The sequence below is a fragment of the Carya illinoinensis genome, chromosome 4 (genome assembly GCF_018687715.1).
Source record: "Carya illinoinensis cultivar Pawnee chromosome 4, C.illinoinensisPawnee_v1, whole genome shotgun sequence".
NCBI lineage: Eukaryota > Viridiplantae > Streptophyta > Magnoliopsida > Fagales > Juglandaceae > Carya > Carya illinoinensis.
The window spans coordinates 44,032,990-44,177,168 of record NC_056755.1 but is presented as its reverse complement, the minus strand read 5'-3'; the positions used below and the strand labels follow the sequence as shown (position 1 = coordinate 44,177,168).

The 144,179-nt window shown below is 34.4% G+C and overlaps 12 protein-coding genes across 22 annotated transcripts in view; 7 read left to right on the top strand and 5 right to left on the bottom strand.

Annotated features, from left to right (window-relative positions):
- The window catches only part of LOC122307864 (exopolygalacturonase-like), a 1,925-nt gene extending 1,067 nt beyond the window's left edge, over positions 1–858 (top strand). Inside the window, exons 3-4 of the mRNA XM_043120976.1 lie at positions 1–324; positions 478–858. The exon at positions 1–324 is cut by the window's left edge and continues 192 nt beyond it. Coding sequence (XP_042976910.1) covers positions 1–324; positions 478–711 — 558 coding nt within the window. The 3' untranslated portion in view covers positions 712–858. The remainder of the gene's footprint in view (positions 325–477) is intronic.
- Positions 859–26,745: 25,887 nt separating this feature from the next.
- Positions 26,746–28,461, top strand: LOC122306123 (exopolygalacturonase-like). The gene is made up of 4 exons (XM_043118531.1): positions 26,746–26,991; positions 27,094–27,402; positions 27,534–28,049; positions 28,174–28,461. Exons 1-4 carry the CDS (start codon positions 26,863–26,865, stop codon positions 28,405–28,407), a joined length of 1,188 nt encoding a protein of 395 aa, XP_042974465.1. The 5' UTR covers positions 26,746–26,862; the 3' UTR covers positions 28,408–28,461.
- A 924-nt stretch (positions 28,462–29,385) lies between these two features.
- LOC122306125 lies at positions 29,386–34,356 on the bottom strand. Of its 8 annotated transcripts, none has more exons than XR_006241450.1 (6): positions 33,883–34,207; positions 33,127–33,208; positions 32,621–32,779; positions 32,191–32,365; positions 31,561–31,707; positions 29,386–31,213 (listed from the first exon to the last, which is right to left on the bottom strand). XR_006241450.1 is itself a non-coding variant. In XM_043118535.1 (4 exons), exons 1-4 carry the CDS (start codon positions 34,072–34,074, stop codon positions 32,307–32,309), a joined length of 492 nt encoding a protein of 163 aa, XP_042974469.1. In that variant the 5' UTR covers positions 34,075–34,207; the 3' UTR covers positions 31,802–32,306. The 8 variants fall into 8 exon arrangements, 3 of the variants coding, with proteins under 3 accessions (XP_042974469.1, XP_042974468.1, XP_042974467.1); XR_006241453.1 differs by having other exon boundaries at positions 29,386–30,852; XR_006241449.1 differs by having other exon boundaries at positions 29,386–31,707.
- LOC122306552 (F-box protein At3g07870-like) lies at positions 30,464–31,476 on the top strand. Its single transcript, XM_043118976.1, has 2 exons — positions 30,464–30,773; positions 31,274–31,476. Exons 1-2 carry the CDS (start codon positions 30,464–30,466, stop codon positions 31,474–31,476), a joined length of 513 nt encoding a protein of 170 aa, XP_042974910.1.
- Positions 34,357–34,910: 554 nt separating the features above from the next.
- On the bottom strand, positions 34,911–36,370 carry LOC122306124 (major latex allergen Hev b 5-like). The gene is made up of 2 exons (XM_043118532.1): positions 36,214–36,370; positions 34,911–35,670 (listed from the first exon to the last, which is right to left on the bottom strand). Exons 1-2 carry the CDS (start codon positions 36,226–36,228, stop codon positions 35,170–35,172), a joined length of 516 nt encoding a protein of 171 aa, XP_042974466.1. The 5' UTR covers positions 36,229–36,370; the 3' UTR covers positions 34,911–35,169.
- Positions 36,371–61,376: 25,006 nt separating this feature from the next.
- Positions 61,377–63,340, top strand: LOC122306122 (fasciclin-like arabinogalactan protein 7). 3 transcript variants are annotated; one of them, XM_043118527.1, is made up of 2 exons: positions 61,377–61,530; positions 62,283–63,340. In XM_043118527.1, the coding sequence occupies exon 2, from the start codon at positions 62,326–62,328 to the stop codon at positions 63,115–63,117; it is 792 nt and encodes a 263-aa protein (XP_042974461.1). In that variant the 5' UTR covers positions 61,377–61,530; positions 62,283–62,325; the 3' UTR covers positions 63,118–63,340. The 3 variants fall into 3 exon arrangements, with proteins under 3 accessions (XP_042974461.1, XP_042974464.1, XP_042974463.1); XM_043118530.1 differs by lacking the exon at positions 61,377–61,530 and adding an exon at positions 61,793–61,813; XM_043118529.1 differs by lacking the exon at positions 61,377–61,530 and adding an exon at positions 61,826–62,066.
- A 4,801-nt stretch (positions 63,341–68,141) lies between these two features.
- Positions 68,142–75,571, top strand: LOC122306120 (fimbrin-5). The gene is made up of 15 exons (XM_043118525.1): positions 68,142–68,428; positions 68,854–68,983; positions 69,115–69,285; positions 69,532–69,770; positions 69,879–70,050; positions 70,169–70,207; positions 70,330–70,398; positions 70,510–70,626; positions 71,198–71,409; positions 72,528–72,683; positions 72,760–72,959; positions 73,866–74,032; positions 74,121–74,217; positions 74,371–74,462; positions 75,000–75,571. Exons 2-15 carry the CDS (start codon positions 68,897–68,899, stop codon positions 75,285–75,287), a joined length of 2,106 nt encoding a protein of 701 aa, XP_042974459.1. The 5' UTR covers positions 68,142–68,428; positions 68,854–68,896; the 3' UTR covers positions 75,288–75,571.
- A 583-nt stretch (positions 75,572–76,154) lies between these two features.
- Positions 76,155–80,170, bottom strand: LOC122306121 (BTB/POZ domain-containing protein At2g04740). 2 transcript variants are annotated; one of them, XM_043118526.1, is made up of 5 exons: positions 79,476–80,166; positions 77,890–78,649; positions 77,558–77,594; positions 77,345–77,478; positions 76,155–76,791 (listed from the first exon to the last, which is right to left on the bottom strand). In XM_043118526.1, exons 1-5 carry the CDS (start codon positions 79,954–79,956, stop codon positions 76,440–76,442), a joined length of 1,764 nt encoding a protein of 587 aa, XP_042974460.1. In that variant the 5' UTR covers positions 79,957–80,166; the 3' UTR covers positions 76,155–76,439. The 2 variants fall into 2 exon arrangements, 1 of the variants encoding a protein (XP_042974460.1); XR_006241448.1 differs by lacking the exon at positions 76,155–76,791 and having other exon boundaries at positions 77,372–77,478; positions 77,788–78,649; positions 79,476–80,170.
- Positions 80,171–80,940: 770 nt separating this feature from the next.
- LOC122306119 (growth hormone-regulated TBC protein 1-like) lies at positions 80,941–86,191 on the bottom strand. Its single transcript, XM_043118524.1, has 7 exons — positions 85,286–86,191; positions 83,888–84,004; positions 82,480–82,658; positions 82,304–82,397; positions 82,090–82,167; positions 81,847–81,948; positions 80,941–81,319 (listed from the first exon to the last, which is right to left on the bottom strand). Exons 1-7 carry the CDS (start codon positions 85,766–85,768, stop codon positions 81,185–81,187), a joined length of 1,188 nt encoding a protein of 395 aa, XP_042974458.1. The 5' UTR covers positions 85,769–86,191; the 3' UTR covers positions 80,941–81,184.
- Positions 86,192–102,116: 15,925 nt separating this feature from the next.
- Positions 102,117–104,713, bottom strand: LOC122306979 (translation initiation factor IF-2-like). Its single transcript, XM_043119569.1, has 5 exons — positions 104,518–104,713; positions 104,025–104,189; positions 103,534–103,617; positions 103,327–103,488; positions 102,117–102,319 (listed from the first exon to the last, which is right to left on the bottom strand). Exons 1-5 carry the CDS (start codon positions 104,615–104,617, stop codon positions 102,312–102,314), a joined length of 519 nt encoding a protein of 172 aa, XP_042975503.1. The 5' UTR covers positions 104,618–104,713; the 3' UTR covers positions 102,117–102,311.
- Positions 104,714–112,079: 7,366 nt separating this feature from the next.
- LOC122306551 (receptor-like protein 9DC3) lies at positions 112,080–114,632 on the top strand. The gene has a single exon (XM_043118975.1). The coding sequence runs from the start codon at positions 112,080–112,082 to the stop codon at positions 114,630–114,632; it is 2,553 nt and encodes an 850-aa protein (XP_042974909.1).
- Positions 114,633–131,461: 16,829 nt separating this feature from the next.
- LOC122307021 (receptor-like protein 34) lies at positions 131,462–134,248 on the top strand. The gene is made up of 2 exons (XM_043119624.1): positions 131,462–131,969; positions 133,405–134,248. Exons 1-2 carry the CDS (start codon positions 131,813–131,815, stop codon positions 134,115–134,117), a joined length of 870 nt encoding a protein of 289 aa, XP_042975558.1. The 5' UTR covers positions 131,462–131,812; the 3' UTR covers positions 134,118–134,248.
- The last annotated feature ends 9,931 nt before the right edge of the window (positions 134,249–144,179 follow it).

Sequence of the window (144,179 nt, the reverse complement as noted above, 5' to 3'; positions counted from 1 at the left end):
ACAAAGATTGCAACCGGTGATGATTGTATCTCTCTTGGTGATGGCAGTGAGAATATACTTATCAAGGGAGTAACTTGCGGGCCTGGCCATGGAATCAGCGTAGGAAGTCTTGGTAAGTACAAAAATGAAGCGCCTGTAGTTGGAGTCAACGTTGTTAACTGCACATTCATAAATACACAAAATGGCGTGAGAATCAAGACCTGGCCTAACTCCTTTGCCGGGACTGCTTCTGACATGCGTTTCGAGAATCTCCTCATGAAGAATGTAAGCACCTCTATGCTCATAGATCAACTATACTGCCCATGGAATCAATGCAAAGCGCAGGTACGTACATACATTAGTATATCAACCATGTTGTGTACATCATGTGATTGACTTCATACTAATATTCAAAGTTAATGAACATAACTAATACTTTTATTGATCTGATGGTGGTCGTTGGGCCGGTATATATATTTATATATATATATATGCTAGATTCCTTCAAAGGTTAAGATCAGCAACATTAGCTTCAAGAACATACGAGGAACAGCTAGTACAAAGGATGTGGTCAAACTACTTTGTAGCAAGTCGTTTCCATGTCAAGATGTGAAGGTCACTGACATCGACATCAGATACAGTGGAAGAGACGGGCCGGCTACCTTCCAATGCGTTAATATCAAACCTACCACCAGTGGCAGACTGTATCCTCCTCCTTGCAGTTCTCACTAATTAAGTTTTTTTTTTGTTTTTCGCTGTCGTTACTTTCTTTACAACTAGTTCGATGTAATCTACACTACTCGTGATTTCTTTGAAATAAAAAATCGGGTGTACGCGTGGATCTGAGTTTCCAAATTCAATAAAAATCTTTGTACGTAATTTCTAATTAGTGCACAAATGACTACTAAAAATTAATTAAGGACTAGTACTCAATGCGCGCGCGCATGATTCCTAATGAACAGGTAAAACAATAACCATCCAAATTCCGGAACAGATCGATGCGTAATTAATTAGGTAGGAGCGGCTTACGTACCCATGCAGTTCATGAAATCATGAGATGATCAGCTATAGTATATCAATCAGAGATTATTAACAATTAAAATCAAAATTACATAAATCAAAATTAACAAGTAGTCAACCTAATTAACTTATTCTTTTCATATGAATGGATCATTATCCTTTAGATCAGTTTCTGAAATCCCTACCGTTGCTACAACGCCTGAAGCTAGCCCATGATCATGAACTGAATGATCTCATGATGATCAGTAATGTCATTTTCTAGGGAAACTCTAAAACTCTGCAGAAACTCGCAATCCAAAGCTCATCACCCTGCAATCTCATTTACTTTGAACTATTGACCATATCATATATCATGCATACACATAACCATCGTCAAAATTCATGTCGTCCGGATGATTGGATTACTACAAATGCATCATTTATTGCATAAATATCCAAACCAATTAAGTGCGCATGATCTGACAAAACGGACAGCTACATACCTCTAACTAGTGCAGCGTTGTTAAGATATATTATAAATACAATAATTTACTTTTTCCCATTATTTATTAATAAGAGGGAATCTGAACACACATACGAACTTTAAGATATATTATTAAGAGTACTGGTACCACTACAATAAAAATTAAATTAAGTGACGGATAAAACTGTCATAAGAAATGAAAAAAATATCACGAAATTCATTAGGTGACGGTTATAAACCGTCACCCCCACCGTCACAAAATGTGCATCACAAAATATATATGGTGATAATTTACTATACAAGCGTCACTAAAAATATTTTTAGTAACGATTTTTTATGTGCTATTTTAAATAACGTTCAAACATTTACTTTTCTGTGATAGTTAGAATCTGTCATAGAATATTACATTCGAATGAAAAATATAACGTTCTAACGTAAACTAGACAAATTGACATCCGAATAAGAGTAGGTAACATTTGTTGAATATAGTTCGAACGTATCATATTTATGTTCGAATGTTTATAAGTTCGAAAGTTACGTTCGAATTTAGATTCCAACGTAAAGGAAACAATGTCGGAACCTTCGAATCATAACGTTCAAATGTTCTTTCCAATGTTTAGAAACAAGAGTTCAAATGCAAGAAGTACGTTCGGAGGTTTGGAACGTTAAAAGTTTAAACATTCGAACGTAATTTTCATTTGTCGGTGTAAACGTTCAAACGTTATGTTACAATTTTGTGTGATTACGTTCGAACGTGTGTTCGAATGTGGAATATTGTTCAAACATATTTATTTACATTCGAACGTACATATCAGAAATACTAAGCTCATCCCATTAATAAGCATACCAATTGTATCATATTACATAACATATTTCACAACCAACAATATTTGTAACTGTTTTTCAAGTAGATATTAAAAATTTAATACACTAATAAAATTCATTTCTTTTTCTTTCCTCATCTACCACGATTCTGTTGCAATGACATAACAGCTTCATTTGCAGCATCATCTCTCGCTGCACTTGCTCTTGGACCTCACTACGTAATCTTTCCTCCTGGTCTCTTTATTGGTCCTGCAAACACATCTCTAAATGAGACTGTCTCTCTAAGAGAAACTCCAACTCTTGCTGTCTGGACCTTATATACTCATTCTCACATCGTGCAGCTTCTAACTCTTTGCTAAGATTATTAATTGTGAAATCGATGAGGTTGAGGAGGATGAACCGGAATGCTTGAAAGATAATTCCAAACATCTTGCCATACTAGAGTTGGGCTCGAACACTTGTATGAAAATGTCTATGTCACTAGTAGAGGATTCCCCAGAAGCTTACTGCAACTCCAACATTTTTCCCTGCAGTTTGAAAGATCAAAACACACAATAGATAACGTATTAAAATATTATAATTTCTTAATCTAATAAATTTTAATACATATTATATAATCATATTATACTATATAGTACTTATTTATATTATATTTACTACTACTATACTATAACATTAGGGATTCTTAATCTAAAGAATCTTAATGTTATTATATAATTTCAAATATAATAAATATATTGCATATATTGCACAACAAATAATCACACTATATAAATACTATAATATATAAATTCTTTAATCACATATTACACAAATAATCCACAATAATTCACAAATAATATGCTTCAAAAAAATACACACATCTAAAACATATTAATTTTAAGAATAAACATACACATAACAAGAATTTTTCATTTTAATTCATGGTACAACACAATCCTACCACAGATAAAATTGACAACAAAAATTTAACAATAGAGTTTAGTATAATATACCTTATGCTCACAATATCCTCCTCTTGCAAATCACAAGTTTTCAACAATCCACAACAAACAATCTTTCAAAAAACTCACAAAGCTAGGTAGTTAAATACATATAAAAAGAATTGACAAATATAATATAAATTGTAAATACATTTATAGTTGAAAAATTTACCTTACTTTCTCCTTTGGGAGAAAAAAATATACACAAAAAAATAAACACAAAATCTCTCCCTAACTCAATCTATCTCACTCTCACTCTAACTCTCTCACTCTAACACTCTATCTATCCTCTCTCACTCTAAGCCTCCTCTTCTTCCTCTCTCTCTCTCTCTCTAAAACTCTCTCTCCCTCTCTCTCAATTCACGCACAGGATGAAAGCAGAATGGTTCTGCTTTCCCGTGCGTGAAAGTTTTATTTTTTGCTTCTAATACAATAAACGTTTAAATGTTTTATTCTCTTGATAACGTAACTAATTTAACGTTCAAATGGTAAGTTATCTCGCCCAGATTCTGAACAATACATTCGAACGTATTTTCAATCCCGTCCACGGCGTTAATTTAACATTTGAACGTAACAACAAAACATTCGAACGTTTTAAGGTTCCAACTTAAAGCTGGAAAAATCCCGCCCATTTTTCTAATACGTTCAAACGTATAACATGTATGTTCGAACGTATTGGTACAAAAATATATATATTATTATATATAATATTATATAATTTCATGTAAACTCAATTTTCAATGATTAAATGAAAAAATAATCTTCATTAATTATATATTATATATCATTTATATATATAGTTGATATATATATTATATAATATATATATATATTCATAATATAGTAGTATATTATACTGCTATAGTCTATATATAGTATATATACTACATATACTATAGTACATATAGTAGTATATGTACTATATATATTCCATACTATACTACTATATAATACTATAGTAAATGTAGTATATATATAGTAGTATATAGTTATTATATATATTAAATATTATATATATTAATTATATTATGCGTTATTATATATTAATACTATTATACAAATAAATATGATATATGTATTAATAGTATTATATATACTACTTATATAATATATATTACATACTATATATTATATAGTATTATATTCTGCAGATCTAAATGTTTATATATTGGTATCAAATATGTAAACATTCAACTTTTTCCTCAAAATTATCATTCCTTACAAATTATACAATTAAAACAGTAGAAAAACTATTAGACTAAATAATGATTATGAATCATTACAATTATTGACAAAAGAAGCCATTAAACACCATAAGGAGCAGAAATATTCATTTATACATATTGGATTGGTACAAGTGGCTGTAAAACCACTTACCAGAAATGGACTAAATGCTTCAGTATTACTCTGTTTAAGAGATGGAAGACATTATAATTTTCATGATTCATTACTTGGCATGGTTGAATCTAGTTTATTTCAAGGTACAGTATATTTTAATTGTTATCCTAATTATTCACTTTCATTATTTGATTCTAATATTCTACATGCTTTAACATTAAATATTAAAACAAATGGCTATCATATGATGAAAGGATCGCATCCTTTAACTGTAGTATATAGGATCTATTATAAATTAATAAAAACACATTAGAGCCACAGGCTCTTATTACTAGTCCAAATGACTACACATTATTATTACAATCTAGTACACCAAATTCTAGCATACAAATTCCTAAACAAATTCATTGGAATCAGATTACTCTTCCTAATGAATGGCAATTAGAAAATATTATTCCATTACCGAATGTAGAAAATAATTCTAAAGATGATTTGGATTATATAGATCAAAATTAGGATGGAACAGTCCAAATTGCCTTTCAACCTTTTAGGAGATCATTTTCTCATTATTCTTCACCCTCCAGCTACCATACACCACGATCTACAATCAGTAGGAATAGATCACAAAATTTGATAACAGATATGCAATTACTTCTGTCTCTAGAAATAAATCACAAAATTTTGATACCAGATCTCAAAATCTAGATACTCAAATCCGGGGAGTTATTCCTGGAAATATTATTGATATACCTGTATATTCAATCAATCACTCTGATTCAGCATCCTCTTCTAATCTTTATCAGAATAAAGAACCTTCTTCTCCAACCTAAGTAGTTGGAGATGACGCCCAAATCTTTACACTAAGTAAAAAAGAATTTAAAATTAATAAAGAATATCTTAAACAAGATTATATGAAAGAAGAAAATAAACATAAAAGACTTTCATTCTTCTCTACTTTCTCAAAATTAGAAAGAGATTATATCCAAATAAAATACTATGAATATTTAGAAAATATACAGATTAATATACCTTTCTTTACATGGTTTGAAATATATAAATCAAATCAGTTGTCGACTATAAATAGGACTACTAATCAATGGGTTAAAGTAGAAAATAATCAAATTATTTATGAAGAATACCCTCCATTTGAAGCTATTAAGTATAATCAAAGAAATACACAAATATTGGCATCACCAATAAAGAGATTAACTTCTCTAGAAACTAAAAATACTGATAATATAATTCAACAAAATAATTATACTAATTTATATCTAAAAACCATGAGTAAAAAATTAGAAAGAATTGAAAACTTAATATCTCCAATTAAAACTCTTGTTAAAGAAGTTAAAGAAATTCCTTTATTCATTCCCCATGAAATACCTGCTAACTTAAAATCTAGTTTTTCTAAGACTAAAGAAGATCTACTAGAACAAATCTCTAACAAACTAGAAAAATTAAGTATTGATAATAATGCATCCACTTCAAGACAATCTCATATTAATGTATTAAGTAAGAAAAATTCACCTGATCTATCTAATTCTGAAATTAATAATATTGAAAATCAATTTAAAGAATTACAAATAAACAAAATCAAAGGAAATCATAGTAGGAAATTTTATCCTAGGGAATCTGCAAGGCATACTTCTATTACTCGTAATTAGTATCCAAGGCCTACCCCTCCGGATATACAATTCGAGGAAAGAGAACATATAGTGAGATCTGTTTTTTCACCAAATGCATTATATGAATGGAATATAGATTGATTATTTGAATATGAAATATTAAATCATTTTCAAGAAATGATTATGGTAGCTAACGTTTATAAAGCCAATAGAAGGTTAGATCATCAAGTAGCATATGTTCTAATTACAGGTTTCACTGGCCAATTAAAAGGCTGGTGGAATCATTATCTTACACAAGAACAAAGAATAAGAATATTAAGTGCTTATAAGCATGATGAAAATATACAAGAACTTAAGACAGAAGATGGTCAACCTATAGAAGATGTTGTTAATACTCTAATATTTATATTAACAAAACATTTTGTAGGTGATCATTTTCAATTCAAAGAAAGAACTAGTGATTTATTAATCAATTTAAGATGTCCTAAATTATCTGATTTTAGATAGTATAAAGATATCATGTATATAGAAGTAGGCAAGCTGCAATAGAAAAATTAGAAGATCATTGTAACTTCTTAAGATCTGAAATTAAAAGTTTAAGAAATCACCTAAGTATTCTTCCTTTATAAAAAATAAAAAATAAAAAAAGTAAAAATTCGTTGGTATAGAATTTTATCAACAGTAACCTACATAAAAGAAAACAAAGTATATTGAGAATCTTGTGATGGTAAGCCATGAAAATCCGTTGGTTAGCCCGTTCTTGCCGAGAAGGCTTTAAGGGTGGTCCCAGTGGTGTTCCCTCAATATCTTAATCTATTTATTTCTCTTTTATATAGGAAATCTTCGCATAAAATTCTGTTTCAATGAATTCTTTATTTAAACCTGAAACATCTACTATTAACACACCTTTAGAAACTGAAAATGTAAATCAAGAAGATTACAGCATAATAGACATAGAGAGAAATTTACAAGATTGGACAATTCCTAATGTACCTAAAAATCAATATATATACTATATATTTACTATAGTATAACTATAATATAATAGATAAATATATATATATTTATATATACTATATATATATATATATAACTATAGTATAATATATACTATATATTATAATATTTAATAAATTATATACTATAAAATATAATATATTTTGTTTAATAAATATTATATAAACTATACTATACTATAGTTATATATTATATAGTTATTATCTATATAATATATAATATATATTATTATATATAATATTATATATTATATATATTATAATATATCATCTACTGATATTTAATAAATTATATATATATACTATACTGTAGGTATTATATATTAGCACTATTATATATAATATATATTAATATATACGTATTAGATATAATATATATTTTATAGTTATTATAATACATAAAATATTATATATTATAATATATATATATATATAACTATATAAAAAAATATAATTTACTAAATACGTTCGAATGTCATTTGTTTAACGTTCAGACGTTTCACATTAACGTCCGCACATATAACACCATACGTTTGAATGTTTTCTAAACGTTCAAACATGTGTGTATATGTTCGAATGTTAACTGTATATAAAGTCTTCCTTGATGGCAGTGGAAGAATCATTTCGTCCAAAAACTATTCGAACGTCGTTCTCTCCGCCACGCACCCCGCCGCAACTGCCGTCATATGCCAACGCAACCGTCACTAAAAGGTAATGTGCCCTCCCCGTCTCATATAGACTTTCAGTTTTATCGGTGGGTTTCAAAAATTCAAAACCCAACCAAGGCCAGATTTTCTTCTTGACTTTCCGACCACCATTGGTTGTTAAACGGTAAACAACCACCGTAGAAACATTCCCCATAGCCTATAGAGTAGTTTATGGTTTCTTTTTGCTTCAAAACGTACGTTTTGACGTTTTGAAGCTTTCAAAAATGGCTGACTCAGCCATTCTATCTTGTAACGTTTGAACGTTATAAAGAAACGTTTGAACGTGTGACGTTATAGTTTTTTTACATCCGAACATTACGTTGTAATGTGCAAACGTAAATTTAAAATTCAAACATTTTTATCCAACGTTTTTAGAGGACGTTGGCTAAAAACGTTGGATAAAACGTTTGAACGTAAACCGTTCATATTCTTCCATTAGCAAATACGTCTGAACTTGTGACATTTGAAACTCATTACGTCTGAACGTTACATCTTAACGTTCGGACGTAATAAAGCGAATTTATTATATGTACTGTCGAACGTTTAAAGATGATGTTGGATAATACGTTCGCATGTAAATAAAATATACGAACGTATATAAGACGTTTGGATCAGATTTACATTTGAATTTTATCTGAATACATTCGAATGTTTGTTCGAAGTTACATTTGGACGTAAATTTGTTATATTAGTTTGACTATCATCATCCGAATGTTAATGGTTTACATTCGACTATCTTAATGTACGCTCAAATGTGCAATCATTGTACATTCGGACATAATTTGATTCTAATTATCATAATTTTATAGTTCGAACGTCAATTGAGTAACGTTCGAACGTATCTCCATTTAATTTAATTTATATTTTCTCGTCTTATTATTATTATTTTGGATATTTAAATAGTGAAATTTTTTAATATATTTACTGTTGAAATTATGTAAATTTATAATGATAATATTTTAATTGTGTATAATCCATATATGTCGTAATATGTCTATATATGTAAATTTAGGAATTTTTGTATATATTTTAACTTGTATTTTGTTTTTCTCAAGATATGACTCACTTTATGACAACTAGGAAACGAGGGAGGGATGGAGGCAATCCGGACATTGCTCGGCTGGGGGCACGAACTGTTATGGGTGAACGATAAATTCTTATTAATCAATTCGATGAGCTCAACTGGGAGCAGAAGACGCTCAGAGACGTCTTCATTACGAGCGGCCGGGGCCTAATTTGCACATTGAGGGAAAAGATTTACCCCTCAATGGTTCGGGAGTTTTACATTGGGATAGCCACCATGCCTAACGATGCATCATTCTATACCCTCACTGTATGCGATGTACAGTTTGAGTTCTTAACGGATGTTATCGCCGAGTTACTCCAGATTCCGCAGATATTGCTTGAGGCAACAGCTGCTCAAGTTGGTGACACAGCAGCTGCTCAAGTTGGTGACACAGCAGCTGCATTTACTCCTGGTACCTTTGAGACAGATCCAGCCACTTCTGCTTCATCTACGGGCCCTGTTGACACTATGCCTAGTGAATAGGGAGATCGGCCCTCGGGCGAGGATATTGCTCCTGAGATTGGTGATGATGAGCGGGATCAAGATTTCTACATCCTCACTGGCACAGACTGCACGAAGCTGGATAGGCCGAACTCCTTCAGCCAGAATCAACTGTTGCCTTTCTTTCGCATGTTACAAATTTTTGTCGCAACAAATGTAGACCTTGTGGCACATAAGACCACATTCAGTCGGGCTCGCGCATAGTTCCTTATTCACTTGGCACGTGGAGATCCCATTGACTTGCCATTCGTTATATTTGAGCGTTACAAGGCCAGCATTATTACAATGGATAATCTCCTGTACGTAGTCATCATCAGCCGCTTATTACTAGCCCAGGGAATGCCACTCCAAGTGGAGGAGATGATGCTAAACCAGATGAGCCCCATCGACATGACCACACACCGTCAAAGCATTGCACAAGGGAGAGGCTCAGCTCGACGTCATGCTGCTCCTATCCGAGTCTGGGGCAGATGTTGCTCCCCCGTCTGTGAGTACTAGTTAGCAGCTGGCGACTGCATCTGCAGGGGATGTGCGACCTGCTTGGGTTGATGCAGTGATGACAAATATGAAGGTGCATATAGACTAACAGATCGATAGACAGATTGCACATATAGATCAATATGTTGCACATCTTGCACATCATGTAGATGTGCTAAATAATAAGGTTGAGACATTGACTGAGGAGTTTCGATCTTTTGTAAACAACAGTTCTGAATGTCATTTGTAAAAATTAATCATATTTTATTTTCTATTTTCGACATATGTAATGGACAATATTATTTAATGTATGTATTGTTCAAACGTATTTATACTCTCAATTTTCTTTAATATTATGCAACCTTAATATTAAACAAATATATATTATGATTAATTTTTTGCAAATGAACATATAACGTTCGAACTTTACAACTATACGTTCGAACTTTGGCGCTAATAATTGTTACATTCACACATAATTACATATAACATTTGAACGTTGACGCTAAAAAATTTTACGTTCATATGTAAATATACATAACTTTCGAACGTTAAGGTGACGTACAAACAAATTAACTAAAACGTTCAAACTTTAAAAATTTCTTCCCAACATTTAGTGACAGTTTCCACAAACCGTCACAGAAAAAGACTTTTAGTGACAGTTTAAAGACTGTCACTATCTTCAATCCGTCACTAAAAACTATATTTGTTGTAGTGTACAAAGCATGCGCACTCCTATATATATATATATTCTACTTTCATCCAACTTTATGAATGTGATGCTTTACATCACTTTTGAATTATTTATTAATTTTTTTAAAAAAGAAATTTGCAAGATAATGAGCAATCACACATTATCGTAGTTTGTTAGAAAATTGAAGAACAAAAATACGTGTTAGTGTTTTCACAAAAAGGTGACAATCCTATTAGGTTGTTTATCTCATAGGTTGATGATGGAGAGAGGAATTGCAAGTATTCAAATTGTGCACAAATTGTCTCTATTTATAGTTGCCTTGTTGGTAAAAGGCACAACCATTTGACTAAATTAAAACGTTGTGTTACTTGACACTTCTTCAACCAATACATCCATGGGAACCATCACCATAGAGAGGGCGTAAATTCAAATACTACATTGTTTGGTGTGATTGCCATCTCTTAAATCTACATCTCCCACTTGACTACACACTAATGCTAATAAAGGTTATAACACTCTAAGGACAAATTGTCCATTCACGTTAGGAATAGAGGTTTTTGATGTAGTTGCTTGTTGTTGTCTTTTTCTTTTTTTTCATCAAGATTGGGTTGGTGTTAAGTGTACCTTAGTTCAAGATCAAAAAGAATGCATTGGATGAATGCCCTTTGGGGTATACTACCCAACGACGACAGAAGAGGTGCCCCCATTGGTTGTTGGGTTTGACCAACTACTTGTTGAGCTTGACTCACCACTTGTTGGGCTTGATTGTTCAAATGAACCATACGTTCTGTCAAATTGGCAACTCCCACTTCTTTTTCTTCTAATCGCCTCAATAGTTGTGCTAGCTCTTCCTTTATGGTGTATGAATCCATAGTTGAGTATTTTACCTAGGTGCTTTTCAAGTTCTCCACAACTCAACTCTTATGTGCAAATCCTGCAGATTGGTGTCAAAGCATGACAAGCCTTTATGTGTATACATTTTCATCATTACCTTATCTGACTTTTACTATATGTGCTCTCATTGACTACATATCAAGGGTGACTTCACTTCACTAAATCTTTAGTGAACAACATCAATTCTCTGTGACTAAATAAATATTCATTCTACAATTGACAACTTTGATTGAATACATTACGCATGTATCGACCTGCACTATATTTTTATTAAGTAATTCCTCTAAATTAATTCCTGAGGTTTTTCTTAATCATCTTACCAACGACTTGAAAAATGATCAACCCTTTACTTAAGTAATTAAACTTCATTTCACTATATCTTTTGTGAACGACATCCATTCTCCATTAGTTTTGAATAAACATTCATATCACAATTGTCTACTCTAGCCAATTACATAACACAACACATGTATCGACATGTGCTGAATTTTTATTAGATACTTCCCCTAAGATCATTCATGAGGTTTTTCTTAATCACCTTATCAACAACTTTACCAACGATCAACCTTTTACTTGGGTAATCAACATGCACTAAACTTTTATTAATTACTTTCTTTGACTTCATTCCTAAGACTTTCCTTAATTACCTTATTAGTGACTTTACAAATGATTAACCATTTACTTTGGATAATGCCTCATAACTCCATTTATCTAGTCATCCTCAAAAATTCCCAAGTTATACATGTTGACCCTGAGGTTACTTTATCTAGATATTTTTCAACCCCATTATGATAAGATGTTCTATAAATAAATACATTGGTCATTGTATCTGATGCATCTCAGTCGAGGAAAATAAATTAGCATTGACTTCACCGGCCTATTTCCACTAGATCTAAAATATAGTGATAATGCACATCAATATATTTTCCTTTGGAAATCTGTGTTCTAATTTTTATTAACGAGATAATAGACTTATTATCATACAACATATTGACTAGTTATGCGGATATACCCAAACTTAACCTTTTATATAGCATTTCATCCACACCACATTACTCACTACAGTGCTACAAACAATATACTATGCTTCCATTGTGGACTTAGCAACACAATCTTATTTCTTACTCAACCAAGAAACTGTTGTTTCACCAAATAGAAACATATGTCCACTTGTAAATTTTTCATCATCTACATCACTTCCAAAATCAGCATCATCATAGCTGATTAATTCAAAATCACTGATTTCAAAGCACAATTTCATATTTATTGTACCTAGATCACTGATTCCAAATCCATTTTCCATATTTTCATATGACTTTGGTATTGTTAATATATATATATATATATATATATATATATGTATATAAGGTCTTTTTATGAGTTAGAAGAAAAGTTATATGTCTCTTCGAGGCTCGAAAATTCCTTCCATTTACTTTTTCAATCATTGAGAGATCAATACTTTTCTTTGGTGAAATTAATAACAAACCTTAATATCAACAATAAAAATACAAAAATAATAGATTCATTTTCAAATAAGTAGAATAATGTGAGTACTGCCTTGGTCAAGTTTATTCTCTCTTTCAAGGAGTTTCTTGTGATTTTTAGAGAAGAAAAAATGTTCTATAAATATTTGGCACAAAACCAGAAGCATAATAGCTTTTGAACGAATCAAATTGGGCTTAAAATAACTCAAAAAGAACAAAAATGCCAAAATTGGTTCGAACTAGTTCAAAAAATTGATTCAAATAGCTTAGATTGAGCTATTTGAACATCTGAAGTGTCCCTGGCACTCTACCATGTCGACGGCGAGGGACTCTGGCAAACAACCAAAAAAGTTTCTGAAGAATTTTTGGAAGTTTCACGCAGCCTCTTCGACTGTGATTTGGACTTCTCTAATTCCTCTTGAAGTGTCTTCGATACCACTATTAAAAAATGAACAAAAATAGTTGTTTGTATTTTTGCAAAATAGTGATAGTCTCATTAGGGTATTTGCCCCATAGATTGATGATGGATATAGGAATTGCAAGCACTTGAATTGTATACAAATGTGGTCTATATTTATAGACCCCAAGGCACTAGTTGGCAAATGGCACAAATTAGCAACTGGCACAACCGTTTGACTTAATCAAATGGTTGAGTCAGTTGACACTTCCTCAATCAACACCTTATAAGAACCATCTTCATAGAGAAGGTGTAAATCCAAAGGGTACACTATTTGGTGTGTGATCATAACCTATCAAATCTACATAATTGGATAATAGTAGGATGGTAGTGTACTTTACAAAATTTTCCATATCATAAATTTAATAATGTACCTCTTTTTATTAAGGTAAACTTTTTTAACAAGTGATAATTTCATTGAAAGAACTTTGATTCTATCCTGATCACTTTTCTCACCTTGGTTCCTTAAATGGAAAGTACCCACATTTTATTTTTGGCCTTTGATTATAACTCATACTCTTTATTCTAAATTTGTATCATGCTTGAATTATAAAACAATCCTAGGGGTGTAACTGGTTAGGTTCAGTTCGATTTTGGACAAATTTTAGAACTAAACTAGTATACACTGATTTTAAAAATTTAAGAATCGAGATGGGTGGATTCATCACCAAAATAGGAACTTTCAATTTTTCCAGTTTTAGTCCGATCAAGTCCAGTTTTTCGGTTTACCATTTACACGTGTGGCACTCTATATAAGTTTAATATTATAATTTTTTTAATACTAAATTTAATTGTCAAAAATTAGTTCTTATTATTAGCAATTACTAAGTTATTAATATTCAATTATACAAGTATAGTATAAGTAGTGTCTAACTTATTAGTGAGATTAATAAACTTGAATAATAATATTAAAATAGTGTAATTAGTTTCTAATTATAATAGTGTAAGTCATGTCTAACTTACATAAAATGCTATATTAATTTTATGTTATAAGATTAATGGATGTGAATAATAAGATTAGAATTTCATGTTATGTTAATTAGTAATATATAAAATAATATAAAAAATTAAAATTACTTATACTAGTTTGGTTCGGTTTAAACCAATTTTCAAAATATAAAGATCAATACCACACACACCGCATCGGTTACAAACTAGACCACCAGTGTGGTTCGGTTCAACTGATTTTTCGATTTTCTTTTACAATCCTAAACAATACCAACCATGATATATTAAAATTAAAATGTTTTGAATTTTGCTACCTCATGTGTGCTCGGGCCATTTAACAATTCAGAATTTATCATATATCATTATAATATATTAATATATGCTATAAGTCAATTTTATCTAAGAAAACTCCTAATAGTACTATATATAATCCAATTTGAAAGCTGCAACAACTAGAATTCAATTAAGAACTTGACGCTGGATAGAATAGAAATTATTGCCCAAACAAAAATTATTCTGACGGCTAGTTAATTATGAACTGAGACTAGGCATTTAGACGTACGACTGAGAAAATATGCAACACATAGATAAGACTCTGAAAATATAGTTTATTTATAAAATTCGAGTTCTAAAACCACAAGTTGGGCTCAATAGCTAAGGAAACCCGAGATTCTAAATTTTTTTTTTTTTCCGAAAAGGAAAAATCTCAATTATTGCATAAAAATAAAAATAAAAAATGTAATAAAATAATTATCTCTTGAAAAATCTGGTCCAAACCGAAATAAGAATTATCTCTAAAAGCAACAGCCAAAAATTATCATAAAAGGAGAAAATAACATAAATCAAAGATTTATAGGGGAAAATTTACACGAAGAGTGGTGTCCCTGACATGTGTGTCGAAAAGATTTTTCCGAATTGTGATCATATGCACGATTCTAAATTTCTTATACATGTAGCAAAAGTTATGGTCAAAATACTACACATGTGTAAAATTGGTTCAATCTGAGTAATCTTTACATTTTTCTACCATATTTATGATGATCTACCTTCTCGAGTTAGTCCAGCACCTAGGGGTGAAAACTGACCTCATCGGCGCGGTTTTTGGGTAAAACCGACGCAGACCAACGAGGTGAAATATGCCGGAGCAATCGATCATAACAGGTCGATGGGGGGAGGAAAACCATTCATATCGACTCTAGCGGTTCTCTGGTGGTTCACGGTTGGTTCTCGGTTCACCTAGCGGCGCTAGTTCTCTGAAAGAGTAGAGAGAGAGAGAGAGAGAGAGAGAGAGAGAGAGAGAGAGAGAGGATGAGAAACGGACATGAATCAAGAAGAAGAAGAGAATGAAGAAGAAGATGCACACATCTACATGACACCGTTTGGTTTTAAATCCAACAACATCGTTCTACTTTTTTTTGTTTCTCATAGATAAAACGATGCTGTTTGGTTTAATACAAACAACTTCGTTTAGATGTATTTTAAACACAAATGAAGACATCAAACGACGTCATTCCACTTAAACTTAAGTGGAACGGCGTCATTTTATATAGGTATAAATTTTTTTAAATAATAAATATATGTGGTAAACCAGTTCAGCGGTTTGAGCAGGCCTCAAACCGTGACCTAACCGACGACCGTCGGTTTTGTTAAATTTATGCCGCCTGCCGACCAGTTCCTTGGCGGTTTCGGCCAGTTCCAGACTCCGACAGTCGATCTATGTCGGTCACAACCGATTTTTCAGTTTCTTGTACACCCCTACCAGCACTATCAATATAGAATTTATCAACTCAACATCATTGGATCCGAATCTATATATATATATATATACATATATATATATACATATATATATATATATATAGAGAGAGAGAGAGAGAGAGAGAGAGAGAGATATTAGAACCTATAGAACCTATATAATTGGCAAATTTAAAGCAATTCTTTTGTTACCTTGAAAGTAAACTCAAGTGAAAAAGTTGCAACTCTAGTTTTATTACTATAAATTTGGCATATATGGAATTAATTCTTAATTTGGGCAAGTTATATATATGGCTATCAATTATGATCAAATACTTATGTGCTTACCACAACTATATAACAGCTAGCTGAATGAAATTGCATTAGCCAGTTTTATTCACTGATTTATTTATTTTTCTTTCAAAAGTTTTGATATTTATGTTAAATTTTATCATCTCCAATTATACACAGTGGTGGAACCATAAATCTTTTTGAATGGAGGCCAACTTTTCTACTATGAGAGACATAATTTATATAAAAAAAAAACATAAAAAAATAACTATATACAAAGTTAGATATCAATATATAATTTGTTAAATTCATGTAGAAATAAAAATCTAAATTAAAACACAACTTAATATATGTTTCAAATTCCTGACGATAATGATATGACTTCAATCAGTAAAGATCGAAGAAAAAAGAAGAGAGAGTACTTCTAATATTATTCAACTTGAACGGTACATTGAGTTATCTTCTACTAGGGACTAAAATGTAAAATAAAATTTATATACAACTCGACTATATACAACTTGACAGTATTTACAATAGTCCCCCTCAAGCTGAATGATATATATTTGAACATTCATCTTGAACAACAAGGAATGAAACACATTAGAGTCGAGAGAGTTGGTTAACAGATCTACAAGTTGATGAGAAGATAAAACATGCAATGTTTTGAGCAATCCGGCTTGTATTTTTTCTCTGATGAGGTGACAATCTAATTCAATATGTTTTGTTCTCTCATGAAAAAGGGGATTGGTTGCAATATGAAGTGCAGCTTAGTTGTCACAAAATAACAAGGAGAGTTGAGAGTGAAACTGATGAAAATCAGTGAGCAAAGACTTTAACTAAGTTAATTCACAAACTGCATATGACATGGATCGATTTGTATTCAGCCTTTACAAAAGACCTGGAGACAGTAGTTTGCTTCTTGGATTTCTAAGAAATTAATAAATCACCATTAAACATACAGTATCCAAAAATGTACCTTCTTGTATCAAGGCAACTTGCCCAATCCGAATTAGCAAATGCTTTCAAATGAACTCTAGATGAAGCTGGAAAAAAAAATACCTTGACCTGGTGCCATCTTGACATATCTGATTATTCTGAGAGTAGCTTGCATATGAGGGACTCAAGGGCATTCTATGAACTAACTTAAGTAATGAACTGAGTAAGTAATGCCTAGCCCGGTATGAGTGAGGTACAATAACCTACCTATAAGCCTTCTGTTGGCAGTTGTGTCTTCAAGCAACTTTCCATCAGACTTAGAAAGTTTACAATGAGAATCCATATGAAAACTAACTGGTTTAGAAGCTAATAAACCAACATCAAATATCAACTCTAGTACATATTTTCTTTGACAGATGGAAATCCCCTTTCTGGATCAAGCTATTTACATTCCTGAGAAATACTTAACAAGACCTAAATCCTTTAGCTTAAAAAAGGCACTCGGAGATTGTCTAATATGCTAAACAACAGAAATATCAGTACTGGCCAATAGTATGTCATTCACATACACCAAAAGAGCTACAAAATAATCATATGTTTGCTTTGTAGACAATGAATAATCGGATTTAAATTGGACAAAACCCAAACCGACCAAGGTTGTAGCGAACGTTGAGTTCCACTGCCTAGAAGGTTGTTTTAATCCATACAAGGATTTCTACAGCGTGCAAACTCAAGTGTCCCCTTTCTAAGATACCCAGGTGGTGGTTTCATATAAATTGTTTCATCTAAATCACAATAAAAAAATGCAGTATTCACATCCAAATGTACTATATGCCGATTATGAATTGCTGCCAATAAATAAAAAGCACCTCACTGTCACCATTTTTGCAATTGGAGAAAAGGTTTTTATCTAATCAAGCCTTTCCCTTTGAGTATAACCTTTGGCAACTAATCTTGCTTTCTACCTCTCAATCGAGCCATCAGCATTAAACTTAGTCTTATATACCCACTTACAATTAGGGGAGAGCATCAGTGGGTCCAGACCGGACCGGTCCGGTCCAAAAATAGGAGGATCGAATTCATTCGGTCCGCTCCACAGTCTAGGGATTTTTCAGCCCAGATCGGACCGAAAGAAATTTTTAAAAAAAAAAAATTATATATATTATTTATATAAATAATTGTATAAATTAATTATATATATATCACAATATTACATAAATATATTAACATATTATAAGAGTTATAGTATAAATTATAGTATATGTATAAATTTATAATAGTATTAGTATAGTTAACTTAATATGTTAGTATTAAATTACTATAACTACATAGAGTATTATTTATATAGTATTTAATATAACTACATAGAGTATTAGTATAACTACATAGAGTATTAGTAATAAGAGTATTACTATTATTTAATATAGTATTACATAGTGTCATAGAGTATTAATAAATGTGTGGGTTTGAAGAGATATAGTAATACTAGTATATTACATATAGTATTACTATTATTACATATAATTATTAGTTATAGTATTAGTACTAGTGTATTATTAGTTATAGTAAATAAGTTAATAACTATTACTAATTTACTATATACTAATAGACTAATAGTATTAGTAGGCCTGCACATTGGCCCGCCGAACAACTTTTTGGGCCCGACCCGATCTGGCCCGCTACTCATTCCCAACGAAAACAAAACAATCCGACCTGGACCATTCGGGTCGGGTAAAAAAGTTATTAGCCCGCAACTCTCTCTCTCTCTCTCTCTCTCTCTCTCTCTCTCTCTAGACCTTTCCTGAACCTTTTGCTTGCTGTCTATCTAATTCCATATATTTCTTCTCAACATTTAAGCTTTTGTCGCTAACCAATCAAAGAAGAATAAGAAGAATTAAGCAGAAAAAGAAAGATGGGAATTGTAAGACGCCGCTACTTTTTGTTCCGATCTGAACTTTGGATTTCTTCTAATGCATTACATAGAAGAAAGAAAACACCTTTTCCCTCTCCTCTCTTTTTTTCTTCTATCGTTATCTGATGAAATTTTCTCTCCTTGTGATTTCTATGTGTTGGAATGAATTCAAATGGGTGTTGCAATATTTCTATGGGAAATGTTGTGGGTGTTGGTGTTGTTCCTTCTCTGAGAGTGATGGAGAGAGGTGTGAGCATGAAGTTTTTGGCAATGAGAGCTTGACCTTGAGAAGGACCTCTGGGTTGGTGGTATTGGTGGTGGCCAGGGAGGAGATGCTAGAGTAGCACGAGTTCGGATACTGAGTCGTGCCGCACATCGTTTTAAGTGACGCGGCAGGAGTCAACTCGCTTGTCGGAGCCGGGCTATATGAGTGCGATGAGTTGTTACGCCTGTGTATCCAAATCCCGGAAACAGCACCAATGACCATCGTCAACAAGACGATGGAGGAGATAACGAGGATGAACAGACGCCTACGCGTCCTTTTCTGGAAAGCTTGCTCTCCAAGCTCATCTACCTTGCCATAGCCCTTGAAGGACTTGACCAGATCGTCCATATTTAATTTAGTTTCGTGTGAAGACTGAAGAGCTTTCTTTCTGGTTTTCTAGCATCAAGCTAGCAAGGAGGCCTTAAAAGGTAAAGTGAGTGGTAGGGCTAAAAAGGAAAGGATGGAGAGTAATCTGGGAGGTTTTGGAACTCTTTTGCAGTGCTCTAAGCTAAGGAGAGGTTAGGGTTTGAGAGAAATGGAGAATAACTCTGAGCATTGAGTGCATTTGTTTCTTTTCTTCGGATCATCGGTTTCGACCGATGTTATGCTTAATAAACCCGGTAATGGGTTTGACCCGCTGAACCCGATTTTAGTCGGGTGGGCCCAAGTCGAATCTTTCGGATTGGTCGGGCCAGGCCATTTTATGCACAGGCCTAAGTATTAGCATATTACTAATATATATATAATAGTATACTATATGTATATATGTTAAATATATCATAATATAATTACATAAGTATTAAACAAAATGTCATTGGATAAAAAATTAAAAATTAAAAAAAAAATGTCTAGGGTGGACCGAACCGAACTCCCCCTATTTACAACTGATAGGATTTTTATTTGGTGGGGGGTTATTGAGAGTCTAGGTATTATTTAATTCTAAGGCAGCTAACTCAATGGACATAGCATCTTTCCAATGAGGATGGTTAACAACTTGATGGTAAAATTCATGTTCTTTTTAGGATGAGATAGAGATACTAAAGGCTTTTTGAAAAGGATATGAATGCTCATATGATAAAAATTCAGAAATGTTATATTTATTACTTGAAGTTATATTAGAGGAGCCAAGAGATGATATGGTAGAGGTAGAAGCTGCTGAAGAAGCTAAATTGCAATGATAATTTTGCAAATAGTCATGAGCTTTGTGCTATCTAATAGACCTTCTAAGAGGAGGAAAATGGTTTATATATTGTAATGGAGGAATATCTAGAATCTGGTTTGAAAGAGTGAAGGATTTTGGTGTAGAGGTAATAGAATCTGATATGGAATAGGAATTATTAGACAAACCACTGTCATCTGAAATATTTGATGATTGTGATATATGGTGTGACGCCCCCAAATCTCACGTACGGACACGGAAAAATCGAGACGTCCAGATAATGACAACACAAGTCACCACCCTATCGCCAAGTGCCAAATGTGTGTACAGCAACAAGTGTGTAAAAGAAAACACGCAACGGATAAACAAAGTCATATAACTAAGTACTAGAATTTTTCTATGTTTAATACAAACCCGTTCAAAACGTACATAATAAAATATTACAAACCACAAATATAGTTTCAAACCAAACTAGAAGCATAACTCCAAATCAATACTCCGGCGGAGCCGCCTCCTCAGGCTCAGCCTCCTCCTCCTCCTCGATCTCTGCATCAAAATCTACGATACCAAAAATGGTGCCGCAGGTAAGTAAGATCTAAACGCCACTAGATAAAAAATATATATTAAACTCAAACAATATGCATGAAAGAATGCAATGCACATAACCCATAAAACACATTTTTCCACGCACGCCAAAATCTCATTTTGGCCCAAAACATATCCTTTAAACATAACCTCACCATTATCCCAGATAATGGCCCAAAAACCAAACCACCAGAGCACTGTAGGTGAGAATCGCAGGTGGGACTCTACCACCATCCCTGCTCACCACCGTCCCTACGCGTGCACAATAGGCGGGAATCACAGGCGGGATTCTACCACCGTCCCTACTTACCACCATCCCTACGCCGCGTGCACCGTAGGCGGGAACCTCAGGCGGGATTCTATCACCATTCCTACACGTGCCTCTAACTCGAACCAGTCAGACCAACCGTTCACATATACCAAAAAAACATTTCTCGCTTACAAGCCCAGTTTTCATTTTACAAACACATGTACATGCATGCATCTACACGAAAACCCGGTTTTCCCTTTTGAAAACATAAACATGCGTGCACTATACAATGCAAACATCAAGGCACAAATAACTCCAACAAATATCAACATCAACCAAACAACTCCGTCCTCAATCCATCCGACCCCCGAACTCCTCGGACTCAGTCCGGAATCAACCAACCAGTCCAATAATTTATTGTAAGAGCAAAAATACATTTAAATCTAAAATAGAGTTTGAAAAATACTTACAGCGCTATAAGGTATTTTTTGAAAACTCACGAGGTTGCAAACAGTGGAGAAAAAGCAACATAACAGTATATTTTACACTGTGGCAGTGGGTTATAAATTATCCACTTTCGAATGGCGACAAACCAAGACACGAAATTGATAAGCAATGGTCTAGAGATGTTTATAAAGTTAAAGGAAGTGAGTTTTGGCCGTGGGTGGCGGTGGAAACGGCAATGGAAGTACAAAAAGGGGCTGATCGGAGTTGAGCTCGTGGGAGCTGCTCCGGCAATGGATTGGGGCCGGAAATGGGTGGGTTAGGATGGCAAGAGGTAGGGGATGAAGTGGTGAAGAGGTGGTGGCCGAAGGTGGAGCGACGACGCTAGAAATGGCTCAAAAACGTGCGGAAATATGGGGCTCTAGGGGGTTAACGGCGGCTCAGATGGGACTGATTTTTTGTGCGGGTGTTCACCGGCCAGAGGGGGGTTTTTCTGGGTGGGAGGTGTCGGCCACGCCAGCCGGCAGCGGTGGTTCTAGGCAGCTCGGTTGGACGGCGACGGGAAGAGAGGAAGAGAGACGTGCGCGCGGGAGAGGAGAAGGAAAAAAAGAAGAAGAAGAAAAAGAAAGAAAAAGGAAACGAGGAAAAGAAAAAAGAAAAAAGGAAAAAGGGAAAAAGAAAAAGATAGATAAAGAAAATGAGGTCCAGTCCTCACCTCCGAAAACCAAAAATTGATCCGACGAAAACGATTTTAAAAACATAAAACGACTAAAATAAATTAAACACCACATCAAACTAAAATAAAACCAATTAAAATACAATAATTTAAAATAAAAGAACTAATATATTAATTAAATTAAAAAACTCATTCAGTAAAAATACACGTAAAAACGGGGTATCACATATGGTCTGGAATTGGATGAGACAATACCAACTCAGATGCTGTAAAAGAGCTATAGTCTAAAAAGGGAATATATGCTCATGAAAGACCACATCTCGGGAAACAAAAAAATATTGAGAGTTCAGATCATACAATTTGTATCATTTTATTCCAAAAGGATAACCAACAAATACACACTTTCTAGCTCTAGGGGAAAATTTTGACCTATTATTGCTTAAGGTAGAAGCATAACATAGACAACCAAATACTTTAAAATGACTATAGGAAGGAATCACCATAAAGAATCTGTTATGGTGATTGATTGTTGAGAATATGAAATGGTATATGATTAATGATGTGAGTTGTTGTTAAGACACATTCTCCCCAAAAATTTAATGGAACATTTGATTGAAATTTTAAAGCTTTTGCCACATTTAAAAGATGCTGATGTTTTCTCTCAATAATTAAATTTTGTTGAGTGGTCTCAGCATAAGAGGTTTGATGGATAATTCCTTTCAAATGAAAAAAAATCTCTCATTTAAAATTCTAAGCCATTATCCGTTCTTATACATTTTATTGTTTGTTGAAACTATGTATGAACCAGATTATAAAACGCTATAAGAATGTGTTTAACCTCACATTTAGATTTCATTAAGTAGACCGAAGTTGATCTAAAATGATCATCAACAATTGTTAAACACGTACTTGAAACCATTATGAGTAGGTACTGAAAAGGGACCTCATATATCACAATGAATTAAATGGAAAGATGAACTAGGTTTATAAGAATGAACTGGAAATAATAATCGTTTCTATTTTGCCAATGGGCAGATTGTACAATGATGGTCATGTACAAATTTATTTGAAGTAAAATTTGGAATTGACTTGGAAAGAAACAACAATCTCGAAGATGATGGATGGCCTAGACTATTGTACCACATATGGTAATTAGAATCATGTATGGAATTCACACTAGATTAAAGTATGGAAGTAGTACTTGTACTGACTGAAGGTTGTTGCAAGAATTAGAGACTAGCTGCTTTTCTACCCTTCCTAATCATTTTCCATGGCATAAGGCCTTGTATATAGCAAATCTCAAGCATAAAAACAAAATAACAATTCTGATCAAATGTAAGTTTAGTTATTGAAAGAAGATTATATGCAAAACTTGGAACACATAAAACATCTTTCAAAACTAAACCTTTTGATAAATTGACAGTACCAAGATGCGTTATAGTAACATTTTCTCAATTTGGCAATTTAACAAATATGTTAAGAACTTGGGTGATTGTGGTAAAAAGACTAATAGAATGAATAATGTGGTTTGTAGCGCCTACATCTATGATCCAAAGTGCTAGAAATATGTGTTGAATTCTCATTTTACATAGATGAAAAACTTGAATGACAAACTATTTTACCTAAAAATGAAGGCAAATGACTTGATTGGGATATGAAATTAGTTGCCTGATGAGTGGTTTTGGGTGGTTCAGTTGGTTGTGGTTGAATAAATTCTAGTAGTTGTTGATACTCTTCTTGAGAGAAAGATATGCAATTCTAATCAAAATGTGTACTCGAGGGTTGATCCATAAGTTGGTTTGTTGATGAAACCTTTTCTTTTTGTTTGAAACTTGAAGGATATCTGTGTAGTTTGTAGCTCTTGTCTACTGTGTGATTAGTCATTCCACAATGAGTGCACAAATCTTTTTCACTTCTGTACTGTTGTTTTCCAATGTTAATCTTTGGACCTTCAACCTTTTTGTTCATGAAAGCTACATTAGGTTCAAAGCCTACTCTTCCCATGGAGCCAACCTCCATTTGTTTCTCTTCTTGAACAACTAAAGAGAAAACTTTAGTAATTGGTGGGATGGGTTCCAAGAGTAAAATTTGACCCCTAACATGAGCAAATTCCTCATTCAACCCCATAAGACATGATTACATGTTGATGTTGTTGATATTCTAAAAACAAACGAGTAGCCCCACAACTACATCTTTTAGATGTCACACATGTGCAACTAGGCATTTGATTATAGTTCATGAGTTCATCCCACAAACACTTGAACTTTCGATAATAGACACTCACTAAGGTTTGATCTTGAGATAAAGAAGAGAGTTGTTTTTGCAGCTGGAAAATCCGTGGTCCATTGCCTTGAGAAAACTGATGCTTCAACTCATCCCACATATCTTTGGCAATCTTCGCAAAAACAAAAAATGGTCTCCCCAATGTCTCTAGCCACGAAATTAAGAATCCATGATAATACCATGCTGTTACATTGATCCCATATAGGATATGAGGAATCTGTTTCAACTGGCTGAGGGACTGCACCATTGACAAAGTTAATTTTGTTCTTGACCTTCAAAGCCATTTCCATTGATCTACACCAACTATTATAGTTGTCTCCCGTAAGAAGATTGGAGACCAAAATCGAACCAGGGGAATCTCCATTTTGGAGATTATACGAACTAGAATCCTCTACATTTGATGAAATAGAGGAGGAACCAGCCATTCTTGCAATGGAAAAATGAATCTTACAGAACCGGAGCAAAACCCTAGGTTTGCTGCTCTGGTACCATGATACGACTTCAATCAAGAAAGTAAAGATCGAAGAAGAAAGAAGAGAGAATACATATGATATTATTCAACTTGAACTGTACATTGAGTTATCTTCTATTTATATACAAATGAGTTAACTAACTCATAGTAAAGACTAAAAACAAAAAGTAACTAAAGTACTTAGTAAGGACTCAAATGTAAAATGAAATTTATATGCAACTTGATAGTATTTACAATAGATAATGTTTTATGGAATAATATTAAGCCATTATTATTTTTGTAATGACATAGTTAGAATTTATTTTATTCATAGAAATTATCAAGTAATCTTTTAGAATGTCATCTTTTATTCTACTATATAAACTAGTTTATCAAGTTTCATGCAAAATCTAGATATTTTCATATCATATTAAGCATATAATGGTATAATATAGATCTTAAATAAATTATTTTATTGCTGAATGAACTCTTGAGGATAACACATCTCAACTATTTTTCATACAAATCATAAACTTTAAATTGTTTTTCTTGTATTTTTCACTTTGAATTCCTTATTAAAAAGTTTAATATTGTATAACAAAAAACTTTGGGATCCATATTAATAAGTTTATATTTTTCCTAAATTTAATTTTTATTTAATTTTGGTGAAGCCACATCATTAAAAAGAAATAATATATATATATATATATATATGGAGACATAATATGTTATCATGTCTCGAGTACTTGCCATGTATTGAAGTGATTGAGATATATATAAAATCACTTCAAATCTAACATGTTAACAAGTGTGATTAAAAATGATAAATTTAAAATAAATAATGATATTTGGTTTAGTCAAGCGCCGCTTCTCCTTCCAGCTAACTTCACAAATCTAGAACAACTTTTGTTATAACAACATAATGATCTGTGTGAACGGGGGGATCTAGCTAGCTAGGTCATGGATGTGTGCAAAATCTGTTTCATGAAGGAATTAAATTAGTGAAAGCTATCCATCCATTTGTTTCAAAGAGCTAATTCGCCAACTGATGAGGTTTACTTGGCATGGTATAATATATGTGCATGGTTGGCACACGGCCGGTACTAAGATTATATGGGAAGAAGAATCGATCGCGAAGGCTAAAAATAGTACGTTCACATAATTGCGCAAAACCATGCACAGACCTTGTAAACAAATTCAAAATTAGGTAGCAGTTGGTTTGCGATTTTAGTGGTGATGAGCTTCTGTGTTTCACTATAAATATTCAAACCAAACTGCATGCTCAGCCAACTAAGGATCTTTCCCCCAAAGTATTTTCAAACCCATATAATATATAATAATATATAATAATTTTTATAATTTATTTATTTTTTTATATGTTAGCTCATAAACCAATAATATCATGGGTTTGAAAATCAATGTGGGAACTGTAGCACTGCTGTTGTTGTTAGCATTATATGCTGCCAATGCCCAATCTGGTGTCTTTGATATCACCAAGTACGGTGGCAAATCGAATGGAGATATCACCCAGGTACTTATGTATATTTGCATGCATGCATGCATGCATGCATTGATCAGTACTTTCATTATTATAATTAATTGTTCTTAATTTTGTGGGTGTTTAATTAATTAGGCTGTGACAAAAGCTTGGCAAGGAGCCTGCCAAACAGCGGGAAAAAGCAAAGTGGTGATTCCAAAAGGGACATACAGAATGGGGGCAGTGCAATTTAATGGACCGTGCAAGGGTAGGATCGAGTTTCAGATTCAAGGAACCGTACAAGCCCCAGGCGATCGCAGCTACTTCAAGTCAGGAAGTTGGGTCAATTTTCAACGCATTAACGGCTTCACTTTGTCTGGCGGTGGAACTTTTGATGGTAAAGGCAGCAGCGTTTGGGGAAAGCGATCGTGTTCTGGTATCAAATACTGCGGTGACCTTCCCATCGTAAGTACTACGTACTTCATTTCCAATAACTTCAATTAATATATTTTTCTCAACATTTTTTCTTCCTTTTACCTGTAAAGAAGTACGTACGCGCGCGCTTATTCATAATCTACTTTGATCATCATGTACAGAGTCTCAGGTTTGATTTCATCAGCAACGGACTGATTCAGGGCATAACATCTTTGGATAGCAAACAATTCCACATTAATTTGTTGGGTTGCAAAAATGTTACCTTCCAACACGTAAATATCATAGCACCTAGAACTAGTCCCAACACCGATGGAATCCATATTGGGCGATCATCTGGAATCAGGATAATCGATACAAAGATTGCAACTGGTGATGATTGTGTCTCCATTGGTGATGGCAGTCGGGATATACTTGTCCAAAGAGTAACTTGTGGACCTGGCCATGGAATCAGCGTTGGAAGTCTTGGCAAGTATTCGAATGAAGAACCTGTGGTTGGAGTCAAAGTTGTTGATTGCACACTGACAAACACACAGAATGGCGTGAGGATCAAGACATGGCCTAATTCCTATTCTGGCACTGCCTCTAATATCCACTTCGAGAATCTCCTCATGAAGAATGTCGACAGGCCTATCTACGTAAATCAAGCATACTGCCCATGGAATCAGTGCAAAGCACAAGTACGTACTTACAATATCATATCAAACTACTAGTTAGGTTTTGATTTGTTGTTGACTTCTTAATGTTCAAACTTTATGAATACTACTAATACTTTAATTTGATGGTGTATGTTTGAACTACTAGAGTCCCTCCAAGGTCAAGATCAGCGACGTCACCTTCAAGAACATAAAAGGTACAGCTAATACTAGGGAGGCAGTGACGCTTGTTTGCAGTAAGGCAGTACCATGTCAGAAGGTGCTGTTAAGTGACATAGACATCCAATACCATGGAAAAGACGGCCGCCCTACTTTCCAATGTACTAATATCAAACCAATGCTCAGTGGAAAACAGAATCCTTCTCCTTGTACGGTTAAATAAATTCCAAAAGGTCCCAACTAAATTATAATAAAATTACAATAAAATTTAATTAAACTTGATCTTGTGCACTACGTTAATATATATATATATATATAATCTTGCATGAATGCAGTTTGTTTGTCGTAAAATACATGATGATCAATTGTGGCTATGGAAGTGATGAAGTTGAAAGTGTTGATGGAAAGAGACTTGCATGCAGATGTTATAAATTCTGATATGATGCATTAACAGCGCCGGCATTGAAGACCAAAATGCATATATATATATATATATATATATATATATAATAAATGTTCAACTCCGTATATATATAAGAAGTAAAAACAAACGGATCGACAGCAGCTAACCCATAGCTTATGGACTTAACATGAACAAATTAACATGCTTGCTTCATCAGCGCTATGCTTGAAGATCGAACACCTAATTCTCATTACTGATCATATTATTCCAGGGTACGTAGTCAAACATGCATGCAATCCTTAAAAACACAAACAAGTGATTTTCTTTTTCTACCCAATTACCAATTACTGCTTCACATTCCATTAATAAAAACCTCATGATAATATTATTGAGAAGTACTTTCTAATTTTATTTCTTTTCTTCACCTCTTGGGTTGTAGCTATTTTAATAATACTGATTAGAAGATTAATTTAGGAAACTAACTTTGTTGTATGTTGAAAAGGCATGAGTAGTTATAGAGACACGTGGAGTTTATCAAGAGATCTATACAAGAATACTAAAATGTTTGTGAAATGATAAGCACACAGGGACCAGACTGAGGAAACAGGGGGAAGGGCGTGGGGAGGGGCGATCTGAGGATCGACACAAAAGAGAGAGGCTTGTGGATTAGGAGATAGAGATAGCAGGAAGAGTGACTCAGTACTCACGTTCAAAATAAAAAGAAAAAGGAAAATAAAAGGCCTTAAACATGAAATAAACAGAAGATGCAACAGAACTAATAAAAGTTACGCACACATGATCAGTCAATCATAAACGAAAATGCCTTAATTTTTCTTTGATCCACCGAAGTGACCGATCAAACAATGCTCCTGTTGTTCTGGCTTGAGAATATTCAGCCATTCAATTTAGGACAATCTTTATACAAATCGTCAACTTCTTTATACCCAATTAAGTGAATGGTTCGAGAACATGAGCTACAAGGAAACTTTGCAATTCCATGGAGCTTGGTGAACGTCGTTTCGCTCCTTGCATCTTTTACCAAAAGGGTACACTTCTGTTGAAGAGATTTTTATCCTTAGGGAAATTGAGACGTCCATCGTGCCCTACGTCTCATGAGAACCAACGTGTTAACCCGAGGCTAGTCTTATGAACCGCTGGACCCTTTTGTTTAGGAAAGACTCCCTTCAAGCAGAGCTGCACCCTTGTGTGTGCAGAATAACTTTTTAGCAATCTCAGGTATGTCGTGATCAGCCTTCCAGGGTCGATTGATCTCAGATTCTCAGTGATCCCAAGCGGGTCCAAGAGGCATTCACGTTTCTATTGGGAGAATGCCTATTAAAAAACTTGGAGAAAAATGATCCCTAGAGCCAGCCTCAAGTTTCATGACAATAACATTCTCAGTGATACCAAAATACGAAACTGACTATAAAGTTACATAAACCCCTAAAAAGTGGTGAATATGAGGTAATACTTTTTTTCTGTGACGGAATAATATACAAGGAAAGATGCCACACCAGAGTACAAACGCCACTTTTGACTCTTGAGATTACGGGTGGGTCATTGTCAATAAGGCCACCAATTCATTGACAAAGAACTTTGTTTCATTTTCACTGTAATGATGGCAAACACCAACCTTTTTCCAATAAAATATTTCAGCTTTGGCTCTTACATACTTTGCTTGTGGTTTCCTCCTCTTCGAATATTAACTCTTATCATGCCATTTTACTGCAGACTTTTTTGGGTGCTGTCTTCCCTCGGGATCTTTGCTCTTGTTTTTCCTTTGTATTGTAAACCTTCACATTGTCATGGACTCGGACTTGGAAAGAGACCTTGAAAGAAAGAGAAGCAAGCTAGAAGGGAACCACCAACAGCCGGAATGGAAAGTCTCCCACCCGAACTCATCCTGAATATAGTTTCAGGGCTTCCTGTTTCGTTTTTAGTACAATTCAAGTCTATATGCAAAGGTTGGCGCATGTTATTACAAAATCCTGATCTTGTTAATATGCACAGCACACGCATGCGTGAGAGCAATCCATGCCTCATCTTCCACTGTGATTATCTAATCAGAAACCAGCTTTACTTTGTAGAGCTCCCTGCTTGCATCGACAAGAAGGAAAAGGTGAAAAAGCTTCATGTGCCTTTCTCGGTTACGATGCCTGAGTTTGATGTTGTAGGCTCATGTAACGGTTTGCTCAGCTTATCTGATCCATTGTGTAGTGATGCACTCTACATACAATACCTTCTCCTGGAATTATCAAGTGCTCCCTAAATCCATACAGTCTTTGAATCAAGAGCTGGTTTTTGGATTCGGGTTTCATGCCACAACCAAGGAATACAAGATTAAGATAGTGTATTATAAGAATGCAGACGGAGACTACCAACGTGGGTTTAGACTCACTAATATGAATTGAGAGGTTCAAAATTTCACCCTTGGGGGCTCAACCTGGAGAAGTAAGGGAAAGGTAGACTAACATGCATCTTTACCCGCCATCACAAGTACCCTTAATTAATGGAAGACTTCATTGGGTCACTCGACCACGTAGATACAGCCCAAGGTGCAGCATCATCTCGTTTGACTTAGCAGACGACCAATTTCAAGAGGTCCAACACTTGATTGTACGCATTGCTTTAAACATGCATAGATATCATTAGGTGGTTATAATAGGAAGTTGTCTTTCTGCTGCAGTTTATTGCAACTACGAGATACTAGAGATATGGGTGCTGAAAAAGTATGGTGTGGGTGAGTCTTGGAACAAGAAATTCTGTATAGGAAACTACGTGCCTATTGGACTTGAAAAGGATGAGGACCAATATTTTGAGATTTTGAAGATCACTTCGAAAAGAAGGTTTGTTAATTCGAGTTTTATGCCTCTTGAAGACCGGCGGTGAGATCTTGTGGGAGTGCAAAAGCAGATCTCTGATCTCATATGATGCAATAAGTGGAAAATAAAGACGTTATGTTTCAGAAAATACCGAAGTGGTTTCGAGCAGTTGTACATGTGGGTAACCTTTACTGGATTGACACCTCCGTTGATGCTTGAAATTCTAAAAAGGAGAAGTAGATGCTTCTTTCCCTGTGAGTTTGCGTTCTTACTGCAATGCGCGGGACTTTTTTTTTCCCTGTTTATTTGCAATATCTATCACCAATACCTATAATGTATGTGATTATGAACATCTGAAAGTGGCATTTGATGCCCCATGAAGAGTTAAGTCGTAAATTTGAAATCCAAATTAGTTATTACAGTATATAGTTTTGGATGCAATAGCCTTCAACGACCTTTGCTCATGTTCATCCACGCCAACATCTTCAATCTTCTCTCCCAAGATTTCATTTTAGTATCTACCATCTCCCATACACTCTAGTCAAATACAGGCTTTCCTAGTCTGGGAGGGTCCCTTTTTTCCTTAAATATAACCTTTTTCCCCACAGCGGATTATAAATAGTCATTGGTGTGTCTTAAGTGTCCTGCTTTTTAATACCATCCATTTTAAGGCATCAATTGTAGTCTACATATATCCACTGTATGGCATCATATTGTGGTCACTCCCCAAAGCAACACACGTGCACACAAATAGTAGTTAGAAATGAGAGACTGAATATACCTTGTGAAAGAACATGGTATATCATTTGATCGGTATACACCCTTGAAGAAAATGATAGAACATTGTCTGTTGTAAAATAGCCTCACGAGTTGATTGGTTACCCCAGACCACCAGTGCTAGCTGCTTCTCAAGCACTCCAAAACATCTTTTTGGCCAGTGAGGTACTCGACCAATCCTTCCAAGTTGACAATAAGTAATTAAAGGAAGGGTAGAATTGAAAAATATTGAGATGTAAGATCTGGATGAATCATCTAAACTCTAAACTCCACCAAAACGTTAATGATATTCTACTATGCAAAAGAACAAAAAAAAAAAAAAAAGGTATGGCTGACACTTTTGCAGACACTAAATTCTTCTCAAATTGCCCTTTGGATAAGAGTACACACACACACACACACACACAAAAGTAGGACCACAGATATGCTATTACCATTGGTATAATCTCGACAGTCATGTTGACCGACCCTCAAATCAGTTTCCCAGCTTTTATTGAAATTACATGCCATATCTACCGCATCCACTGGCAAAGATCCAACATACCAGCATTTCCTTCTTGGTAGATTTTTCAACTTTCTCATAAGAATAACTCCTAATAGAAAAAGATATGTTAAGTCTAGCATTCAGTTTATAAAAAATCTATGTCAAATTGTTGGACCAAACAGTTGTTACTTGTTAAGATATAAAATAAATAATAAAATCTACATCTTCCCATCAGCTTAACCTTTTGGGACAAGTGGTGAGTAAGGGTAAGATATTGCAAGTGTTCTAGCCACACATAATAGACAGGTCCAAGTGTTCTACACCATTTTAGGTATTGCAATTTGCATCATAAAAGGTTACGGAAAATCCACATTCTAATGAGATTCAATAATCATACATCAGCACATCAAGCAGAACCAGTCAGGCATGAAAGTTATGGTACGATTTAGGCCTAACCTGGTACTGCTCTACCGGATATAACATCAAGAGCCACATATATATTTTCAGGATCTTGAGGTTGGAAGTCAAAAACCAAGGCCTGAAAAGAGAATCAATCGGATTAAAACATTTTCAATGCTATAATGCAAAAAGATTTAGCACAGTGAAGTCACACTTTCTAATTTCTCTAAGTCGCTAGATGAATTCCTAACACAGAATGAAGTTAACGTCTCAGTCCACCTCTAAACATCCAACTTATACAGCACGAAGCAAGCTTTTTCCAAGGTATATTAAGGATGGGAGTGCTTAAAATAAATGAGTGACGCTTCTTAGTATAAGCTCTTCATAATAATTTCCACGACAGATGAGAACATGGATATCATGCCATGGAAAAAGAAAAGAAAAAGAAAATTAATCCTTAATGTTGGAAAAATTTAAAGAAACTAAAGAATCAATCTTTGCAATATTGAGTATGAGTATTATTTCAAATTATGCACTCCCACACAAAGGGAGTGCTATCACAAGCAAAATTGTCAAAAACAAACCAAAACAGAAACAATATCAGAAACCCATACCAGGATTGAATAGGAGAGACTCAGAGCGACTCAATTCCTATTTCCCAAAAGGAAAATTGAACTTAGACAATAACATATCCATCATTCAAAGTCCCGAGTAATGAAATGCTAAGATAACCCAGGGAAGATTTTTTATCACTTTTAGCACCGAATCAAGAAGAAAGAAAAAAACCAGGGTGGAAATTGCAGGGAAAAGAACCTGAGAAGAAGGAAGTGGCAAGGAGGGTTTGATGAGAACCATAAAATGCTGCAAATCCCAGAGATTGAGAGAGTAGGCAGCATACATAAGCAACTGGGCTGGTCCTTTTGTGGCCCTTAGAGGAACAGCTACTACATATACTTCATCTCTGCCTCTTGTTATTGCTGATTGTGCGAACATTACTGAGGCCATTTTGGTTTTGCGAGAAAAATGAAACGTTGAAGCAGTTGGATCGGTTGCAGTCACCGTTGAAGAAAGAGGAAAAACATTAAACGATAAAAATGTCAAAAAAAAAAAACTTGAAGCGAAATTTTAGCCACATTTTACTCACTGGTTCAGTGGTCATATCTGATATCACTCTGGCTTATTGACGTGGGTTTATTGTTTGCATTCGTCTTGAATTAAGAATTTCGATGTCAGACTCAGGATTGAACTGAGCTGGGCCGGTCTGAACCGAGCTGGGCCTAGAGATTATACAGGCGAATAATGAGCCTCTTGAGTTGTGCCTAAAATATGGCTCTTTGCGATTATGCTTAAAACAGGAATTGATAGTTCACAGTTTGACAAATGATATCACAATCAGATTTTATAAATTCGAGTTGGCGAAATACTCTCCCGGCCAGTGAGATATTGTTGGTGGGAAAAATATAGTTCTAAGTATAATTACGTATTAATATATATATTAATTTAATGTGATTGATCAAAAAATATATTTTATTTAAAATAATACTAATGTAAATTTTAAATATAGATGAATCAATATTAATTTATAAATTAGTATACGTTTTTATTTATACGAAATAAAACTCTTGTTGGAGTGTATCCTGTAACACTCCGTATAGACTTCGAAGGAGTGTAGATTTCGTGCTTGGAGCAAATGCCACAGCAGTCATATTGTGGAGAAATAAATATTTTGCAGTCGTGGAGCGACAGTGCAATAATTTTGAAAAAATTGAATAAATATAAATTTTTAATAGTAGATTTTATTATTTTTTAAAACCGCTATCTTATATGTATAGGTAGAGAAATTAGAAAACGAATGAAGTAGTAGTTATTATATATTATGGTTCACAAATTCTCACTGCCAGTCTGCCATATGGAAAGTGGGGATTTGTTGGATCTCGTGAGCCATAAGTTTAGGTCCCATACCCTGCTTCCAGCTTCCTCCATGATCATCATTATTAAACTGCTAAACTACAACAACAACAACTCCCCTTTGACATGCAACCTAGAGATGACCAAATAACACAAATTTCAACCAAAGCACAGTTCCTGGACATAATTATATTACTCAGCCTTCACCACAGGTGCTTCTTCTGTGCCAACTTTCTCCTCACCTTCAACTGGCTTCTCTTCTTCCTTAACAACCTCCTCCTTTGGAACTTCAGCTTCTGTTTCTGGCTTTGGTTCTGGTGCTGGAGCCTCACCAGAATCACTTGATTCTTTAGTCTCCTCAGCAACAGGCTCTGGTGTTTCCTTCGGGGTCTCCTCATCGGTCTTCGCAACTGTTGGCTTCTCAATCACAACCTTGGTCTCTTCTGCAACCTCCTTTGTCTCAGTGTCGGCTGGGGCTTCAGGTTCTGGAGCCACAACTGCCTCAGATACTGCCTCGGTTGGCTCAGATACGGCCACGGTCTCTTCTTCTCCCTTCGGCTCCTCTGGGGTGGACTCAGGTGCAGGTGGTGCAGTCACCACCTCTTCCTTGACAGTGGTAGTGATCTCCTGAGCCTTGAGTGGTGATTCCTCATGAGTTGTATCCTCTGGGAGGGATGTCTTTGCCGATGCAACCTGAAGAGCCAACGATCATTTGACTTATTAATGAAACGGATCGAATTGCTAATTAACAAGGGTACTTCTGATCAGGTTTGAAGCAAACAGTACGTAGTAAATGAAATATCAATTGATAAAAAAAATTTGTTAATTAGAGTTTCCTATCTCAAAGAGCATAAGAAGGTAGATTTTTGTACACATACTTTCTACTGGCGTTGCAGTTTAAGTTAGATAGCTCCTCAACTAGTACTCCACAAAGGGGTGTTTTTTCTACATCAACCTTGAAAGTTGAAACGGATCGGAACTGATGTAAATAAAACTAGACGGTGAGTCTCGATTGCCATGTATACTCAGTTTTTCTCAAGCTTTAGTTGGCTTTTCATGGAAAACAAAACTGATTTTCCTTAAAGAGATGGCTTAAAGCATATGCATACATGACCACGTACAGAACTAAAGTTTTACAAATAATGTTAAAAGAACTAGTCTAGTGGCAGAGGGCATGACTGCAGAGATGATCCGTTCATAAACAAGAGTTTAGCTACAACTTGATCAATGAATTACCTCAACAGTAGCCATTTGAACACCCAAGGGAAGTGTAAACTGAACTACGTACGTACTAAAAAGATAAATAGAAGCAAGATGAGTTTAGTGTAAGAAGTAGAGATCAGAACACTTGGAGATGAAAAGGTGTTCAATGACAGTGCTTTATATAGGCGTATAGAGGACTCGATCGAGTTCATAAGAGAGAGAAATTAAGAGAGGGAATCTTGGGATTTGACAGTACCCCATTTCACTGAATAATGTTAGCATGTTTGGTAATAATGCAAAAGGCGGGGCTGGCAATGAGGTTGTACTATTTTTTTTCTTTTTTAAAAAATTTATCGACCTGTTTCTAAGCTTTTGGTTGGCACGTATATAGGGCCAAAAATGGAGACCATTTTCCATGCAAGTCATCATCTTCCTTTGGTTGTGTGCTTCTGTGCTTTGTGCAGTTAGGTATGTAGGGGACCTGATCATGACCTGACCATCATTCACTCATGCTAATCAAGTTTAAAAATTACTCTCGTTTTCATTTTTCAGTACTTTTAACCACCGCCCCGGCCCCCCCTCCCTCCTAAACTTTCAACTGTGACACCAGCCATTCTACTCTCACTGTTAGCTGTAATTATATATGCTTGGAAAATTTATAAACTTTAATGTTGTAGCTAAAAACACCCATCAAGTTCACACCAACAATGCTATAGACAAGTAACAGTCAACAAGAAAAATTAATAATCACTCGACATGACAAGGTCTATGCGGTTTAGTAATGTGCCTATATCTACGGATTTGAATAAGATTTTATTTAGAAAAAAGTAGGAACACTAAAGAGCAATATAATCTCTCACTCGCAAGGGTTGCCTCACTCACTTTTCTCTCTGTTTCACACTGCTCAACATGACTCATTCAAAACATATATATATATATATTTTCGCTGGCAAGTAGTGATATTTAATGAAAATTAAACGGAATTACAAACTTAAGTCTAAAACAAAAATTAAACTAAAACACAAAATATATACAAGTGAATCCTTCCCATTATGGAATTCCAATAAGCACTGTGGTATTTTTATTAGGGGCCGGGAATGCTTCCATATAAGTTGTTTAGAGCTACCCATTGCTCAAAGGAATCACATATATAATTACATATACATAGGCATGTGGTGGAAATCCTAAAAAAAGAGAGAGAGAGATTAATTTTGGATTATTCGCTCGAGAAAATTCTCTATTTGACGTTCTCTCGAGCAAATTAATTTTTTGTCTAAGTTTCGCTCAAACAACCCACTGCCCTATTATCGAGCAAACTTTCCTTTAAGTATTTTCTCAACTCACAAATCAAGCTCCATAAACCTAACAATAATAAGGTACTTCTTATTAGCCTTTAATAAAATCATTAATATTTGCTGTTTTCCCATTATCTATACCGAAATGATCCCCTTGTTTTTTCTTTTCTTTTTTAACGAATCACATGTTCCAATTAGTACTTATTGAAATTATCATCAGTAGTTCTGATCATCGACGCTTGTTTTATGTATTATATATATTGTATAAACATCATGGGTGTTATATATATATATATATAGTATAATATATTGTATAAACATCATCATCAATATTAATCATGATGCCAAGCTGCTAGCTAGTGATAAGTTAAAATCCAAAAATAATATATAAGATCAGCAATTATCGATTTAATTTGTCAAAACATATTATATATGTGTGACGCATGATGGATCTGGATTAATAAGTAATTAAATTAAGGAAACTATTAGAAAACTGATCAAGTGAGCCAGCATGCTGTACGTTCGTTCTATGGTCCTTCATGACATGCATGGTTGTGCCAGCTCCTTATATATAAGCTAGCTGGTGGATGTCATGCTTGGGATCATATGTAGGGGATCTACTAGGCTTAATTAATTAGAACATGAAGTACTTCATGATGAGTTGGTGTGATTAATATGATCTATGCCTAGCGCGCAAGCAAGCTGCTAGCTATCTGATCTTATAATATCATTTCATTGTAGAATATCTATTCTAATAATTAGCTTTAAACTTTAAGTCAAGATCATCACACTTGACTCCATGCATTCTCCATTCAGGTTAATAAGGAGGTCGGGATCGAGGAAGCTGGTGCATGCATGATCATGTGCGCGCAGTGAGAATGCTTAATTCCACTAATAAAACCAGATGTAATCCGTTTAATTAAGTTGTGCTTAACAAACCCACGCTCATGTGAATTTTGCAAATAAGCAAAAAAGAGTTAAGAAAAAAAAAAAAACACTCTATTAGCAATTTATGGATGTCTTCGAAAACTGATTGAGCAATCTATGACTAGGAAAGTGGCAGCAAATTAAAAGATCGATAGATAACACTTAAGGCTCCGTTTAATAGAAGTGTTCATCCGAATTTAGATCTGGATATCCGGCCATAACTGGATCCAGATCTGGATTTCCGGCCATAACCGGATCCAAATTTTAAAAACCGGGTGGATAACCGGATTCAATCCGGATTTTAACCGGATATTTGGATTGTTTGTTTCTTTTTTTTTATAAAAATCGGATCCGGGTTAGAACCGGATTCAATCCGGATTTTGTAATATTTTATTTTTTAAAAAAATTTATAACTTAAAAAAAAAAATTATAGCACTTTTTTTTTTAAAAAAAATCTAATATCATGTTCAAATTGCCTAGATTTTTTTAAATAAAATAATTTAAACAATTTTTAAAAGTTTTTTTAAAAAATAAATTGAAGAACAAAATTTTAAAAAAAATGCAAAATAGGTAATATTGTTGTTACATTACAATGAAAAACATAAATTTACAAAAAATAAATAAATAATAATATATCACAACTAATTAAACTAATACAATGTCATTATTCTTAGCCGATAAAAATAAATAAATAAATAATTTAAAAAAAAATCAGGTGTATAATCTGGTTACAGATAGCCAGATTATAAAACCGGATCCCGTTACGAATCCGGGTTTTCCTCAACCACCCAATTGTAATTCAGGCGGGAATTCACCCGGATTCTAGATTTTTAAATCGGATAGAAAAAAAATGCAGTCTAGATGAACACCCCTACCGTTTAGATATAAAAAATTTTATATATTTTATATTTTATAACTTGTCTGGTATAAGAGTTATACGAATTTATAAATTTATATTGCCCTAAGAGAATATACTTGCAAATTATATATATCTTCCTTTTAATTTATGTTATGCCATGTGTGTATATATATCATATTTATAAAACCAACCCAATATAATAAATAAAACATATGAGAATATATTATATTACATTTTTATAAGTAGATGAACAACTGTGTGTAATTTCTAAGAAAGATCAGTAGAATCAAACGCAATCCAAGCAGGGAATGATGAGGAAGGATGGGAATCGGACTCCACCACATCACATGATTCTACTCTTCATTACGTACACTAATCTAATGTTATTGTAGATCCCAATGTACATACAGAGCTGAAAACTCCGTACGGTGAGAAGCACCTGATTGATGTTCTCTCTACACGTGCCCTTCCTAACTGGGGGCAAAATAACAAGCTACCTCCCCTAAAAAGCTAGTCCCTCACCTCTGTTAATTTGTAAGGTCGGCAGACATGGCTTTTTGGGGTTGATTTGGGCGGTAGAAGGGTCCAACCAAGTGGAGCCCACGTGAAATTCACATCTTCCTAATTTTGTAGTAGCCTCATTTTGCAATAGGCCAATGATGACACGTGTCAGATAGATCTGGTGGACAAATGTCTCAGCAATACCATCTGAAAACAATACTGATTTGTTGTTTGATATATAATCGGGGCCAAACGAGGAATAATGGAGCTAATGAGAGTAGCTAGGGAGCATGGATCGGAGAATGCATGCGTACTGCGGTGGGGGTTGTGTTTGTGCATTATGTGACGTCGAAGGCCTTTGCCATTTTGTTTTGGAATTAACTGTACGTCACTTTGTCAACGCCATGGATGATTCCTTTTGGTGGAAGATTAGTAGTACTTGGCTCAAGACAATGACAAGATTTCCATGATCCTCCTCTAATCTCTTCTTTCTCGCAAGTTCATACATAAATAAATAATAATAATAATTAAAAAAATTATATAGAGAGAGAGAGATATGTATGTGTATATGTTTGGTAGGACATTTTATATTAACATACCATATCATTTTTTGAATTTTCCGTACAACAGTTATAGTGTTACCATAACATAATTGTATAGGAATTACTCACAACTTCATCTTCCAATACTCGAATTATAAATTAGCCGATCATCTCAACAACACTAAATTATTCGATCATCTTAGTTTTCAAAATGAACTCAATTCATCTCAAACTAATCATTGATGGGACTCACTGCTTTTTTAACTTCCTATAAAAAAAGTTAAACCCATATCAACCTACTTCATATATTCAAACACATATCTTAATCTATTTATATTTAAACATATCTCAATGAAATTTATAAAATATTACTATTCATAGATCAATTCAAATAATCTAAAATTACCTTACATCCAACCACAGCCTAACTTGCAAATGAAAAAGTTATTATATATATATATATGCTTGGTTTGATCATGTCAACATCACTATTAGTTAAGTTGTGATTTATGCAACCGCATGCACGTAATTGTAATGGCAAGTATGCTATTTTGGCTAAGTCTAGGCCCATTGCTTGGGCTTTACTCCCCTAGCCCAAATATCCTAATTGGGCTCACAGGCTTAGTATGTATCGTTTATAATATTCAGACTGATGGCCACATGATTTTTTTTTTTTTTTTAACTAAACAGTAGTATTTTATATTAATAAAAGCCTCACTTATGGCAGAGAAATACGGTAAACAATACAAGTGTCAATGAATGCCAAAGCAGAACAAGCCAAAGGACATAGACACACCTTGAGGTAATATCTCAAAACCTCCATACATCCTAGTGATCCCAAATTCTCCTTGGCAAGCAAAAAAATCTGCAACTTTGTTATCCTTACAGAAGATATGTGAAATAGAATAAGTCATGCTTTTAAGACCTTCAAGCAACATCTCCCAATAGTCCCAGAGATACCACACATTGCAAACATTCGAGGTCAACCAATGAACAAATAAGGAAGAGTCACATTCGATCTCCACATGAGAAAAGCCAAACTCTTTGCAAACATCAATGCCTCTGATAAGGGCCTTTAGTTCAGCAATGTTTAATTTTACCCACCTTGCCACTGGTTTACACCACACCATCGCACGAGGTTGGCTAACAGAAACCTGTTTGATAGGCAAATTAATAGCTCTAAGAATCTCACAATCACTTGGGGAAAGTCTCTTGCACTTAGACATATTTTCAGAGATTTGGCTAAGCCAAAACTTCACCGCAAGCCAAACTGTCTCTGCCGATTCAAAAACCAGCTCCAGTCGAGCCTTACACTGTCGAACCCACGACCTCCAAGTCATCAAACATGGAAGTAGGCCAACAAGAATACCACGTTGGGAGGATCGTTTAGCACAACTAAACTAAGAGAAGATGTGTGAACGCCATGAGGAAGACTCCATGCACCGAACACTTAAGGCCGCCGAGGCTCTTCGCCAAACTACCATAACAATATCTCCAGAACACAAGACATGATCCAAAGTTTCAGAACATCCATTCGTATAGCAGTCACAACGGGATGCAAGGTTGATACCCATGGAAATAATACAAGCATCCATTTGGAGGCACCTGAACCATGCCTTCCAAACACAAATAGCCATTCTTCTTGGAAGGAGTTTATGCCAGAACCATTCCTTCTAGGAGAGGTCCTCACAACAAACCAATATGATATCCCATGCTGAGGCAGTGGAGAAGTTGTCATCCCATGTCGATTTCCAAATGTAAACATCAAACCCTTCCTTACCTACCACCACCGATCGTATCACCTCAAGAACTCTATTTTGGCCAAGCACATCCACTAGAGTAGACTCATCCCATGCATTTCCAACCTAGCAGTCCCTGACTTGAAGGCTAGGATTTTCAATATTATGAACATAGACACTAAAGGGCCCACTCGAAAGCCATCTATCATGCTAAAAAGATATTCTTCCTTCCCTGACCCGCACCTTCGTATGATCATAAACCTCTGGAAAACCTGCATGATAGATCTCCAAAATCGTGAACCACTTGCACGTGAAGCCACCATAACAAGATTTCCTTTTTTCATGTACTTTGCTCTAGAAAACGGGAGTCCAAAGATTATCTAAAGATAAAAGACGCCATGCAAATTTCATATGCATGGATCTCTACACTTCATTAAAGTCCCGAAGACCTAATCCCCCTTCCTTGATCGGCTTACAAATAGTAGACCATGATACCCATTTTTTCTTAGATTTTCCATTATACTCACCCCAAAAGAAAATCGAGATGATGGAATTGAGCTTGAGTAGAACAACCTTAGGAACATTAAGAACAACCAATAGATGGGTGGCCATACAAGACAAAACATGTCTAAACAAAGTGAGGCAACCACCTTGTGATAGAATTTTTATTTTCCCACCCTCAACCTTGTTTCGAATTTTAGTAACCAAAGGCTCCAAAGCTCTTGCCATAAGATGCCCCGTCACCAATGTCACCGATGGTTATTCTGTGATTTTATTCTAATCTTCATCGATTGATCTAGTCTTTATTCGTAGCAAAGGTTGCAATATTTTCCTGTCATGGGTTGACGAGTTGCTGTCCTAATGAGTTAAGGGTGTGTAATTATTATTGTGTTATAAAATACTTTTTGGTTGTTGCCTTTAGTTTTTGGGTTGAATTCAGGACGTTGAGAGCCTACGGAGGTGGAAGGAATAGTTTCTTAGAAGTATTGATTTAACATCCTGGTCCCATAACTTAAAACTCACATTTTATCAAGATAGTTATAGATTCTAAAATACAAAATTTTTCGAATACTACGAAACCTATTAATAAAAACTGCCAATCCTCAGAAATCTTTTATGAGTAATCCACTATGCTTAAATAATCATCTCACCCATACTCTATAATCTTGATCCACATTTAAACTATTCCAAAATCATTTGAAAAATGTTATGGAAATAAGGGGTGAATTATTAACAATTCAGTAAGAAGATAACATATACTAGTGTGCAAATATGACCATTTACAAAGTTTAGAATGTAGAATAAAATATGTTTACTTTTCATTTCAGAGTGCAGAAGCAGAAACATGTTATCAAAAAAATGTCAGAGCAAAAGTTCAAAAATATTCTTATTCAAAATTCTCTTGGCATAGCATAACTTACCACCATCATACCAGAACATCATATTACATCAGAGACCATGTTTAATCTCTGTGGTATGGTTGTGCAAACCTCGGTAGCTAGCCTAGTATAAACAAAATGTGAATCCTTCTCTTATTATTCTCTAAGCTCCAAGTATGCACACAGGAAATACCACCAGAAAAATACTTTATTTTTAAAGTGGGTGCACCAGAAATAGAACGGTTGGTACTAACCCAAACAGAAGCCACTATTAGCACCCGTGGTAAGTCAAATAAATCACCATCCACAAACCACATTCCAAATTCAGAATGTCATACCAAAAGTTTTCAAAAATTATATCATATCATACCAAAGTTCAGAACATCTTCAGAATAGAACAGAATCAGATCACAATAATATAATTTATGCACAAAATTTCATAGTTGCTCTCTTATGCACAGTTTAGAAACAAAATGCCAGAAAATAAGTTTATGTCTACACTAGTCATGAGAAAAATACTTTCACATTTATACATAATTCATGAGAAATGCTGAAAAAAACAATTGAGATTATTTTTCATGTTTCTTTTCAAAAACTAAAAGATGCATATTTTAAAAGTCAACCTCATTTTATTTTCATTTTATGCAAAGTCTAGCATAGGAACCCTGCTTACATGAATTTCTTAACTTTTCAGAAATTTCTCCTCAATAATGCCTGAACAAAAATAACTTGTCACCTATAAAATAATCACGTAATTCTCATAAATTTCTAGTCATACACATATTTCGATATTTAAACCTGAAATGCTAAATTAACCTATTTTAACTCCTCAAAGTCTAAAATCCTCATAATTCCTAAAATACTATCATTTTCCAAAACCATGAATTATACACTTATATACCTAATCTAATTCCAACTCAAACATCAGTCTATTTAAGAAATCACAACCCAACCCGTTTAACAATGAAAAGTCTTTGAAATAAAAATAAAATATTACCTAACCCAAAATAGTTTTAGAACCTGAACTCAACCCAAAAACATTTTATTTCAAAAATAACTTAACATAACACACTCAAAAATAAAAAAGAAACCTAGTAGAAAAATAGAACAAAACCTTAAAACACCAAGTTATTGAAACTAAAGGCAAAATTGTCATTTTCACCAAAAACAATTCTTCCTACCATTTTTACATAAGGCTACGAAAACATTATAACCCATGTTTTGTTTTGTTTTGTTTGCAGGGATGTTATACAGTCACATGACTAGGGTCGTGCGAGGGAGGCTTACCTTGAGGATAGTCGCAAAGTTGTGGAGACGAGGGCGGCACTGGGTGATTGATCACACACACACACAGAGAACAGAGAAAGGTATGGAGAGTGAGGGTTGGCTGAGAGGCCCTTGATGGCACTTTTTGTGCAGGTGGTGCCATCATGGCTGGTTTGTGGCTCACAGGAGGTGGGTTAGTTGAGCATGGTTGTTCAGGGTGGTGCAAAGGCACCGGTGGACTGTTGTTTCCCATGGGCTTTGGATGGCTTTGGGATACTCTATTTGTATACATGCAAAACAGGGGCTGGCTAATTCACGGGGCTGGCTTGGCAATGGCTAAAGCATGGTGGCTACATGGATGGCTACGGTGGCTAAGCATCTTGCCATGTGGGTTGGAAAGTGCGGAGGAAAAAATGGGCTGCAGTGGTTTAGCAATGGGTTCCTATGGTGAAGCGTTGGCTGGGTAGCGAAAATCTCGACAGCGTTTATAGTGGCTATGCCTCACAGTGGTGTAGCTTGGCTATTGGCCTTGCGTGTGGAACTAACACGGTGACTGGGCTGTTTTCATAGTAGTGTACAATGCCTTGAATCGGTGTAGAAGAATAGGGTACTATTTGGAGGAAGGGTTGTTCTGTACGTAGAGGGAGGTTGCGGCTTGAGGTTTCTTCATGCAGGAAAATCTAACTGTAGTATAAATAGGGAACCAAAAATAAATAAATAAACACTAGGGAAAAAGACATGTATGGGTGGTGGACGAGGAAGGCAACCCTAGAGATATTGATGGAAAAAAAAACTAAATGTATATCGGAAAAACTAATTGTTTGCCAAGTATAGAGGAAAAAGATACGCACATGGAAGGAAAACATACACTCTAGAAATACAAATGTGCATGCGAAGGTTATGGACACCAAGAAGGCGTGCATGCAAGGGAACCTGCACGGTGAGAAGTTTGCTTGATCTTACGGGCTTGGGCTTTTGGGTGATCAGGTAAGGTTCGTTTCAAAATATTTGAGCCCATGGTTTGGATAGTGAAGGAAATTTATAAAAGATCTATTTCTTAAATTTTTAGACCTCGACTCAAACTAAAAATAATAATTCAACTTGTTTAGTAAAAATATCTTAGCCCATAAAAAGATTTTTAAACTAAATATCAAACTCAAAGTAAAATCATAAACTACCAAAACAGAGATTTTAGGCCTGTAGTCTATATCTTAAAAAAAATATTTAAAAACTCAAATGGCCTTTTCAAACATATAAAAAGAAAAATTTTGGAAACAGCTTAGTATTGGATCCAGGTGTTACAATTGATCTTAAAAATGCTGGAGGTATCAGTTTTTTTATTAGTAACTAAGTCTTCAAGTTCTAAAATATTCACTCTTTTTTCAATTTTTTTTCCTTTACATGTCAGTCTCCTTCAGATTACCAATCATCAAACTTTATAATTAACCAAAAATGATAAGTCTATACGTGTGCTTTTCTAAAGTTTTGGGTAGTAAAAGATTTCAAATTTCAACTCTTTTGAAGTTTTGGGTAGTAAAAAGATTTCAGATTTCAACTCTTGCCTCACATTTTACTTCAATTTGATGACATATGTTCAAGTAGAAACTTCTGCATGCCTAGCCTTTCTGCCTACCTTTATCATATGAATATCTTAATTACAATTCACTTCTGTTGAAGATATGTTAAGCCTTTTGAAAGTGTTCTATACGACTTGCTATTTTCTATTCCCATGTATTTTCATTAATGGCATTTATGTAATTTTGTATAAAAGGCAAATGTGTAAAGCTTTGTATAAAAGGCATGTGTGCCTTCGTAAGAGAGGAGCAGAGTTTGATTTTTCACTTTACCTTTCTTAGAACCGCCATCGTCCTAGAGAGAAATGGGGGGTTTTCCCTAGTTTCACCAAGATTAAATTAGATCTTAAAGTGAAGATCAAGTGCAAGAAATGTGTGGTTTCATTAGAGGATAATATGAGAAAGCCACTCCCTATGTTTTGTGGTGAGAAATGGTTGTAAGTGATTGTAAAACTCTATTTTTTATGCATTCTTCAATAATAAAGACTCATAGACTATTCCTACCGTGGATGTAGACCATTAGGGTCAAACCACATAATTTCTTATGTTGTTTTCGCATTTCTTTTATTTTTCTTGCATTTATTTTGATCTTGCAAAATATATACTGTGATTTTGGATTTCTAATGCATTTAAAATAGAAAACTAAACCAATCACGTTAATCATATAATTTTCTTGAAGTTTTGGTTGTCTCTTGTTCAAATTAATTGCATGTTACAACCAGTTACATTAATTTGATTCTTTGAGTTCTTGTTTGTGAGAGGGCTAAAAATATAATAAGTGGTATCAAGAGCTCGGTTTGATGGGGACTGCGAGGTTGGATATCGAAAAGTTTGATAAAAAAAAAATGACTTTGGGCTATGAAGGATCAAGATGAAAAGCCTTCTCACTCAACAGGGTTTCCCAGAAGCTCTTATTGGAGAAAAAAAAAAAAAAAAAAAGGAATCTGTTAAAAAGAAGGATAAGAAATAAATCTTGAGAAAGGCTCACAACGCACTAATTCTTTCTCTCAGAGACAAAGTTCTGAAGGAAGTAGCCAACGAACTCCACTGCTGAAATCTGGCTGAAATTAAAGAGCCTCTACATGACAAAATCTCTGGCCAACCAACTGTACAAGAAAATAAAGCTCTACACATTCGAGATGTCCACAGGTATATCGATTTCTGACCATCTCGATTCTTTTAATAAAATTGTTTAAGATTTGGCTAATATTGATATTAAAATTGATGATGAAGATGAAGCAATTTTATTGTTGAGTTCTTTGGATAATTCTTATGTGAGGGAAACACTAACCTTAGATGAGGTTCAGGCCGTATTACACTCCAGGGAATTACAAGTCATGTTTGAATAAAATCTGAAGTTGGGGAGGGCTTGAATGTGAGGTGGAGAGCTGAAAAAAGAGATCAAAAGGGAAAAAATAATAAAAATAATGTGAGGGATAGATCTAAGTCTAAAGGGAAGCAATTAAAATGCTTCATGTATCACAAAGAGGGGCATTTCAAAAGAGATTTCCCTAATAAGAAATTTAACACAGAAAATGGGTCTAAGAAGGAGAGGGATGCCTCCGTTGTGAGTGATGGATATGAGAGTGCCAAGGTTCTAAATGTGTCCGAGGTTGATTCAAGAAAAGAATGGATCCTTGATTCAGGATGTTCTTTTCACATGTGTCCTAATAAAACATGATTTGAAACTTTCACTAATTTAGATGGGGGTTTATGATGTTTGGCAACAATAAGTCTTGTAAAATTCAGGGTATAGAGTCGGTGAGACTAAAGCTCCATAATGGTATTGAAAGACTTTTAACTAAGGTTAGATATATACCTAAATTAAAAAGGAACCTAATCTCACTAGATGTGTTAGACTAATCCGAGTACACTTTTAGATCTGAATCTGGATCTTTTAGGGTTGCTAAGGGTTCACTTATTGTGATGAAAAGAGTCATTAAAAATGGCTTGTATACCCTCATTGGGAAAACTGTTATAGGTGAGGTTTCTTCTATCCTAGAGAAGGGTAAGGATAGGGTTGTTATATGGCACAGAAAGTTAGGTCACGTAAGTCACAAATGACTGTTAGAACTCCATAAACAGGGGTTGCTACGTGAGAAAAAACTAAAAAATTTACCTTTTGTGAGGATTGCATCCTTGGGAAAGCTATAAAGGTAAGCTTTAAAACAGTCACTCACACTACAAAACAAACCCTGGATTATGTGCACTCAGACCTTTGGGGTCCAGCTTGGGTCAACTCACATGAACGGGGAATTTATTTCCTCTCTATACTTGATGACTATTCCAGAAAAGTGTGGCTGTACATTCTTAAAAATAAGAGTGACACTTTTGAGAAATTTAAGGAATGAAAGAAATTTGTAGAAACTCAAATAGGAAGGAATGTTAAGAAATTAAGAACTGATAATGGGCTTGAGTATCTCTCAAGTGAATTCAATCAATTATGTAAGAAGGAGAGTATGGCTAGGCATAAAATAGTAAGGGAAACCCCTTAACAAAATGGTCTAGCCGAGAGGATGAACATGAATATATTGGAGAGGGTTAGATGCTTACTGTCAAACTCGGGACTTCCTAAGTCTTTTTGGGCTGAAGCTACTACAACGACAGTCCATTTAATTAATAGAAGTCATTCTTCAGCCATAGGGTTTAAGACTCCTTAAAAAATATGGACTGGAAAACCTTCTAATTATGACTATTTGAGGGTGTTTGGGTGTGTTGCATATGCTCACACCCGAACTAACAAATTGGAACCAAGGGCTATGAAATGTATTTTTGTAAGGTACCCTAAGGGAGTAAAAGGGTACAAGTTATGGATTGATGAGCCAGAGATACAAAAATGTATCATTAGTAGAAATGTGGTCTTTAATTAACATGAAATAGCTCGAGTTAAAACTAAAAGACTTGAACCCACTCAAGATACTTACCCGGAGAAGATACATCTTGAGGTGGAGCAACCTAACAATAATTTAAAGAAATTAGAAGGCCAGGATGCTGAGACTCAAACTTCCACTTTAGGTGATGAGGACCAAGATGGAATTAGTTCATACAACTTGGTCAGGGATAGAAATAGAAGGGTTATAAAACCCCCCAAGAGGTATGGTCAAGCTGAGCTGACTGCTTTGCTTTGACCGTAGTAGATGAAGTTGTAGAAATTGATCCTAGATTCTACAAGAAAGCCATGGAAAGTATTGAGTCTCATAAATTAGGTACAAACCATGGATGAGGAAATGAATTCTTTGAAAAAGAATCATAATTGAGAAATGGCTGTTAAGCCTAAAAAGACTAAGTTGGTAGGGTCTAAATGGATCTACAAAAGAAAAGAAGGCATACTAAGAGTTGAGGGTCCTAAGTATAAAGCTAGGTTGGTAGTAAAGAGATTCACTCAAAGGGAAGGGATAGATTTTAATGAAATTTTTTCACTTGTTGTTAAAAATAGTTCAATAAGGTTAATTTTATCCTATACTGCTTATGAAGATTTGCACTTGGAGAAATTAGATGTAAAAGCAACTTTCTTGCACGGTGAACTAGATGAGACTATTTACATGCAACCCCCTGAGGGTTATGTAAATGAGTCTAACATTAATCATGTCTGTTTACTTAAAAAATCATTATATGGACTTAAACAATCCACAAGGCAATGGTATAAAAGATTTGACTCTCATATGTTGGACAATGGGTTTAAAATGGGTTTTAAATGAGTCATTATGATAGTTGTGTGTATTTTAGGCATTCCGGGAACCACATTATCTACCTATTCTTGTATGTAGATCTTATAGCATGTAGGGATGCCGATCTAATTGAGAAAGTCAAGTGTATACTAAAAAAAAAATTTGAGATGAAAGAACTTGGACCAGCTAAGATGATATTAGGTATGGAAATAGTTAGAAATAGGAAAAGAAGACTTCTCTATCTATCTCATAAAAACTATATCACCAAGATCATCAACAGGTTTGGTATGTCTAATTTAAAACTTGTTAGCACACCAATAAGACAACATTCAAAACTATCAATAAATCAAGCCCTTAAAACTAAGGAAGACATTAGATTTATACAATGTATACCCTATGCAAGCATTGTGGGAAGCATCATATATGCTATGGTATGCTCTAGAGCTGATTTAACCTATGTTGTTAGCATGGTAAGTAGGTGTATGAGTAACCCTAGGAAGCCACATTGGCATGCTATGAAGTGGGTATTACAGTACTTAATTGGAACACAATGTCTAGGTTTGAGGTTTAGAGGGGATGTGCAACAGGGGAGTGAATTAGTGGGATTTGTGGATTCTGACTATGCTGCTAATTTGGATACCAGAAAATCTTTGATTGGGTATGTATTTACAACATTTGGAGGGGGCTATTAGTTGGAAAGCTAATTTACAATTAGTAGTTACTTTATCAACAACTGAAACTGAATATATTGTTATGATAGAAGCAATAAAGGAGACTATGTGGTTAAATGGTTTTTCACAAGAGTTAGGCATATTTAAAGGGGTTATCACAATTCACTGTGATAACCAAAGCACTATACATCTTGCCAAAAACTCAATATACCACGAAAGGTCTAAACACATAGACATTCAACTTCATTTTGTGAGGGATGTAATAGCATCTGGAGAGGTTAAAGTAGAAAAAGTTTCAACTAATGAAAACGATACGATGACAAAATCCCTACCAGCTACCAAGTTAGGCATTGCCTAAATTTGATTAATATGGAGAGCTATTAGAGCTCGAATTTCTTTGCAGGAACAGTCTAGAGGAAGAAGATCACTTTGCAAGAATAAAAGACTTATCAAGGTAGAGATTTGTTGAAGATATGTCAAGTCTCTTGAAAGTGTTCCATACAACTTGCCATTTTCTATTCCCATATATTTTCATTAATGGCATTTATATAATTTTGTATAAAAGACAAATGTGTAAAGCTTTGTATAAAAGGCATGTGTGCCTTCATAAGAGAAGGGCAGAGCTTAATTTTTCACTTTACATTTCTTAGAGCCGCCATCATCCTGGAGAGAAATGAAGGGTTTTCAAACCCTAGTTTCATCAAATATTAGAGTTTGAGATGAAGATCAAGTGCAAAAAAAGTATGGTTTTGTTAAAGGATAATACGAGGAAGCCACTTTCTATTCCTAGACTATTCCTGCTATGGATGTATACCATTAGGGTCGAACCACATAATTTCTTGTGTTGTTTTCGTATTTCTTTTATTTTTTCTTGCATTTATTTTGATCTTGCAAAATATATACTGTGATTTCGGATTTCTAATGCATTTAAAATAGAAAACTAAACTAATCACGTTAATCATATAATTTTCTTTAAGTTTTAGTTGTCTCTTGTTCAAATTAATTGCATATTATAACCAACTACATTAATTTGGTTCTTTGAGTTCTTGTTTGTGAAAGGGTTGAAAATATAACAACTTCTAAATGCACTTGAAGTTTCTATATCTCTGTGTTGAATATATCTTGTGGAGGATTTATTTTGCAACATAAAAATGTTTTAGCAGTAAAACCCGTGATAGTTGTTCTACTACTCTGCTTATTTTGGATATGAACCACACTCTCTAGCTACTAGTTTGGTGGTAGTTATGTTGTTTACAGACCATAATTTTTTTTCCTACATTCTTTTCTCCTCTGCTGATGGTTCATATAAGAAGAAAATCAACACAAGTCGATGATAAAGAAATCTCACCACACTTTTACCGTGAGAGTAGTATTGTATTTATATTCAAGGATTGTGTACAGAGACTGTATAAGCTATAGCTATACATGGTAATAGACAGTTGTGTACTCTAAATATGGTAACACTTAACAAATTACAACAGCAAAATACAAGGAGTAAAATCTGCACTATAATCAGTCTGCTACACTCTCGGCATTCATATTTGTCATGTTGTCATCCATATCAACAGTTTCCATTTCAGGAATATTGTTGATTGAATGATGAATTTTATCATCCCCCCTCAAACTATGCTCGATAACAAGGTATAGTTTGTACTTGAGCTTGTCCAAGTCATATCAGGTTTGTGACTTGGTGAAGACATCTGCAATCTAAGCTGAAGTTGAGATATGTCGAGTGGTTAACAACCCAAGAGAGACTCTTTCCTTGATATAATGATAATCTAACTCAATGTGTTTACTTCTAGCATGAAACACAGGATTTACAGTCATGAACAATGTTAGATTATCATAAAATAAAACTGGAGGTGTCATCAATGGTACTTGAAGATCACAGAGAATAAAAGCAAGCCATGTGATTTCTACAGCAGTTTGGGCCATGGCCCTGTATTCAGCCTATGAGCTTGAGCGAGAGACTGTTGGTTGTTTCTTTGCACTCCAAGAAATAATGTTGCTGCCAAGGTATGTACAGAAACCAGTTGTGGAACGTCGCGTTTGTGGACAGCCAGCCAATCAGCATCTGAGAAGGCATAAAGATCCAATGTAATTGAGTGCTGAATATGCAAACCATGGTGGACAATCCCTTTGATATATCTCAAAATCCTTCTTATCATTGTGAAATGGTCTTGTGTTGGGGCATGCATAAATTGAGAAACATAATTAACACTAAATGAAATGCCAGGACATGTGAGTGTTAAATATTGTAATGCACCAACTAGAGATCGATAGGTGTGAGCATCACAAAGTGCTGTTGAATCTGTGACTATTTTAAACTTTTGAGTCATTGGAGTATGAATTGGTTTGCAATCTCTCATCAAGGCACAATCAAGTAGATCAATAGCATACTTAGATTGGTGTAGTACAAGGCCATTTGAAACAGAAGTAACTTCAATTCCCAAAAACTAATGAAGAGCACCAAGGTCCTTCATTGCAAATTCAGTGTGTAACACAGCTATGAACTGATCAATTAACTGATCTAAGGAACCCATGAGGATGATATCATCCACATATAAAAGTAGTACCAAGGTGCCATGAGCCGAATGTTTGATAAATAGACTTGGATCAACTGTACTGCAGAAAAAACCAGATTCAAGTAGAAATGAGCTAAATCTATCAAACCAAGCTCTTGGAGCTTGCTTTAACCCATAGATAGCCTTATGAAGTAGGCACACATGATCATATTTTTCCTGGTTCACAAAACTAGGAGGCTGGTCCATGAATATATTTTCTGACAAGAATCCATGCAAGAATGCATTTTTCACATCTAGCTGTCTAATACTCCAGTGTTGTACTATTGCTAATGAGATGATTATCCGAATAGTAGCTGGTTTAACTACAGGAGAATAAGTCTCTGTGAAGTCTACACCATCTACTTGATGAAAACCTTTAGCTACCAGCCTTGCCTTTAGGCATTGCAATGATCCATCAGGGTTGATTTTGGGTGTTAGTACCCAATGTGAGCCAACCACATTCATTGTGGAATTTCTTGGAACAAGAGACCATGTCTCATTTTGACTCAAAGCTTCCAATTCCTCTTCCATAGCTTGCTTCCAGTTAGGATGCTTAATAGCCAATTGAATTGTTCTTGGTGGCTTTGGTATGCTACCATAATGATGAATTAAAGCATAATTAGGATTAGGCTTATGAATACCTGATTTTGCACGAGTTTGCATAGTGTGTGAAGGAGCAGGCAGTATAGAATTTGAAGACTCTTCATGAACTGTCACGGACTGATCAGTTAATCCATGTTTTTCAGATTGATCTAGCATAGCTGGGACAATATTGGGCTGTTGTTCTATACTAGAAACTAAATCAGAGAGAATTAGTTGTTTATTCAATGGTGCATCAGGAGTTGGATTTTCTGTATTTGCTAATGGAAGAGAATGAGAACATATAGGAGTTGTTGAAGAATCCCATTCAGTGAAAGTAGTCGCTAAAAAATCTGAAGGAGACATATTATTGGAGACTTGATTTTTGAAGTGAAGAGAGTCCTCATCAAATGCTACATGTCTGGAAATAAAAGTCCTTCTTGTAGGTGGATAATAACACCTATATCCTTTATGTCGATCACTATAGCCCAAGAAGACACAAGGAAGAGACTTTGGATCAAATTTACTTGTCTTTTGGTCCCAAACATAAGGATAACATCTTGAACCAAAGACACAAAGAGATCCATAATTTGGTGTTTTGTGATAAAGCATAGAGTAAGGGGACTCCCATTTTAAAGTGACAGTAGGAAGTCTGTTGATGAGGAAAACAGATATGGTAAATTCTTCAACCCAAAAACACTTAGGAACATTTGCATGCAGCATCATTGTAAGGCCCAACTCTCTAATATTTCGATGTCTCCTCTCAACAAAACCATTCTGCTCAGGCGTGTATGGACATGAGATGTGATGTAAAATACCAGAATTTTCCAAATGACTAATAAATGCATGGTTCAAAAATTCTCCCCCTCCATCTGTTTGTACTACTTTTATGTGTTACCCAAATTGCCTCAAAGCATATTTTTCAAATAGTAAGAACTGAGTAAAGAAATCAGATTTCTTTTTTAAGGGAATAAGCCAAATGAACTTGGTAAAGTCATCCACAATGGCAGCATAATAATAAAATTTATTCATGGAAGGAAAAGGAGCAGGTCCCCACAAGTCAATGTGAAGTGTATCAAAAAGAGCAAATGTACTAGACACTGAAGCAGTAAAAGGAAGCTTAGACATCTTCCCTAGCTGACAACTCTCACAAACTTTATTTTCTAACTTATTGAATAATACTTTAATAAAATTATTGCTTTGCAGATTGGAAACAACAACTGCTTGAGGATGCCCGAGCCTTTGATGCCATAGGTCCCTTGTTACTGCTCGAAACCTTGTTGAAAAGAAAGTAGCTGGTGAAGCCCGAATGGTGTAGAGATTATCCTGCTTGAGGCCCTTAATTAGCACCCTTTGTGTCACTTGATCCTTGACCACAAAAGTCTGATTAGAAAAGTCACAGTTTACTGGGTAATTAGTGGTCAATTGTCCAATAGATAACAAATTTTTTTCTAAATCAAGAACCAACAGAACATTATTTAAAGTGAGCTTTGAAGATCCTGTCCCAATGGTAGCATCTCCAATGTGTGTAATTTTGAGAAAATCTCCATTGCCAATTAACACATTATCTAAACCAACATAAGGTTTTAAGTTGTGTAAAATACCTTCGTGAGAGGTCATGTGAGCAGAGGCTCCTATATCAGAAATCCATTCTTCAGTGCTGGTTTCTGAGTCAATGTTGAGAGCTACAAATGCTTTTGGCAAGTTGTCAAGCTGAATTGAGTGGTTAAATCTATGCCAACAACGAATTGCAGTATGACCTCGTTTGTCACAAATTTGACATAGAAGATCACGATGAGACTCACGGGTAGAATTAGTTGATACATTTGGAGAACCTTGATTAATTGGCTTCATAGTTGCTTGATTAGCAGGAGAAAAACCTTTACCTTTTGATGAGAAACTACCTGATTGTCGAGATCCCTTGTTAATGAACTTTGAGTTATTTTTCTGACCATAAAAGGCAGTGTAGGCTACTGAGTCAGGGGAGTACAAACTAATTCTGGTTTCATAGCTTTGCAATAAAGGCACTGCTTCTGCATAACTGGGCATAGGAGGTTTAAGCATAGAGGTGGTAAAAGGTTCATACCTTGCTCCCAAGCCATTTAACAGAGAAAATACTTTAGTTTTGTCATCAACAGGGAAGCCAATAGCAGATAGACTATCACACACTCCTTTGAATTTACGTAGGTAGTCATTCAGGGGCATATGAGAATCTTTCTTCATGTGATTGAGTTGCTGTGTAAGTTGAAACTGTCGCTCCTGAGAAGATTGAGCATAGGCTTCTTTAAGAGCTCTCCATACCTGTGCCAAGGTATCTAGTCCAATGACAATCCCAAAAGCCTCTTCAGATAAGGTGCCAATGATCCATCCTCTAAGTAGTCGATCAGCAATCTTCCATCTTACAAAATCTGGGTTAGGAACATATTGATGGTTTGAGCCCTCTGAAGGTGGAAGTACACTCTCAGGGATAGGGACTTCTCCCGTAAGATAGGCCACCAGTTCCTAACTTTCTGCTAGAGCAAGGACTTGCTCACGCCAGAGAGGATAATTTTTAGACTTGAGTCTGAGTGTGAAAAAATTGCCAACGTTCAAAGATACTGAAGACATGTTTGAGGGGAAAAAAAAAATAGCCCTCCTCACAGTATGATTTCTCTGATACCAAGAAGAAAATCAACACAAGTCGATGATGAAGAAATCTCACCACACTTTTACCGTGAGAGTAGTATTGTATTTATATTCAAGGATTGTGTACAAAGAGTGTATAAGCTATAGCTATACATGGTAATAGACAGTTGTGTATTCTAAACATGGTAAGACTTAACAAACTACAACAGCAAAATACAAGGAGTAAAATCTGCACTATAATCAGTCTGCTACACTCTCGGCATCCATATTTGTCATGTTGTCATCTATATCAACAGTTTCCATTTCAGGAATATTGTTGATTGAATGATGAATGTTATCAATATATACTCAGACTCGTACATTTTGTATCAACAAAAAAGGTCCTTGTCCCTTGTCTTTTGTAAGAGAGATAAAAAGATCTTCTTCTCTTGTGCATATAGTAAGATTGTTGTATGTTTCTTATGATACAGAAAGCATTAACCCAGATGTGAAGATCACTAGTCTGTCAATCGTCTCACCTGGCAGATCTGACATTGTTCTTCCTATACCTGAAGATGGAAATCCAAAGAGCTTGTGGTTTACATTGAAATAAGGCAGTAAATACCACTTGAAATTCTCCTTCCAAGTGAGCAATAACATAGTATCTAGCCCTAAGTACACCAACACTGCTTGGAAATCTGGTATCAAGGGTATGTTATCGGTGTTGACAGTTGAAGATGCTATATATAATAGAAACAAAATCCAAATATATGAGTCCTAACATGCAGCATCTTCATTAATCTGATTATGTCCTGTTTAGATATATGTTCATGAATTACTTTTAACCATGTTTATAATTACCGTTTAATTCAAATCATTCTTACATGCTAGCACTTTTTACTCATCCTTCATTCTTGAATCCTCTAGTGTATTCCTCTAAGAACAATTGATATAGCTTCCAATTCCATGCTGGATTTGTGTTTACTGTTTCTTCTCCACCCGTAGCAAGATAATCACTCGAATCAAATTAGCAAACTCCTACTTTCATTGAGCTCACTAGGATTTTCATTTTCATTTGGTCTCTATACAAGATTCTGGTTTATCCTATTTACTAGAAAAGGATGATGTGGAAACACATCAAATTTGACCTGCCTACCTGCTTACAAGGAACTATGTCCGTTGTCTCTAATTCATCATAGTATCTGGTACACATGACCCGTTTATTCACACTAAATTGACTGTTTTCAAGCCATTTTTGCAACATTTTATTGACCATTCTGACTTGCTTACTTATTTCCCTGATATATATCTGCTTTAAATGTTTTGGGTATTGGATGTGAATTGTACTTGAAAATCTACGAGGAAGTTTAGTCCAAGCCTTGGTACCACATGCCCAACTTAGACTTAAGACTGCAATAATTATTTTTAACACGTTTTTTGTTAAGAATTATATTTAGTCTAATTTCAGTAAATACCATGTGGTCTCGTATATTTTTCACCTCTGCAGTTTCTTGATGACGATGACAAGTGCTACCTGGAGATCAACTGTAAATTCAACATCCTAAAAGAATGGGCTGCTACTTAACCAGAGAACTTACCAACAAAAGCACTAGCATATCCCATTCTTCCGTTGATTTTAATGAATTTATAATTAGTTTTAGATTATTCCCTCTGAATATATCAAAGTATCAATTGCATAGTTTAGTCTTCATTACTAAAAGTTCCTACCTGTAGCAATTGAGAGAGAGAGAGAGAGAGAGAGAGAGAGAGAGAGAGAGAGAGAGAGATGGATTCTTTGGTGATTGCCTTTATCAATAGAAAATGTGAACTGTCATTTATATACTCTTCTTGTACTAACATTATTTGCAAAGTCTAGATCAGGGATATAGTCAGTCATTTCTTCAAAAGCATGATGGGGTCCTGTCTATCTGTTAGTGTTTGTAAAGCATTGGCCTCAGCAATATAAGATAATAAGGAAAAGAAAAGAAGCAAATGTTTGTAAAGCGCCAGATAGAGGGCATTTAAGTTGTTTAAAGCAGAGCTGTGGATTTAATTATTTTTATAAAATATAAAACAGTTCTTTTTCTCTTCTCTTAAAATTCTTTAGCAGCCACTGCTAAAATTAGCGGTAGCATACCATTAATCTTAACTGTCGAATTAAAACTTTTCTATTATGCTTTCTGGTTGCTTTCATTTTCTTCTGCTGCTGCTGGTGGGTGAAGCTATTCCTCTCAAGGTATATTAGAATTAACCCGAGAAAATTATCACTTAAACTATGCTCGCTCAGATGCACCAATGAGAATAATGTATGTGTTCAATGCTAAAACATGAACAAGAGGTCTGAAGATAGAAATTAGTGTGGACTGGTTAGAATAGAATTGAATTCACCAAAAGGAGATATTAAGAGCTCCAAAATTGGAATCTGTATGGCATCCCATCATTTGCCTGAATGATCAAGAACAAAACAAGCTGTTCTTGACCAAAAGTCATGGACATGAGTACTTAAATGAGTAGCTCAAGACAACATGGGTCCAACTCTGACTATCAAACTTCTAACTAACATCTAGCACCCCAATCACTTTGTTATAGGTGAAGTGTTATTAGCAGTGTTACTGTGATGACACCGGTCGACAAGCTGAAGTACGGGCAACGTTGATTTCTTTTCTGATTGAAACAATTTGAATTGGAGTGTTAAAGAATAAGCAAAGTATAGTTATGTATGTCACAGAACAGATGTAGATGCATTTCGTGGTTGATTTTAAAATAAGCATGGAATGGCACCATGTTGTGTAACCAAGTTTATAAGGTAAGTTAATGCCACCATTCTGGTGCAACTGATATGACTCCAAAGTCTTTTGTGATTGTTTAAAATTGAAAGCTGCTTCCATCATGTCTTAAGATTTATGCCATTTGCAAAAGCAAGATGCTCTCCCTTTCCAACAGAGCAACCTCCAATTTGGAGAATGAAGATGATAGAAAGGGCCCAAGAAAGCCATAGAAAAGACGAGGTAGATGAGTCAACATAATATCCACCAAATTAAAATGGGTATAGAATCAGCTTGACAGGGCAATGGTACCAGCCATCCACAGCTGAAAACAACATCACATCTTCTCGCCTCTTTTTACTAACTCATAGTTTCAAAGTTTGATGTACAGTGGCAGGTCATAGATTAACCTTTCTTGACTACCAAACAAGAATCTAGTGAACATGATTGTAAGAAAGTAACAACAACTCTCATGTTAATTAAGTTAAGGAAACGACTTGCTTGCATGGATCGATGCAAGCTCATACAAAGATTAATAATTATGCTTGAATATTGTTGTAAAAGTCAAGGTTAATTAAATTAATGATGAGTTAAAGACTTAACTTCATTTTACCGCAAATTCCAATGAAACCTCACATGGCACGCCTCTCCTCCCACACTCATTAATGTTTTTTTTTTTTTTTCCATTTGTTTATTATTAATTTTTGTTTAGCTCATTGATGGTGTGAAAACAAGCAACTTATTATATTAATTTGGAATTAATCCATAGTAATAATAATAATAATAATAATAATAAGATTACGAATCTTTTGAAAATATAGTGGTCTGGCATGTGAACCCCGAATGCTTGGTTTGTCTGGAGGTCCAACTGTCCAACGGTCACACATGGAGAAAACGGCGTCGTTTGCTAGCATGAACTAGTGCGTAGTGAAGCGACGCCGTACCATTTGTGTTGTTTTGTTGGTGGGTGCGCATGTAAGCCGAATCATTGTGTACAGTTGGCATCGGGTATCATAGTGGTGGGCCACGACCCGACAGCTAATGCTAGTTGGCCCAAATCTAGTGGTGGGACCCATCAGGAAACCTTATACATTATTTTAGAAAGTTCAATGGCTAGTAGCATATGGTAATGTTAAATAGATTATAGACCTTTTTAAAAGTGTTTTAGGTGAAACACATGTTTTGAAATTTTAAGTTCCATTTCTTCAGCATCTTCATTTTTTTTGAAATATGGAGAGTAAAAAAAAGGTCCATTTGGCTTTGTGACCATTATTGAGTTAGCCTAAGTCAAAATACTCTCTTTTATATAAAAAATCTTTGAGTCATTAATAAAGAAAAATAATACTTACAGTTGTGAATATATAAAACGTCGCGCAATCATTTTAAAAAAATGAATAACTATAAAAAATTAATTTTTTAATAATAGACTCTATTTTTTTTAAAATGACTATATAATGTTTGCACACTCTATAACTGTATATAACATTAGTCTTTTCCTATTACGAGGGATTGAGATTTTCCAACAATTATCTCAAAACAACAAAAACTTATACAATGAAAATAAATAAAATCCAAAAAATGATACAAGTAATTAATTGACTTGATCTTAAAGTTGCCTACTGTGAAAGTGATTATTGGAGTAATCCATTAATCAGATTGTTTTGAAACATTTAACGGGGGAGGGTCCAGCAACAGGGAGATTTGACATTGAAATGAGCTTGAATGGTGGGGTTTAGGATAGCCAGGTCCAGAATGTACCGAAAGTAGATACAATGATGATTGTGGCATATATTTTATATGTTCATCCATCTTTGTATCGCTGATCAGGTACCGCTTACTGCCATATATACAGTTTTTTTTTTTTTTTGTATGAAATATACATGCACTTGAAGCTTTACATTACATAAACTTCAGAAGATTATAAAAGAAAAGACTTGTTAAAGGGGCCCAATCACAAATCCCTTTTCATACCAGACTAGATTATAATAGGTGACAAACAAAACCATGCATGTGCACATTACCTACTAAATCGTTTTAAAACTATGCGGTGGAGTGCAGGGTTGGTGTTTCAACTCTCTCAAGGATTAAAAAACGAATTAGTTGAGTTGATTTTGAAAGCCTACCCGACACAGCCTGTTCTGTTGAGAAAGACTTGCCCGTATTCTCTTACCTGGTTTAGAAACAGCAACCCCATGTAACTTGTACCTACTCTTCACCTTTACATCTCTTCTCTTTTTTTTAATAATTTTACCTTTACATCTCTTGGGAACCAGCTTGGTACCACCACCACCGTGTTTTTTTTCTTTACTAATAAATCCTTCTTTATATAAACTCAAAACACATTGCCATCTCCATTCCATTATCATTCCCCACCACCTCTCTCTCTTTATCTATCTCTCTGAGTTCCTCTTGGTGAGGTCAGTGTCCTGTAGTCTCGCTATAGGTTTCGTGTACCCTTTCTTAAGTTACTGTTTTATGATTTGGCTACGCATTGTTCTTTTTGGTTTCCCTTTTCTCATCAATGAGTATAGATTTATGCTAATGGCTTCTATTTTTAGCTGATTCAGATTTCTTTGTTGTTGGTGGTGTAAATTGTGTGGCTTGGCTTCATCTTCTTACAGAAAATTTGTTGACTTTTTTTGGTGTGTATGAAGGATATAGTAAAGAACCACATTTTAGAAACAAAGAGGAAAAAAACATGTAATGTACTGCACTTGCAGAAGTTTTTCCATACGAGAAAACGGATCACGCATCAAGTTTGCGTGCAAGTCATGTGTCCACATTCTGCATATTTCAGTGTCATTTGTGTTGCATCACTTCGGTTTGGTTCATCATATCTACTTAAACTTACACCCCTTTTCTCCTGTTACGTTTCTTGATAAGTTGGTCAAGATCTAGGTTTGCTTAGTTGTGACGTTAAGCATGCATCTGAGTTCTTCTAGTTCTTACAGAGGTTTGTTGTGTTCTTCTGGTGCTTGCACAGGTTTGTTGTTTTGGGTTGTAAAAATGAGCGTGTGTTTGGAAACAGGTTCTGGTCCCGGGGTAGATTTGGAAAACTTTCAACTCACATTGTGCTTTAAATGGATGGTCCCCCTGGTCTGAGCTAATTGCTAAAGATGCTGAGATGTATTTTCTTACTGATTGATTGCCTTAACTTTACTTCTTGCAGGAATTTGGAGAGTCTGGTCTCATTAGGAATCAACTCAAGATTAATGAAAAACATGGAAGTACCCATGATTTTTATGGTTTCTTGTACCCTGCTTCTTCTGTGTTCTTCATCAGCATATGCTCAAACTGCTAAATCTCCCCCAATAAGCCCAACTCCATCACCAGCACCAGCACCAGCACCAGAATATGTAAACCTCACGGATTTGCTCACTGTGGCTGGTCCATTCCACACCTTCCTCAGCTACCTTGAGTCCACCAAAGTCATAGACACCTTCCAAAAGCAAGCCAACAACACTGAGGAAGGCATCACAATCTTTGTACCAAAAGATGGTGCCTTTTCATCTCTTAAAAAGCCTTCTCTTTCCAATCTCACTCAAGACCAGCTCAAGTCACTCATTCTCTTCCATGGCCTGCCACGTTTCTACAGCCTAGCTGAATTCAAGAACCTAAGCGAATCAGGCCCTGTACCTACCTTTGCCGGTGGGCAGTACACTTTGAATTTCTCCGATGTATCTGGGACAGTGAGCATTGGTTCCGGATGGACAAACACCAAGGTGAGCAGCAGTGTGCATTCCACTGATCCTGTTGCCGTCTACCAAGTCGATAAGGTCCTTCTTCCTGAGGCAATCTTTGGCACCGATATACCTCCAACGCCGGCTCCGGCACCATCTCCAGATATTTCCCCTGCTGCAGATGCTCCATCTGAAGGCAAAAATGGAGAAGGGTCATCTCCAACATCTGCACCCGGGAAATCTAATTCATACAGGATGATCAACTGGGGAATTTGGAGTCACTTGGTTTTGGCACTTTCAGGTGTGCTGGTCTTCTTCTTGTGAGGGAGGATTTGTTGAATCTTTTTGATTGATATTCACCGTATATTTTCGGATTTGTTTCATTTTTCCCAATTGAAAACTATTTTTTGAACATATATGTTATCGAATTCATGTACGAGGATGCGAGTTCCATGCTTCATATTGCCTTATGTTTGTTCAAATATTACATTAGTTGTACACAATTTCTCTCAGAATTGAGTTTTGAGTTATAATGCGTTTGGCATAATGCTTGAGCTTTGTAGTTTGTACTGCATAATCTCAATATATGCATTGTCCCCTATTCTTTAAAGGAATCCCAAGCAATGCTGAAACCAAAGTTATCGAGAAACAAGGAAAAGGAAGGTGTTTGACTGTTTGTATTACTATATATATTACCAAAAAGCTTTGAAGGGCATGACTGTAAGATGGCGCATAATTAACTACTGAGTGCTCTGTTTTTTATTTCCTATAGAAGTTCTTTTCTTGACTGGGGGGCCTCTTCAAGCTTAGAACATGTTGTTACTTCAACAAGACTCTAGGAGACTAGGGCAATCTTCCTCTAAAAGTGACATGTCCAACTAGAAAAAGAGGGGGCCGGAAAGCAGCAAAACTCAGTTTATTTTAGGTTAAGCATGCAACTTTCCACCCTTTTTCTGAGGTTTCAAGGTTAATCAAGTTGTTTGTGAGAAGCTTTTTGAGTTTCAAATATGGACATTCTGGCCAATGTGGTTTTGCTAAATTATAAGGCTGTTCGTATTCAACCGCACACCCCTACCTCAAACAACTTGATTGGGATAATTGGAAGGAATAAAGTAGATGTAGTGTAAGGGATATGCTACTAATTTGTAATTACTACTTCTATTGTTGCATTCTCAAAGTAAATCGTGAAGATGGAAGAATTGAAGTTGTGTAGTTGGGATGTTGAGGTTCATTCCCAACAGGCAACAGCTGTGAGAAATGTAAAGTTGAAGCGATGGGCCATTATATGCCAAAACAATTTTGTTTTCAGCGACTGTGTAATTGACCACAAAAAAAGAAAAAATGGTAAACGCCAAAACGTGCGGACAACTCAAGCGTTACGACAATAGGCAATTAAAGTATTGGGCAAAGAAAAGGCTAATGCATTTCCCCACCTGCTGGTCCAACCAATAGGCAATTAAGAGAGCAGGCCCGTTGCCATTTTTAGCCTCTGAAAAATAGTTACATTACAGCTATTGAGAACTAATTTGAGATGTGGCTTTTACAATTTCGAGAGAGCGGGGGGGCATCAGGGCAGGTAGATCAATAGTAACGGGTGGTTTAACAGGCGAGATTATGTGCCCACAAGTTGGTGCACAATGAATTTTTGAGGATGTCATCCTCTTAAGGTTGAAATTGTAGCTTTTCTGTCTTCAACAATTGTACAGATGCACCAAGAAAAAGAAGTGGGGATTCATTTATGGGGAAGTAGTCATAAGAGCACTTGGGACATAAAAGGGATACGTTAATGACAAAAAATTGCACAACATGTCGGAATAGGAAAAAGAATCATTCTTGGCCCACGATGATGTTTCGGGTCTTGATCGAAGTGGTTTGGATCCCTTGGCAGCAATCCAGTGCGGCTATACAATATTCCTACGTATATCTTTGGCAGTGAATGAAAAATAAATGTAGAAAAAATAAAAGAGAGATGGACACAAGTAAAATAAATGTAGAAAAAATAAAAGAGAGATGGACACAAGTATCTGTGGTTTGGCATAATGCCTATGTCTATGGGTCTTTTAGAGGGAAATCTTCTATAATATATTGTTTTAGAGTTTTTCATCCTTACTGTACAATGAAAGTCGGAGACCTATTTTCTAGAGGAGATATTCTCTTTGGAGCTCTCGTCAAGAGGCTAAAGAAGCTGAAGAAATCAAAGAAGCCCCCATTCTCATCTGGACCGATCTTTTTTTATCCTTGACCTTGGAAGTGGCGAGGGATGGCAGCTTTATTCCACTCCTCGCTTGCGTGTCTAACTTATTTTTCCTCATTTCTCATTTTTCTCTTTTTTTTTCATCACTTCCTTTTTTTCCCTCTTACATCTTTTTTTTCCTTATTCCCTCATTGTCTCTTTTTTCTCACCTTCTGTTGTTCTCTAGTGGCCGGGGCCTTTTGATGGGCTGGCTTTGGTTTATCTAAGCCTGTGGTATTATCCCTTCAGAATCAGTGATCAGCTTTAAGAAGTATGTCGTCCCCTCTGAGTGGTTAGATGTCTACTGTCCATATAGTTTGGTGTTGGCAATGCAATGGATGATTTCTTGTTTGCAGTTGCGATACACCAGTACGGCTCCCATGGAAAAGTCTTCTCTTATAGATGCATCAAGAAGTTTAAACATACATTGGGCAAAGAAACTTAATGAACTATTTATTTTTCTTTGGAGGAATTCTATTTGTAAGTTGAGTTATTGGCATATCGAATATACTGTGCTGATCACGTGGATCATCCTTACAATAGGTGATGTGTCCTAACCTCTTATGTTAGCAACTTGTTGTCCAAGTGTAGGTTGTGTTGTTACAGCTTATGTTTAGTGTGGACTTGTCCTGCCATTAACTAAATTAACAAGAAAACATGAGTTAACTATCACTAGAATTCCAAACCCAGTAAAAAAAACATCTTTTTGGTTCTATTGAATCGCTCGCTAACTGCTAACTGAGTAGGTTGGCTAGCACGAGTTGTGGTTACGGCTGAAATGTCACTTGAATCCAAAGATTAGCTTGTTCTCTCCTATATGTGTTTGAGTGAACTCGTGAGAGAAATTGATAATCACATTTGCATGCAATATCATCTTCGAGCATTATATCATGCTTGTCACGTCAACAAGTATATAAAAAAGGGATTGTATCTTGATTTTTTTTATAAGGATAATGAATCTCACGTGAAAGTAATTTGTTTATATATCGATATATGGGTACGTAGCTGAATTGTTACCTCTTAATACGAGTCGTATTGGCCTAGACCATGCCTACCCCTAAAGGGAACCAAATCCTAGTTAATTCAAGCAGTCTTGGGCTAGTATCATTTGTGTCTTTTGGACTACTAGGAGAACCGTGGTCTCTCATTTTCTCTGAAGCCTTGTTGCTTGGTGTAAGATGTCCCTAATGGGACCATTAGGCCCTTTCAATTCAGAACCTACTAATTAATTAGTGATCTATCCAATACGATATTTAACAAAAAGAAAGAAAGAAAAAAGGAATACATGTTTAGACTATCAAAACAAAATGTGTAATTTTTTAAAAATAAGATAAAATATCAAGTAATCTCGTGAAGAGTATTTGATCACAATGAACTCGATGAGAAGAAGCTAGCTTTTATATCCTGTTTTATAGTAGAGATGCAATTGAAAGAAAAAAGAGAATAGATTTGGTAAACAACGTAGAGTAGAGGCAAAATGAAAGGAATATTGTAGAGATTTCGGACCCAAACAACACAAACAAACAGAAGAGCTAGCTTAAAAGATGCAAACCTACACTACCTTTTGTGATTGGAATTATGTGCTTAAAACGTGGGGGGCGGCAGAAAATTAGGCTGCGAAAGCCACCCAGCCCCTTCATTTTTGCCACATTTGTTGACTTTCTATATATATATATATGTAGATACTTGTCATTGGTCGGTCGAGTTTGAGCAGTGCACATCTGATTGTCCAATATAATATATTATGACAATAAAGATGATCGAGATGCAAGGAAGAGGACTTGTGAGAGATTTGAGTAGTCATATGTGAGACTCAACACAAGCAAACTAATTTTTCAAATTTCAACAATGAATATACTAAGTTACTAACCCCATGGTGTTTTACTAACGACAACTTCTTAAAAAACTCCTTTTCTCTCAGGACTCTCAACCCCAAGACTCGCTACTGGTGGAGAGGGAGGGGCATCAGCCCCTTACTTTCCCCACTCCCCTTCACACCCATAAAAGAAACCATGTTCCTTCACTTTCTCTTGTTGTAGGTATGATGAGTTTGATGCAAGGCATTTAATGAGAATCGAGATACATCCAACTTGCACGCTATGGCCTTGGCCCTTACATGAGTCATTTTTTTTATGTCTACTCGACAACGGGTGTCCCTCTGCTCAAATCTTTGGAATTAACCTCCTCCACCCCCTTTGCCATCGTGTGTATTACTTGCATGCTTTGACAGCGCGCCGCTGTACGATCGATTGACCTGCCTAACTCTGCCTACATGATTATTTTACTCCTTTTCTCTAAAACTAGAGTCGACACACTCTACTCTTTTACCTGTAATGAAGAACGTAAATCTAACTAATGAAATCTCTTGAACAGCTCTCCAACGTATACTCCCTTTTGGAGAGTCTAGACAAACCAAAACAATTGACTTTGTGGTGGCCACTCTTCTTTAGCAGTTAGTTGATCAAGAAAACACAATTACATGCACCCTTACATTTTAATTTTCATGTCGTATAATTTGATTTGGAATAGAATAAATCTTCTTTGTAACCATATTTGCGTGCTACAACAAAAAAAGGGAGCCACTCTTTTTCTTCTCGAGGAAAACTTGATCTGCTCACAGTCACTGTGATGTAGTTAGGTTTAGACAGTGAGTTAAAATGAAATTAATCAAGATAAAAATTGAAAGTTAAATAAAATATTGTTAAAATATTATTTTTTTAATATTATTATTATTTTATAATTTAAAAAAATTAAATTATTTATTATATTTAATATAAAAATTTGTAAAAATTATAATAATAAACTGAGATAAAATGAGATGGATTGAGATAAACTTTCAATCCAAACCACAAAATCCTCACGTTCTTAAATGGTGCACAAAATTCGCTCTCCCGACATTTGCATACAATTGATGATTTGTTTTTTCAAATTAAAATAAAATAAAATAAAAAAAGAGAATGAATTGTTTGGGCCTCTAGCATAGACATCTCTCAGGAAATAAATTAAAAAAAAAAAAAAAAACAAAGTGAGCATTTAAAGTTTTTTTGTCCTAAGCATAGCATTTATAGTTTTCAGATTGATTGAATAAAGATTGTTTAATGGGGAAGTAATGTAGTATTCAGAACAGGGTAAGGCAAGAAAAGCCGAATGAAGATTTTGGTCCATAAATAAAAGCACCACCACCTTTGCGTTTGTCTCTCTCTGCTTGCATTAGGGGCATTTGCCTTCTCCTTGGTCTTCGCGGGTCCTATAGGCAACACGGTTTTCTCTCCTACAGCCAAACCTCAAAAGCATCAACTCTGAAAATAAAAATGCGCTCTCTCTCTCTCTCTCTCTTCAACTGCCAAACCTGCGCAAAAAGAATGATGAAGCTTTCAATTTAGCACTTTTTTCTTGAAGAAGGTATTTCCTCCTTGTTTCTCACGCTAATATTCAATTTTGCTACGTGGGTTTTCATTTTTTCTTTTCAATCTCGATTCTTTTTCATCGTATTGGTTGGTTCACAAGGTTCAAATCTTCATTTTGCTACATGGGTATTATTATCATTTTTGTTTGGTTTGATTTTGCTTCATTTTGAGTCGAGATTATTGGTTCTTGTACGCCCCTTGTTAGATTCCACTGTTGGATCAATCAAGAGCCGCGTAATTAGATATGCATGGACGTCCACTTAGATGTGTAGTATGGTTTCTCAATTGGGTTTTGTTCATTTTAACATATATGGATCTGTGTTTTCGTGTTATTGTTCCTCAATTATAGAGTTTCTTGCTTCCTTATTGGAATCCTGATGTAATCTATTATATGCCACTATGTATCTTTTGGCCGTCCAGTATTCCTCCTTGTGTTGGGAAGTTCAAGCAAACAACCGTCAAGATGTCTGGTTTTGTGGGTGTCCTTGTTTCTGATTCATGGCTACAGAGCCAATTCACCCAAGTCGAGCTTCGCACCCTCAAGTCCAAAGTAAGCACTTCTTTGTTCTCAAATATGTGCGTTTTGTATAATCGTATATTCTCTTTATCCCACATTTTGTTAGTATTTTATGATTAATTAACATAGTTGTGGGGACATTTGATTGGATTGTTTGGCTTTAGTATGTTTCTGTAAGGACTCAGTCTGGTCGCGTCACAGTGGGAGATTTGCCACCCGTTTTTGTGAAATTGAAGGCTTTCACTGAAATGTTTACCGAGGATGAGATTAAGGCCATTTTGGGGGAGTCATATAAGGACATGAATGGAGAACTTGATTTTGAATCCTTCCTTCGGGTGAGCCGTTGTTATATGGTTGTTGTGTGCTTCTTTTTCATTTATTCTTGGTGCTTACAATGCTATTGATATTTGGCAAATGAATTATGGTTACACTAAACTTGATAAACTCAATTAGTGGCGAATGCGTAGGCGTTGCTGGATTTTCATAGCCTCTTTTACTTTTATTTTCATATTTATCTCTTTGGGTGCACATATAATAACTACAATTCGAGTGATCAAGTTGTGGAATCTTTTGATTGGCAGGCATATTTAGATTTGCAATCCCGAGCTACAGCAAAATCCGGGGGTTCCAAGAATTCCTCATCATTCCTCAAAGCCACTACAACGACTGTCCATCACTCAATTAACGAATCAGAGAAGGCTTCTTATGTTTCCCACATTAACAGCTACCTGGCAGATGATCCATTTTTGAAGAAGTATCTTCCAATAGATCCATCTACAAATGCTTTGTTTGATCTTGCAAAGGGTGGAGTTCTTCTCTGGTAGATTTGCCTGGCCACTTTGTTATCTTGAACTGTTTACCCTTGATTGAGATTTCATGTTTGTTGAAGGTGCTCCTGTGTATTGATGCTTTCAATTGCTTCTTGTAGTAAGCTTATAAATTTAGCTGTTCCTGGCACCATAGATGAGCGAGCTATTAACACTAAAAAGGTCCTCAATCCATGGGAGAAGAATGAGAATCATACACTTGGCCTCAATTCTGCAAAGGCTATTGGCTGCACAGTCGTTAATATTGGCACACAGGATTTAGCTGAAGCAAGAGTAAGTTAAACTATACTACCAGCTACAAATCGGAATCTTCTTACTATATTTTACTATGCGGTTTTAAACTTGCTCAAGATTTCCTTTTCCTTATTTTCTTCTGTCTGTTGATTTGTAGCCACATCTGTTACTTGGCCTGATTTCTCAAATAATCAAGGTACGAAACCCCTTTCTTTTATGCATTGAATATGAGCTCTTAGGATTTGGACACTATAAGAGTTCGTTTATTAATGTTTACACCATTTATTGTGCTGTCTTTTCATATGGTGGCCACTTCAGATTCAACTATTAGCTGATCTCAATCTGAAGAAAACTCCCCAACTTGTGGAATTGGTGGATGACAGCAAGGTAACCTTCCTTCTAATGCGATCTAGGTTTTGATATTTTGTTTTTCATTTTGCTATATACACTGGAACATTATTGACATTATTTTGCTAATGAAATCGAATTAATCTGCAGGATGTGGAGGAGCTTTTGAGTTTACCGCCTGAAAAGGTTTTACTGAAATGGATGAATTTTCATTTGAAGAAAGCTGGATATGAGAAACAAGTTACAAACTTCTCTTCTGACGTCAAGGTAGGGGAAAACTCACCAGCTCATGAGACTAAAAGCTTTATAATTTAACTAGTGGCAAAAAATGCAATTTTAAGTTGGTACGGTATGGTGATAAGAGTTTGGTAGTCCGGCTTTTTCCATTCATGTATATTTTCTGTATGCTCAGGCTATGCCATATCAGCTATTTCAATAAAGTGCTATTATCCACACATACCCACCCGCTCCCACGTGCATTCGCACACGCACATAATGAATAGATTTACTGCCTTGGGCCAATTGCATTGATTTTCTGGTGAAGAAAAGAACTCTTCGAGAAAAATGGAGACTAGTGGAAAATGTGGTTTTATCATTACATTCCCAATAACCTGTCCGCTTCCTGTGAAGTAGTATGCTGTTAGCTTATGGACAAGCTTTTTTGTTTTATTTTTTATCATGCATCATGTTTGAGTCACACTACAATTAGAATTTGGGGCACATATTTACCAATATAGAAAACGATAATGTTGTAACATTTCAATGTAGAAATGTTTAGATGATGCTTCTGACGAATTTTGCTATGTCTTTGATGCTGTCTTAATGTTGTGCATTTCAGGATGGAGAGGCATATGCTTACCTGCTTAATGCTCTTGCACCCGAACACTCAGGCCCCGCTGCCTTGGATACAAAGGATCCTAAAAAAAGAGCAGACATGGTTCTTGCACATGCTGAGAAATTGGATTGCAAAAGATACCTCACTCCTAAGGACATTGTCGAGGGTTCACCAAATCTGAATCTTGCATTTGTTGCACAAATATTCCAGCACAGGTGAGGAAGAATGTCTTTACTATTTTCTTCTTCAAGTTTGCAAACACCAACCCCCCCCCCCCCCCCCCCCCACAAAAAAAAAGAAAAAAAAAAAGAAAAAAAAAAGAGGACAAAAATTAGCCTTAAACCATAGCTTTTTTTCCTTTCCGTTTTTAGGTGACAGATATTTCACCTTGCTGATTTAGTATTTAATTTGGTGTCTGAGCAATGGTCTTGAGTTGAATACACACTTTATACCTAGTTGATTTAAATATTCCACATGTTTGGACCACCTATTAAGGGGTAGTTTTGCTCACGAGAATGAGTTTTAGAATATAATTTTAATTATTAAATTCACCTATTCACCCCAGTTTAAGTTTTCTGGACATTTGGTGATTTGTTTCACTTATGTAAATTGATTATGATTTTATCACCTTTTCTATTCGATTTACATGATCTAGCCAATTCATTGTTTTAACCTTCCTAGTTATTGTGAGTAGATCTGTCTGTATCACCACATTTTGGTGATTTATCATCTGGTTTCTATAAGGATCTGCAGCAGGGCCGAACTTTTCCTACTTCTGCATAACATACTTAGGTTTTTAAGATCCTTTATGTACCCTTTTGGAAATAGGGAAAAATTACACTTTTCCTTCTCAAACTACCACTCATTCTACAGTATGACCACCAAACTACCAAAGTTAACACTTTACTCCCTCAAACTATCCTTTTTATCCTTTCAATTTGTTGTTTAAGATCCACTATTATGATCATGCCGAGTCTACTATTTTTCATTAATCTCACGACCAGATCTTAAGAATGGATATAAAAATGGTAATCTACCAAGTCTCCATGTTTGTAGAACTACTAATGGTCAATTGATTCTAAAGTTCACAAGCATGTGAAACCTAGTAAATTCAACCTAGGCTGTTCACTTCTTCATTCACGCTGGTTCTTGTATTTTTCATCCCTCAAATTTCACTGTAATTTTTAAATGGCGCCTTTCATTATATAAATTATTTTCATTGTAATTTATGTTGGTACAGCAATAGCAAATTTTTGTTATTTTTCTTGCTTGTGCGAACCCTAGCTTTATGATTCTTGAAATCTAGGCTAATGGTATGCAACTTTCGCTGCAGGAATGGCTTGACAGTCGACAGCAAAAAGATGTCCTTTGCTGTGATGATGACCGATGATGCAGAAACTTCTCGGGAGGAGAGATGCTTCCGATTATGGATTAACAGTCTTGGAATTGCTTCCTATGTCAATAATGTCTTTGAAGATGTCAGAAATGGGTGAGATTTTGTTTTCCTCCTCGGTGATGTGGAGCCCATATGATCTTGAGTGACGTTAAATGTCTTATGCTTGCAGATGGATTCTTTTAGAAGTTCTTGACAAAGTTTCACCAGAATCAGTTAACTGGAAGCAGGCATCAAAGCCTCCTATAAAGATGCCATTTAGAAAAGTTGAGAATTGCAACCAAGTTATAGGGATTGGGAAGCAATTAAGGTTCTCCCTTGTGAATGTAGCTGGGAACGATATTGTGCAAGGAAATAAAAAACTCATACTAGGTAAGTCTTTAAGCATTACCCCTAAAACTCTGTTATCTTGCTCATTTTTACTGATCCATTCAATTCATCCATGATTGTTGTCTGATGCGTTACTCATCTGTTGCAAGTTGAGTTGTTGATATCTGTTGTAAAGTCACACTAGTTCGGTAATATTACAGTCTGAATGATAGGAACTAACTTCGGTCTATGGCTTTTGCCTCCAGCTATTCTTTTAGCCAACCCAAGAGAACCAGAAGGCCAGATGGTTGATTTTGTTTACATTTTCTCTGATATGAAAAGTGAAAACTGAATCATAAGAAGTGGGTGGAGTGGGTATTTGAACATATGGCACCTAAGTGTATAGTTCTCACCAATTATATTTCATAGTTGCCAGGCTTTGTCGATAGTCAATTCTGTTCCTTGTTTGGACTACATGAACCCAAATATTTGATTGGAACACATGTACCTATGGATCGGGTATTTTATTTTGATAAGTAGAACAGATGCACAAAAGCTAGTTAACTTTTTCCATCGTGAGAAAATTTACACCCATCCACCTGGCTCAATTATAAGCATAGAAATGGTGCACAAAACCGGCCAGGGCCATCAAGCTACAAGGTCTGACAACACAGAATTGAGCCTTTTCCATTTGACTTGTTGCAGCTGATTGGATACTTGTGAGTTTGAATCCCACTGGGTGTGGCTGGTTTCTTACTGAAAAAATTTATTTGCTAATTGCAGGGCATCTTTTTTGTTTTAATAGCTTCAGTATCAGTTTATATGAAGTTCAGAGCTTTCCTCTTCAATAAAACTGTCTATTTATGGAAGTTGGATTACTTATTAAAAATATTATGAAAGCATGATCAGCAGAGATTTCTCTTCACTGTCAGAAAATGCTTAATACCTGGTGTTCTGTCCCAATTGCAGCATTTCTATGGCAACTCATGAGGTTCACTATGCTCCAACTCCTAAAAAACTTGAGATCACATTCCCAAGGTAAAGAGGGAAAAGAGATAACAGATGCTGACATTCTAAAATGGGCAAACAACAAAGTGAAGAAAGCAGGCAGAACCTCCCAAATGGAGAGCTTCAAGGTAATACAGTAAATGTCGGCCTTGTTTCACAATCAGATCCTAACCTTGATTGATAGTTTATTTGTCTAAATTGACTTTTTTGTTTTAGGAAAAAAACCTTTCAAATGGGATTTTCTTCCTTGAACTTCTTAGTGCTGTAGAGCCAAGGGTGGTCAATTGGAGTGTTGTTACAAAGGGAGAAACTGGTATGTCCACTTTCTTATACTTCTGGTGTGGGATAAAATGAAAATTTTGCCCAAGCTTGCTCCTTTTCGGCATGCTACAGAGCGTGACTATAATGGATATGCTTAAAACGGTAGGAAAAAAATTTCTCACTTGATTGTTTTTCATTATTGCAGAGGAAGATAAGAAGTTGAATGCAACATATATAATAAGTGTTGCACGAAAGCTGGGGTGTTCCATTTTCTTGTTACCTGAGGATATTATAGAGGTAAGGTTATATTTGTAAAATTGGACGTGCATATTTCTCCTCACATTTGACACTATGGTGTGATGAAACGTCACTTTATTTCCTGTGCAATTTTGAGTCTGTGTCACTAAATTGTATGCATCTAAATGTTTAAAAGAAACGGTGCCAGTATCCAGATATGGAGTATCAGAACCTTCTATTTTGGTAGTCCCTTATGTGGAGATTTTGATTGAGCATGTTACTCATTCAACTCTTTGAAATTTGTCCCTTTCTTATGATTTTGCACCTCTCCAGGTTTACTGAATGTATAAGTTTGTTGTATGATAAAAAGACACGATTTTACGATGCTGATGTTTCTTAATTGATGGTCCAAATTAAGCCTTATAATTATCACTTTTGAAGGAACAGTGAAGAATCCCTGACTGATGTTATAGAGTTCACTTTTTTTTGGCTTTGTGAACTGGGTTCATCAACACTGCGATTAAGATTTTCAAATGTAAGAATACATGACTCTTTAACTAATTACTAATTTTTATTGCAATTGTCTCAATACGACAGGTAAACCAGAAGATGATCCTTATTTTGACAGCAAGCATCATGTATTGGAGCCTACAGCAACCTGCAGAGGAGTCAGAATCTAACCCTTCTGAAGAGAGTAATACTCCTGATGCATCCTCTGCAGCTTCAATGGATGGTGATAGGGAAACGGCTTTGGCTTCTGAGGTCTCGAATTTGGCAGTCAACGATGCTGCTTCAGATACTGCTGATACCACTCCCGCCCAATTGGTTGAAAATGAGGAATCCTCTGGTAAGGTTGAGGGAAAGGACAGTCCTGATTGGGAATAACCGGAAATACAACTCAACATAATTTTTTCTTCTTCGATTCTTTATTTTTTGTTTTTACTAGAGAATGGGAAAGGATGTAATTGGTTGTAGTTAGCAATATTGTCGCTCGTCATGTATGACAGAGCCCTCAATCTATTTATTTGCTTGTAAACCACAGAAGAAAAAAGGGGTCCTGTAAATCTTCTTTGTTTAACTAAAGGTTTCTGTCTTTGGTTTATATTCTTTTGACTCGATCTTCATTAAGGGGAATAATATAAGTGGGGCTTAGATGCTTTATTTGTTCACCCTTCTTGATATTAGTTGTATTGCATTTCAGTGATTTCACTAATGCTCACGCGTTTGTAACAGGATTTGGAATACCAAAGGATATAAATCGTATGAAATCCGGACTTTAACTGCATTGACATGGGCATTTTTAATTGTAACTTGACTCGCCCGGACACGAATAAAAAGCTATCAAGCATGACACATTGACAATGGCTTTCCCTAGTGTGGACTTGAGCGAACTTCTTCAACAAGCCCATTCATGAAAGAAGCTTGCAACGTGCAAGCAAGAGGTTTAAAATAAGTCTTGAACTCAATTGTACTGTAAAGTAAGTATGCCATGATAACTGATAAAGACATTGAGCAACTCCAATCAACAACATTGAAATGGATCTTTTTGATGACTTTGTTTTCCTGTTAAGTAAATAATAAACGTCCAACTCATTTACAACTATTTTACAATGTAGAGTGGTGGCGATCAATGTGATAACCGTGTCATTTCATTACCAGAAAATGACCGTAAATTAGCATCATTACAAATCAAAACAGGAAGATAAATGCGACAAGTTGTGCCCATCTAAAGCAAAAACAGATACAGAGACATAAGAAAGAACTCAATGATCTATGTCATTCAGTCCATTAGACCTCAAGAGACTAGTCAATCACGGTAAGAAGTTCGTGGATGCTCGAGTAACTAAAGCAACAAAAAACCCACCAAAGCACTTCGAGGCATTTTCATTTATTGTCCTAGTTGTAGTTAGAGGGGTTGTGACACTACAACAAAAAATGTTTTATTTTTTCTTTTATACTTCAAGGAAAAATCTATAAATTTACAAGTTGTCTTCTTGCCCTTGGCATGGGGGAAGCGGCAGGGGGGAATAAAGGTGATCAAGGACCATCATGAAAATCATCAGCAGGAGCCCCATCAGACTTTTCTTGTTCAGCAACAAGCATAAGCATCTCAAGGCGCTTGTCAAAGAGTAATGCACTCTCATCTCTCTTATCAAGCTCAGCAGCTTCAGCTTCAAGCCACTTCTCTCGTAAATCATCAAGGAGATTTGCTTGATCTGCATTGATTATTGCTCCTGGAGCACTTGGAACAGTGGTGCGGAGTGAGGAATCTCCTGAAGGTGGTGGGAGCGTCAACAGCATTGCTCGAAATTCCCGTGTATCGGCAAATGTCTCGAAATTACATGCTATAGTGTCTAGACAGTACTCCCGTATCTTCACAACACCGTACCTACATGAGCAACATAACACTCGAATATTTTTATAACCATAATTGGGGTCAGGGCTTATAAGGTAGAGACTGATTTTAAGCGATAATTCACAAGGGTTATTATCTGGCTTCCTTATTATGACCTTACAGTCTTACTCCAGATTATACACAGTTGAATCACCAAAAAACTTTGGAGTAAATTCTCAAACATTTTTTTTTATTAATTAAATTCTCAAACATTAAGAACAGATGAGAGAGATTTTAAGCTGACACAGTCCTAAGTACGGATATCCTAATAAGGATCCTCAAAAGAAGCTACAAACAAATCCACTGTGGATGCTGAAAAACTACTTTTTAACAGTGTCATAATTAGAAGAGTATCCTAGAACTTCAGATCAAGAGCTGAACCTTTGGATGCCCAAAATAGAAGTAAATGCCAGAACAGTTGTTAGTATACTTCCTTTCATGCCCCCAATATAAATCTAAGAAATCATCAGTTCACCATTACTGTAGTAGATACTGACCAAGATATCTTAGGAAGAGGAAAGAAATAAATTGATAACAAGAGATGTACATGTCCGATAATATCAACCACTGGCACAACTCTGCAGGCGAGACCATTTCCAGGTGTGGCAACAGCACATCAGCTACAGCACGCTTAAGCGGAAATAACAAATATCTAGAAGCAGCATCAAACATTTCCTCAGCCTGCTCAGTTAAAAGGAACGTTAGAACCACCAGAAGAAAATATTTTTGCTACAAGCAGTGCTGATTGATACAATTGTACCTGATCTGGGTCTATATCCTTCAAACCATCAGTATACCTGAATCAGCCAAAGAAATCTAAATAAGTTATATGAAATTAAGTACGGTGCTGATAAATAATAACCACCACGCAATCATGTTATATGGTCTCAATCATAATAAATGGCTAATCGTGCAGTTTTTCAGTAAATCAAGTCATTGATTAAATAATAAATGCAACAAATAAATGGACAAGAAGTGCCAGGAAATAACTAGGCAAGAGGTCTTGGTTATTGTAGCGACATCCTTCCCGCATATTATCTTCTATTATTCTGATCAAATCTCAGTGTTCTGCAGTAATCAGAATAAACTTACATATACTCTATCATTTTCTCAAATGCTTCCATGCTCAGATCATGTTCTTCAAGACACGGAAGGGTATCAACAGGTAATGAGAACTTTCCTTCATGAAAGCCCTTCATACGAGATAATCTTGCTCTAAAATATTCTGATCTTGATGCCAAAACCACTTGATGGCAACGAAATATCTTTTTATCAACTTGTACACTAACATCTGCAAGATCATCTACGAAATCACTGATCTGCATTGCACTAGCATAAGATGACATTTCTTCAACACTATTGTCTTGGTTTTGTTCCCGGGTGGAGTTGGCAAGGGCAATTTGAAGGATTCGATGCAAGGAAGCAGGAAGACGATCTTCTTCAGGAAGGGATATACCTTGTAATATGAAGCGTTTCTGAGAATCATCTATGTCCCTCAGTGCCTTGTATTCCGCATATTTCTGGTGAATAAGTTCTTTCTCAAGAATCCTTTGTAAGGATTCACATTTGCATACTTTGCATATTCTCACAAGATCCTCCATGTCATCTACTACAATCTCTAGTCTGTCAGAATAAAAGAAGTGAATAAGACTGTAAAGAGCAGTATAAGACAACTTTTCCCTTGCAAATCTCACTTCCTTGCGGTCTTTCCAATCAGTTTCAAACTTCCCCTTAAAATATGATGACCGAGCACTTAAGATAACTCTGTGAGCTTCAATGGGTCTACCTTGCACAAAAAATACCACATCTGGAGGGAAATGGTAGGAATTGGATCCCCCAGTGGATGACAAAGCTAGCCAATCATAACACATTTTGAGTGTCAGATTAAAATGTATAATCTTCAAGTAAGAAAAATATGTAACACTATATAAGATAATAGGCACTCACATATAGAATAGAGGCTTTTTTCCCAAGACCCAATTTTAAACCAAACGATCAACAAATCAGACAAGCAATTTTTTCTTATTCATTCTAACTTTTTAAGTTTTCCATGTACTCATCGAAAACCAACATACCGAAGACAAGCAATTAACGCCCAACTAAATTAATTTCCCACATTTATCTACATTCACCCTAGCAGCAAAAAACACACAAGGTCTTTTCAAATTAACATAGAAAGCATACAAGATAACATACTTCATCTTCATCCTTCACACTTTTCATTCCCATCTACTCAGCCAACATTCAACCTAACTTACCAACTACCACTACTCAGAGAACTGTAAGAAATAACCGCATAATTACACAAAAATATCAACAACCCAGAATTTGCACCCAGACATAGCATCTAACTGATCATCCACACACGTCCATATGAATTCACACCCCAAATCCAGGAAATGTGACATTTTAGCTTTTATGAAATATTGTTAATAGCAAATACGACTCTTAACATAGGGGCACAATGAAAACCAACCACCCAAGATTTGTAGCCAAAACGGAAACGAAGCCGTCATCCCTACACTCCTAAACATAATGTTTCAGATACCTGTACTTGCAAACAATAATGTACCTGAAATTGAAACCCAAAACCGATAATCCCCAATCCTTTACTCACCAAAATCCACATTACCGATTGAAGAAATTTAGCACTTTCACTAACAAACTGCTCAATGTACCTGAGATCTGAAACTGGTTATTTGCCTGCTCCAAGTAAGCTCTATTCTCACCACAACCCATGAAAATCTCTCTCATCGAGGCCTGCAAAGGCCCCAGCGGCGGCGGCCTCGCCTCGAAGGCCTTCAACAGCTTCCTTACCTTCAAATTAAGGGCTGCGTAGTGACACCTGTCCCCGTCAAAAGTGTGCTCGGAGCATATCGCCCCGCTCTCCAGCAACATCCTGGCGGCGTCGAGGTGGCCCGCCAGGCAAGCATAGTAAAGAGCCACGGAGTCCCATTGGTCGCGCGCGTTGACGTTGATGCCCAACTCGAGGAGGTACTTGAGGCGGTCGATGTCGCCGGCTCTAGAGGCCTCGAATACGTCGCCGTTGGGGACTTTCTTGAGGGGTATGGAGGAGCCGAAGTCGGAGGGGTCGAGGTCGATGCCTTCCAGGTCGTTATCGGTGAAGGTTAGGGAGGAGTCGGGGGTCGGGGAAGCCATGGAAAATGTGAAGTTTTTTGGCTTTGTGAAGGAGGTTTAGCAGGGTTTAGTGGGCATGCTGACGGTCCAGGAGGAAGCGGTACAGAAAGGAGGTGTCAGGTGTGGGAGAGATTGTGGCGACTGAAGGGGTTTTGGGTTTTATTAGGACTTCGGAGAGTAATATCCAATGATCCATGTGGCATTGTGGTGGTCTGCTTGCTACTCCTTTCAAACATTTCTTCTTTTGGTGAAGAAAATAACCTCAACATTTGTTTGTAAAGAATTCTTTAAGATATGCTAAGTTCATTTATTTTTATATATTTTTTCTACACTCTATCGATCAGATTGATTAAAATGGTTATTTTATATTAAAATAAAAGTAAAATAATCCATCATATTAATGAAGTGTATAAAAAATACGTAAAAATATCTATATATAGAGTTTTTATTCTTATAAACTCTTCGTTTTTATTTTATTTTATTATTTTCTTCCCAAAAATGTAACAAATTTTTTTAAGAATTACATGGATATTTTATTTATCTGGTTAAAGCATGCATTATCTATTAATTAAACTTGTCAAGAAAAGAAGGTGTTGCTACTTGCTAAAGAAGAGTGTACTAACCAACCATCTTTCCAAGTTGTTTTCTGCTTTCCTTTCTGCTTGTGGTGATAAATTTACACACTCGACGAGATTTCAAAATTCTTCACACTTGATGTAGAAAGAAACTAGGTAACATGAGTTGTTTCAACAATTTGAAAGTTCTTGCCTGTTGCCTGTAGCAAGCACCAGCTGCAATTAATGTGTTGGTTGTGTCTTTCAGCCGTCTGCCTCATCAGACTAATCTTAGGATGAAATCAAAAGGAATGCCACCACGGTCAAGAGATTTCGGACATGGGCTATCCGAACTGCCTCTTGACAAATTAAGGACAATCAAATAACTTTTTGGGAAAAAATTAAGTTTAATTCAAGTAACAACTACAAGCACAGATAATACAGCAAGGCATAACTTACAGGGCAGAGAAGATTAAACAATGCCCTGAATTTTGATGTCATTAACTGTATATAATTTATCAGTATGAAATTTACATTTGTCACATACAACATTGAAAATCAACCGCCACTCTCTATGCTTGATCCTTCCCTTGAGAGGAATGGAAAAAGAAGGGCATAATTTCATTCCTTCCCTAGAGGGGCAACAAGCCCCTACCAGTATGACTCACACATTACACTCTGATAAACAGCACTCCTTATTTATCATCCAATTTGATGGAGTTTAGCCGTCTTAATCTTTGATCAAGCTCTGCCATGACTGCTGGTTCTTGCTTTTTCCTTTGCTTAGATATTGTATTGGTTGTCATAGAACCAATCTTATCAAACGCCACCTGCAAGGTCAAATTAAAAAGAGTTTACTAGGATTTGTTTAGCAAATTTGATAAAATCTTCAAATTGATGAGTCAAAAGATACAGAGAAATAAGTGATTCATACCACAGAGCAACATAGCTAATTTGATTTAGGGCAACATGCAAAGCAGGTGTGGGCACACCAAAGAAAAGTGTTTAAAGCTTCTTTCACTGTGTTCACCGAATTAAGTTCACCAAATGTGTGCACATTCCATCTTTAGTAAGTTCACTGAATTTTGTAAGTGATGCCAAATCATTGATTTATCAGTCTTCATTCTGTTTTGCTTTACTCCCTAATTTAGTTTAGAATTTTGTTCCAACTTACCCAAAAAAGAAAAGAGGGTTCATTCCAATTTGTTGACCAGTGCCTACAACTGCTATGCAAGAACAAGCTGAAAGGATTCCCCACTTGCATGCACTTTCATGTTTCCCCCTCCATATCTCTCCATGGCAAATTACAAAACATATAAAAACTCAAAAGAGGAAGTAGTTAAAAAAATTGTTTTACCGTAAGTAATTCCTCAGGATCAAAGAGGTGATGAGTGGTTCTCTGCAATATGTTAATCACATCACCAACATGACAGGTTAGAAGCAACTCCTCCTCTCTCATCTGCATTAGCAAATCATAACTTTAACAACCTAATTCATGGTGATGTCTGATGTTTGAGTTATAACGGTAAGAACCAACAGTAAGTAACACAGAAAGCTTAAATAGGCAACGCAAAGTGTGTAAAAGTCAAAGCAGCAGTACCTTAAAGATTGCCATTGCCACATGGAATAGTACCTTTGCCCCCTCATAAAACAGGACATCCCACACCCGCAGAGTTGTCTGGAAAAGGAACCCAGTGGAAGAATTCTTAATAGTTAGTTATAGAAACAAGCTAAACTGTATTAACTTTTTTTTTGTACCATGGCATATATTAGTTTGTGTGCTCGTGAGAGAGAGAGAGAGAACATTTTCTAACCTCTGAAGGCAAGCTCTTAGAAAAGAGGCATAGAAACCACTCTGTTGCAACAAGTGAGACGTCAAAATCCAAAGCTTCCAAATGAGCGGCTATCCTGAAATGTTATTTTTCCAATTTTAGAAGGTATTGACAAAAAAATAAAGGACATATCAGCTAAGTTATCAAAAGCAAAGTACCTTGGGCACATTTTAGCAAGTAGATCTTTGAAAACTCTTTGTTCAACATGGCATCCTGATAAGTTGTTTGTATAGCAATCATGAACTAACACATTTTCCAAAAGGACAGCCAACATCCAAAATGCATCTTCTTCTGTTTTCATTACAAGCAATAGTAATGCTGCAACATAATTTAAGCCCTGAACCAAAAATAACACAAAATATTAAATACAATGTAGAATTTTTCTTGAGCAGATATCAAAGATATGAGATTATCTTAAAGGACTTAAATTAGTTTTTGTGTCAAAGTTGATTACTAGTGCACACCTAAGAGAAACAGTTTTGATGCTCCAGATCTCAGTTATCTATACAAGACATTCAAATACTAGCCAAAGCAATTAGAGGAAAGTAAGATGGTTGCACGAGGTATATTGTGATTATTACATATTCATAATACGGTCAGACGAAAGCAATCATGCTGTCCAGTAAAAGCAAGGGTTGGTAATATGAGGTCATGATTAAGAAGCAATGCAGCAAGATGGATACAATTGTCAGAATCGGTTCATTGCGTAATATACCTCATTCATAAATGGATGTGTAGAGTCTGATTAAAAAAAGGTGGGCAATTGTGGTTGAACAAATTGAAATGGTACATTTTTTTTTTTTATAAGTAAGAAATTTATTAATAAACATAATTAGACATAGCCCAAATATACAGGAAGTGTACATAGAGAGACACCTAATTACAAGCTAACCCTGGAAAAAAAAAATTTTATAGGTAATCAAGAAGTTTTATTCATAGAAATAGGCAAAGCCCAAGTACAAAGAGAGTATACATGAGAAGCCCCTTGGTAGAGTTTACCCTGAAAAACATTACAAAAGTCATTAAGACTATTCCCATCCAATATAATAACCGAAGCCCAAACCAGCAAAGTATGAAAAAAGAAAGCTCTAATCCCCGTCCACCGATCATTCTCTATTCTCAAAATAGCACCCATTCCTCTCATTCCAAATACACCAAATTGGAATAGTACTTATTAAAGGTACAGTTATGGGGGAAGAGCTAGAAGGGACGTGCAAATAATCAAAGTTGATATCTATACTGACATACTTTGTTTTTTCAGAGGCTAAATTTACTCGATAAACATGTATGTTGTAGATGCAATGATTAAGGAACAAGTTTATTCAAAAGTTGAAACTCCATAACATGGAGGTTACCTTAGAATGACATTAGTTTGTGAGATATCATGTTTGACCCCACCTATGGTGGATCTTATACCCAATTTTATTTATCAAAAAAAAAAAAAATCATGTTTGACCCAACACTCAATGATAAGTGTGTGATACATCATATCGTTAAACATACACAAATTCAAGACTGACACAAAGATGTTTCTGCACAGGTAGGTCTAGGAGAGAGCAAGCCCACCTGACAATAACCAACATCAGAATCACGGAAAGAATATCCTACAAGAACACGGCGGAGAGCAGCATGACCCTCTGGAGTGTCCAACCATGGGTGACCAGGGAAAGTTCGTGGTAGGTCCTGCATGTATATAAAGTACAAAGAGCAAAAGATTTTAAGTGGAAATATAAACATAGCATAAAACCTTGGAAAGTATGCTTTTACATTTGTATTGAGGGAAACTCAAATGCGTCAACCTTGAATATAAATGCCAACATGAGAAAAATTAAGCACAGAAAAAAACTTCGGATGTATAGATTTTTTTTTTTTTTTTTTTTTTTTGGGACAAGTGAAAAAAGAACTTTGGATGTATAGAAATTTACAGTTGACGATCTCAATTCCTCAGTCATGGTACTCAAACACCACTAAAAGGCTGATCGATGAGAAACATCAAAATGCTTCAAAATCACGACATTCTAGGCATTCAAAACTTTTTAGTCTTGATGGTGCTCCTCAAAGTCAATGAGTTGAGATTATGGGCAGGAAGTAATTGCTTCTAGATTAGATAGAAAGAAATAAGGTCAGAACAAAGTTCACTCAGAAGAAATAAATAAAGAAAGAAAGGAAAGGCCAAAAGTCCAAAACCAACTATCAAAACACAACAATGGCTCCAAAAGCACTTAAATTTAAGAGCAGGCAAGAATACCATTCCCAATAGTAGTAATAATAATAGCTATAACCTTAAAGAAACCTTACATAAATTTTGCACCTATATAGAAACAAATTCTCATCCACACACCATCTTACACCATCCTTGAAAAAGATGTGTCTCCTAGAGATAAGGCTTCCAAATCTTGCTGGCACAAAATAAAGTTTTCAAATAACCAAAATCTTTTTAAAAATCCCTAACTTGTAACCATCAAATACCCCAATTAGTTCTGCTAGAGCATTATTTCATGATCTTGGCTCGAATAAGACAAATGACACCAAAATTATTATCATAACAGTCAAAAATTGCCGAATGCAGCAACTATACCTTCGCAGTTTGGTGATTCATACAATCAAATGACCTAACAAGAGATTTTATGGCAGGAGATGTATGTACCAACATTACAGCAGAAGATGAAGGAAAATCTTGCAATACATTTGTTTCAACAAAATGCAACAAAGTAAGACTTCCCAACTATTCTCTAAGATCGCCAAATAGCCTCAAACTAAAAGTGATGATTCTGCATCTACGTATATAGTACTAGATCGACTGCAAACTACTTGTCCTCTAAAAAGAACATGACCACACAAGATGGGATTCCGATATATGCATTAAATCTGCAATCTACAGTCATCATTCAGAAAATCCAATATACCAATCCTACCACTTGCCACAATGATCAATTGCGATGAACAAAAGCCCAATTTACTCACATGATCAATCTGCCTCGTCGCCGGGGTGACCTTCCCCTCGACCGCCTTGGTCAAGTCATTGTAATAGCTCTCCGGCACCGTGGATTTCTTCTTAGCCGCCCCAGAAAGAGAAAACCACACCTTGGGCCGGAGTACCGGCGGAATTCCCTTCCTGATGAGCCTCTTTAGAGTTACGGCGTTTGCCAAAGCTGATAACTTAAGTGAAGCCTTGAGGGATTGGCCTTCGGAGATGGAAGGCAGCAAGTACCAATTGGCTCCTTTGCTGGCCTCCAATGCCCACCATATTCTGCCCTGCTGCCTCACCTTCTCTCTCAACTCATTCAACACATTGACATCATCCACATTCCCCTCTACTGTGAAACCATAGAGATCTTGGAACTTTACAACTAGGTGTGCCCTCCTGGCATGGATGCTGGGCCTCAAGATTGGAATTTGAGATTGGAGTTCAAAGGCAATGTCTCTCTTACTTTGTGTTCCATACATTTGTTGGGTTTTAGTGATAGATCAAGAAAGGGGGGAAAAAGATGAAAACAGAGAAAGAGAGAGAGAGAGGTGCTGGCTTCGAGAGGACCTTGTCAAAGAAGCAAACCCCACGAGATCGAAACCATGAAATGGTCTATTTTAGGAGCCTGAGAGGTTGAAATTGGACAGGGAGAGGATGGAAATTTTGGGTTCTCTTCAACTATGTGGGTTTCAGATTTAATTCGATTTCAGATTTAATTGGAAGAAAGAAGAGTCAGGCACAAGATATTGTCACCCAAACATCGCATCTATCATGGCCATGAATGATGAAAGTCCCTTTTGGTGCTTAAAAAAGCTTGAAATTTTCCATTCTGTTCAAGCCCAAATTAGAGAAGCTGAGAAAAGATATCATTTTTATTTTTGTTTTTTGCAAATAGGGTTTGGAAAAAAACAAGGTTGGATATTCTAAAGCACTAATAGAGACACGTAGAAGCGTAGAAGGGAAAGCGAAGAAGGGATGAGGAACTAGAGAAAAAAGACAAAAGAACAAAAATTAATATAATACGCAGCAACTTTTTTTTTTTTTTTTAAAGAAACTGTTATCATTTATTTTGATAAAGAGCGGATATATTTTGAAATATTTTTAAATTAAAAATGATATTATAAATTAAAATAATATATTTAGAATTTTATTAATATATAATTTCAAATTTTATTTTGTGGTTGATCTGATTTTTACTATTACTAATAATTTCTACAGATAAATATTAAAAAAAAAACTCAACATCACTATTCAAAAAGGAGAGAACTCAACTTCTAAAAACTAAAATTCAAGAGATGAACTCTTTTTTTTTTTTTTTTATTAACAATAAAGAAACAAAAAATGAAAGCATTAAAATAGATATAAAAAATGACAGATTACAGTTTAGACCAATTTCAAAATCTTCACGCGCAAATGTGGGCGGCTTGTGCGAACCTCTCGCGGTATACCGCATGTTTGCAAAATTGTCACTTTCCTTTAAATAATTTATAGCTTGAGAGTTTACTTATATTGTGCTTGTCTCTTGAGATTTGTTCAAGAGTTGTAAATCTGTCTTTTTTTATTTGGAAGAAAGTAAAATAAAACTTAACAAAAAGAATTATATTGATAAACAATGTGTGTAAACGAAGAAACGAGAAAAATGAGATAGAGAATGAGGACGAAAAGGCCGCAAAAATCAGATCAGAGCTCTTGAGTTTTTACTAAAAAAGAGTGAATGAGTGACGGCCAGGGCTTCAACAATAAGAAATTTTAAACTGGCACCGATACGCAGCAACTGATCCTTCAAAAACAAGTAGAAAAGGAAATAGGATAATTAAAGGTTGATGTGACGTCTATTTAACTGTTAATATAAAAGTTTATTTCAAATAATTCACTAGTGCGATTGATAAATGTTATGTTTTAGATGAAAAGTTATATTATTTTTTTTTTTTGAAAAATTTTATTTACAGTTTTTAAGTAAGAATAGCATATGTAAGCTTTTTATTAAAAGAAAAAAAATATTATTTTACGAAAGATATTTTAAAAATTTTTAAAAATTTTTAAAATAAAATTGTACTAGAATTTCGCTTTGAATTTGCTAATATGTGTTTAAGATAAGAAAATAATATTTTTATTAAAAAAACTCATTGATTTTGTGTGTGCATTTTTTTATTTAATAATTAAAGAAGTATTTTTTAATAAATTTATATTTTAAAAAAATACGATTTCAGAGATTTAAAAAAATATTTGAAAATTATTTTCTTTTTAAAAGCTTATACACCTTTAAAATTAGGCGAGAGTGACTTTATTCTCGAATATCCAAAATACCTATAAAAATAATAATAATAATAATAATAATGTTGAGAAACTGATTAAGTTAGGTGCGAAATCCTCTATTGGGCCCACAAAATTATTATCCTGAAATTGTAGCTGCCAGCTGGCTACTCTTGTGCGAAGAGCAAAGGGGATTTATGGGATTTAAGTCCATTCATTATTATTATAATCTTCATTGTTTTTTTTTTTTTTTTTTTTAACCTATATATTATTTCTCTTCGCTTTATGGGCATTGGGTGATGGGCCGGCAAGTACAAGAAGTTGGGCCGGCCGCGGGGATGTGGGTCCGATTGATGTAAGAATTTAGAAGAATTTTGTCACATACAAGTACAGTCACGTATTAATCTGTATATTAATATTGATTTATTTATATTTAAAATTTAAATTAATATTATTTTTAATAAAATTTACTTTTTAAACAATCACATTACATTAATATATAAATTAGTACATAATTATACTTACAATTATATTTTTCCTATTTAGAAACTAACAACAAATCTCCCATGAATTATATATATATATTTCTAAGCTGACAAAAGTTGAGTGGAAAACAACCCCAACCCGCTAATGGAGGTAATCATGAATCATTTTTGGATCATTGATCATGTGATGTATGATTGAGACCAAGTTTTGACAATTTTGGCGTTGTCCCTTTAATTTTAATTTGTTAGCTACCAACGAACCTACCTAAAACCTTGACCACCTTCTATTTACTATTTTTGTTCCTTAGATATAGTGTGTGTGTGTCAGACACGTGAGAGAGAGAGAGAGAGAGAGAGAGATTTAACTTTTGGCACAAAAAGGAAATCCAAGAATCATGCATATATAGATCACATGGGAATAAGTATTAGTACTATTCAATGAGGCTCATCATCCTAGCTAGCTAGCCAATGATCTCTTAACACATATAGAAAAGTAATATTTACAATATTAAAATATATAAATTTTATATAATTTTTTTAAAAAAATAAATAAATATGATACTTACGTAAAAAAAATTATTTTTTAAGAGTACTACTTTATCTACAAATAAATCATACAAAAACAATATCACAAAATAATGTAGTTCTATCTGATCCGTTAAATCTGCTTTATAATAAAAATAATTTTACAATCTGATGAATAATATTAAATCACATCAATTTATAAGATTATTTTTATGTAATCTTTTTGTGACTAAAATATTTTTTATTTTTTTAATAGTGAACCCTATTTTTTTTAAAAGAATATACATGACTTGCATATCTTAAAACTTTATGTAACATTACTCATCTATATAGTACGTAGCACACAAGACAGATAACAAGATGTGCAATCACCAAACTTGTTTTCTTTGTCACAAATTAACACATGAGTGGTATACATTATATTTTAGAACATATGTCATCCGTATAAGTTAAGCAAAGTTCATTACAATTTTCTTATATGATTCATGTACCAAGTGCAAGTGCTACAGCCTACAATCATTACATTTGTGAATCAAGGCATTTGAGTGAAAGTAGCCAGCTAGCTAGGGCACAGACCTTCACACTTTTGTGCATGTGAACTGGCATGCACACTCGTTACCTTAACGGAGCCGGCCTTCAGTTTTTTTATTTTTGCAAAATATCGTATAAAATGATTTTTTTTACGTATGTAAATTACGTATTTAACCCCCTTATTAGTAAGTATTTCATTGCTATGCATTGGGTATGTCAATTTTGGATTATATAATTCATACGGTAAAAAATTTATATATTATTAACGATAATTTATTTAAGAATAATGTTATATACAATTTTAAAATATATAATAATCACGTAATTTTTTTTAAAAAAATAAAGCCATCATTAAAAAAATATCTTTTTCTTTTAAATTCTAAATTTATTTATTTTTTTCGTAAAAAATACGTAAAAATTATAAATATAATTTCTTTTAATTAAATTCAATTTTGATAAGCAGAAAAGGATATAGCCTGTCATGTCATAATGTCATTAATATTGCTTGTCACCTAAAAAGTGCTGAACTAGTGCCCATCATGTTGTTTTTAGAAGGATCATTGCGAGGATTGTCGTTATGATTTAAAATGTGGAAACACAACTTAATTGGTTATTATATATTATAAACTATATTATATATATGGAGTCGTGAGCACTGCATGGTTTCCCATAGGGAAGAGATTGAAACTCAATTTGGCTGTTTTTATTATTATTACTATTATTATAAACCATCTAGCTAGCTAGGAAATAATTAAATAGCTGTCATACACACTTGGTCACGTTTAAGTGACATGAACATGACATTTCTAAATTTCCAATTGCCCATATTATGAGGATCAGACATCGTGGCAACTGGCAAAATATAAAATGGGTAATCTGGTTCTATAGTTGGCAACATGTCTAATTAAATTAATACAAATATATTATTAGTCCATTTTTATGTTGAAAAAGTATTGGAGAAACCGTGTGATCCTTGAGGCATTTGTTTTATACATATCATCCGCTAGTTGCTAGTACTACTATTGTTGGGATTAACTTTTGAAATAGATAAATAAAAGCAAATAATAAAAATTCAATAATCACATCAAGAACATCAAAATTTAAGTGGTTCGACTTAAACAAAAGCCTACATCTACTGGCCGAGTCAATCTCAAAAAAATTACTATCATAAAAATTGAGTACAAGAGAACAATCACAAAAGTTCTCAACCCTAAAATCTCAATACACACAATGAGCTCTCAAGAATCTCCCAAGGTCTCAATTTACGGGTCGCAGCTCTCACTTTACAAAAATATATGTTTAAATATAAAATGGAGTGAGAACTAGGTTTTCTAAACATTTGCTCAAGTGGATTTTCAAGCGGATATCAAGCAAACAATCTATCTGAAATTTGCTCGAATTAAGTTCAAGCCAAGTCTTTGAAACGACATTTTCAACAAGAAATCAAGTCACCATTCTAACAAATATCTACCTTGACTTAAATTTCGTCAAGTCTAAATAAAATGAATTCCACCAAATTGAATTTTACTATTTGACAACAAAGACATCAAAGATGCTCGCCAAAGATAAAATAAAAAATAAAAATAAACTCCTCCGCAAATCACAAACGAGATGCACAATACCTACCTCTTGCAAACCTATTTCCACCCAAAAGTTTGCACCTCTATAAACAATTTGACCAAATCACAAATTTAGTCCAAATGAAAAGACTCAACCTCTTCACACAAACGCAATAGACCACTATACAGACTACTTACTTTAACAATGACTTATGAATACATGCACATGGAAGGCTAATAACCAACATTTTCTGCCAAAGTAGACTTGTTCTCACTGTGTACCAATGCCAAAATTAGAATCATGCTCCTTTTCAATAGCGTGATCTAGATTGCTACCTGCACTCTTTTTGTAAAGCTATCTTGGCAACTCCACATTCTTACTATAACCATGCTCTCATCTCCTATAGAAACAACAACTCAAAAGCTGTGGAAGGAGAAAAGTTACTTAATAGCAAGTTGTGTTGACTACTTCACCCAATTTTTAGACAAGCCTGGTATTCCAAAAGCATACTATGAGCTCTCACACAAAAATATGATTCATTCCGTTCATCTATCCCATTTTTGTGGAGTGGACCTAACTATATAGTATCTGAAATCGCTCTACCTTCTTGCGTGTCAGATTCTCAAAGCATTCTTAAGTGTTTGAACTCATCAAATATATCACTATATGCTTTAGAAAAACAAGTCCAGGCTTTTCTCAAAATGGTCACCAAATAACATGAGTAAGAACAAGGCACCACCTTGCAAAAGATGTACCCCAAAGATTAGAATAAATGAACTAAAATAAACTTGATTCCGCACTGCTTCACAAAGATACAATAGTAATACAAAAAATAAAAAATAAACTTCCATGTCTTCTGATTACACAAAAGTAAAAAGTTGCCTACTTAGAAATGACCATACTCGTTCACCCATATGGCTCAATCACATGTGCCATAAATGAGTAATACTTGAATTTGGGACGTCTGAAATAACCATGTAGCTACACCAATCACTGTCTCACCATATAGAAAACAAAGACCATCAATTTCATTTCCTTTCATTACAACCGAAGAACCCTTATAGAATCAAATGACTCCACTTTAAGATATATACTAATAACCAAATGAGTCAAGACTGTCTAAAGATATAAGATTTTTCTTCAAATATAGAATATGTTGAATATTAGACAAAGTTCTAACGGTTCCATTATATATCTTAATCTTGATTGAACTAATCGCAACAATTTCATAAGTCATATCATTTCCAACCAAAATGAAATCACCGTTGTTAGATTCATAGGTAGGGAACCAATCTCTCATGGGACACATATGGAACGTACAAGCTGAGTCCATGACCCACTTGTCACTAAAACAACCACTAGAGCTACTAGCTTTTAGGATAACAATAGAGTTGTTAGCATTCTCAACAACACTAACAACATTAGAAGAACTTGTACCTCTTCATTGTTTATCAATCTTGGACACTCATTCTTGTAATAACCAAATTTGTGACGATAGTAACATTTAACATTTTTCCTGTTAAATCTAGAGGTACCACTAGCATTACTTCCACCCTGACCTGAACCTCTTCCATCAGATCTACAACTTGAGGAACATTTCACAAATAAGCTATCGAGTTGATTATCCGTGCCTTATACACCCAATTTTATTCTTAACTCATTAGAATTCAAAACAAATTTTACATCCGCCAATGAGATAATATCTCTACCATATAATATCGAGTTCACAAAGTTATTGAATGACATAGGCAACGAACACAATAAAGTTAAAGATTGATTTTGCTCGTTAAGTTTAATATAATGAATGTTCTTTAGATCCATAATGATTTTGTTAAATTCATATAGATGATCAAACATAGGAGTACCTTCCTTTATCAAGAGAGTGTACAACTGTTGCTTCATATACAAATTGTTGGTGAATGACTTCATCAAATACAAGTTGTCCAATTCCATCCAAAGACCCACAACGGTCTCTTCGTCAGCCACTTCGTGCAAAACTCTATGCATTTTCTCTTCCTCTTGCTTTGTTGATGTAGAAGGTTCATCTGACACCTTCTTCTCCAAGATTTTTGCAAACCCTTGTTGTCGTAACAAGGTCATCATCTTGATGCGCTATAAGTTGAAACTGTTTTGACCATTGAATTTCTCTACATCAAATTTCGCCGAAGCTCTGATATTAGTTTGTTGGGATTAACTAAATATATAGAAATGATTTTGAAATAGATTAGCGGAAGTAAATAACAAAAATTTGACAATCACACAAAGAACATTAAGATTTAAATGGTTCAGCTTGAAAAATAGCCTACATCCACTAGCAGAGTCAATTTCAAGGAATTCACGATCACAAAGATGGAGCATAAGAAAATAATCACAAAAGTTCTCAATCATAAGGTTCCAATACACCCATGAGCTCTCAAGAATCTGACAAAAGACTTTTCTCTCTTTTTTGTATACTAGTTGCAACTCTCACTTTACAAAAATACATTTATATATAAAAAGGCGTGAGAACTAAGTTAATAGAACATTTGTTTGAGCGGACTGTTGAGCGAATGTTAAACAAACAATCTATCTGAAGTTCGTTCAAGTCAATTTTGAGCCACAGTCAAGCCAAGTCTCTAGAATAGTGTTTTCAACAGGAATTCAAACCACCATTCCAATAACTATATATAATTGTGTAAAAAGAAATGAAAGCTAAAATTAAGGAAAAATAAAACAAATTCTACTTAATTAATGATAAGTTACAGATCAAACCAGTCAATGTTCTTACCCAAGTCGAAAATATTAGAACTCATACTCATGATTTCATTTTTAGGTTTACATTTCCATATACCAAATCTAAAAGAAAAATGAAAACATAAAAAGTTCCAATTGTAGGTTTTGATTTACAGGTTAAAGTGAATCTATTCAAATTTATCAGATGATGATGATATTGATTTAATATTGACTTATCCAACATATATTATACTCATGATCAGATAACAATCTCATGCATGATAGTGAAGGGATCGAGAAAATGACATATTGGTGCACACTTGTAATTGCACGTAGAATATTATATATATATATATATATATATATGATTTCACTTCTAGGTTTACACTTTTGTTTTTTGTATTGTACGTTCGCAATATTAATGCATATCACTACAATAAAAGCAGCTTTTTGCCATGATTGAGAGTTATCGGAAAAGGCTACCATCCAGTCGCAATAATATTTATCCCACCAAATTATATTCGTGGGAGGTTGGTGGCATATAATAAGTGGGGAATACTCATTTTTCATGGTAAAAAACTTTTATGGAAAAAAACTGATATTTCCCACGAAAACAATTTGTGGGGAAATTAGTATGGTGTGGTGGCAAACGCAATTTGGATTTATTTACCTATGGTAAGTTAAATTCTTTTTCCCACACCCACTGTTGGTCAGGATATATATATCACCCACGAGACCTTTCATGGAAAATATGGTGGCAAAAAAATATATGTAATTATATCCTCTGGTTACAGTTAGAGAATTGCGACCAGCTTTGTGGTGCCTATTAAATCACAACTTGGTTTGTGATTGTGAAACTCCACCTTTTTCCACCACACGGTATGATTGGTAATAGCTATTTAGTGTCGAAAGGAGTAGTCGGAAAAAGTATTTGAGGTATGTTTACAATCGTCTCACATAGTATGGCGAACATGTTATCCCCATTGGATACTATAATGACAAATGGAGGATTTTAGACAACTAGTTTTGGTGGCAATATATGTAAACCCATTCTCTAATGTTTGGGCAAAATATTATTGCCCATTGGATGCTATAATGACAAAACTCTCTTTCGGACAAAACATGTTTGTGGCAATATATTATTACCTATTCTGTTATGTTTTGGCAAAATAGCTTGTACCCGCCACTTTGAGTTATTGGAAATAACTCCATTCCATATAGTAAGTTAGTCTGGAATACGCTACATCCATACACAATGGTGGTGGGAAAAGGTGTACGTGGTGGAAGCTAGGCATTTCGACCCCATAAGCTCGTGGCAAATGATTATTAGCCATCTGGTCTATTGTACAATTAAATCTTTTCACATCAATTCTCCAACATGGGAAAAACATTTTCATACCAATATTGCCATCCCTGCAAAGTGGTGGCAAAACCGAGTATGATATATACCTACTTTTTCTGACATGTTAGTAATAATGGAATAACCTGTTTGCATTTTGAATATATAAATTTTGCCAATCATAATAACCATCACCAGCTATTATCAAAACCCCATTCACAATATCCTGTTATCCCAACGCATTCAGAATCCAAATAGTATTTACTCACGTGGTCATGTGCCTATTTGGCTTGCAAAATAGCGATGATGTTTATCTAGTGGAAAAACAAATATTTCCGTGGCAAAAAGTTATAAGTCATGAAATAAAATAATTATTGGATTCTTTTTCCTGTTAAAAGAAATTGGTGGCATTAATTGACGTATTTCGTGGCAAAAGATGTTATTGCCAGTAAACTATTTCTCACTGTTTTCATCTCATGGAAAATGACATGTTTCGCTTTTCATGGCTTGCGCTCGTGACAATACTAGACTTATTGTTACGATATTCTGTCATGGAACAAGAACTCTTGGCAAAACCCAACTTTTGTTGTAGTGTATGTTGTTATTGGCCGGTGAGACTTGACCATTTGTCTTCAGGAAGCATAACGCAGAATCGCAGATAGACCCTCCAGACTGATTCCCTGCATGCATACGTACGTTTGACCTCGCAGAGTAGGCTCAGTACGCTCATCGCAGATCACTTGTCTAGACCCGGAACTAAAGATGTTAACGTGAATGCAGGTTACGTTGAATTAATAAACTAAAGTCTCAATACGTTAGGTTTAGATAGTGAGATAGTCTAAAATATTTTATAAATAGTAGTAAAAAAGTAATAAAAAAATTATAATAAAATATTAAATATTAATAAAAAATAAGTAAAATGTAATAATAAAATAATAAATAATAATAAAATATTTACTCTACTTTAATGTCTCTCTTCTTTTCCCTATTTCAATGTTTCTGTTTTGCACTCGCATATATGGGCCTGAAACCTAAAAACAAGAAGCGCACATATCTTGGGCTTATCTTTTTCCACTATATTAATTTTATAGTTAATTTCATATATGTATATATATATATTTATATATATATCATTATAAGTTGAGGAAAAGGGACTTATGATTATATATACATAGGGGAAGAATATTCCACGATGACTATTTATAAATACCTGACATATTTTTTTTTTTAATTTGATTAGCAATCAAATTAAGTGTGTATATATATTGATGGACCTCAAGGTAGACTAAGTCTTAAGAATTAATTAAAAGATTAAGAGTCACGAAGATGGATCAAAACTGGTTCTGGCTCTTACTAGCTTTATCCCAATTAGATTGCACCAATCCTTATATTGCTTTTTTTATTTTTTATTTTCGTGACTCTTAATCTTATAATTGATTTTTAAGACTTGTTCCGCTTTAGGACCCATTATATATATACACATACACTAGGCACGTGCAAAGCTCGAGTCACAAATCGTCTAAAAAAAAGGCTCGAATCACAATCAAGTGTGTGTGTATATATATATGTTGGCATTGTTCATTTGCATATTATATGTACATCTTACAACGTGTAAGTAACACCAATTTAACCAAACTCAGTTTGTACACATATTACAAGCTATTATCAACCTTCTCCGTGGGCATTATCAGCAATAACTTACAATATATAGACAAGAGATCAAAAAGTTTGATTCATAAAAAGGATTACAAAAAAGAAATTTGTTTATAAACTAATGTGGTTTATAAATGTATTAATACATCATATTGTAAATCTCTTTTCTATTTTAAAATATAAAGTAGATGATCTAGCTAACATATTATGTTACTTTTTTATTTATTCTTTTTAAATACCAAACAGTAGAATTTATGAAGTCATGTTAATCCATTTTATAAATTTGAGAGAGAGAGAGAGAGCAACAAACAACATACACGTGATAAAAGAAACAAACAAACACACACACACGACAGAGAACTGAAAAAAGATTAAAGTAGGAGATGGAAGAAAGACATGATGATTAATTAAAGCAATCGCAATGAAAGAAAGTCAACATGCAAGTCACCCTCGGGCGCAATGCAGGGCGTGTAATTTTGAAAGAGCTAGCGTCTGATCTCCCGACACAGTTTACAAAACAAATCGGTGATTCCCGATTATAAGCTGCTACCCTATTTATAATATCTATATCTATATATCTATATATATTTATAACCTAATAATTACTACTCATGGATGTCACAGCTAGCTAGGGTGCCGTGCGTGCGTATACAACACGCAGACAACGCAAAGTGCAAGCGACACCGGCAACCTAAATTTCTGGTGTGACGCAAAACAATGGAAAATAATGTCAAATCTGTTTTAATGGAAAATTTGACCCTTTTGCCTCGAAATGAACCTACTACGTACATGTTGGCAACTTCATGTTCACATGTTCATGCGATTCAACCATTGGTCACGAATTAAGATGATCAGGTTTTTCAAACAATTAATTAATTGGTTGCATCTAGAGACGGCCTCTAATTAGAAATCAGCTGATGATCAAATGTTTTAATTTTCAAGTATTATATATTTATATATACACATATATTAATTTTTGTAATTATATATTATGTGACGTGTCAATTTCAAAAGCTGGATGTAAGGAACGCCCACGGATGATCATTTGCTTATATATGCTATATGTGTGTGTCATGAGGAAGCAAGAATTAATTGGATAATATTAAAAGGAAAATTCAAATTATATATGGTTTCTTGAATATATATACATGATTAATATATGGTTTCAAGGACTGCAAGCAACCTAGCTAACTGATCATTGAAGATATGTCGATCATACCAACTAATTAAGAAAAACAAGGCCGGAGAGCGAGCTAGGTACATTTATAATTAATGATCTTACGCTAATACCAACCAATTACGTTCGTTAATTCATTAAACAATTCTACTACTCTTTTAATTAATATGATAATCAATTAATTACAACGGTGGTGGGTACGTAGAGGTATTAATCAATTGAAACATGTACGTGGATGTTTGAAATTGTCAGTTGGTTAATTAAGTAGAACACGTTGCCAACCAATAATATTAAAAAAAAAACACACTCCGGATTGAGATTATGGTTTTAGATTAATCAAAAAACATGAAATCATGGTTTAAGAGTTAATAATTATTAATGCTAGACGTACAAATTGAGAACATGCTTCTCAAAGTTCTAAGAACATTTCATATCTGCATTTTTTTCCCATAAGTATGTTCTCTTTATCCCCATTTCCATATTTGAAACCTAAAAAGAGGAGACGTAAATTAAGAATAAAGTAACGAGCTAGAAAACAAGAACAAGAACAAAATGCCTGGCATTCCCATGTACGCCGCTGGATTTTCCTCCGATGAATTCTTCACCGGAAAATAGCTCCTCATAAGCAAATCCCATACGGGTGTTGACGAGAGAAACCAACAAACGAGTTCCAAAAACACCTCTCAAAAGATCATGTTATAACTTAGCCATGTCATTATGTATGGAAGACCATGTTTCTTCTTCTTGATCTTCATAACTTTCTGCTCCTCTTTGCTTCAAATAGTACGGAAGAAGAAAAGAACTAGACCAGAAGTGATAGACTGGCAGCTGCTGAGTGCTGTGTGTGTAGGATTCAGTACAAAGGAAGAATATAAAAAGGGAGAGGGAGAGAGAGAGAGAGGAGGAAGATGAAAGGTGTCCCCAAAGAAGATGATTGACGAGCATGATTTCCCGTTAAATGTAGTATTTAAAAAGGGATTAATTTTCTCAACGGGTGGGTGGGCCAAGAAGAGGGCTTGCTTTTCGTTTCACACGTTGGGGTGTTCTCTGTCTTCCCCCCCAAACCAGCAACAACAGTCAATGATTTCAGGGCCCAATAAATTGACCAAAATGACTTTAGTACTGTGTGTATGTTTGTTATTATTATTATTATTATTATTATTATTATTATTATTATAATATGAGTAATATTATATATAATTATTTTTGTATATTTTTTGTGTATTTTATTATTGTGATTGATTATATTAATTTTTTAATAAATAATTAATCACATTAATAGAATGCATAAAAAAATAAATAAAAAATAATTGTACATAAAATTTTTGTTAATATTAACCCAATAGCCTTAATTTAGGGAACAATGTAAAGCCAAATTCTGATCAGAAACAAGTAACAACGTTGAATTAAAATTTTTGATGGGAATATATTAATATATATATATATATATATATATATAATTGGTGAAAATAATAATGGTGAAACAGTAGAATGGCCCTGTCAATGATGGCATGCAATATGCATGCATGCATGCTGGGGCCCTATTGATCATTTTGGTCGTTTATTGATGAGCAACTAGTCATCATGTTGTTAATTACAGCTTGATCATGCCATATGATTTCACTGTTCAGCATCTAATTAAGCATTGTACATCATGTATTATCTGTTCGAACGGTATAAATATCTCTTGTAAATGAAATATTTGAAAATTAACGAAAATCTTGAAAATGGAAAGATAGATAGGACGAAGAATTAATAATTTGGACATATTAACACTGATGATTAATTTTTTTTTTATTTTTTTACCATGATAGTGTCAAACTCACACACTTCGGTTTCTGGACAAATTAAATTAAATGGTGTTATGGTAGAGATATTTTAAATTAAATTGGATAAAGTACAAAAACATGTGGGCCTTTTGGGGCCACCATATGATCATCATGATCATCATGACTCAAATATATATTGGGTACGTGCACCCTCGTTTCTCCTAGTCGAAGTGTATAACACGTACACTGCCTGAATCTGAAAACCCTTCCGATCGAGGATCTTTTTAATATTTGATATGTTTAATTCTAACATATTCACATGAAATACAATTACTCGCATTGTATAAACGTCGATCGAGCTCGATTAATTCGTATTCTCGAGCTTAGACCAAATTAAGTTGATGGAACATTAATAACATTCTATCGAGTTAAAGTTCATGTGGACTTAATTATTGATGCATGATTTGGGACTTAATTCTCACCCTCTTCATCGGTGTGCATTGCACGATCACTGAAATTTGATAAATAATGATCATGATCCAATTCTACGAATTTAAGCCACAACAATAATTAGTATTAGTTAGGGTATTGCTCCATTGGAAAACTATTTATACCATAATGATACAATGGATAAGTCAAATCTTAGGTACTTTTCATGGATTATGTTGGGATTAACTGGTTAACAACAACTAGTTTAAAATATAAAAGTACAAGTAAAATAAAAGAAAATCAACAATTACACACACAAAACATCAAGATTTAAGTGGTTCAGCTCAGAGTAAGCCTACGTCCACTGGTGGGGCCGATCTTAATGAATTCACAATCATCAAATGTGAAGTACAAGAGATCAATTACAAAATCCTCAATCCCAGAGTCCCAATACGCCCAATAAACTCTCAAGAATCTCACAAAAGGATTTTCTCTCTCTCTCTCTCTCTCTCTCTCTCTCTCTCTCCATATTTTGTCTGCTCAAAAGTACAATATAGTGAAAATAAACATGTATTTATATTGAAACGGTTTATAACCCTATTTTACAAACATTCACTCGAGTGAATATTAGGGTTGGAACTCGCTCGATGTGAGTGTCGAGCGAGCTATTTGCCTAGATCTCGCTTGAGTTAACTGTTGAGCAAGAGCTGAGCGAATAATCTGTATGAGTCTCGCTTCAACTAACTATCAAGCAACTGTCAATCCAACATGAATCTGTTTGATGCTATGCTTGAGTGCCAAGTGCTTGGCTCAAGCGAACACCCTGGAGTGATACTTTTTCAACAAGATTCAAGCCACACTCAATAGATTAATTAGTTAAGAAAACATGACAAAGTGAGTCCATTTAGCACAATGCTATATATTATGTGGTCCTATATATATAATTGTTGACAAAATACTTGGTAATAGTAGATTGATTTGTCCATGCTGCTTTGGTGGTTGGCCGGAGTACTCCTTTAATGAATAGTTCATGAAAATATATAACGAGCTGCAGGACAAATCAAAGTTTTAACCTTATCATGTCTCAATAAATTGAAATTTTGTTCATAACAAGAGTACGCAGTACTTAATTTGTTGATGATGATTAGGGTTTGAATCACCAGTACCGCTTCTATGGCCTCTAATTAATTGCATGAAAGAATTAAGTACTCCATTTACGTGCAATTGTTTGGTTGCAAAAATAAAGAGTGCATGTGGTTGCATTAAAGTGTTGGTGATAATAATAGCAATTATAATCATGATGATCATGATGCATGCATGTTGATCATGATGTAAATAATAATGAATCGGATGACGAAGATTATCAAAGAAGAAATTGTCACCGAAATTTGTTGTGCTTTCAACGGTTCAGAAAAGAAAAGAAAAGAAAAGTACATTTTATGGTGGATGGAGCTAGGCGGCTAATTATTAATTGGAACATCAAGATCAGCGGTAACGTCCAACATTACTGAAGTGCATGATACAACAGTGAATAAAACGACAAGCTAGGTTTCGAGTTGGATACACGAGAGGTCATTACGGCGACATGACTCGAATCTTAACAATAATGGAGAAAAATGATATTCATGTTTTGATGGGGCTTAATTTGGAGGAGAGGGCCGGCTTAAACGACAAGGTTATTTGACCTAAACTTAATTGGTAAAATAGTCGACCGTACGTTTCTTCCTTTGAATATATATCCCATGCATGCATGCATGCATGCCACCTTGATGATCAAGTTGAAATTAATTAAACAGATCGATATTCGAGAGGAATATTAATATAATGATCTTCCAAAAATGGAGTGGTTAGAGCGAATCATGATGTCCTCATCAAGACATTTTACCTACAAACAAATTATTAGTCATGACTTTTATCTTTCTGTCCAAACGATACAACAGCCATAGTCCAAATTAAAATTAAGTACTATTAATTTTGGTTCCGAGCAGAAATTAGAAACAAAATAAATTAATATGGAAAATTAGTTCGATTATAAATTAAAAGACCGATCGATCATGATCTAGATATCCTGCCCTTTGCCCTATTTCATATATATACACCGGCCATTTGGAACTGAAATCCATGCAGATCGATCAGCGTTAGTACTCCGTATACAGAGGAATATATTAAAACCAGGTCAATTCATGAAACACATGCATGTACAGCTGGGGACATGGGAGTACTCATGGGAGCTTGATTCCGGTTGAAGACACAAAATTTATTATTATTCATTATTAATGTCATGACATGATGATTTTACGAGCTCAGATATGCTACGTACAAGTCCCTAGCTACTGTCGATCGAGTACTTTAGGCCAGTGATCTGGCAATGCATGTTTTGTAATATAGAACCCGTTGGGGGTACTGCATGCAATCTATTTATCAACTCTTCAAACTCCATGTACATGATATAGATTTATATATATATATATATATGTGCGTTTTTGCTCGAGCCATAGCTTGGTGCATATTTTCAGGCTCTACTTTTACGGCTTGGATTCATGACTTGCCTCCACAGCCGCTACTTCATGTCCCTGATCCATTATTGACTCAAATATGGCAAAACCTTATAACCGGTCGGGCTGCTTTTCACTTAATAACAGCCCTCCAATTATAGTGCGGCACGTGTCCAATTCATTTTATTAGTGATGGACCCGTTTACACCAAATCATTTCTTCAGACCCTTTGAACCCAGACGACTTCTTCTTCCTCGGCCACACACCCCTCTCGCTGAACACCTTTTGAACCGGTACGAATTTCTTCTTCCTCGGCCAGACACCGGCCACCTGAGAACACTGGTCACCTGAGAAGTCGCGGGTCACCTCCTCCCCTCCATCGAAGTTGTTCACCATCGGAGACACGGGTCATCTCCTCTTCATCGAAGTGGGTCACCTCCTCTTCATCGAAGTGGGTCTTCTCCGGCGCGGGTCTCCTCCTCTTCATCGAAGTTGGTCACGTTCTTCAGCTAATTTGATCATCATCCCTTTTCCTGGTCAGTCCGAAATCCTCTCTCTCAAATTCTTACTTGATTATTTGGGATTTGGGATTTTACAGAACAGAATCTTCACGTCGGTATTTGCGATTCTTTCTTTGTACAATTTTGCTTGATTATTGGGGAGTGTTGCATTATTTATCCCAATGAAATTACTCTGTTGTGTTTGGTTGTAAAGAGGAATATAATGGATTTACTAGTTATTGGAATGAGAATGGCATTTGTAGGCACACGAGCTGTTTGATGAAAGGCTCAGTAGAGCTGTAGCTCTTTTGTAAATGATAAATATGCTGTAATAAAACCGTGGACGACGACGGCTCTTGGTGGTGCGGCGAAGTCTAGCTGTGGCGGCAACAAAGCTGGTATGGTGCGGCGAAGTCGAGCTGGTTGTTTGGAAGAGAGAGCTCTGATATTTCCTTTCGTAATACGTAGTGAGTTGTAATTTCTGAAATCAATCGGCTGATTCTCCTTCAGACAGCTTATTGTGAGCTTGCCTACGTGTCACCCCATGTGTGGGGGCTGTTATTAAGAGGAAAACAGCCCGACCAGTTCGAAGGGGCTCTGCTCAAATATTATTGTCTCCTCCACCACCACCACCTCCTCCACCTTTTCCACCACCACCTCCTCCTCCACCCTTGCCACCTCCGCCACCTCCACTGCTGCTGCCTCCCTTTCCACCTCCGCTGCCGCCTCCTCCCTTTCCACCTCCGTTGCCACCGGTACTCGCTCTACCACCTCCACCCTTGCCGCCGCCACTACCTCCACCACTGCCACTGCCACCTCCACCCTTGCCACCTGTTCCGCCTCCTTTATGGGCTCCTCCATGTCCGGCATCCATTGTGTCATCTACCGGGTTTGGTTCTTCTGCAATAAATTGCATTGTGCACAAGTAGAAGTACGAGTCATATTGGTTGTAATTTTGTATTCAGGTAATAAAATGCGATTTTTAAATTCTATGTACAGAAGTTGAAAGGCAAAAAGAAAAAGCTTCCCCCCAGCTACCACGGTTCTTTATTAATGTTATATATATATATATATATATTAACGTAGGCATGAATGTCAACGGAAAAAAAAAAAAAAAATCCTCTTGAAACATGCATATAAAGTAGCTAGGAAACAATAAATTCAAATACGTAAAAGAAGTACTGCCTCATCGAGATGAAATAATTTTCCAATTCGGCAAGCAAGGGAGTAAAGGATGAAATTAATAATGGTAACAATATTTGGGATGAAAAAAGAGGAACAAATGTACATGGGATCCCAATACGAACCTTGTTTAGAGATAGCTTCATCCGTAGTTTCGGTGTGAGGAGAGTCGCCAGGCTGGTAGCAACAGTATCTTATGGGATATCCATGGTGGCCATAGCGATAACAGTATTTTCTGCATCTATAGTACTTTGCATTTTCTACTTGGTTTGTTCCCTCTGCCGCCTCCACTGCAGATCTTAAGAAATTATATGTGAATTTTCCCCGATGATTACTAATCCAACATTACATGCACCATGTGTTATATTTAACAGTATTATATATATATATATATATATATTAAATTCTGATGTCGATATAATAAGAATGTTTCCTGCAATTCTGATCAAAGTATATGAAATGCGTCCACTCTGGAAGGTTTACACCTACCTTGATGGAAGTAAATAATATCATATCTGCATATTGTTCAACTCCAGCATGCATGTTTAGATTTCCCAGAAACCGTTCAATTAATTTAGATTCTAAGAAACTAAACAAGATGGCAATGGGTATACTAACGTTTGTTGTCATCGTTGGATGTCTCTGCCACTACAGCCGAAGAGATGAGAAGAACAAATGCAAGGAGAAAGCCGAAGAATATACAAGTTTTGGAATTCATTTTGTCTGACTTCTTTTTTTGTTGGATCAATATTTAATGGTTCTCATAAATTGCCGACCGGAGATTTGAACAGTAAGGCAACTTTTTCCATGGCCACTACTTATAGTGCTGGAGGAATACTAAAAGACGACGAGATCAGCACCTGTAAAGAGTATAAGACACAACATAAATGTGGTGTCGTAAAAACCCATGCAGAACTTAGTTGGCTGTTGATGCATTGATTTTGTTAATTATAAGTAGTCATGAAACACCAGCTTGATTGACATTTGTTGAGGATGAGCTCAGCGAGAGGGTGAAATGGTGGCAAGTGGCAAGTCAGTTTGGCGAGCTCTGCATGTACTACTAATCCTTTCTTTTCTAGTTTTCTTTTGAGTCAGACAAACTGAACTCGATCTAATTACATGACCTGATCATCCTAAGCTTCTAGTGCTGTTCAGACCGGAACTTGAAACAGAAGAAGGGGATAAAGAAGGGATATTGGGACAAATCCCAACTATTCAGCCGAATTGTAGGACCAGAAATAGATATATTATTCATCTTGATGATCGAGTCCTGCATGTGCATATCAGTCTATAGTAATTTATATGTGAATTAATTGTCACGGCTCAGACTGCATGCGAACGTGGCTACACTCGATCGTCGGCATTTACTTGAGCGGTACTACTGGTCATGCATTTTGACGTACACGCGGCGGATATTCATGCATTGTGACGCAATATTCCATGCCATCTAATTTGTGCCTAGCTAGCTAGCTAGGTGCATGCATGCATGGAAAATATATAAAAGGAAAAGAGATTGAGCTCTTCAATTTCTTTTCATTTTTTTGGGTTATAATTCATGCATCGGCCCGGCCATCTGAATTGACTTCATGATCGGCGCGCAACACGTTCGAGACGATAATAACATTATCGTCATTTGAAGTTATGTATTTTCAATAGGTGACGTTGTAGATTGGCAAGGAGGAGGCCCAAGTTTCATTAGATAAAAGAAAGAGACATATATAATGGGCCGGGCCTTCTCACTTCCCTCTTCCTTCCGCACAATCATAAAACAAAAGAATTATATATAGCCCATCCATTCTTCATTGGACACAAAAGATCAAAGAGAAAACCTTATAAACGGTCGGGCTGTTGAATACCCAGTAACAACCCTCTAATTACAACGTCTCGTAGGCTCGTAAGTCTTTTATTAAAGTCTTCATGATATGGAATTAGTTGGATCTGGAAATTCTTAGATTAAAGTCATCATGATATGGAATTAGTTTAGTTTAATTTATCTCTACACTTATTAACTAAGAATATTACGCGTTAACGGGAAAATAAAAATTAACGGAAAAAAAGAAAGATTAATATAACAGTTAAATAATTATTTATTATAATAAAATAAGTATATTAAACACGGATAAAAATCAAAGAGAAAGATAGACGTTTATTAAGAGAGAAAAGTCTACTTAAATCTTTAAAATCTTTTATTTATCACACTCAATCAAGATTGGAATTGATATTTAAGTCTACCGGTCATATACGTAAGAGAAGAAAAATGATAGTTTGAAAGCTTGACATATTAAACGTTTGTCTTTTTTGCTATAAGAAAAGCTATATATCTTTAAGAAAAATCAAAGAAAAGAGAGACATTTATTAAGAGAGAGATGTTTACCTAAATTTTTAAATCTTCTATATATCATACTCAATCAGGAATAATGTGGTTGATATTTAAGTCTACTATAAGAAAGTCATACATGTTAAAAAATAAGAGTGATGGGTTGAACGTATGGTATAAGTTTGAATATCCTTTTAGTACGTGGTATTCCAAAATCGTGGTATTCCAAAATCGAATGTATTACACCTTGCATTCAATTTTTAAAATGAAACAAAGAAAGGGGAAGTTGCAGGACAACCTATTTACTTTGCATGTTAATTTTCAAATTGTCTCTCCAAAATGTGCATGATGTGGGGATACGAAGGCAGATTGTTCTTGCCTATTTGTTGGCTTTCAAAGTACTCTTTTTCCTTATCGTGAATGGTGATTTTCTATCACAGATACATGTTATCAAGAAATTTTCAAGTCATATGATCATTTTCTTTCGTAATGATTTTAACAGTCAATTAAGGAGGAAGGAAGACCATTTGACTGGCAAATTGTATTTCAGTATTGTTGCTTTGTACTCTCTATTTTTTTATAGAAACATTCTGATGCCGAGCATAATTGAGTAAATGAACTTTCATGATTTTCATGAAAATGACATAAAAATTAACAAGTTTACCTCTTTTTAATGTAAGACAAGCTATATATATATATATATATATATATATATAAAACATGAATAAAAATCAAAGTGAAAGAGAGACGTTTATTAAGAGAGAGAAGTCTACCTAAATCTTTAAAGTCTTCTATATATCATACTCAATCAAGAAAGGAGTTGATATTTAAATCTACCATAATAGAGTCACACATGTAAAAAAAGAAGAGCGATGGTTTGAACGTTTGAAATATTAAATGTTTCTCTTTTGTTATAAGACAAGCTATATATATATATATAAATCAAACATGAATAAAAATCAAAGAAAAAGAAAGACATTTATTAAGAGAGAGATGTCTACCTAAATCTTTAAATTTTCTATATATCACACTCAATCAAGAATAATGGAGTTGATATTTAAGTCTATCATAATAGAGTCATATATGTAAAAAAAGAAGTGCGATGGTTTAAACGTATGGTATAGGTTTGGATATTCATTTAGTACATGGTATACCAAAATTGAATGCATTACACGTTGCATTCAATTTTTGAAATGAAAGAAAGAAATGGAAAGATGTGGGGTAACCTATTGGCTTTACATATTGATTTTTAAATTGCCTCTCCTAAATGTGCATGATGTTGGATACGAAGGCTGATGGTTCTTGCCTATTTGTTGGCTTACAAAGTATTTTTTTTTTCTCATCGTGAGTGATGATTTTCTACCACATATACATGCTATCAAGGAATTTCAAAGTAATATGAACCTCTTCTTTTGTAATGGTTTTTATCGTCAATTAAGGAGTAAGGAGGACCATCTGACGGGCAAATTGTATTTCAATATTATTGCTTCGTACTCTCTATTTTTTTATAGAAAGATTCTGATGCCGGGTAAAATTGAGTAAATGAACTTTGATGATTTTCATTAAGTTGACATGAAAATAAACAACTTTGATGATTTTGATTCATTTTTATTAAGCATGAATAAAAATCAAAGAGAAATAGAGATGTTTATTAAGAGAGATAAGTCTACTTAAATCTTTAAATATTGATCTATATATCACACTCAATCAAAAATAGAGTTGATATTTAAGACTACCATAATAGAGTTATACACGTAAGAAAAGAAGAGCGATGATTTGAACGTATGGTATGGGTTTGAATATCTTTTTTGTACATGGTATACCAAAATTGAACGCATTATATATCGTTGCATTCCATTGTTAAAATGAAAGAAAAAAAGGAGAAAACGTGGAGTAGCCTATTTGTTTTATATGTTAATTTTCAAATTGCTACTCCTAAATGTGCATGATGTTATTGATGTGGGGTATGAAGACCGATGGTTCGTGCCTATTAATTTGTTGGCTTTCAAAGTCTTTTTTCTCGCTATGAAGTGTCAATTTTCTGCCACATATGCTATTAAGAAATTTCCAAGTAATTTCCTCTTCGTTTGTAATGATTTTCACAATACTCATAGGAGTAACAACGGCCATAAATTTGATGGCAAATTGTATCTCATTATTATTGTTAATTTGTACTATTTTTTAGAAAGATTACAAAGTACATCACAATTTTATTTTTATCCTACTATGATGAGGTAGTATTTCTGATCAACTTTTATTTATTTATTTTTTAAAATAATACAAAGTGTCAAACTTATAAAAAAAATATAAGATGAAATTAAGATAATAGAAAGTGTCCTCGCAAACATCATTATAATTAATTAATTATTGCAAGTTTTATTCCCTTTCCACAATTAGTGCATGATCATAATTCCTTATGTAGCTTGCAAGTCTATTTGTCTTCTTTTGTCATTATTCTGGTGGCCATTGTCAGTACTTAAACATCCATCGTGTGGAACGCCAAGAATTTGAACAAAGAAAATAATAAAAACAAAAAAATTAAAACCATACACTATTTCGCCATAGATATATTTATTTTCCACATAGAAGTGTATTTTAGTTTGGCTCATATATATATATATATATGCACTGTTATTGGTCATTTTAATTTTAAGCAAATTTGGCGATAAAACATGGATCTCCATCAAAATTTAATCCAAGAATATGAGGTAGTGTATGAATTGGGGCAAAATATCGGAAGAAAACAGAGGACTTGAGAAGCAGAGGAAAAGAAGTTTTTGTGTATATTTTTCATTAAAGAAAAATGAATGTTGATTTGAAGTTTCAAAAAAATTATTGATTTTTGGGTTTTATTTTGAAGTTAATAAAATTTTTATTGACTTGTGTTTGGATAATGATTAGGTAATGATTAGATGAAAAATTTAAAATTTTAGTGTTTTTTATATTGGAGTGATGTTTCACAAGAAAATTATGAAAAATTTTGATCATTCTTCATCTCAACTCATCTTATCTACCAAAAGCACCTCTGCCATAATACAGTGACACACATAAGAAAAGAAGAGCGATAGAATGAGCGTATGGTATGAGTTTGAATAGGTATACCAAAATCGAATGCATTATACGTTGCATTCAATTTTCAAAGGGAAAGAGAGAAAGAAACAAATGGTTTGAATCTATTTGTACATGGTGATTTTCAAATTGCCACTCCTAAATGTCATTGATGTGGGGTATGAAGGCTGATGGTTTTTGCCTATTTGTTGGCTTTCAAAGTCTTTTTCTTCATCCTGAATGGTCATTTTTTATCATAAATGCATATTATCAAGAAATTTCGTAGTGATATAATACTCTTTTTTTGTAATGATTTTTACAGTCAATTATGGTGGAAGGACGACCATTTGATGGGTAAATTGTATTTCATCATTATTGCTCCGTATTCTCTCTTTAAATCCAATCATTACTTGTTTTGATTGGAACGATCTCACTCTCTCTTTGCTCTCAGTAATTAGGAATATTATTGGCCTTGATAAAGAATATTGGATTTTTATTCCAATTTTTATACAATGAATTAGAAAATGAACTTTAATGATATTCACGAAGATGAAATGAAAATTAACAAGTTAATTTACCGTTTCTTTTTTGCTATACGACAAGCTATATATATATATATATATATATATATATATATATATATATATATATATATATATATATATATATTTTTAAACATGAATAAAAATCAAAGAAAAATAGAGACGTTTATTAAGAGAGAGAAGTCTACATAAATCTTTAAGTTTTGATCTATATATCATACTCAATCTAGAATAGAGTTGATATTTAAGTCTACTAGAATAGAGTCATACACCTAAGAAAAGAATAGTGAATGTTTGAATGTATGATATGGGTTTGAATATTCTTTTAGCAAATGATATACCAAAATTGAATACATTACAGATTGCATTTAATTTTTATGAAATAAAGAAAAGGGAAGACGTGGGTAGGATAGCCTATTTGCTGTACATATTGATTTTCAAATTACCTCTCTTAAATATGCATGATGTGGGGTACGAAGGCTGATGGTTATTACCTATTTGTTGGCTTTCAAAGTCTTTTTCCTCGTCGTGAGTTTTGATTTTCTGCCGCAAATTGTTTATTATCAAATAATCTACAAGGATAAGTTAAGGATACTAAACCCTCAATTACATGAAAAGAAATTTAGGTAGACTAGCTTAAATAAAAAAAAAAACTAATTCAAAGACCCACATAGTTATTTTATCTTAATTTATTAAATATAAACGACAATAGAGTCGTTCGTTCCGCTTTGCACAAGCATGACAATCACGGCGATGCAGAAGCTATCCAAGCGCAATTTAGTGGTGGCCCTACTGGGTGTTCAAACCACAATCTTTTTGCCTTGAATCTAATTTCAGTCCCAATTATATATGTGCTAATTAATGCATTTGTTTGCTGTAAAGCAGAATTCACAAAGCATACAATCATCTCAAGCATAAAATTCCAAAAATGAATCAAACAAACTGAATTTCCAACTCGACCTAATCCTCATGACCGATCCTAAACTTCTAGTATTGTGTTCATGATTGAAACAGAGCAAGAGAAAGGTATTTTACTTGGGCTCTTATACATGCGCTGTTATTCGTCATTTTAATTTTAAGCAAATTTATAGATAAAACACGGATCTCCATCAACATTTAATCCAAGAATATGAGGTATTGTGCATGAATTGGAGAAAAATATTGTTAGCTTTCAAGGTCCATTTTCTCACCGTGAGTGGCAATTTTGCCACCACAAATGCTATCAAGAAAGTCTAGCAATAAGTTGATATGCACGGTAGAGCCCATGGATTATAAATTCACATACCTAATTAAATCTTCAAGTCTCCTATATATCACACTCAATCAATAATAGTGATGATATATATATATATATATATATATATATATATATATATTTAAGTCAATCATAATAGAGTAGAAAAGTGTTAAAGCGATGATTTGAACGTATGGTATGAGTTTGAATATGATCTTTTTAATAAGAATAATTTTATATACAATCGTTAAGTGCATAAACGCCGCATAATCACTTTAAAAAATAGTGGGGTCTATTATTAAAAAATTAATTATTTTCATGTGGGTCCTATGTTTTGTTTACTTTTTTTAAAGCGATTACATGACAGTTGCACAATTCACAGTTGCAAATATCATTTTTCAAGAAAAAAAAAAAGGGAAAACGTGGGCCTGAGGGGGTAAGAAGGCTATATATGGTTCTCACCTCCCTTTGATCTCCAAAATATCCCTCATTTTTGGAGCTTCTCCATTCATTTGGTGATCCCTGCTAGCTTTGCACTTAATAATTTAATTTAAACTGTTCTTTTATAAATACTATAGATCATAGCCTAAAAAACTTAATCCCCAACAATGTGTCAAAGTCGACTTTTTGAGTCCTATGCCATTAATTTGTTGGATTTCAAAGTGATCTTCTTCCCCACCGTGAGTGGCACGTTTCTATCACATGGAAATTTCGAACTAGTTTCTTCTTCTTTCCTAATGATTTTCACAATCAAAGGAGGAAGTACGACCATTTGATAGGCAAATTGTATTTCATTATTATTGCTTCTTTTGACAATTTGGACGACCACGTTAGCAGCATGTGGGATAACTAGTTAGTGAAGCAATTTTCCTATATTTTCCACAATAATTGAAAGGATCATGGTAGTCGTCATTCACGTACATCTTGGTCAAAAGAGAATTCTTGATATTTTTCTTCTTCTTCTTATGGGTCTATAAAGTTAAGCCCCTCGCTCTTTCCTCTATCTAAACATAGTGCAAATTAACGATTTTAAAAAGTTATGGATATCTATTTGTATCGTGAGTCGATCATATTCATGCGATTGCTTTTCCCTTTGATTGCATGCCTCCTTCTCTTACTCCCTCGCTCTTTGTCCTATAGTTATCTTCCTCCGCTTTGCCATCAAGAAGAGAAGATAGCTCTGATGCAATTCAAGGATAGCTTTATCATAAAAAACATGAACTCTTTCTGGGAATACACTGAGGAGAACCATCCTGAGGTTGCATCATGGAGGATAGATGGAAATAATACCAATTGTTGTGTATGGGATGGGGTTGAATGCAACCAAGACACGGGTCATGTCATCGCCCTCAACCTTCAGAGCAGTTGTCTCTATGGTTCTATCACCTCCAATAGTAGTCTCTTCCGCCTTCATCATCTTCAAAACCTTACTCTTGTTGGTAATGATTTCAATCACTCCCAAATCCCATCTGAGATTGGTAATCTTTCAAGCCTAATACATCTGCACCTCTCTAACTCCAATTTTTTAGGACAAATCCCCTTTGAAATTCAATACCTATCCAAGTTGTCTTTTCTCTCTGTGACTCAATTTTCTTCTGATGGTTATAATTATTTATATACCACAAGTCTGACAAGTTTAGTGCAAAATTTAACCAACCTTGAAACGCTTGAATTTTCTGGTATCAACATATCTTCTATTGTTCCTGAAAGTTTGGCAAATTTATCTTCTTTAAAATTTCTAACTCTGGATGGCTGCGGACTGTACGGGCGATTCCCAACCAGATTTTTTCAGCTACCACACCTACAGTTCCTATCTGTTTCATACAATAAAGATCTCACTGGTCATTTGCCCGAATTTGACACAAACTCTCCTCTGGAGAAGTTATTTCTTGGCAGCACAAATTTCTCTGGTAATTTACCTGCTTCAATTGGAAACCTTAATTCCTTAAGTTTCTTCACAATTGACCATTGTAATTTTTCAGGAGCCATCCCAAATTCATTTAGTAACCTTACCCAACTCACTTGGCTAGACCTTTCACAAAACTCATTCAATGATTTGTCGTGGCTCACCAGAGCTAGTTCAAATGACATTCTTCCACAATTTCAAATTTTACGATTAGCGAATCTCAACCTAACCAAGTTCCCAGATATATTACGAAACCAAAGTAAATTGCTGACCTTGAATCTAGAAGGCAACAATCTTCATGGCTTGATACCCAAATGGATGTATAATGTAAGTAAAGAATCTCTTCAATGGCTCTACCTTTCTAACAACTTTCTCACTGGCATTGAAAATTTTCCAGCAATTATCCCATGGCCAAATCTCTTATATATTGATTTTAAGAATAACATGATGCATGGATCACTTCCAATTCCACCACCATCCCTAGTGTATTATTTCGTCAGCAGTAATTCACTCACCGGAAGGATTTCACCATTTATTTGCAATATGAGTTCACCTATAGTGCTTGATTTGTCCTATAACTCTTTGAGTGGCATGATTCATCCATGTTTTGGCAACTTGAGTCAATCTTTGTTAACACTAATACTACGAAGCAACAACTTTGACGGCACTATCCCAAAAACATGGGCAAAAGGATGCCTCCTAAGGATGTTGGACTTACGTCAAAACCAGTTACAAGGTCATTTGCCAAGATCTTTGGCCAATTGTACTGAGCTTGAGTATCTTCATGTTGGCCGCAATCAAATCAATGATACATCTCCCTTTTGGTTGGGAACTCTTCAACAATTGAAGATTCTTGTTCTTCATTCTAATTCATTCCACGGTGCAATAAAGAGTTATGAAACAAATTGCACATTCCCTAACTTGCGTATCATTGACCTCTCTCACAACCATTTCTCTGGAAATTTGCCTACAGGATACTTCACACAATGGGATGCTATGAAATCCATTGGTGTAAAGAATTTATATTACCTGAGCTACTCGGTCTACTATTCAATTACAATAGTGATCAAAGGTGTGGAGTTGGAGTATAAGAAGATCCAAGATGGCCTCACAGTCATAGATTTCTCATGCAACAGATTTAAAGGAGATATTCCAGAAATCCTAGGGAATCTAAAAGGACTTCATGTGCTGAACCTCTCAAATAATGCTTTCACTGGTCATATCCCATCATCCTTTGGGAACTTGACACAGCTAGAATCATTAGACCTTTCTCAAAACAAGTTGTTCGGAGAGATACCTCCTAAATTAACCCAACTCAATTTTCTTTCAAAATTTAATGTGTCACATAACTGCCTCACTGGACCTATACCACACGGGCAACAGTTTGGAACATTTGAAAATACTTCATTCGAAGATAATAGAGGACTGTGTGGAAGGCCATTGTCCAAAATCTGTGGAGATTCTGACATTTCAACGCCTCCACCTTCAACCAGCTTTGAAGAGAATCAGGGTCCAAAATTTTTCTTTGAATTTGGTTGGAAAGTAATTGTGATGGGATATGGATGTGGATTCGTATTTGGAGTTGTTATCGGGCACATTGTGACAACTAGAAAGCAAGATTGGGTTATCAAGATTTTTGGCAAGAAGCAACGCCAAACTCGAATAAAGGTGAATGGTAGGAAATAGTAAATGAAACTTAGTCAAGTAATATGTTGTCTTTTTTTTTTTAAGTGTCATTTGTACTTCTTGTATAATTGTATCTTAATGGATGGAATTGGTAGTCGATCTACACAAAGGTCAACTACTGGATGAGCAATTGCTTGATAGATGAGGATTGTGCACACCTATAAAATGTGTGAATGTAGTTAGCAATATTCAGAGTTATTTTTTGGTGAAAGTTTTCAAAATCATGATGGTGAATGCAATCATTTCAGTTAGCAAGTAGCTTGATAGATAAGGATTGCACACGCCTATAAATCATTTCAGGCAACATAGTACACGCCTTGTGGATCGACTTTGGCATTGACGTGAAACTTGATCTAGATAGATGAGGATACTCGTGCCTAAAGAAGAAAGAAACAACCCAAGTGTATGACAGAAGGTCTAAACGGAAAAGAGAAGAGTCAAATATTGTTCTGTTTTTCATTGATGCTTAGTACACCGAGTGAATACATTTTATAGGTGTATAGCCATAAAAGAATGTACCCAAATATATGCCAGCTCATCTTTTCTGTTAGGCCTCTCTCTTTGATTCTTCTGGAATGTGCTGTAGGTCTTCTAGGCTCTTCCTTGAGCAGTGCTCGTGCATAGCAGTAACAGATGGTGCTCCTCTCTTAACAGTGCCTATGATTTTCTATTCATGCAGTTTTGATCATATTTCTAATGGGAATGTTGATCTTGAGGAGAAGATAAAAAAGGGTGGCCTTTAACCCATTGATTTTGTCAAAGTGAAGCTTCAAAGACAAGCTATATATATATATATATATATATTAAATATGAATAAAAATCAAACAAAAAGAGAGACCTTTATTAAGAGATAGGTAGAGAAGTTTACCTAAATATTTAAATCTTCTATATATAACACTCAATCAAGAATTGAGTTGATGCTTAAGTCTATCATAATATATAGAGTCAAACACATAAGAAAAGAAGAGCGAATGTTCGAATGTATGATATGGGTTTGAATATCATTTTAGTACATAGTATATTAAAATTGAATGCATTACACATTACATTCAATTTTTTAAATGAAAGAAAGAAAGGGGAAGACGTGGAAATATTAGATCGAAATAAATAAAAAATGTGTCTATTAATTTATTAAATGTTGCAAATTCCCTCAATATTATATAGTAGTGTTGAAATTATATTAATGTGTGGCCCCATCGTGTCTTATACATGATGCAAAACAATTAATTAATTTTATGTGATCTTATGGCAATAATATATATTTATACTTCATCATGAGCTTATGATAATTTGTATAATAATTATGCTAATTTAAATTAATGTAAAGCTTCAATTAGCATTGGATAATTATATATATATATATATATATATTATATGCTGCTACACTAGCAGTACTACTGGATCATAACATTATCGTCATTTGAAGTTTTGTATTTTCAATAGGAGACGTTGTAGATTGGCAAGGAGGAGGCCCAAGTTTCAATAGATAAAAGAAAGAGACATATATAATGGGCCGGGCCTTCTCACTTCCCTCTTCCTTCCGCACAGTCATAAAACAAAAGAATTATATATAGCCCATCTATTCTTCACTGGACACAAAAGATCAGAGACAAAACCTCAAAAACGGTCGGGCTGTTTAATACCCAGTAACAGCCCTCTAATTACAACGTCTCGTAGGCTCGTAACTCTTTTATTTTACATGCTGTATACCTGTCTACACCGAAGATCAAATGAAAAGAAATACATAGAATTTCTTAGATTTTAATATCTCTAATCATATTAATTGAGTGGCATATATTATTAAGTAATTAATTTGTAAGTGAAACACTTAAATAAATTGTTACTTAGATCAAATATGGAAAACATTATTTCTCTTTCTTAATTAACATGATACGGTCTTCAATCAAGAAATTAAAGTCTTCATGATATGGAATTAGTTGGATCTGGAAATTCTCCCCATCCTTTCGTTCTCTGTATTTCTCTCTCTCTCATCTCGAAATCCCATCCCGCTCCCTCAATCTGCTTTCCAATCTTCACCCCCCGCTTTCTCCTCTCATGCATTCCCACTCCCTCACTTTCTACTCTGTCTCTACGCCTACCCCTCAAGGCCACCATCTCACGTGACACCATAACTCATTAACGGGAAAATAAAAATTAACGGAAAAAAGAAAGATTAATGTAACATAAATAGTTACTTATTATACTAAAATAGATATATTAAACACGAATAAAAATCAAAGAAAAAGATAGATGTTTATTAAGAGAGAAAAGTCTACTTAAATCTTTAAAATCTTTTATATATCACACTTAATCAAAATTGGAATTGATATTTAAGTCTACCGGTCATATACGTAAGAGAAGAAAAACGATAGTTTGAACGTTTGACATATTAAACATTTGTCTTTTTTGCTATAAGAAAGGCTATATATCTTTAAGAAAAATCAAAGAAAAAGAGAGACATTTATTAAGAGAGAGATGTTTACCTAAATTTTTAAATCTTCTATCTATCACACTCAATCAGGAATAATGTGGTTGATATTAAGTCTACCATAAGAGAGTCATACATGTTAAAAAATAAGAGTGATGGTTTGAACGTATGGTATAAGTTTGAATATCATTTTAGTACACGGTATACCAAAATTGAATGCATTACATGTTGCATTCAATTTTTAAAATAAAAGAAATAAAGTGGAAGATGTGGAGTAGTCCATTTGCTCTACATATTGATTTTCAAATTGCCACTTCTAAATGTGCATGATGTGGGGTACGAAGATTGATGGTTCTTACCTATTTGTTAGCTTTCAAAGTCATTTTCCTTATCGTGAGTGGCAATTTTCTACCACAGATACATGTTATCAAGAAATTTTCAAGTAATATGATCATTTTCTTTTATAATGATTTTTACAGTCAATTAAAGAGGAAGGAAGACCATTTGACTGGCAAATTATCTTTCAGTATTGTTGCTTCGTACTCTCTATTTTTTTATAGAAACATTTTGACGCCAAGCATAATTGAGTAAATGAACTTTGATGATTTTCATGAAAATTAACAAATTTACCGGTTCTTTTTAATGTTAGACAAGCTATATATCTATCTATAATAATAAGTGGCTATCCTATTACTACATAGATAAACAATAAGTTTCTCATTCCGTTTTTTCATCCGTGTATTGTGTATTGTGTATTCCGTTTTTAGCTGCGTGACAAAGGCAGCCGATGATGGCGACGATGCACGACGGGGAGAAGGTGATTGAGCGATCTGTGAGAGAAAATTCTTGAGGGAGTCGAAAAATCGAAGTGGCACTGGGCTAGAATAACTTTGGGAGAAAATGAAAAGGAAGCCGTTGGGGGTGGGGCGGAAAAAGAAGAAAACTAATCTAAATGGAGAAGATATTCATACTGCCCCACAGTGGAAAAGGAAAAATGTTGCAGTTCTCGGCGTTCATGACACAGTACCCATGGTCGACGAGGACGATTCCAGCGTCGTTTCTGCTTCCCTCTCAGTGGCCCCAACCCCACAAGGAGGAGCTCCTTCTTGCCATGGAGGACCCCGATTTCGTTGAAAATGTACCTTTCAACTAACCCCTTTTTACTTTAAAGATTCCATCTAAAGCTTGGTTTCCAACAAAAGTTTTAATCTTTCGATCTCTTTGTGAGGTTGTAGTCAAACATTGCCTTCTGGGTTTTGAAACATTTAACGGAAATTGCATTCTCATGTAACAGTTCGTAATTTCTGACTTCATTCTCATTGTAAAGGATTAGACGATTAGGTCTAATTACATTGGTACGATACGCTGGAGACAATGCTAATTATGATTTGGATTTGAAATTAATTTTTATGTCACCTAAACCACCATCTGCACACAATCAAGTGTAAAAAGGCTTTAGTTTGAAGAACTGATCGTTAAGAGTTTTGCTTTGCATGTGTAAGAGGTTTTGTAAACTTATAATCTGGTGAGTTTTGTTCACTGATCCAGTATTTAACAGGAATTCTTGATCTAGCTGGATATGTTTTTCTGAATTAAATGCATGAGGCTTTATTGGTTTGTTTTTTACATGTGAGCCTCCATAATCCACATGCACTACAAGAAAAACGGATTTTTGCAACCAATTAATAGCAACGAAAAGAGTATTTGCAACCAAATTTGGTTGCAAATACTCTTTTCGTTGCTATTAATTGGTTGCAAATACTCTTTTCGTTGCTATTAATTGGTCGCAAAAACTCGTTTTTCTTGTAGTGATGCTTGATTCAAAATGTGATACTGTATAGGTTAGTCAAAAGTTTAGAACTTTGGATGTTTCATCAGATTGCTATAGCTGATTTCAAAGTCTTAAACTAATGCCGTGTGCAAGTTATTTAATGTCGTAACTTAGTTGAACAAGCGGGAAGAGTGAAATCGGCAATGTCTATGAATTGTCTCCTCCAATTTCTTCTGTATTCCTTAAACATTTTTATATTGATGGGTGAAATCTACCCCGGCTCTTGCTCTTTATGATTATTACTATCGTACATAATGTAAAATTAATCTGCCAGATTAAAATGATGATCTGAACAAACATTATGAATTGTTGTGGTGAGGATGATTAGTTGGACTTGAGTAGTATTAAAGGTTCATAGGCGGTTGTATCTGTAATTTTCTCCTACCGTAGAGGGTGGTAACTGGGATATGTTTCGAAGAAAGCATATACCATTCCAGTTTCAGTCCATTTTTAGAAGATTGTAAGAGATGCCCTCCAATTTAAATTGTTAGAAATGAGACTTCTCTATATGCAGTATTTTACCAAAAAAAAAAAAAAATTAAAGAAAGTTTCTGTGATGTTGAAATAGTCTTTTGATTCTATTTGACTTCATAGATGTTGGTAGAGTGGTGAAGTCTTGCACTTACAAAGTGGTAAGTGACAAGCCATTTTCTCTAGATTTCTGATTGCCTTCCCTTGAACTGTTTAGTTTCCATTAGGATGGCATTTATATCCATCATACTCAGCATTTACAGTGGAGAAATTTTTTATTTTCTCTGTAAAAATTCAATTTTCATTCCCATAACTAAAGTGCTGGCTGTACTAACACAGTTTCAGAAATGGTACATTGGTGATTTTGCTCTGTTTCCTGTATGCAGTTTGTGAAGGATAACCATAACCATTGTAGTTGGATATGATCCTTTATATCTAGATATTTAATTGGGTCATGATTAAACACATTCTGCACCTTTTAGTTTTAATCCATTTTTTCCCTTTTGATATTTACTACTTATTGGCTATTGATATGCATTAGCTTTTGTTGGTTAGGCAAATGCGAGTTTGAGAGTCTGGTGAGTAAAGTATACTCTATGACCTGTAATATAATTTGTTTTTTAGTAGAATTGATGTGGACTTATATTTAACTTCATTTATCATTTTTTAAGGTGTTGTGTTTGGTTTTGGCTTGCTAGAAGGCTTAAAATTTCATTAATTAAATTTGAATCACTTACATGGAGAGACTTTGCAAGTCTTTGATAAAACTCAAGTTATATTACATCTTTTAACATGGTTCGATGTTACTATCACAGTCCATGTAACATGCAGTTGTTTATAATCTTTTCAGTTATTATATTTGACAATTTAGCAATTGACACATCTATAAAACTAGGTGGGAAAACACTGTAGAAAGTAGTTTTTAAATGAAAATAGCCTAACAAAGGATTCTCTTTTACCCTCTCGCTGAGCACATAGCGATATTTGTGAAGAAAAAGCAACAAGACATTAGATTTTTTTTGGGTATGAACCTTGCTTACATTTCTTATTTTTAGTGAATGTTACTGCCAAACTTTAGGGCCTTTTCAAGTGATTTTGCAGTTGGCTTCAGTGTTTGTGCTTCTGTGTTAGGGTAAGTTTAGTAATTTGTTGTTCTAAATGTGTGATGTATGCAGCTGTAAGAATGAAACGTTGGGAAATTTTATTTCCAGAACAATTTCAACTGGCTTCGTTTCCAATATTATTTACATGAACTAAACCAACATATAGCTGAAGGCCAGAGAATGTGAAAACCATATTATTCAATCCGGTAAAATGAGGAAAAATAAAAAATTTCATATGTATAAAAAGAGATTCAAAAGTACACTGAGTTTAAGTACTACTATAATCCCAATGAAAATTTCATCCATCTTCTCATATGTACCTAACGAAAATTTATATGAGCATACATTCATCTATTTCAGACTAGGAATAATCTTTTTAGATGCATACCAAATTATTCACTCATAGCACATTGTTTTATAGGTATCACTCATGGCACACTTTAGAATCTTCTATCAAATATATATATATATATATATACGAAGAAAGGTAAACCAATATGCAGATCAAGTTCCTTGATGCATGGAGTTAACATGAGTACTGAGAGAAATCATTAATGTGTACATTTAGTTATACTCTTTTTGCAGAATTTTGGATGAAAGAGAATGAAATTGGGAAGCATGCACAGATCATCACCTGGGCATGTTTAGCTTTAACATAAGGACTATCACCACACGGAACCTTGTGTATGATATGAAACAAGCTGCCTCTCTCTTTTTGCCTTTTTGAGCTCTTCTTTGAACTTCCTTCCATTTTATTTCTCTGCGTATGTACTGTGTTTGTGTGTTTTCTTTCACAGACACCAACCCTAAAGAAGAGAGAGATGAATGAAAGGTGGTTTGGTACTCCTAGAAAGGGAGACAAAGGTCAGAGAGAGAAGCCCATATGTACAGAGCTGTGGGGGAATATTAGGTGTTGAAAACATGAATCTGGACCACGGTTGTGTCTATGTTCCTCCATGTAGGTTACAGCTCAACTAACAGCCAATCAACTGCTCTGAAATCCGTCTGTTGGTAAATTTGTCAATCAATTATTCAACCTTCACAAAATACTGAGCCTCCTCCTGTATGATATGAATCGGTCTTTCTATATATCCGGTTTATATATATATATATATATATATATATATATATGTCACCGCCCACCAATTATATATTTTCATTCCTATTGGCTTCTATATTTAGTCAAACTTAATCCTCACAATTTCTATTATCTCCTCGAATGAAGAGATTCATGTGTTTTTCAACATTTTTATGTCGAAATTTCGATTGTTGAAGCTGGTATCGGATTTTGGGGAATGAAACTTCCAAATAGTTTTGTACATCATAAAAAATGGGGTATGATCTCGTACCACAACCAATATGGCGTGGTTCTCCATATTCTATATATAATCTCCCAAACCTCAAAGATATCCAATCCAAATTAGATAAACCCTTGTAAGAAGTACAATCCTATGTGAATACAAAAGTCGTTATTAAGTATTTGTAGAGTACGAATGATTCTCATCTTACCACAACAGTAATATAACTAAAATTGTTCATATAAGCACAAAGTTTAGTACTTGACATAGTATCATATGATAGGATATATAAGAACATCAATAAATGATGTCTGTATACTTCTATGAAACAGTGCAGGATAGTACCTCCATATTTGTTTTTTTTTTTTCCCAACTGATCGGCATATAATCCACATGTTAAATCAAGAAATATAATTTGATAATAAAGCTAGCATGGGATATTAGAGTAGTATTGTTAATTTATTAATTTGCACAACAAACCAAAAGGAAGGGAAGAATCATCCCCGGCCCACGATGATGATTTGGGCTTCAATATGGTGTTCTTCGCTTTTATCTATAAAATAAACAGTAAATAAACAAATAAAAATAAATAAAGAGAGATAGAAATTTACGTGATTCGATATAATACCTACATTCACGGGTTGTTTAAGGGTGAAATCCACTATAATGGGTAATCTTACAATATCTCATGGTCACACATATCTCACAACACAATGGAGAAATTTAGAGAAGATCTTTTGGATCGAGTTGCTGTGTATAGTGGAGTTTAGCATATGAAGCTTTTGTGGAGAGTTCCTCTAGAGCGGGCTTGGGTGTCAGGGTTTGTAGAGAGTTTCCGCATTATATAGATCATGTCTATTTCCTTGGAGTGATTGAGTGTAACTTGCCTTGTGGAACGTATTCCATTTAGAAATTTGAATCTCTTTCCTTTTAGGAGTCTGAGTCTCTTTTCTTTTAAGAATCTGAATTCATTTCCTCTTAAAAGTCTGAGTCAACTTGTCTTATCTTTTCTTAGATTTATTTTTTAGTTTCATTTTCTACTTTATCTCAAAACTAAATTATAGACAACTGATTTGACCCCTACCAATATATATGGAAGGCAAGAAATACAGTAGTTTATGAGCAGCAACTAGCTCCGGCCAGCCAAATCAAAGCCAACAATAATGTGTATAGAACACCACGCGTACGTACTCATGCATGCAGCTTCGTACGCGCGTATATATATATATATATATTAATCAATAGTAATGGCCCGACCAAACAAGTCATGTAAATATATAATTTCATAGTTAAAGCGTACGGTGGTTTCAATGAATATGGCATGACTTGCAGCTAGCTCAATGAATATGACTATTGCATATTCATATCGTTGCAAATAGCAACGATATTTTACATTATCTATTTTTGACCAAAGACAACCATTTTTTAATTCAAAATACCCATTCAAACAGTAACTAATTCATGAAAATATCGATATTTGATGTTGTCCTAATTGGTAGTTTGATTGATAACATGATGCATTAATCGATCTGAGACTTTAATTGGTTTGCAGGTGTCGCTTGATCTTTTACTGAAGGCTTGGCTCTGGTTAGTGCACGTATACGTTACGTTGTTGATCTTACGTACGCCATCTGAGCTTTTTTTTGTTTTATTTTTCCAAAAAACGAAAAAAAAAAAAAAAAAAAAGACCAACCAGGAAACATAATAAATTTTTATGGGAATCATGCTACAGAAAAATTGTTGTTGTATGTGTTTATGACATCACGTGGTGTGGATGCAGAATCTGGCCTTTAACGTTGTCGGATCCAGTTTGGACTGAAGTCCTTGGATATATCTTGATGTTCGATAAATTAGTTCTTGCATATTGAGAATATATTATCATCGATTAATGTTACTCGCCAGAGAATTTATGACAGTTCGTATGTTGAAGATTCCTGGAAAAAATTAACAGCTTTCTGCATATATTCTCACGTAAAATATTATGATTTTGAGGGTTAAAAACACGTAAAAATAGAATAAAATAGAAAAAGGGATAGAGAAGAAAGAACGAGGAAGAAAGATTTTGAAGGTTACATCTTTGCTAATTGCTATTATCAATTGTTATTAAATACGTAACATATAGATGTCCCTATTTATAAGTGATCTGTGAGACTAAAGAAAGAATATAAATACAATAAATTAATAATACTTATTGATTTACACAGCATATCAAAGATGGTAAAGAATAAGCTGTCATATTGCCATACATACTAGCTAGAATATTATGAATATATTCTAGAATAAGTATAGTACACCGCAACACAACTGAGGTTTTATGACGGTTTTGAATTTATGGCAGTCTTGAAACCGCTACCAAAACTCCTTTTCTATGATAGTTAAGGAAACCGTCACTAAAGGTGGATGATAAATGGTTATATGTTCTAATTATAATAGTGTGTCATTCAAATGTAACCTCAGAAGATGTCATTTTCGAATGAATACATGCAAACGTATAAGATATTATGTTCGAATGGTTCATGTATGTTTGAGCATTAAGTCCACTTACGTGCGAACATGTAAGTTATTCTTTCAAACGTTAGAATGTGTAAACTATTCATTCGAACGTTTTGTCTTACAGTTCGAACGATTTAGTTTATGTTCGAACGATTATCATTAACATTCGAACATGAAATGTTTTAAAATCAAACATGAAATTTCAAATTAAAAAAGATTGTGAATTGAAATAAAAAAACATTAGATATATTAAATGATATTGTTTATTACATAAAATATAGAATAAGAAATATATTAAAATATAAATACAAAATACAATTAGATTGCAGAAAAAGTTCAAAACGAGTTATTTACAAAAGTATGAAGTTTCTCAGTCAATATGTTGACCCTTTCATTTAGGATATCTAAACAATGGCCAACCTCGGTGACACTGCTGTATTGATGCAATCTGTCGGTTGATGTGTGCAGTAATATTTGAGACCATCGCATCGACCTAAGCAGGGTGCACATCTCCTGCAGATATACCCATCAAATGTTGACTAGTATATAAATCAAACATGAATAAAAATCAAAGAAAAAGAAAGACATTTATTAAGAGAGAGATGTCTACCTAAATTTTTAAGTCTTTTATATATCACACTCAATCAAGAATAATGTAGTTGATATTTAAATCTACCATAATAGAGTCATACATGTAAGAAAAGAAGAACGATGGTTTGAATGTTTGAAATATTAAATGTTTGTCTCTTTTGTTATAAGACAAGCTATATATATATATAAAAATCAAACATGAATAAAAATCAAAGAAAAAAAAAGGCATTTATTAAGAGAGAGATGTCTACCTAAATCTTTAAGTCTTCTATATATCACACTCAATCAAGAATAATGGAGTTGATATTTAAGTCTACCATAATAGAGTCATACATGTAAAAAAAGAAGTGCGATGATTTAAACGTATGGTATAGGTTTGGATATCCATTTAGTACATGGTATACCAAAATTGAATGCACTACACGTTGCATTCAATTTTTGAAATGGAAGAAAGAAAGGGAAAGATGTGGGATAGCCTATTGGCTTTACATATTGATTTTCAAATTGCATCTCCTAAATGTGCATGATGTGGGGTACGAAGGCCGATGGTTCTTGCCTATTTGTTGGCTTACAAAGTACTTTTTTTTCTCATCGTGAGTGGTGATTTTCTACCACAAACGTATGCTTTTAAGAAATTTCCAAGTAATATGAACCTCTTCTTTTGTAGTGGTTTTTATCGTCAATTAAGGAGGAAGGATGACCATCTTACGGGCAAATTGTATTTCAATATTGTTGCTTCGTACTCTCTATTTTTTTTATAGAAAGATTCTAATGCCGGGTAAAATTGAGTAAATGAATTTTGATGATTTTTCATGAAGTTGACATGAAAATTAACAACTTGATGATTTTGATTCATTTTTATTAAGCATGAATAAAAATCAAAGAGAAAGAGAGACGTTTATTAAGAGAGATAAGTCTACTTAAATCTTTAAATCTTGATCTATATATCACACTCAATCAAGAATGGAGTTGATATTTAAGACTACCATAATAGAGTCATACACGTAAGAAAAGAAGAGCGATGGTTTGAGCGTATGGTATGGATTTGAATATCCTTTTTGTACATGGTATACCAAAATTGAATGCATTATATGTTGTTGCATTCCATTGTTAAATGAAAGAAAGAAAGGGGAAAACGTGAGGTAGCCTATTTGTTTTATATGTTGATTTTCAAATTGCTACTCCTAAATGTGCATGATGTTATTGATGTGGGGTACGAAGACCGATAGTTCTTGCCTATTAATTTGTTGGCTTTCAAAGTCTTTTTTCTCGCCATGAAGTGTCAATTTTCTGCCACATATGCTATCAAGAAATTTCCATGTAATTTTCTCTTCGCTTGTAATGATTTTCACAGTACTCATAAGAGTAACAACGGCCATAAATTTGATGGCAAGTTGTATCTCATTATTATTGTTAATTTGTATTCTGGTATTTTTTTTATTTTTTTAGAAAGATTACAAAGTACATCAAAATTTTATTTTTATCCTACTATGATGAGGTGGTATTTCTGATTAACTTTTATTTATTTATTTTTTAAAATAATACAAAGTGTCAAACTTAAATAAAAATATATAAGATGAAATTAAGATAATAGAAAGTGTGGTCGCAAACATCATTATAATTAATTAATTATTGCAAGTTTTATTCCCTTTCCACAATTAGTGCATGATCATAATCCCTTATATAGCTTGCAAGTCTATTTGTCTTCTTCTGTCACAATTAGTGGAATGCCAAGAATTTGAACAAGGAACATAATAAAAGCAAAAAAAAAAAAAAAAAATTAAAGCCATAGACTATTTCGCTTTATCATATTTTTAATTTTACAACAAGGATTGCAATCTCATCGAACATCGCAATTAATTGTCACCATATATATATATATATATGTATATATTTATTTTCCACATAGAAGTGTATTTTAGTTTGGCTCATATATATGCACTGTTATTGGTCATTTTAATTTTAAGCAAATTTGGCGATAAAACATGGATCTCCATCAAAATTTAATCCAAGAATATGAGGTAGTGTATGAATTGGGACAAAATATCGGGAGAAAATAGAGGACCTGAGAAGCATAGGAAAAGAAGTTTTTGTGTATATTTTTCATTAAAGAAAAATGAATGTATCGATTTGAAGTTTCAAAAAAATTATTGATTTTTGTGTTTTATTTTGAAGTTAATAAAATTTTTATTGATTTAGATTTGGATAATGATTAGGTAATGATTAGATGAAAAAGTTGAAAATTTCAGTGTTTTTTATATTGGAGTGATGTTTCAAAAGAAAATTATGAAAAATTTTGATCATTTTTCATCTCATCTCATCTCATTTACCAAAAACACCTCTGCCATAATACAGTGACACACGTAAGAAAAGAAGAGCGATAGGATGAGCGTATGGTATGGGTTTGAATAGATATACCAAAATCGAATGCATTACACGTTGCATTCAATTTTCAAAGGGAAAGAGAGAAAGAAACAAATGGTTTGAACCTATTTGTACATGTTGATTTTCAAATTGCTACTCCTAAATGTCATTGATGTGAGGTATGAAAGCTCATGGTTCTTGCCTATTTGTTGGCTTTCAAAGTCTTTTTCATCATCTTGAGTGGCCATTTTCTACCACAAATGCATACTATCAAGAAATTCTCAAGTAATATGATTCTTTTCTTTTGTAATGACTTTTACAATCAATTAAGGAGGAAGGAAGACCATTTGATAGGCAAATTGTATTTCATTATTATTGCTTCATACTCTCCCATTTTTTATAGAAAGATTCCGGTGACCGGCAAAATTAAGTAAATGAACTTTGTCAATTTTCATGAAGATGACATGAAAATTAACAAGTTTACCCGTTCTTTTTTGCTATAAGTCAAGCTATAAATATATATATATATATATATATATATATATATATATATATTAAACATGAATAAAAATGAAAGAAAACGAGAGACGTTTATTAAAAGAGAGAAGTTTACCTAAATCTTTAAGTCTTCATCTATATATCACACTCAACCATAATAGAGTCATCCACGTAATAAAAGAGTTAAAAGCGACGGTTTGAACGTATGGTATGGGTTTGAATATTAATCAGAATAATTTTACATATAACCGTGAAGTGTGTAAATGCTGCATAATGACTTTAAAAAAGAGTGTGGCCCATTATTAAAAAATTAATTATTTTCATGTGGATCCATGCTTTATTTACTTTTTTCAAAGCAATTACGTAACAGTTGCACAATTCACAGTAGCAAATATCTTTTCTCAAGAAAGAAAGGGAAAAATGCAGGATAGCCAATTTGCTTTACACATTAATTTTCAGACTGCCTATGAATGTATTATGTTCATGATGTGGCCCTGTGGGGGTACGAGGGCTATATATGGTTCTCGCCTCCCTCTGATCTCCAAAATATCCCTCCTTATTAGAGCTTCTACTTTTGTTGGGCGATCCCTGCTAGTTTTGCACTTTATAATTTAATTTAAACCGTTCTTTTATATATACTATAGATCATAACCTAAAAAACTTAATCGATCCCCAACTAATGTGTCAAAGCCGACTTTTTGAGTCCTATGCCATTAATTTGTTGGATTTCAAAGTGATCTTCTTTCTCACCGTAAGTGGCACGTCTCTACCACAGAAATTTCCAAGTAGTTTCCTCTTCTTTCCTAATGATTTTCACAATCAAAGGAGGAAGGACGACCATTTGATAGGCAAATTTTATTTCATTATTATTGCATCTTTTGATAATTTGGACCACGTTAGCAGCATGTGAGAAAACTAGTTAGTGAAGCAATTTTCCTATATTTTCCACAATAAATGAAAGGATCATGGTACTCATCTTTCACGTAGATCTCGGGTGAAGGAGGATTCTTGATCTTCTTCTTCTTGCATTAGGTTTATAAAGCTTCACTCTTTCCTCTGTCTAAACACGATGCAAGACATTTTAAAAAGTCATGGACACTTATTCGTATCATGAGTTCATATTCAAGCGCTTGCTTTACCCTATGATCGCATGGCTTCTTCTCTTGCTCGCTCTGTCTTGTAATCTGCAATATCCACTTTGCCATCAACATGAGGGGGTAGATTTGATGCAGTTCAATGATAGTTTTCTCATAAACACAGAGAAAATGACTCTGATGTTGTGTTAGCTGTAATTTGAAAATATTAGAATTTTATTAAAAATGGCAAAATCTTAATAAACACACCAAAAATAAATACGGAAATAAATAAGCAATCTGCCAAAAATGAGTTCAAAATGACTTTCTAAACGATAAATAAAATATTACCATAAAAGACAAAAAATATCTAAAAATGGAGATTTGAATGCACACCAAACTTCATTGGGTGACCATGACGCGTGTGCCGAAAAGAGCTTTACGAATTTGGGTCATATGCGCAATTCGGATACCTGTAATTAAAGTTATAGCCAAAATACCGACACGTGTTCAAAACTTCCCTAAATCAAGGAAATATAATGGTTTCCTACTATACTTGAGCTAATCTGAGCTCTCAAGGTAGTTTAGCACCATTAACGTGTAATCTAACAGCTTAGTATCATCTGACTCGCTGACTCAGACGTCCTCCATCAAATTCTAAAAAATACATAATTATTTTTCACTTTTATCTTATTATGACGAGATAGTATTTTTTGTCAATTTTAAATTTCTTTTTTTTTTTTAAAAAAAAGATAGTCTGAAGAAAATATAAGAAAGTGTCAAACTTATAAAAATGTGATGTAAATATGATATATATATATATATATATTAAAAATCAATAAAAAAAACAAAGAGAAATAGAGACGTTTGTTATTAGGAGCGATAACTCTACCTAAAAATCTTCAACTCTTCTATATATCACACTCAATCAAGAAGTAATAGCCTTGATATAATTTGAGTCTACCATAATATATAGTCATACACGTAAGAAATGAAGAGAGATGGTTTGAACATATGGTATGGGTTTGAATGTCCTTTTAGTACATGGTATACCAAAATTGAATGCATTACACATTGCATTCAATTTTCAATGTGAAAGAAGGAAATGGTTTGAACCTATTTGTTTTACATGTTCATTTTCAAATTCCCTCTCTCAAATGTGCATGATGTGAAGTACCTACAAAAACTAGTGGTTCTTGCTTATTAATTTGTTGGCTTTCAAAATCTTTTTCCTCACTGTGAGTGGCAATTTTCTACCATAGATGCTATCAAAAAATTCTCAAGTAATATGATCCTCTTCTTTTGTAATGGTTTTTACAGTCAATTAAGGAGGAAGGATGACCATTTGACGGGAAAATTGTATTTCAGTATTATTGCTTTGTATTCTCTCTCTTTTTACGGAAAGATTTTGACGTTGGGTAGAATTGAAATTAATTATGACTCCTAATTCCAATAGATGATTAGCGGAGAGAAGATAAGAAATTCACCAAAAAATACAGAGAAAATGACTCATGTTCTATTTAAAATTATCAAAATTCAAGAATGTCAAAATCAACCCACAAACCGTGCTGTAATTCGCTACTATATAAAAAAAAATAAAAAATAGTTTGAAAGTTCTAATAAAAAGAAATAAACCTATGGAGTAGTTTAAGAAAAAATGGATTCTGTGTTTTTTTTCCTAGTTGATTTGATAATGAAGAAAATTATCTTTCTACGCATTATTTTCTTAAAGTGGAAAGGAAAATCATAATGCTTTCAACTTATTTAATTAAATGATTAAATTGTACCCTAATTTCTTAAAGTGAAAAGGAAATTTATTGTGGACTCTATAATCTAATTAAATGGATTAGATTTAAATTTGGACAGTGAGTTGAGATGAGATGAAAGTTGAAAATTGAATAAAATATTGTTAAATATTATTTTTATTTTGATATTTAAAAAAGTTGAATTATTTATTATATTTTGTATAAATTTTTTTAAAAATATAATAATTAAATGAGATAAGATAAGAAAAATTGAGATATTTTGATATCCAAAACCGTAATCTCTTAAGTTGACATCAAATTTTATTGAATTTGGAAGTTAAAAAAAAAAAAAGAAAAGTAAAAAGCACTGACATAAACAGTATGATCACGTGAAAAAATTTAGTCCCACTTCCAATTTATTTATAATAAAATTTAGTCCCAATCTTTGTTTTAAGTCAAATATATAATGTTTCCTTGACTTCCGGTTTGCATAATTATTTTTTCGACGGTACTTCAACCCCCATAGAGGTGTAGCCTGACAGAGTTTTCGGTCTTTTTTTCATACATTTTTTTTTTTAGATTTTGAAATATTTAAAAAAAACATTCACAACGTTATTAAATATACTTTATTAATTGCTAAGTAAAGAAATCACCTCTCAATTGCCCAATTATTTTCCTTATTTTTTAATCTCGCAAGAAATAGAAAAATTAGAGACAAAAAAAAAATTGCTTTTCAAGCAAACAAGTTTGAGTTAATTAAGGGGCTCTCAATTATTTGAAAAAGTATTGCAGTTGAAAAAAACAGAGCCATAGACTATCTTGACATTCACGACCACGTTAGCAGCATGCATGTGGGATAATTAGACGCATTAGTGAAGCACTTTTCCTATATTTTCTACAATAATTGAAAGGATCATGGTAATCGTCATTCACGTACATCTTGGGCAAAAGACAATTCTTTGTCTTCTTCTTCTTGTTATGGGTCTATAAAGTTAAGTCCCTCGCTCTTTCCTCTATCTACAAACATAGTGCAAGACATTTTAAAAAGTTATGGATATCTATTCGTATCATGAGTTGATCATATTCATGCGATTGCTTTTCCCTTTGATCGCATGCCTCCTTCTCTTACTCCCTAGCTCTTTGTCCTATAGTTATCTGCCTCCGCTTTGCCATCAAGAAGAGAGGATAGCTCTGATGCAATTCAAGGATAGCTTTATCATAAAAAACAACTCTGATTGCGAATACACTTTGGAGAACCATCCTGAGGTTGCATCATGGAGAATAGATGGAAATAATTCCAATTGTTGTGTATGGATTTGAATGCAACCAAGACACGGGTCATGTCATCGCCCTCAACCTTTCGAGGAGTTGTATCTATGGTGCTATCACCTCCAACAGTAGTCTCTTCTGCCTTCATCATCTTCAAAACCTTACTCTTGCTGGTAATGATTTCAATCACTCCCAAATCCCACATGAGATTGGTAATCTTTCAAGCCTAATACATCTCGATCTCTCCTACTCCAACTTTTCAGGACAAATCCCCTCTGAAATTCAATACCTATCAAAGTTGTCTTCTCTCTCTATCTTCTTTTGATGGTTATAGTGATTTATATACCAAAAGTCTGACAAGTTTAGTGCAAAATTTAACCAACCTTGAAGAGCTTTTGCTTAATATCAACATATCTTCCACTGTACCTAAAAGCCTGGCAAATTTATCTTCTTTAAAGATTCTAAGTCTGATTAGATGTGGACTATACGGGCAATTCCCAACCAGAATATTTCAACTTCCACACCTACAGGTTCTAGTTGTTCCAGGAAATGAAGATCTCACAGGTCATTTGCCCGAATTTCACACAAACTCTCCTCTCCAGTATTTATCTCTTGCCAGCACAAATTTCTCTGGTGATCTACCTGCTTCAATTGGAAACCTTAATTCCTTAACTACAATCTATATTAACTATTTTAATTTTTCAGGAACTATCCCAAATTCTTTCAGTAACCTTACCCAACTCACTAGCCTAGGCCTTTCACAAAACTCATTCAGTGACTTGTCGTGGGTCACCAGAGCTAGTTCAAATGACATTCTTCCACAATTTGAATATTTAGGATTGGCTCATCTCAATTTAACCAAGTTTCCAGATATATTACGAAACCAAAGTAAATTGGAGACCCTATATCTAGACAGCAATAGTTTTCAAGGCTTGATACCCAAATGGATGTATAATGTAAGCAAAGAATCTCTTTTAGATCTCTCCCTTTATGACAACGTCTTTCTCACTGGCTTTGAAAATTCTCCGGCAGTTATCCCATGGCCAAATCTAGAATCTTTAGACCTTGAGAATAACATGATGCATGGATCGCTCCCAATTCCACCACCATCCCTAATGTATTATTTCGTCCTCAATAATTCATTCACCGGAAGGATTTCACCATTTTTTTGCAATATGAGTTCACCTATAGTGCTTGATTTGTCCTATAACCATTTGAGTGGCATGATTCATCCATGTTTTGGCAACTCGAATCAAACATCTTTGTCAGTGCTAGCACTACGATGCAACAACTTAGGTGGCACCATCCCAAAAACATGGGCAAAAGGATGCCTCCTAAGGATGTTCGACTTGAGTCAAAACCAGTTACAGGGTCATTTGCCAAGATCTTTGGCCAATTGTACTGAGCTTGAGTATCTTCATGTTGGCCACAATCAAATCAATGATACCTATCCCTCTTGGTTGGGAACTCTTCAACAGTTAAAGATTCTTGTTTTCCATTCTAATGGCTTCCACGGTGCAATATGGAGTCCAGAAACAAATTACTCGTTTCCTAGCTTGCATATCATTGACCTCTCTCACAACCATTTGTCTGGGAATCTGCTTGCAGGATACTTCGCACAATGGGATGCCATGGAATCAGTTGGATCAAAGAATTTATATTACCTGGGGGACTTGGTCGACTATTCAATTACAATGGCAATCAAAGGTGTGGAGTTGGAATATAAGAAGATCCATGATGACCTCAAAGTCATAGATTTCTCATGCAACAGGTTTGAAGGAGAAATTCCAAAACAAGTAGGGAATCTAGAAGGACTTCATGTTCTGAACCTCTCAAATAATGCTTTCACTGGTCATATTCCATCATCCTTTGCAAACTTGACACAACTAGAATCATTAGACCTTTCTCAAAACAAGTTGTTCGGAGAGATACCTCCTGAATTAACCCAGCTCAATTTCCTTTCAAAATTTAATGTGTCGCATAACAGCCTCATTGGACCTATACCAAATGCGCAACAGTTTGGAACATTTGAAAATACTTCATTCGAAGATAATAGAGGACTGTGTGGAAGGCCATTGTCCAAAATTTGTGGAGATTCTGACATTTCAACACCTCCACCTTCAACCAGCTTTGAAGAGAATCGGGGTCCAAATTTTTTCTTTGAATTTGGTTGGAAAGTAGTTGTGATGGGATATGGATGTGGTTTCGTATTTGGAGTTGTTATAGGGCACATTGTGACAACTAGAAAACCATATTTGGTTATCAAGATTTTTGGCAAGAAGCAATGCCAAACTCGAATAAAGGTGAATCGTAGGAAGTAGTAAATGAATCTTAGTTAAGTAATGTGTTGTCTTTTTTTTTTTTTTTTTTTTTTAAGTTTCATTTGTACTTCTAGTATTATTGTATCTTAATGGATGGAATTGGTAGTCGATCTACAGAAAGGTCAACTACTGGATGAGCAATTGCTTGATAGATGACGATTGTACACGCCTATAAAATGTGTGAATGTAGTTAGCAATATTCAGAGTTATTCTGTGGTAAAAGTTTTCAAAAATCATGATGGTGAATGCAATCATTTCAGTTAGCAAGTAGCTTGATAGATGAAGATTGCACACGCCTATAAATCATTTCAGGCAGCATTGTACACGCCTTGTGGATCCACTTTGGCATCAACGTGAAACTTGGTCTAGATAGATGAGGATACTCGTGCCTAAAGAAGAAAGAAACAACCCAAGTGTATGATAGAAGGTCTAAACGAAAAAGAGAAGAATCAAATATTGCTCTGTTTTTCATTGATGCTTAGTACACCGAGTGACTACATTTTATAGGCTTATAGGCATTACGGAATGTACCCAAATATATGCCAGCTCATCTTTTCTGTTAGGTATCTCTCTTTGATTCTTCTGGAATGTGCCGTAGGTCTTCCAGCCTCTTCTTTGAGTAGAGCTCGTGCAGAGCAGTAGCAGATGGTGCATAACAGTGCCTATGATTTCCTATTCTTGCAGTTTTGATCATATTTCTAATGGGATATAAAAGGGCGGCCTTTAACCCATTGATTTTGTCAAAGTAAAGCTGCAAAGATAGCTACAAAAGACCAATACCTGAACTGAAGGATATAAAGATATAATATTAATTGAAAATGCAATTAGAAAAACCCTTTTGTCTGAACTTTCTCTCCAGCATCTCCCTCGTTTCAAAATATACTCTTATTGGGAATTATTTACATGTCTGGATAGTTCTTGGATTTTCTTTCCGATATTTTATTGAATTAGTTCAATTAACTTGAAATGATGTTCATGGAGATGGACGACAGAAAGTGACCCGTTCTTTCTTTGTACTAATTCAATATATAATATATGAATAAACATGACCCGTGTTGAGAACTTGATAAATAGCAGAGAAAAGCTAAAACAGAGGAAGAATATGAGAATTGTGTAATCTGATGTGAATGAAATCGATATTACTTGATGTCAAATACATGAAGGTCTTTGTAATATTTATACTACACACAGAAATAAATGTATAACAGAAATAACTGTATTTTAAATCTTCTCCTTCTCTTTTTCTGCCTTCAGCTTTTCTTCTTTAGACTTCAACTCCATGCTGTCAATATGCATGAGAGGCTATACTCCAACAACCCGTTCTCAATTCGTTGTAATAAAGTCATCCACGCAAGAGAAAAAGAGCGACGTTTTGAGCTAAAGTATGGTATGGGATCATTGTCATCTCTTTTTTGGCTTTCTTTAATTTGAATCACACAAACTGAATTTCCAACTCGATCTTATCCTCATGACCGATCCTAAACTTCTAGTGTTGTGTTCATGATTGAAACAGAGCAAGAGAAAAGTATTATATATAGCCCATGCATTCTTAACTGGAGACAAAAGATCAAATGAAAAGAAATACATAGAATTTCTTAGATTTTATTATCTCTAATCATATTAATTGAGTGGCATATAATATTAAGTAATTAATTTGTAAGTGAATAACTTAAATAAAATGTTGCTTCATATATGGAAAAAATCATTTCTCTTTCTTAATTAACATGATACGGTCTTCAACCACACTCAATCAAGAAATTAAAGTCTCGATGTGGAATTAGTGTAACACAAGTAATAAAGTCATTCACGCAAGAGCGACGGTTTGAACGAACGTATGGTATGAGGTTGAATCTTTTCATGAATTCGAGGTGATCATTATCCTATCTTTTGTGGTTGATCTTTTGAATCATACAGACTAAATTTCCAACTCGATCTTTTGAATCATTACCCATTCTTTTTTGCTATAAGACAATCTCTCTCTCTCTCTCTCTCTCTCTCTCTCTCTCTCTCTCTCTCTATATATATATATATAACATGAATAAAAATCAAAGAAAAATAGACATTTATTAAAAGAGAGAAGTCTACCTAAATCTTTAAGTCTTCTATCTATCACACTCAATCAAGAATAATGGAGTTGATATTTAAGTTTACGTAATAGAGTTATACACGTAAAAAAAGAAAAAGAAAAAAAAAAGAGTGATGGTTTGAATGTCTTTTTAGTACATGGCATACCAAAATTGAATGCATTACACATTGCATTCAATTTTTAAAATGAAAGAAAGAAAGGGGAAGACGTTGGATAACCTATTTGCTTTACATGTTGATTTTCAAATTGCCTCTCCTAAATATGCATGATGTGGGGTACGAAGGCTGGTGGTTCTTGCCTATTTGTTGCTTTCAAAGTACTCTTTTTCCACACCTTGAGTGGTGATTTTCTAACACATATGCTGCATGCTATCAAGAAATTCCCAAGTAATACGATCATCTTCTTTTGTAATGATTTTTACCATCAATTAAGGAGGAAGGACAACCATTTGACGGGCAAATTGTATTTCAATGTTATTGCTTTGCACTCTCTATTTTTTTATAGAAAGATTCTGATGCCGGGTAGAATTGAGTCAATGAACTTTGATGATTTTCATGAAGATGACATGAAAATTAACAACTTTGATGATTTTTATTCATTTTTATTAAGCATGAATAAAAATCAGAGAGAAAGAGAGATGTTTATTAAGAGAGATAAGTCTACTTAAATATTTAAATCTTGATCTATATATCACACTCAATCAAGAATGGAGTTAATATTTAAGTCTACTATAATAGACTGATACACGTAAGAAAAGAAGAGCGATGGTCTGAACGTATGGTATGGGTTTGAATATCTTTTTAATACATGGTATACCAAAATTGAATGCATTACACGTCGTTGCATTCAATTGTTAAAATGAAAGAAAGAAATGGGAAAACTTGAGGTAGCCTATTTGTTTTATATGTTGATTTTCAAATTGTTACTCCTAAATGTGCATGATGTTATTGATGTGGGGTACGAAGACCGATGGTTCTTGAATCTTGCCTATTAATTTGTTGGCTTTTAAAGTCTTTTTTCTCATCGTGAATGTCAATTTTCTACCACAAATGCTATCAAGAAATTCCCAAGTAATTCAAGAATTTGAACAAAGAACATAATAAAAACAAAAAACAAAAAAATTAGAGCCATACACTAGCTATTTCGCTTTATCATATTTTTGATTTTACAACAAGGATTGCAATCTCATCCAACATAGCAATTAATTGTCACCATAGATATATATGTATATATTTATTTTCCACGTAGAAGTGTATTTTAGTTTGGCTCATATATATGCACTGTCATTGGTCATTTTAATTTTAAGCAAATTTGGCAATAAAACATGTCCGATATCCATCAAAATTTAATTAGAGAATAGGTAGTGTATGAATTGGGGCAAAATATCGGGAGAAGACAACGGACCAAAGAAGCAGAGGAAAAGTGTTGCAGATGGAGACAAAATAGCAAACGGTGAGCCATGCACCGTTTGCTTCTTTGGTTTATTAGGCACCGTTCGGTGCTTTTGTAATTGTTAGGCACCTCCCCACCTCCCCAAGAATCATGCAGCAAATTGCTGCAACGTAGTGATCTGCTCTCCTATAAATAGGAGAGCTTAAGGGTGCAGACAACAGCGTGCAGTAGAGAGTGCAGAAGAGAAAGAAGAGAGGAAGAGAGTGGGTGAGTAGAGAGAAATTTTTTTCTGTAAAAATCATTTCATAGTGAAATAACAGCAGCTGTGGACGTAGGCAATTGCCGAACCACGTTAAATTTCGTCCCTCCTTTATTTAGAATCGTCTCTGTGTCAGAAAAGCTCCCAACAAAAAGAAGTTTTTGTGTATATTTTTCGTTAAAGAAAAATGAAGTATGATAAAAAGTTTATTGGTTTTTGTGTTTTATGTTGAAGTTTATAAAATTTATATTGATTTGTGTTTGGATAATGATTAAGTATTGATTAGATGAAAAAATTGAAACTTTCAATATTTTATATTGGAGTGATGTTTCACAAGAAAATTATGAAATATTTTGATCTTTCTTCGTCTCATCTCATCTCATTTACCAAAAGCACCTCTACCATAATACAGCGACACACGTAAGAAAAGAAGAGCGATAGGATGAGTGTATGGTATGGGTTTGAATATGGTATACCAAAATCGAATGCATCACACGTTGCATTTGATTTTCAAAGGGAAAGAAAGAAACAAATGGTTTGAACCTATTTGTACATGTTAATTTTCAAATTGCCACTCCTAAATGTCATTGATGTGGGGTACGAAGGTGATGGTTCTTGCCTATTTGTTTGCTTTTAAAGTCTTTTTCCTCACCCGAAGTGGCCATTTTCTGCCACATATGCATGCTATCAAGAAATTCTCAAGTAATATGATCATCTTCTTTAATAATAACTTTTACATTCAATCAAGGAGGAAGGACGACCACTTGAGGGGCAAATTGTATTTCATTATTATTGCTTCGTACTCTCCCATTTTTTTATAGAAAGATTTTGATGGTCAGCAGAATTTAGTAAATGAACTTTGTTGATTTTCATGAAGATGACATGAAGATTAACAAGTTTACCCGTTATTTTTTTTCTATAAGTCAAGCTATATATATATATTAATCATGAATAAAAATAAAAGAAAATGAGAGACGTTTATGAAGAGAGAGAAGTCTACCTAAATCTTTAAGTCTTGATATGTATATCACACTCATTCAAGAATTAAGTTGATATTTACATCTATCAACATAGAGTCATACACATAAGAAAAGAAGAGCGATGGTTCAGACATATGGTATGAGTTTGAATATCCTTTTAGTACATGGTATACCAAAATTGAATGCATTACACATTACATTCAATTTTTAAAATGAAAGAAAGAAATGGGAAGATGTGGGGTAGCCTATTTACTTTACACGTTGATTTTCAAATTGTCTCTCCTAAATATGCATGATGTGGGGTATGAAGGCTGATGGTTCTTGCCTATTTGTTGGCTTTCAAAGTACTATTTTTCCTCACTGTGAGTGGTGATTTTCTACCATAGATGCATGCTATCAAGAAATTCTCAAGTAATATAATCATCTTCTTTTTAATGATTTTTATCGTCAATTAAGGAGGAAGGACGACCATTTGACAGGCAATTTGTATTTCAATATTATTGCTTGGAACTCTCTCCTTTTTTTTTTTTTAATAGAAAGATTTTGGTCGGGTAGAATTGAGCCAATGAACTTTGATGATTTTTATGAAGATGACATGAAAATTAACAAGTTTACCCTATAAGTCAAGCTATACATTCATATATATATATATATATATATATATATTAAACATGAATACAAATCAAAGAAAAAGATAGAGATGTTTATTAAGAGAGAGAAGTCTACCTAAATCTTTAAGTCTTGATCTATATATCACACTCAATCAAAAATGGAGTTGATATTTAGGTCTACCATAATAGAGTCATATACGTATGTAAAGAAGAGCAATGGTTTGAACGTATGGTATGGGTTTGAATATCCTTTTAGTACATGGTATACTAAAATTGAATGCATTATACATTGCATTCAATTATTAAAATGAGAGAAAGAAAGGGAAAGATGAGGGGTAGCCTATTTGTTTTATCTGTTGATTTTCAAATTGCCACTCCTAAATGTGCATGATGTCATTGATGTGGGGTATAAAGACTTATGGTTCTTGCCTATTAATTTGTTGGCTTTCAAAGTCTTTTTCCGTGTCATGAGTGGCAATTTTCAACGACATATGCTATCAATAAATTTCCTCTTCTTTTGTAATGATTTTCACAGTACTCAAAGGAGGAACAATGGCCATTAATTTGATGGGCAAATTGTATCTCATTATTATTGTTAATTTGTACTCTGGTTTTTTTTTAGAAAGACTACAAAGTACATCACCATTTCATTTTTATCCTACTATGATGAAGTAGTATTTCCAATCAACTTTTATTTATTTATTTTTTAAAATAATACAAAGAGTCAAACTTACAAAAAATATATGATGAAATTAGGATAATAGAAAGTGTGGTCGCAAACATCATTATAATTAATTAATTATTGCAAGTTCTATTCCCTTTCCACAATTAGAGCATGATCATATATAATTCCTAGTTATGTACCAAAATATAAGTTAATATGCATGGTAGAGCCCACCGATTATAAATTCACGTACCTAATTAAATCTTCAAGTCTTCTATATATCACACTCAATCACAAGAATAGTCATGATATATATTTAAGTCTATCATAATAAAGTCATTTAAAATAGAGATGTTTATTAAGAGAAAGAAATCCACCTAAATCTTTAAATCTTGATCTATATATCACACTCAATCAATAATAGAGTTAATATTTAAATCTACCATAATAGAGTCATACATGTGATAAAAAAAAAAAAAAAAAAGAGATGGTTTGAATATATAGTTTGGGTTTGAATATCCTTTGAGTACATGTTATACCGAAATTGAATGCATTACACATTGCTATTCAATTTTTAAAATCAGAGAAAGAAATAAGAAGACTTGTGATAGCCTATTTGCTATACATGATATTTTCAAATTGACTCTCTTAAATGTGCATGATGTGAGGTAGGAAGGCTGATGGTGATCGCCTATTTGTTGGCTTTCAAAGTCTTTTTCCTTACCGTGAGTTTCGATTTTTTATAACAAATTGTTTATTATCAAATAATCTAAAAGGATAAGTTAAGGATACTAAACCCTCAATTACATGAAAAGAAATTTAGGTAGATCAGCTTAAAGGGAAAAAAAAAAAAAAACTAATCCAAAGACCCACACAGCAATTTTATCTTAATTTATTAACTATAAACGACGATAGAGTCGTTCGTTCGGCTTTGCACAAGCATGACAATCACGCTGATGCAGTAGCTATATATCCAAGCTGATCAAGTTAGTGGTGGGCGTCCAACCCACTTTATATCCTTTGCCTTGAATCTAATTTCAGTCTAAAGTATGTTCTAATCCATTGGTTTGCTGTAAGGCAGAACTCACAAAGCATACAATCATCTCAAGCATGAAAATACCACTTTGCACAAACGTGACAATCACGGCGATGATGAAGCTATCCAAGCGCAATTTAGTGGGGGCCCTGCTGGGTGTCCATCCCACAATCTTTTTGCCTTGAATCTAATTTCAGTCCCAATTATATATGTGCTAATTAATGCATTTATTTGCTGTAAAGCAGAATTCACAAAGCATACAATCATGATCTCAAGCAAAAAATTCCAAAAAAAGAAAAGATATACCAACGATAGCAGCAAGAAGTTCTTCTTTATACGAGATAAAGAACATTATTGATCGTGGTGGGGCTCGAGACTCCATCGTCATCCAATGTGCGAGTCGTCCATTTTCCCTTGGGGTCAGAAATTTTCTTTGTGGAAATTAATCAAATTTGATGAAATTGATGTTGAGTAGATCATAAACATGTAATATATGAATAAACATATATGACCCATTCTTTCTTTGTACTAATTAAAGATATAATATATGAATAAATATATATGACACATTCTTCTTTGTAATAAAGTCATTCACGCAAGAGAAAAAGAGCGACGCTTTGAGCTTATCGTATGGGATTAAATCTTTTCAATTCAAATTGATGATCATTGTCATCTCTTTTTCGGCTTTCTTTAAATTGAATCAAACAAACTGAATTCCAACTCCATCTTTTCCTCATAATCGATCCTAAACTTCTAGTGCTGTGTTCAGGATTGAAACAGAGTAAGAGAAAGGTATTTTACTTTGGCTCATATATATGCACTGTTATTCGTCATTTTAATTTTAAGCTAATTTATCAATAAAACATGGATCTCCATCAAAATTGAATCCAAGAATATGAGGTATTGTGCATGAATTGGGGAAAAATATCGGGAGAAAACAAAGGACCAGAGAAGCAAAGGATCAAAAGAAGTTTTTCTGTATATTTCTTGTTAAAGAAAGATGAATGGATTGATTTGAAGTCTGAAAAAGATTGTATTGATTTTTGTGTTTTATTTTAAAGTTTATAAAATTTATATTGATTTGCGTTTGGTTAATGATTAGATGAAAAGGTTAAAAATTTCAGTGTTAATTTATATTAGAGTGATGTTTCACAAGAAAAATATGAAAGATTTTGATCCTTCTTCATCTCATCTCATTTACCAAACGCACCTATGCCATAATACAATGATACATGTAAGAAAAAAAAGCAATAGAATGAACTTATGGTATGGGTTTAAATATGCTATACCAAAATTGAATTCATTACATGTTGCATTCAATTATTAAAATGAAAGAAAGAAAGAGGAAGACGTGGTATAGCCTATTTGCTTTACATGTTTATTTTCAAATTGCCTCTCCTAAATGTGCATGATGTGAGGGTACAAATGTTGATGGTTCTTATCTATTTCTTGGCTTTCAAAGTCTTTTTTCTCACTGTGAGTGGTGATTTTCTACCACATATGTATACTATCAAGAAATTCTCAAGTAATATGATCATCTTCTTTTGTAATGATTTTTACAGTCAATTAGGAGGAAGGACGACCATTTGATGGGCAAATTGTATTTCACTATTATTACTTTGTACTCTCTCATTTTTTATAGAAGAATTCTGATGATGCACAAAATTGAGATTAATTTTGGTGGTTAATTCCAACATATGATCAACACATATAAGACAAGAGATTTGCCAAAAAATATAGAAAAAATTAACTCTGATGATGTTATATTCAAAATTATCAAAACTTAAGAATATCGAAATTAACCCATAAGCCAGCGGTAATAGTTGTAATTCGAAATATCAAAATTTTATCAAAAATAGCAAAATTTCAATAAATACACCAAAAATAAATATGGATGTAAATAAATAAAAAAAAATTGACAAAAATATGATCAAAATCGAATTCAAAATCATTTTCTAAACTATAAATGAAATATTACTATAAAAGGCCAAAAAATCTAAAAATGGAGATTTGTAGTGGAAAACAACTGATTTTGGCCTCGAAAAAGATGCACACCAGTGTAATTAGGTGATTAAGACGTGTGTGCCGAAAAAAGCTTTCCGAATTGGAGTCATATACAAGATTTTGATACACGTAGTTAAAGTTATAGTCAAAATACTGACACGTGCTCAAAATTTCCCCAAATCAAGGAAATATCATTGTTTCCTGTTATACTTGCAATGATCTACACTTCAAGGTAGTTTAGCACCATCAACGTGTAATTTGATAACTTCATATCATCTGACTTGAATCTTTCTACTTCAGAATCTAAAAAATACATCATCATTTTTCACTTTTATCTTATTACAATGAGGTATTATTTTTCATCAATTTTAAATTTTTTTAAAAAACAAAGAAACAGAAAGGTAATTCGAGGATAATATAAGAAAGTCTAAAACTTATAAAAATGTGACGAAAATATGATATATAGCGTGGAATGCCAAGAATTTGAATAAAGAAAAAAAAAAAAAAGCAAAAATTAGAGCCATACACTATTTCGCTTTTTCATATTTTTTTTTTTATTTTACAATAAGGATTGTAACGTAATTCTTGACATTCACGGCCACGTTAGCAGCATGTGGGATAATTAGACGTGTTAGTGAAGCAATTTTCCTATATTTTCTGCAATAATTGAAAGGATCATGGTAGTAGTCATTCACGTACATCTTGGTCAAAAGACAATTCTTTGTCTTCTTCTTCTTCTTGTTATGGGTCTATAAATTTAAGCCCTTCGCTCTTTCTTCTATCTACAAACATAGTGAAAGACATTTTAAAAAGTTATGGATATCTATTCGTATCATGAGTTGATCATATTCATGCGATTGCTTTTCCCTTTGATCGCATGGCTCCTTCTCTTACTCCCTCGCTCTTTGTCTTATAATTATCTGCCTCCGCTTTGCCATCAAGAAGAGAGGATAGCTCTAGTGCAATTCAAGGATAGTTTTACCATAAAAAACAATTCTCTGTGCGAATACACTGAGCGGAATCATCCTGA

Coding starts and splice junctions, on each gene's coding strand:
- LOC122306551 (XM_043118975.1), top strand. CDS start 112,080: ATGGATATCTATTTGTATCGTGAGTCGATCATATTCATGCGATTGCTT.
- LOC122306119 (XM_043118524.1), bottom strand. CDS start 85,768: ATGTATGGAACACAAAGTAAGAGAGACATTGCCTTTGAACTCCAATCT. Junction 84,005..85,285: donor CGACGAGGCAGATTGATCAT/GTGAGTAAATTG, acceptor ATATACATGCAG/GACCTACCACGAACTTTCCC. Junction 82,168..82,303: donor CTAAGAGCTTGCCTTCAGAG/GTTAGAAAATGT, acceptor TTCCTTTTCCAG/ACAACTCTGCGGGTGTGGGA.
- LOC122306120 (XM_043118525.1), top strand. CDS start 68,897: ATGTCTGGTTTTGTGGGTGTCCTTGTTTCTGATTCATGGCTACAGAGC. Junction 68,984..69,114: donor TTCGCACCCTCAAGTCCAAA/GTAAGCACTTCT, acceptor GTTTGGCTTTAG/TATGTTTCTGTAAGGACTCA. Junction 74,463..74,999: donor TACCTGAGGATATTATAGAG/GTAAGGTTATAT, acceptor TCAATACGACAG/GTAAACCAGAAGATGATCCT.
- LOC122307021 (XM_043119624.1), top strand. CDS start 131,813: ATGGAAATAATTCCAATTGTTGTGTATGGATTTGAATGCAACCAAGAC. Junction 131,970..133,404: donor TCAAAACCTTACTCTTGCTG/GTAATGATTTCA, acceptor ATCTGCTTGCAG/GATACTTCGCACAATGGGAT.
- LOC122306123 (XM_043118531.1), top strand. CDS start 26,863: ATGGGTTTGAAAATCAATGTGGGAACTGTAGCACTGCTGTTGTTGTTA. Junction 27,403..27,533: donor ACTGCGGTGACCTTCCCATC/GTAAGTACTACG, acceptor CATCATGTACAG/AGTCTCAGGTTTGATTTCAT. Junction 28,050..28,173: donor GGAATCAGTGCAAAGCACAA/GTACGTACTTAC, acceptor TTGAACTACTAG/AGTCCCTCCAAGGTCAAGAT.
- LOC122306552 (XM_043118976.1), top strand. CDS start 30,464: ATGGAAAGTCTCCCACCCGAACTCATCCTGAATATAGTTTCAGGGCTT. Junction 30,774..31,273: donor TGTTGTAGGCTCATGTAACG/GTTTGCTCAGCT, acceptor TTTCTGCTGCAG/TTTATTGCAACTACGAGATA.
- LOC122306121 (XM_043118526.1), bottom strand. CDS start 79,956: ATGGCTTCCCCGACCCCCGACTCCTCCCTAACCTTCACCGATAACGAC. Junction 77,595..77,889: donor GAGAAAATGATAGAGTATAT/GTAAGTTTATTC, acceptor TGGCTGATTCAG/GTATACTGATGGTTTGAAGG. Junction 77,479..77,557: donor AGGATATAGACCCAGATCAG/GTACAATTGTAT, acceptor TTAACTGAGCAG/GCTGAGGAAATGTTTGATGC.
- LOC122306979 (XM_043119569.1), bottom strand. CDS start 104,617: ATGAATTCCAAAACTTGTATATTCTTCGGCTTTCTCCTTGCATTTGTT. Junction 104,190..104,517: donor ATCCAACGATGACAACAAAC/GTTAGTATACCC, acceptor TAAGATCTGCAG/TGGAGGCGGCAGAGGGAACA. Junction 103,489..103,533: donor AACAGGTGGCAAGGGTGGAG/GTGGCAGTGGCA, acceptor GCAAGGGTGGAG/GTGGTAGAGCGAGTACCGGT.
- LOC122306125 (XM_043118533.1), bottom strand. CDS start 34,074: ATGGCCTCAGTAATGTTCGCACAATCAGCAATAACAAGAGGCAGAGAT. Junction 33,209..33,882: donor TGCCACTTCCTTCTTCTCAG/GTTCTTTTCCCT, acceptor TTCTCTTTTCAG/GCCTTGGTTTTTGACTTCCA. Junction 32,780..33,126: donor ATCCGGTAGAGCAGTACCAG/GTTAGGCCTAAA, acceptor TTTTTCTATTAG/GAGTTATTCTTATGAGAAAG.